The 144,179-nt window shown below is 37.8% G+C and overlaps 1 protein-coding gene across 6 annotated transcripts; it reads left to right on the forward strand.

The window, feature by feature from the left end:
* Positions 1-53,018: 53,018 nt before the first annotated feature.
* Positions 53,019-106,035, forward strand: ephb3b (eph receptor B3b). Of its 6 annotated transcripts, none has more exons than XM_079807886.1 (16): positions 53,019-53,494; positions 82,722-82,786; positions 87,790-88,462; positions 91,536-91,691; positions 92,439-92,774; positions 94,121-94,245; positions 94,624-94,786; positions 94,977-95,085; positions 95,975-96,027; positions 96,138-96,260; positions 97,280-97,527; positions 97,985-98,200; positions 98,298-98,447; positions 98,522-98,715; positions 100,354-100,509; positions 102,848-106,035. In XM_079807886.1, exons 1-16 carry the CDS (start codon positions 53,431-53,433, stop codon positions 102,954-102,956), a joined length of 2,940 nt encoding a protein of 979 aa, XP_079664012.1. In that variant the 5' UTR covers positions 53,019-53,430; the 3' UTR covers positions 102,957-106,035. The 6 variants fall into 6 exon arrangements, with proteins under 6 accessions (XP_079664012.1, XP_079664009.1, XP_079664011.1 ...); XM_079807883.1 differs by having other exon boundaries at positions 53,024-53,494; positions 96,126-96,347; XM_079807885.1 differs by having other exon boundaries at positions 53,024-53,494; positions 96,126-96,260.
* The last annotated feature ends 38,144 nt before the right edge of the window (positions 106,036-144,179 follow it).

Genomic DNA, 144,179 nt, shown 5'->3' on the forward strand with positions numbered 1-144,179 from the left:
GTATTATTCAGTCAAAATACTGAGCTCAGCCGTTACTCTGCACACATTCCTGTGAGTGCGTGCGAGCCGTCAGCAGACACTCATGCTTACTATAACTTACTATACCCAGGATAAGCACACGCACGCACGCACCATTTTGAGAAATCAGGCTCAATAGAAACAAACGCAACTCTTGTCTTCTCTATAAGGTAAATAATAAGAAATAATACAATAATACTAATAATAAGGTAAACCTCCTGAAGTGAATGTTGTGTACCGGTTTTCATGACAACAATGCATGAGTGGCTGCCTTACGGCTCGCACGCACTCACAGGAATGCGCAAAGAGTAACGGCCGAGCTCAGTATTTTGACTGAATAATACTGTTTATTTCTCGCAAAACCTTATAGTATGCCTCCTGAACACTTTCCATATATGGCGCACGTCTCACTGTGTCATTGTGTGATACTTTTGTATCCTTTTTGTAACGTTTTAGCCTGGTCGCCATTCACTGCCATTATATTTATTTCTGCTTTTGAGGTCCGAAAAAGATAGAAAGACATAGGGCATTGGAACAACAGCAGGGTGAGTAAAAGATGGCTTTATTTTCATTTCAGGGTGAACTATCCCTTTAAGACTTGTGAAGGGATGACATCACACTTGGTTTGAATTTCTCAACCCGATCACTTGAAAAAAAAAATATTTTACAAGGAGGAAATTTCATGTGAATTTGTAAAATGTGATTTGTATGGAAACATACGGTTAAAAATAACCCTGTCCAAACGTAATGGTCAGAATGAAAATTTGAATAAAAACGAACAAATACTTTTAATTTAATAATAAATAATTGTGTGCAAACACTGTGTGCTTTCTACATAAAATATTAGTCAGTAAATTACTGTAAAAGCTAGTAGGCATTATACAGTATGTACTATACAGACTTCAGCAACTAGCAACTTTTCCATGCTAGTTGTAGGCTTTTCTTAGCATGCTAGATGTAAAACAACAGACTGTCACGTAAATGTCGTTTTCAAAACCCTCTCAACATTTTAAATTACTGCCTTGTGTTTTACATAGAAATATTCCACTGCATGTCTTTAGCGGTGACACAGAAAGCTTACACTGATATATGTGTGTGATTAAGAAGATTTACCGAAAGGAAAAGAAATCCTTCCCCATGAAGTTTGGTATTTAGTGTTCGTGTGTGTGTGTGTGTGTGTGTGTGTGTGTGTGTGTGCACGTGAAGTTTGTGTGTCATACTCCTTTGGGAATGAGGTAAATTGCGGTGTGCCCAGTGTGGGAATTGGTTTGCATTTTTTTGCTGAGAGAAATTCAAATTCCAGAATAAATTGCCTGTGGAAAATATGAATGAAATAGCACCATGAAAACCGAACGCCAAATTCATTGCATCACAACTTTACTGGATCCATACGTTGCACAAGGCAATGATTTAGATATATCTGCATACTGGGGGTTGCCCGATGAAGTTAGGCAAGTGAAAACGATTTTCAGCACTGGTCAATCTCTGGCTCGCAGCCGCGGCTCTATTGATTGCAACTCGCCGCAGTTAAACATAAATTAACACCAGTCAGAAAGTGAAACCAATCTGTTCCTGAGAAACACAACCTCAGTCGAAAATAAACCTTCCGATTCATTCCAGTAATGCAGAAATTGTGCTAATTTATTTATTTTCAATTCCCATTTTACATAATGCCATCATATTATGACTTTAGTGCAATGCTGAGCTTCGCAAAAAAGGGGTGGGTATGAATTATGCAGGACATATACATGAACTATGATGTGACATGGTGGGGAGGCTTAAAATAAAATCTTAATAAAGATCTCGAGAGAGGGATGGTTTTATGTTTGCTGTGCGCTTTGGGACTGCGGGGGTCTGTATCACACCATTCGTCATAATGACAGGTCAGTGGCGTCAAGTGCCAGCAAGTGTGACATTCCTCGGTGCCCTAGACCACCAGAACCGGAGCGTGCTGTACACACACACACACACACACACACACACACACACACACACACTGTCCTGACCCCAGCCACACATCTGGAAAGAAAGATGATACGGCATGTATATCCCCTCTTTACGAAGCGTATCACACCCCACAGCCCCCTTCTGTTTATATCCGTTCAAAAGTTGTTGGGTCTAGGTGAGGGAGAATTCGTATCACTAATCATACATGTAAGAGCTGATAGTGTTAGAAGTCACAAACTGCTGACTCAACAAACTGCATTGTTTGCACAACTACCCTGATTATATTGTCTTTTATCTTTTGAAAGAAAATAAAACATTAAACCATGAGAGGTCATGCTGTGGTTATGGGGTGCTGTCAGGTGCTTTAACCCCTTGAATCACGATAAATATTACATGTAATGCATGACTGCTTGTTGCTATATATTTATTATGTTTTTTAATGCATTTGTTATGCCTCTATTTTGATAGGATTGCACATGGAGAAATACAAGATAAGAGAGAGGACAAGATAAAGCAATCACAAAGAAGCAAGCAAGAAGTAAAATCAGCCAAATATGACATTTTATTTCATATACTTTATTGTAATTAGTTGCAATTTAATATTTTGTTCAGTTATAGCGCCACCAACAAGCGCAATCCTACCACTTTTTTTATGTGTGCCTATAAATAAGTGTGTAAAATTTGGTGAAAATATCTCATTTCGATTAGGAGTTATAGACAAGAGTACATAAAAAAATTACCCATGCACGACTTGCATTTTTTTGCCACTTACTATCAAAATTCATGTTTAGCCAACGGGCTATGTTTCCGAATTTCCTACAGTGGTTTCATCTCAATCGGACCAAACGTCTCAAAGAAATTTATGAACGTTTAATGCTAAATTGCAACGTTGCACAAACCTAAGGCAAAAGCCTGACGTCGTCCTACTCAGATTCTTGTCAGAATATAGGCTTGTTTGAGATGCGCCTCGCCTCACCTGAAATTTAGCTGAGACTAGGAGGCTGCAGTATGGGGAGGAGTGAAAAAAGTGCAGGCAAGACGGACAGTTCTCTCTTCTCGTAGTGGATCAGACACCTGCGAGATCAAAGGCGGATATCGCGGGATTCACACTCGTGCGTTTTGTTGCTGATAAACTGGATGTAATTTAAGTTCTTTTGCTTTTATATGAAAAGAAATATGATGAACAAGACACTCACATTTTTGTTATTTATTTCCATTCGAAAGACGTGTTTATCAATCATTTTTACTTTAATATTAATTAATTAATATTACATACTAGTTTTTATATAATTTTTTTATTATGACAACAATCACATAACCCACATAGAGATCACACTGTCCGAGAGTTTGGGAATATTCAAACATAAAAACATGAAATCAGAGTTTTAAAATCAAACATTTTAAAAAAGAACCATATCACGGTTGTTTAAACCAATAAGCATCAAGCTGTGTCGTCAGCAGGTCGTTTCCCATCATGCTTTTGCTCAGCGCAGTCAGTGGAGAGCAACTGCGCTCAACTGCAGAATCCGACACATCCGCCATTCACTCGTGAGAGTTTTTTGACATACGTCAGCATGACATCAGAGAAAGACGGACCGCCCTCGGACACATTTCTAACCGGCATGCATCTCGCGCTGATCACCGGTGATCGGTTCTGCGCAGATTTTGCTCATCTCAAACAAGCCTTATGAGTCTGATACAGCTCCAATGGGCTGTGATTATGGGGGCGTGTTTCAACCGAACCAGTAAAGAAAATGCCAATGCACTCAATTGGATAGACCTACAACCAATCGGAGCAACGGAGTAAGTGACGTATGTTGAGCAACGCATAGTTGTCAACAGAACACAACTGCATGCAAGCTGGAAGAAGTAGAAGAAGAGGATGAGTGCAAACAATCTTTTTGTAAAAATAATTTAAGGATACACTGAGTACTTACCAACACAATCATCAGTTTTGAGAGAAATAGTAAAGGTGAATGCTAGGGGTGGCACGGAACATGAAAATGTCTCGGTTCGGAGCGTGTGTGCGTCGCATGGTTCGACGCATGCGCAAAGTAGCCTCCTGCCCGTATGTTACCTCAGACAGTAGGTGTCCTTTTCATGCGAAATAAGAGATGTGTGTGGACATACAATAAAAGAAGTAAAAGACAGTAAAAGTGGAGTGCTGCAGGTCACGTCACGTGTAGAAATGACAAGTGGGAGAGATAAGGAAGGCTGCCCGGAGTTGGAGGATGCGCCAGCATCATATAACGCCAGCTTCACACTGCACAAGCAAGCAGTGCGTTGGCAGGGCAGATGCAGTGCACATGGAGAGCGGGAGCCGCGCGCACCCGTTGTGCAATCACACACTGGCAGCGTTTGTCTCGCACAGCTGAACCGTGGCTCGTGTATTGCAAATACAGATGAATATTGTCCATTCTGTCACTTTTTCCCGTGTTCTCCTCCGACCCCTGTTTGTCTTGTGCTTTGATTTATGATGGGCAGCATATATCTGCTGCAAATGCGGCCGTGTTCCCCTCTGTCCCAAACACACATGCATATAACATGTTGTATATAAGTAGTTCACATGATAAATGTAACATTAAAGTTAAGATATGCGTCTAGTTTAAATAATTTAAACAGGCCTTTGAAGTTTGGGCAAAAACTTTTTTTTTTTTTCATGTTATATGGTGATTGACACTTCACTACATAATTTCATGGTGAATTTTATTCTTTTTTATGTTAATCAGGTCAGCTGCTCACGCTGATTTAAATCTACAATGTATTGTTCTGATCAAAATTGACATGATTAACATGAAAAATTTTACGCCAATGTGTCAGATTCGGTAGACAGCGTAAGCAGGAGACAGCCAATTAGGAAACAACTTCTACATGATATAACAATTTTTTAATACTATATCCTAAATTGTGGATAATTAAGCTATATATCATATGCTGAAGTACATTTCTGGAGTGTTAACGATTAAAAGAAAAAAAAAACAACAAGAACCGTACAGAACCGAAAACATTGACCCTAAAACCGTGATACGAACCAAACTGTGGGTTTTGTGAACCACCCCTAGTGAATGCATATACAAACAAGTTTTTCGTTTAGGATTAGAACGAATTCAGCCCAATCGCTCTTTGGTGACGTGGATGGTTACTGGTTACTGGTTACTGTTGATCATCTGTACATCATCGTATAAAGCCCGCCCTGACAAGTTGATTGGTGCGAACAGCTCTGTTTTGAGCATAGTTGCTCCACAGCGGATCAAGTCAATGAAGCGTTGCAGAGATAGAGTCCAATTTGGCATGCTCTTCTTCAAATTTGTTTGCACATTATTCAAGAATGGTTGGGTTTATCAAAAAGCTTTTTTTGTTTATCAAATTTGTTTATTTTTTTATCAAATAACTTTTTTGCCACATAGTCTGAAGTCTGAGCAACCGTCTAAGAGGAGTTTGAAAAAGTGGTTATTTTGGCGGGAAAAGTTTCATGACAGAAAATGACATCATAGGGTGCAATCAAATCGTATTGAGCCAAGGAATCAGTGGGAATTCAGCCAAAACTGAATCAGTTTTTTTTTTTTTTCTAACCCTTTTGGTACAAAGGTTATTAGCATAAACTTGAGTGAAACTTTGGACAAGTGGTGGCGCTAGAGAGTTTGATCTAGAGACACCAAATTCTCTGTAGTTAATTTTAGGACTGTCCTTTATCAATCTGCCAAAGAAGAAGAAGAAGAAAGCCAACGGATACAATCACACCTTTGGTCACACCTTAGCCCCTAATTAACCCTCAGAGCCCGACGGCATCGCCCACGACGTCACACGGCACCTCCGATAAATATCTATATTATTTCATGAAACTTTTATCAATTTTCTTACCGTTTTTTCCAGCAGAAAGCTAACGAGCTAGCCATCACGGGGGTGTCTTTGGTGTCTTTGTAGCCTTTACAGAAGGTTTTCTATCCAGCCTGGAACATGTGCATCTTTTTGGAGTTGTTCAGCAATAAATCAAAACGCTTACATCCAAGATATATCCACTTGATGTCCATAATTTATACATATTCCGTCATTTTTGCCGCTAGCGCGATGCTAGCTGCCATTTTGGATGAGGGTTTGACCAATGACAGGCTGATCCGTCATCCACGTTGGTGTGCGTCATTACGCATGAACCACAGCTCTGTTATTGTGGATAGACAGAGACGCACGGCTAGTGTTGAGGAGATAGAGAGAGAGACGCGCTGCAGTTTTGTGGAGAAAGTTTGAGGAAAAAGTTTGAGAAGAAAATTTGAGGAGAAGTTCCTGATAGGAACTGTTTTGAGGCTTGGCACCAGTAAATATCCAAAATCCAAAGAGGCCAAAAGCGCCTGGACTTTTTTTGGAAAAATGTAAATAGTTTTGGTTCTGTATAAGTTATCATGTTTATTCCTGAGTTCCAGGACTCCAAAGACTTGAACAAACTGTTTTCCAGAGAAAATATGCTTAGCTTTTATTTATTTGTGTGTGTTTTCAATAAATATTTGAGTGATTCAATTTCCGTTTTATGTTTTCATTTGTCTTTATGGTCCCATAACTTATTTTACATTCAGGTGACATCAATGCAACACAAATATACTGACAGTGCAACTTATCTTGAAAAAAAAGAGGTGTTTCAATTTTCTGTGCACAACAGGGTTGATGTTTTACAAGCTTTTTTAGTAAATAACACCAGGCGGAAAATTAATTGTAAAAATACCCTTAGGTCTTATTTAATATAAATGAGCAAATGACATCACCAAAATGAGTTCATTTATATAATGTATTTCCTGAAAATAATTATATATGTTTTCCGAGAGCACGCTTGGATTTGCTTTGCTCAATGGTGATGAGTGCCATACATCTTATGAACCATAAAGAGATTTTTGTGGCCGTTTTGTAGGTGGGGTTGATGCACTTATAAATGTTACGCTTGAATCTAAGATGAACTATGATTTATTGGCATTTAGGGAAACTTTTGCCATTTCATAAATTTATAAGAAAATTTTGGAAAGAGTCAAACTTTGCATTATATACACGTCTTTATAAATAAGGCCCCATACCTGTGCCAGAAATCCCTCCCTATGGTGCAAAATTTTGGAGGACAGCCATTGGTGTCCGACCTTATCGAGTGCACTTATTCAGTCCCTTAATGTACCTCAATAACAAGTGTACAGACCACGGGCGTCGGAAGCAAAAAAAAAAATGTGGGTGGGTCCTCCCTCAGAGAGATTTTACTGGAGTTGATGCCATTTACATTAAGCACAAATAGGCCGCCTTGTTTATTAAAAAAATTAAGGAAGACATCAAATTATTTACAGCACCAATAGTGTATAATACCTAACCTTGTATATATATGAAGACTTCAGATGCAAAAGCCTCTAAGTCTGTCTGACGTTTTTCTTCAAAATAAGCATTTTTTTCAGGCTTCTATGTATAGATTTCTACCTAAGTACCAGTACTTCTGAATGGGCTGAGGCTGGGATTTAGTGGGTTTGAAGTGAAAGTATTTTATGAACCTATACTATATGCGGAGAGCATTCACTCAGTATCGTTATCTCATTTTTGACCGAAGTGGCTTTTAGAGGCTTTTGCATCTAAAGCCTTCATATATTTTTTTCTTTCTTTCCTCTGGGACTTTATTTTGTTTGTATACTTTTTTTGTGTATTATGTCTTTTTTGTATTGTTCCTGTTGTTATGTATTTGTTACATTTTCATTTGTGGCATTAAAAAAAATAAAAAATAGTGTAGGGGTAAAGCACATGACAGAAAGTTCTGATGCAAATCTACCCAAGGTTTGAACCTGCCTTTTGCCGAACTCGCTCTACTCCCTTTTCCCATCACATATCAGATCAGAAAGCCATTTATTTTCAATAAAATTAAGAAAATATTCGAAATGTGGAAATAAAGCATCTAACGTGTGTTTAATAATAAAGTATTTATCGGTTATGGGTAGGTAAACAGACATATACGCTGAATTAGAGATGGTAAAAAGGAGGGGGTCCAATATCATTGGTCTTAAAAAGTGGGTCTTGTCCCACCCACATACAATGGTTCCGACGCCCATGGTACAGACGATGTACAGTCTATGGCAAGCCATATCTCACCAAAAGATAATTTCCACACGCTCAGTGTCCAAATTTGCTCATTAGTTTACATTCTTTCAGTGGACTTTATTAGTGGAGTAATGTAGGGACTAGTAAATGAGGGTGTAGAGGGCTATTTTGGATATATCAGGAGTCAGGACAAACTCGGGTCGCCCAAAGCAAGCTTTTTATCTCAGATCGCTGCCCACAAGTATGGTATAACAAACACCACGGCCCCCCTTTATATTAGGTGGCCTTAAGTACTATGTACTATCATCAAAAAATAAGTACAATGTACTTACTGTGCTCAAATTGTTTTGCAAAACACCTTTGCTGATATTGAGGTGGGATACAGGTAGGGTTAGGGACAGGTGTGGTGGTATGGGTAAGTTTAAGGGTAGGGTTAGGTGTAAGGGAAGTGTCAACTGTGTAATTACAAATGTAAAAGAAGTTAATTACAGACGTAATTACATGCAGGTATTTTTTTTAAATGTAAGTACAATGTAAAAACATGTATGTACACAATTAGTGCATTGTATCAAATGATTCATTAAAATGTTAGTACATAGTAGTTAAGGCCACCTAATATAAAGTGGATCCAACACCACTAATAGTAATCACAATAAATGCCCAAATTAATATAGTTCATTAACCCAAATTAGGTGATATTGAAAACCTGAAGAACAATTTGTGTGTTTATAGCCTAAGTGTGTTTTTTTATCTGCTATTTTACAAAGGATTTGAATATGGTTCATCCAGTCATATTTTAGAGCTGGAATTGCCCATTTTATATGATTTCACATAGAGGGAATGAGCATTTTACAGGAACTCACCCATAGCCTTTTCCCCTGAACCATTTAAACTTGTCAGGGTATTGTTATCACTTATTTGGATTAGCACCGTAATTCCGCACCTGCTACATTTGATTCACCTTTTGTGAATGCATACAGAACTGGCAGCACATAAAAATAATTTTTAAATTTCAACTTCAGCCTAAGAGGGAGATCAATGTTAGATATATTAATATGTAAAAAAAACATTTTTGTCACACCTCTTTGGTCTTCTACAATTTAATTTAAATGTCTGAATGATAAAAATTTAACTATAATGAAAAGCAAAACAAGTCATAAAAAGTAATGCATGAAAACCCATTATATGTAGCACTATCAAGACCAGGTGCACGTGAATCCAAAGTGCCCTTCATTTCTTCTTAAATTGCATTTCTTTTATGTCCGATTGGTATTCATCTCTGTTATGAATTGACTGGTTGTCTCAACTGCCATGAAAGGGTGATAATGGGACAAAATCGTTTATAGATTTCTTCTGGGAATACAAAGAAGGGGGCTACTTGCTACCATTATGAGGTATTTATCAGCTTTGAGTGGATCCGAAGGCCACCCAAGCTTAGCCATTACTCACATAGATACGCAAGGCTGTACTGTCCTTTAGTCCCAGTGTCCTCTACTGCCTGTGTTCATGCAAGATGGCACTTCAATTGGCCAGTGTTGAGAGATATAGAAACAATCTACCATTTTCCTATTGTTGCCCTGACATCTTTTAGATGCCAGGCATGACACAAAATCTGACCACAGTGGGGTCAAATACAAAAAAAGAATAAGTGACTTCCACTCAGCTAAACCATCAAAACAAATTACTTGGGTTATGTATCATCTTGCCTTTTGATGGAACAGTCAGACCAAGAGGTATGACCTTGTTTAGAGGGGCAATTTCATTCAATCATTCAATCAGGCTTGGGTTGCATGTGTCTGGGCTGTGCTCATCCCCCAGACTGAGGATCTCTGGGTCAGGCCAGGCCAACACTTTCATCTGTCGATGATGGCGTCTGGTGTTGGAGTCTCTGGAAATGCATCCCAAGCGTGGCTGTTGCACCAATCCATCATCACCACTGCATCCAATCGCTGTGTCCTGTCTATTAATACATTTTTGATGATGATGGACGGTGATTCAATGTTTTGCATAGACAGAACCAAGCCAATATGCCCATTTCAAGGTTTGATTGTGCTTATTCCATTTGTCATGAAAGGTCTGGCATTGGTGCAGAAAGCAAGTATGCATCGGTGCCTTAGATCATAATCTTTTCATGGCGGGGCATTTCAGCAGTATGAACCATGGATGATCTATGCCTTTGGTTTCGTTAATGCCTTTCATATGGACCTATGTCCCAACAATTTGTTTGTTATACAAGTACATCTATCAAACTCCATGAAAATCCAACTGCCACTTACTGCTAAGTTCAAAGCCACAGAGAGAAAGAAAAAATGAAAATTTGGAATTTGCTCTGGCATGCATCCATGGCCATGTAGAGGACAACAATATGTGTTCTAGTTTCGTTTCCCAGTGGCTTGATGCCACAGTTCTGTGTTGGTTTAGCTACGCATCTCCCATGCTACTCGGATTTGCTCAATGGACTCTCGGATGTAACGAGCCACGGCAAGCTGAGCACACAAGCGGCGTTCCCTCACCCCCTTCCAATTTGAAGATAATTACAGGCAATTAAACAAACGCTTTCCCTGCTAGGTTGAAACCCCAGTGTGGGCACATTCCAGTGTGCATCCTTTATAGGCCCTCACAATGTGGTCAAAGGTGCCTCGCAAGGGAACAATGGGAAGGGGCTGTGTTATTTAAGAGACTAGGCAGTGCTTGAATGTGGATGAGCTAAAGAAAAGAGGAACTGGAGAGGGGTCCACTTCAAACAAGAGGAACCGAAGAGTGGAAACTTGGCCCATTTTCCTTGTGAAACAGGAAAGAACTGGACGGTAATTAAGCAAGGGTTTAAACTGAGCAGTCATCAAGGTGATACTACACAGCACGTTTCTAAGCTTTCAACCACCGGTGCCGACCACACAAAGCTGTATATCTGTAAGTGGCAGCACTGCAAATACGAAGGAGACCTTGGCTACAACTGGGGCTAGTTTCCAAGATAGGTACGTTCATACTTGCGTATCAAATGAAGACTTGTACATCATACATTTTCCGTTCTATTGCTTTTGTTTACAGACAGTAACTGTCCTTGGACTGTTCCAGGTTAAGAAACTAATTTGTTGGCTGATTTTGCAGTGGTCAGGGTGGTCAGTGGCCTTGACCCTTGCTTGTGGCTGGGCTGAATTTTAATTCTTTGCCAGACACAGAGGATCTGGGCTGTTTCGCTTTGAAGGACATCCAGTGACAGCAAGCACAGTCCCTTGGCAGCCCTGTCAGAGCATTGCAGCAGAACCAGACAGACAATGAGCTGTGTGTATGAGGTGCATTTGAGAGTCCGTGCCAGAGAGGGGATATTTTGCCCTTCTAGAGGAAGCACAGGAACTCCTATTCCCTCTGGGTGAAGTTCTCACTTTTAACTTCCTGTTGACCACCATTTACCATAAATGACATTACTGCAAGAGTAATTGATATGTCCCCTTTATGCAAATATATATTGAGGGATTTTTACCACTACATATTGAAATGGCAAGAAAGAATGGTTACACGCTTTAGACATTCTACTTACTAAGTAACTTATAAGTAATATTAGAGTATTAGTACTGTTAGGTTAGGGTTCGGGTTAGCAGAACTGACATGAAAAAGTTGATATGTAGTAGTAAAGTTACTTATAGTCAGTAGAATGTCTGTTGGGGAGCATCAAAATAAAGTGTTAGCAGATATTAAGCAGGCAGTCTACTAATACTCTAAAGAATGCAGTTGCAACATTACTTATAGTTAGTTGCAGGGTTCAGTTTGTGGAAAAAGCAGATGTTTTCGAAAAACATTTTTTATTAATGAAAATAAATGACGAACCACGGATATTTCGTGCAGCTGTTAAACTAAAGTAACATTAATATAATAATTATGAACTTTAATGAAACAATATCGGGACTTTTTTATTTCTTTAATTCAGAGCGATTTACATTTATTTAGAGCGAGATTTTCACTCTTATGACTTGTCCTATCTTTATTGGGAAATGCTTATACACATTATCAACATCTACGTTTGAGCAGACTACCTCTGTACCTCTCGTTGGTTTTACATAATCAGAGAATATTTGTTCACATTTCAAGATTTCTATAGACCAAAATTGATTCAGACATTCAACATTTCTCACATTATCACAGTTTACGCGCTGTAGTTTAAAAAATGGTAATAAAATATAACAAGAACTGAGAGTTAAACTGTGTCAGAACAAACTAATCTCGATAATGTCAGATAACTTTGATAGAAAGGTGTGTAATGGATTACAATCAACCAATCAGCTGTTAAATTTAAGTACACAATTAGATAATACCAATTTAGTGACACTGACAACATGGCAACAGACAGGACAGAGCAAGTTACTTTTGATATGAAACAAAGTCTAAACTTTGAAATTGTCATTTTTTTAAAGAAATTTAAACAATAAATGTTTTGTGGCTCTTTAATGAGTCGTGATCGCTGTATCGCGTCAGTTAAAGCTGCCCGTGAACCAATCGTCTCTTCCTTCTAGTTCATTGATAAGCACAAAATAAACATGAATGAACACTAAAAGAAATTTTGTTTCAACCGCGGAAAGACGTCAGAACACACCGTTTTTCCAAGTTCAAATCCACCAATGGTAATCTACTATGTAATCTAACGGTGTAATCTACACTGAAAAAAATGGTGTGTTGGATTTACATGATTTAATCATGTACATCGGTTCCACATGATTCAATTAAGTTAAACAAACATAATTTGTTCACATAATTTCAACATAATGGAATTAAGTTATTTTTAAGTAACAGAATTGTCGAGTTGGACAATCGAGTTGTCTCACAATGATTTTAGTATGGCTCCCTAACAACAGTGGTGCACACGGGGGCTTAAGATCTAACCTCTTTAATCAAAACACGTTTATTTTTATATAATTGTGTTGTCACTTGACTGATCTATAACACAGTACTCAGTAGCTTTCATTATATTTGCAAGCAATAGCACATCATATATGTGCTAAGTGTGAAATGCTCTTTAATGACATGAGTCAGTCCACAGCCTAAGCAATCGCTCCGCTCTTCTCCACTATGGTAACCCAGTGTAATTTAAATGGTTCGAATAATTCCAACATAATTAAACATTAAATACTAATAAACAATATAAAGTCTCCCCCTTTTACTAATTTTGCCCAAAAACACATAAAATAACACTTAATTTCAACAATTTTTCTCTAGTCGTCAAGTCCCAAGCAAAGCATGCTGGGAACTACAGTTTCAGCAAAAATCATTTTCGAGTACTTAATTGCTTCACATTCACCCAAAATAATTTAATCTAGTAAATTGCACATTTTAGAGAATTACATTAATCGAAAGCAATGAAATCATGTTGAGAAAAGAAACACAAATTTGTTGCGTAGATCACAAATAATACGATTAAGTAAATTGGACAACATGTGTTTTCCTGTTTTTTCAGTGTAATATGTAATCTAATGTAATTTAACTTTGTCGGACAAAACGGCAGATTTGGCAATGTGATTGGTCAGATCGCTTGTCAATCAAACTAGCTGCGAAGGGTGAATTGAACATGCCAGAATAAACCAGATTTTAGAACAATGCATTGCGCCACTCGGCCTGGTGTGCCAAAACACTTATTTATATACTTTAATATTTCATACAAAACAATCACAAAACACATTGTGACATTTTGAAAAGCTGTGCATGGATTAAAGCCACTGGAACTAGGATCGTAACTTCAATGCGCTGTGTGTCTCATCATAAGGAGCGGAAGCGCTCAATCAAGTTTGCCGCACAAGTCCTGAAAAGCGCCTCGATCGCCCCAGGTGGCTTGTCCCAGTGTAGGTCATAAACCCCGCCCTCTCCATATAATCGACTGGGACGTGAGACAATCAAAATACACTTCAAATAATTTTTTACATTGATGGTTTCAGTCATTTTAGGTAATGTTTATTACGCTGATGTTAGTTCAATTGTTTGTTTTTTCAACAAGTTTAGTTTTAGTTAGTTATTTGATGCTATAAAAACAGGGGTGTGACGGCATGATTGACAGCTGTGATTGACAGCTTCTGTGAGCGAAGTAGTTACTGAGGCACCGACAGACTTTTTTTGGAGATGTTCGGGAGGAGATTGAAGCTTTAATTGAACTTTAAATTCTACATTTCCATAACTGTTTATTTCACACCGACATAGTGAGTTGTTCTGCAGGAAACTGTAGAGTATTCTACTGCTCTACTACTCACTACTGCAAATCAAAGCAAGATGTCAGTGCAATGTTGGGACATTGGTGGCTTTACTTTCCTACAATGGAAGAGAGATATTTGTTCAGAGATTTTTGTTCACCTGTTTTCTCACCAGGCTGCCAAAAAATGTACGTCTGACCACAGTGAAAAGTAATATCACACTTCTTCTCAAAAAGATTACTTGAGTTATCAATTCCCTAGAATGAAGCCCTAATTTTCAGAAATAACATGAATAGCATGCTTTTATCAATCTGTACTCTTGAACATGAGAAATATTCTTCCTGCAAGTTCAAAGAGATTCCACAGGATGTCCAAGGATGTGTCCATTGCTTATCATTTACTTCCAGAGCAGATCAGACATGGGAAGAGTGGTGTGAAGCGGACATGGCAAGCGTGTCCGTAGCTTCCTGTTCTTTCCTATCCCTCCACCATTGGCCTCCATGAGGCAGCGGTGTGCAGAATCAAACAGGAGTCCTCCCTCAGGGACCACCCCACCCGTCTATAACGGGGTTTTGCTTGACTGAAGCATTATAATGGCTCAAGGAAACAGTGCTTCTCTAAAAAACTTTCAGAGCTGTCAAACGGTGAAGATTAATGCCTGGGCAGGATCCCTCTTGGGGAATTAACTCTCCATGCTCTCCCCCCTTTCTCTTTTCCTGCTCCCACACTTGGTAAACTTACAAGAACATCTTTCTGTGTCTCTCTCTCTCTCTTTCGTTCGCCTTCTTCAGCATTTATTTCCTTTTCTAAACATACGCATGTTAAAACATTTAATCCAACTTCAAAAGGTGCCACTCAATGGGCGCATCTGACAGCCAGGCTCAGATCAGCTGAAGTGGGACTCAATGTGTCCTCAATCTGTTCTTGGGGGAAACTCAGTGAGGAGCAGAGATTTTGATTGATCCACGGCCATCGAACGCTTTACAGAAGAGCAATCTCCTCACTGACAGCGGAAGATCACACAAAGAGGCTTTCTCACTGTACTTATTTACTGGCTTGACCGTTTGATCTTAGATGGCCAAAGAAAAGGTCATATTAGAATTGCCAGATATGAAGAATAAGGATTTTATGTTACTAAGCCAGATTTCTCGGAAAACAGAACTCTCCTGTTTAACCCAATTTAAAGAGAGCTGTGGTGGAGACTGATTGATTTCTTTGAAATCACAGAGCTGTGGAGACGATATGGACTGTCTTCACTCATCTTGTCAGAGTTTCTTAAAAGTCCTTTGGGTCTGAGCTTTATTCTGTAATGGAATGATATCTCTCCACTGGGGTTGGACATTTGAATAGTTAAAGAAGTATATGCACAGTGGCGTAATGCAGAACCAGGGGACAGATTTTTAAAATATCTTTTAAACTATATTAAAAGTAAGACTTACCCTGAGTAATTGCTTAAAGGAATGTCTGAATGTACAAATTCACTTGATTTGAATAAATAATAACTTTCAGAGTCTAGTATAGTATATATTTTAAATGCTGATCTAGCATATTAGGATTGAACAGTATGAGTTTGAAAACATTTAAGCCTAATTCAGTGGCACCGTCTTTCCATGAATTGCATTTATGTTATGTGCTAGTTTGCCTATTGTGAATCTCATGGTTCCGCCATAAACAAGAAAAAACATATTCCCAATAGACCGCCCCCTGCAGGTGCCACGGGTTGATTTGGCCACAGTGTCTGTAGACATACTGATTAATGTGACATTAATATCATAGCTTTGACTGTATACTATGACTTCACCAATATGTAATAATTTGTAGGCAGTTACCCAATGACTGAACGATGTGTGTGAGGCATTCGGATGAAGCCAATCAGGGGAAGTGGACTCTTTGATGGAGTCTGCTTTGATGGAATGAATACCTTCATTCAAGAGAGCCAAAATCTATACTTAATGCATGTCAGATTCATTTTAAGCGAAGAGAGCTGCTGAGATCTGGATTGTTCCCCGGGTGTATCTGAATACTGGCAGTCTTTGGATGCTATTGCAAATGTAGATGCATGTGTCTCGCAGACGGGGCACCGATCACATAATGACCAGGGTCTGTTCTGCATGCCCAGATAATCAGCATTAAAAATAACTAAATCAAACCGTGACGCATCTCCTTTGGAGCTGGCATCCTGCAAAACCTTTTCAACATGATCTCTTTTCCTCCACCTCCTTGTTCTAAAAACAAAATGGGTGGCATTCCTCGCCCACCACAGGCACATATGGCCAGTATTCCTCGTTTTCTCCTTAATCGAAGTCAGTGGAGGACCAGTCTGAAACGATTACTCCTGCATGGCTTCTCTCTGTGGATTTGGTCTTGAGGTTAAGCAGGCTTTTCATAAAGCAGATCGCTGATGTGACCCTCATGACACCGCTTCTGTCTGACTGGGCTCTTGGGGTCAAGCTGAGCCTTGTGATTGCAGGATCTTTAAGGGGCCAGAGGGGTCAAGTCCATTTCCAAGAAGGTCAATGTTTCTTCTGCAGGTGGACAAGAATAATGATGTGTCATTTTTTGTAACAGGACACTACACTAAGCCATTTGTATGAAATAGCACATCTTGGAAGGTCTTCCTTTCTTTGGAATATAGAGGTTGCGTTAACACTATTTTAGGTCCAATTCTCGCTATACAATAGTTGCTTATTAGCATGCATATTACTAATATATTGGCTGTTTATTAGTACTTATAAAGCACATATTGATGCCTTATTCTGCATGAACATATTCTACATCCCATAATCTACCAATACCTAAACTTAATAACTACATTACTAACTATTAATAAGCATTAAATTATAAGTTAATTGAGGCAAAAGTCGTGAATATGTGTTCCCCATACTAAAGTGTTACCGGAGTTGCTCCCAAAATAGCAACATTTTAGCATCTTGTGGCTATAAACAAGCCAACCTGTTCGGTTGCAGTTATTTTAAAGGGGGCATAACACACACAGTTTCCGCCAATCTCATGTTAACTTGAGTACCTATCGAGTAGTATTGCACCCTTCATATCTCTGAAGAGTCTTTAGTTTTATCATATTTATAAAAGACAGATACGCTGTACCGATTATTTCCAAAAACAGCAGAGCTCGCGGAGGCATGCAGTGGGCGGAGCTAAAGAGTCATGAACACACACACACACACACACACACACACACACACACACACACACACACACACACACACACACACACACACACACACACACACACACACACACACACACACACACACACACACACACACACACACACACACACACAATACATCATGGCATTATCCTTGGATAACATTTGATTCACTATATGTTATGGCTATAATCATCATATAGTTATAGTAATATGTGATCAATTTTGTTTGTGTAATTTTCTCCAACATAGACTATATTGCCAAAAGTTTTGGGACATCTGTCTTTACATGCACATGAACTTTAATGACATTCTTAATCTGTAGGGTTTAATATGGAGTTGGCTCTGTAAGTTGCTGTCATTCACAATTGGTTCCCCTTTGTTATAACACCACTAACAGTTGAGTGTGGAATATTTAGTGAGGACATTTCACAAATGGACTTATTGCACAGGTGGCAACCTATCACGGTACCAAGCTTGAATTCAATGAGCTCCTGAAAGCGACCCATTCTTTTACAAATTTTTGTAGAAGCGTCTGCATACCTAGTTCTTGATTTTATACACCTGTGGCCATGGAAGTGATTGGAACACCTGAATTCAATGATTTGGTGGGGTGTCCCAATACTTTTGGCAATATAGTATGCATAAAACAAATTAATGAGGAAAAATATCAGATTCCAGTGATCTAGGGCTAAGTGCATTCCATTTAAACACATTTCAAGGGTTCTGCCAGTAGTGGCCATTTGTACAACGAGTGAGCGAGATGGAGGGAAGTTAGTGAGGGAAGACATACAAAATTTGATTTAACCACAGCGATTTTGTTAATGCTGTTTGGCAAGCCAACCCTAAAAGATGTGTTTACATCCCCTACTGGACTGGAGTTTGAAATGCTTTCACAAATGCCACAAATGTGAAAATTGCTTTAAATTCTGATAATTTTTATGTGTGTTTTTGGCTTCCAGTTAAAATTTCTTACACATATTCATCCCCACACATCACTGACTCTTCCTTACTTGCACTTGGAAAATCTATATCCATAACAAAATCAGATCTTTATGATGTAATTCTCTGCACAAAATTACACGTAGCACAAAAAGCAAAGTCTTTCTTTCTCCTCCCAGTTTTAACGATTATTGCCGTCCTAGTTCTGCTGTTCTTCTCTCCTGACAGCTCACTGTGTTAACAAAAGCTGATTTCCTGATTCTTGATTAAATAATAATAGCTATCCCTCACATTGAATTATCCAGAAGCCTCAACAGCGGCAGGCACATGGCAAGTGTGGAAGGCCTCCAAAACAAGCGCTGAGAGAGACTGTGAGAGTGTGAACATTCACAAGGCTTCACCGCAGGAGCTGTGCTTCATTAGTCCATCCCTCACTTCATTGTATCTGTTCTGTCATGCGTTCTGTTCTTTTATTAACCAGCGTCTTCCAGTTCTGTGTTATAGAAAGACTTGACCCTGATTCCTTCTACCAAACTAAATCATTTCAAGTGATGCTTTATTGCTCATTCATTTGTTCCTTCTGTCAGATATTCTAATCAAATGAGAGCTGTTGTGTTATTTGAATTAATTAAGGTTATTTTATTTCTGAATAAAGCTCATTCTTAGCCTAAAACATCAGAACAAAAACTTATGTTTTTGGGTATATTTTTGCTGTTTATAATTGTTTACATTTTGCCTATTAAATAGCTTTGGGATTGTGGCTTTTTTATTAGGAAACAGAACTATTCACTGGAAAACAGAAGTGTGATGGCTCCCCCGTACTCTTTCACCACCAATAGCAATATCTGTGATCTCCTTCTTCATTTGGATCGCACAAACACAAACTGTTAGTTACAGTTATAATTTATAATGTCACCTCGCCAACATTATGCAAACACAGCAGATTATTTTTTAACAGGTACATCTGCTTTGATGGTTGAGCTTTGAAACTCATTGACACTTCAAGGGATGGTGTGAATTCACTCACTCTCACCACACACACACACACACACACACACACACACATACACACACACACACATACACACACATACATAATCTCTCTCTTGCTCTCTCTTTCTTACACACACACACACACACACACACACACACACACGCTCTCTCTCTCTCACACACACACATACACAAATATACTTTCACAGGCAAATCCACTCCACTGATGGCGATCAGAAAACATAACCTCTGCTACAGGAGAAGGGTCACATCCTGGTGCCTCATGTCCTTCTGAGGCCACCGTCTCCCTCACTTCCTGTTGCTCACAGGAATACAGGACAGAGAGTGTGTGATCACACACAGCGGAGCAACACCGTTCATCAGTGTCTTAAATGAAAGAAGGCCCTTACAGAAGAAACAGATAACCATTCTTTAAAACACGAGAGTTGCAAAGGAAATAAAGATTTCAACAATATCTAATATGGTTAAATTGTCAAAAATATTGAAGTCTGCAATCAAAAAATACTTGCAACTAACCCAAACCCTATAGTAATATAGTTAATTAATATTTCTCATTACTTAAATGTATAATTACAGTGTAACATGGACAACTTAAAATAAAGTGTAGCCAAATAGCTCTTATATTAATCAAACCTGTTAGAGATTCTGAGCTGAAAGCAGGAAGTCAAAGGTGTGCTGAGAGAAGAGTGTGAAGATGAGCAGCTGTCCGTTAGGATGCCTTTCATCTGAGACTGTGATGCACACATTCACTCTAGAGGGCAAATGGCCGACACTCCTTCCTTCAAAGAGTGAAAAATGACAGCTAATGACTGTAAACTTCACACACTGTGGGGACGTCTAGACGCCTGAGATCATGACTGGCTCACTGAGACACATTTTACACAGGCCTTCCACATCTAAAACACTCATAAATACACAGCCTATTTTTACTTAAAGAAATGAATACTTTTATTCAGCAAGGACACATAAAATGTATAAAAAATATCAGTAAACAGATGCTTTTTACGTTTTCTTTTACACTTTATATTTATCAAAAATCCTGAAAATTAAAAATGTATGACGGTTTCCACAAAAATATGAACTGTTTCCAACACTGATAATAATCATAAATGTTTCTTGAGCAGCAAATCATCATATTAGAATGATTTAAAAGACTGGAGTAATGATGCTGAAAATTCAGCTTTGATCACAGGATTAAATCACACTTTACTATATATTCAGACAGAAAACAGTTGTTTTTAAATTATAATTGTTTAAAAAAAAAAGCATTTATTGTATTTTATAGAATTTTATTTATGTATTTATTTATGTTATTGCAACTGCTAATGTTTGATATATATGACAACAAAAATAGCAAAAAATAATATTTATTTATTTGCTATTTTACAGTTTTTCCTCAGAAGCTTTACATAAAATAATAATTATTTTGAAAAAATTGACCGTAAAGACGTTGACAACGTTACAAATGAATATTTCAGACTATTTCAAATGTTATCCTGAAGCAAAAACCAAAGAAAATATCATGGTTTCCACAAAAATAGGAAGCTGCAAAACTGTTTTCAACATTGATAATAATCAAAAATGTTTCTTGAGCAGTAAGTCATCATATTAGAATGATTTCTGAAGGATCAGTAACAATAGAAAATAGTTATTTTAACATATAATAAATGAAATAAATTCATATATAAACTAGTGCTGTCAATTAATTGCGATTAATTGCATCTAACATAAAAGTTTGTTTATATTATATTATATATTATATATATATATATATATATATATATATATATATATATATATATATATATATATATATATATATATATATATATATATATATATATATATATATATATATATATATATATATATATATTTATTTCAATTAAGCATTTAAGTTTTTCATCAGATGCTTTACCATAAATAATTAAACAAATAAATGCAAATGAGTGCATTTTTGACAAACAATACAAATTGTACTAAGGATAAAATGAACATGAATGGCGTAACTAAGATCATTTGACCATAAATAAATTCAAGGCATTCATATTGAAATCTTTGACAGGTTTATCAGTAAATTTGAGTGCCATTTGAGACATTTTTGAGAATGTATCTAAAAAACAAAAGGTGTTTTACTAATATATTTAAGAACCCATTTTAAACATTAGTTGCATCCTTTCATTAATGTCTGTTAGATTGAATATCATCAAAGTAACCCAAAATAAAAACAAGCACTAACAAGAGTTTTGCAAAGTGAAGTAGAACGAAATGAGTGAAACCATGGGGAAGTGAAATTAGGAAATTAAATTAACAAGTACTAAAATTCCGGGATGATGTGATTTTGCTAGGAATCGTCCTTGTGGAGCGAGCGTCTCCCTGTAATTAACCTGAGAAACGAGAGAGAGGAAGAGCCGGACATGACGAGACGACATCTCGCTGCTAAAAGAAGTGCGAAGGGCTTTTACTGCACCGCTCCACTGAGGCAGAGGCAGTTTGTCTGGGACAAATGGGGTGCTTTACAAGGAAGAGTGGAGATCCCGAAAGAGGTGACTTAATGAAGGAAGTCATGGTCACTGGCTGTAAAAAGACAGTTGGTCTCCATCACATCCTGTGTGAAATAGGGAACACCTCTAAGGATCATCATTCAGGGTTTTGTCCAGCGTTTAGGAAACTCAAGGGAAGACGGTCAGGAGGGACACAACTGCTGTTCTGCCATCGGACAACTCTACAATACATATATAAACAGAAGGAGAGACTGAGGACAACCGTGACACACTTCATTTGTTCTTCTTCTTGCATTAAGACACATGCATATGTTCAGTCCTCTCTCTGATAAATCTACAGAAAAGGGTGGTGGTGGGACAGATAATGGGTGTAGAAATAAATAAAAACACTTATTGTTACAAGTCAAGTATTTTCTTTCATCATACGCTTTGATGCATTGAAATTGAAACCAACAAGTGGGAACACTGTAATAAATATGTAATAATCATTTTGTTAATACATCTGAATAAACACAATTTGTGACTTATCAGCTAATCAATATGTTTTAATATTACAAACATTAAGCCATTTTTAAATAATTGCTTTGAAGTCCCAATGTAATATTAATATAAATAATGTATCAACATTTTTATTTTGATGAGCATGCTAATGTGAGATAATATATTGCATTTTTTACATTCATAATTGAACTTTTTGTATGCAAATATATAATAAAGTTCTCAAAAAAAATTATATTGTTACTTTTGACACACACATGTACACTACCTGGGGTCAGTAAGAAATTTATATTTTTATTTGGCAATGCATTAAATCTATCAAATATGACAGTAATGATATTTATAACATTACAAAAGATTATTTAGATTATTCAGACTATTATTTCAAATAAAGGCTGTTATCCTAAAGCAAAAAAAAATCACAGTTTCTACAAACATATCAAGCAGTAAAAACAGTTTTCAACACTGATAATAATCAAAAATGTTTTTTAGTTTTTTTTTAGCATCAAATCAGCATTACACTGATTATCTCTTCATCACGGTACCTGTTAGTGGGTGGGACATATTAGGCAGTAAGTGAATATTTTGTCCTCAAAGTTGAAGTGTTAGAAGCAGGAAAAATGGGCAAGCGTAAGATTTGAGTGAGTTTGACAAGGGCCAAATTGAGATGGCTAGACGACTGGGTCAGAGCATCTCCAAAACTTCAGCTCTTGTGGGATGTTCCCGGTCTGCAGTGGTCAGTATCTATCAAAAGTGGTCCAAGGAAGGAACAGTGGTTAACTGGCCACAGGGTAATGGGCAGCCAAGGCTCATTGATGCACATGGGAAGGCTGGCCTGTGTGGTCCGATCAAACAGACAAGCTTCTGTAGCTCAAATTGCTCAAGAAGTTAATGCTGGTTCTGATAGAAAGGTGTCAGAATACACAGTGCATCGCAGATTGTTGCGTATGGGGCAGCATAGCCGCACACCAGTCAGGGTGCACATGCTGACCCCTGTCCACCGCCAAAAGTGTCAACAGTGGGCACGTGAGCATGAGAGCTGGACCACGGAGCAATGGAAGAAGGTGGCCTGGTCTGATGAATCACATTTTCTTTTACATCACGTGGATGGCCGGGTGCGTGTGCGTTGCTTACCTGGTGAACACATGGCACCAGGATGCTCTATGGGAAGAAGGCAACCCGACGGAGGCAGTGTGATGCTTTGGGCAATGTTCTGCTGGGAAACCTTGGGTCCTGCCATCCATGTGGATGTTACTTTGACACGTACCACCTACCTAAGCATTGTTGCAGACCATGTACACCCTTTCATGGAAACGGTATTCCCTGGTGGCTGTGGCCTCTTTCAGCAGGATAATGCGCCCTGACACAAAGCAAAAATGGTTCAGGAATGGTTTGAGGAGCACAACAACGAGTTTGAGGTGTTGCAGTGGTCAGTATCTATCAAAAGAAGCGAAGGCTGGCCCGTGTGGTCCGATCAAACAGACGAGCTACTGAAGCTCAAACTAAATGTAATGTGTACTTGCTGAATAAGAGACTGCTTTCATAAAATATATAAACAATTTTACCGACCCCACACTTTTGAACAGTATATGTTTTGTATACTAAAAGACTGATTTCTGTAAGTTATGAAGGAAAACATAACATAACAAGAAATCAGTTTTTCATTTTGTTGGGTTGGAAATATGTTGTAATTAGGCCATGGTGATTATTCGCAATTAATAGTTCATATTTTTCTAAAAGCACAAAGTGGGAGAGTTTGAAGAGGCAGAACACTTCAAACCAGAGGCCTCGAGTGATTAGAGCTATTTCAGCTTCCCTCCAGAATGAATTATCAGGAAAAGAGCCGGATCGCACACGCACACACACACACACACACACACACACACACACACACACACACACACACACACACACACACACACACACACACGTGCGTCTAATCATTCTATTTATGACATCACCTCGAATAACTTTCATATCGGAGCTCATTTAACCTCATTTCACATTTAAACTCCAAGCTTTGTCAGAGACATTCCGGGCTTTTCAAGATCTTTGCATGCATTCAAATGAGGCTTTAAAATAATACCGTCATTTTTATGCATTTCCAGGTCAAGGTTATGAGAGAAGCACTGTGTTTTTACAGTATTGAAGGCATTGTTTTCAGAGCAGGCATTGGCAGTCTTTCCAGTGTCTCGACAAGATAAATTACAATATCATCTCAAGACTCAGCAATATCAGAAAATATCTTCCATTGTTTCAGCTTTACGTATTTAAAACTAAGTGTGTGTGCTGTTTGGTTTATAAATAATAGCCTGAATAAAAATTCAGTTTGATGAGGGAAGTGACCTCTTAACGGACCTATTTATGTGTGCGCGTGGAGAAAAAGGCCTGTGCCAAAGTTCTCCAAGCTAATATGACCATGCATATAATCTGAAACAAGCAAAAAACGACTCATTATACTGTTAAATGTATTGAACGTACAGCGTATATTCTTGTTTTTAAATTGGCTCTATATGTAAATTGAAGAATATCGAATGAAACGCAGTGTATGTGTGCAAAAATCTGCATGTTTATGAATATGTAAATGCCTGCGTGAGTCATCTTTTGAGGAAGGACTTTATGAAGTAGGTGCTTCAATATGCATTAGGTTGAAACCCTGAGATGAGCTCGAGTGAGGTCTTATTGAAATTCTGGGTGTCATTTCTCATATTCAAGTCAAAAGTATAATATATCATCACTTTTAAGGGTTATGATTGTTGCGTGTACACCTTAAAGATTGTGTGTTTATTAGGCTGGCTCTGAAATGCACTCATTTCACAACAGAGTGCTGCTTCTACGACTGTATTTACAGACAAAATAGCAGAACCCTGCTTTATATCCCGAGATGTGATCTGGGAATAACATTAGGATTAGTCTGGAATTAGGCCAGACTTTTTGTGTATGTGTGTGTGTGTGTGTGTGTGTGTGTGTGTGTGTGTGTGTGTGTGTGTGTGTGTGTGTGTGTGTGTGTGTGTGTGTGTGTGTGTGTGTGTGTGTGTGTGTGTGTGTGTGTGTGTGTGCGAGAGGTAAAACAGACCACCTGATCTTAGGGTTCTCTGCCCAATACCAGAAAAAAAAAAAAATCAGAATTCCTTTCTTTATTTCTGACATGTTTAGCGTTGTACAGTTTATTTGTGTATACAAATAACCATTTGTAAATTGTACGTGTTTTACAGATACAGCATTTATTTAACCGAAATTCCAGATATAGTACAGTGAATGTTTAGATACAAAAGCATGGCTAATATTTAGCCTATATGGTTGTCAACAAATGGGGTGCTACATTTTATTAAAAATCCTAATACTTTTTGGCTTTAATAAGATTGACCCTAGAAATAGATCTGTCCTTCATGATTCCTGTTCTTTCCATTAACAAACCTATCATTACAACTTCAGAAATCGATGGAAAGTAGGAAACTGTGAAGGTGGCATCACTGGCCATTGTTTCGCTCACCCTGCCAGTTACACCAGATCACATTTGTGGGCGCAAATTCAATCAGCAATAGGCGAAGGGAGTCTTGGCACCAAAATTCAATTTTGCTCTTTCGTCCTGAGGATCGGAAGCGGGTGCCATTTTAACCCCTATGAGCGGGCAACTTTCAATTTGGGGGATTAACGCCACGGGCATCTGATGATCTCAGAGCTGAAGGACGGGACACCCAATGCACCTAACGGCCCCTCCCCCTCTAACCCATCTGATTAAGCTAATTAACTCAGATCCCCTCCACCAATTTCATCCCATCACATGTCACCCATGCAGTCACGCTCGAGACATGGGCTCTCCTATACGGCCACCTGAGAAGACTTTAAAGTAGCTGTTTATTAGATTGTGTTTGATTGGCCAATGACATAGAAATGGAGAACAAATAAATATTTAAAAAATCTAGTTAAAACGCATGCACCTTAAACATAAAATTATACTGGTTTAATTTAGGGGGGAAAAAATCCTATAAAATGTGTGGTCAGTATACACAGAGTAAGCATGATCGCCAATTGAAAAGTAAAAAGCGCTTTCAATACCCCGCTCCCTGATGCCCACAAATTATATATAATTACCCAACTATACTGTATATTTGCGAGAGAACACAAAAGCATTGAAATGTATTTTTCAACCCATCTGGTATTTTTCTCAACCATATCCCTTTAGGTGCTCTGTAGAATGCATAATTTCCTTTCAAAACTAGTGTTAATTTTGTTAACGAAATCTATGACGAAAAATGTTTGTTGACAGGATTTTTTACCATGATTAATATGAGATGATGATGAGACTACACCAACGTCTTTAAAGGGGTCATAAACTGCATTGTTGTTGTTGTTTTTTTATGTTTCCTGTGGTGCACTTATACTGTTAGTGTGATTTTACATCAAAAATTGGCATAATTTGGAAATAAAAAAGCATTTTTCCTACCCTGATTTTAGCCTCTGATTTGAACGCTCTGTTTGAAGGGGCATGTCTGCTGTGAGACTTCAGTGTAAACGGCCACTGCTGTGATTGGCTGCTGGGAGACTTCAGTGTAAACGGCCACTACTGTGATTGTTTGCTGTGAGATTTCAGTGTAAACGGCCACTGCTGTGATTGGCTGCTGTGAGATTTCAGTGTAAACGCTAGGGCTGTACGATTAATCGAAAAATAACCGAAACCGACATTCAGAACCTCTAACCGACATATTTTTCCCATGTCGGTTATTTCGGTTTTCACGTGACTCCGCCCCGTCAGTCACATCAAGTGCAGTTTGCAGGCACACAGACAGATGCAGGAGCAGTTATCTGTGTTTATAGATGCCCAGAATCACTATAGTAGCTGCATGTTTTACACTGTTTATACAGGTCAGTTAATTGCTGTTCTTATAGCCTATACGCACTGCCACCGACACACACACACACACACACACAGACGGCGCGCGCCGAAGCCGCTTTCACTTTCGTGCTCATAAAGTTTGTCAAGTATGCATTTAAGGCTTGCCAGTTTCAACATTTAAAGCGATTGTGCACTATTCAAAAACAACAATACGTATCCGTTCAGTGGTCAGCTTCTTTCTCTGACACAGAGAGCCGAGCCGTGTCTCTGACAACACACGCGCGCCCTGAAGGCAGATCTTTCACCTGCGTCACGTGAAGATCGCGCGGAGAGGAGCAGCAGAAACGCAGTGTAAACGCTGTCCTGTGACTAGTAAAGTCACTAAAGTAGCTTAGAAGCTCAACCGTTATAGGCATACATTTTAATACCTTTGCAGTAAGTACACACCACAGCTTAATAATGAATAGAGACGTTATGAGTAATTCACACACACACCATCACTCTCTCATTGATGCATTCAGATAAATGTAATGTAGGCCTACAGTGTTTATTTATCTGATATACAACAAACAGAAATCTGCCCCATAGACAATAACTGCTGAAATTGAACCGTTTCCTTCAAGGATTTTAAAATCACAAAGAAATGCACTTTTTCATTAGGAAAAAAAAATTCCACCTTTAATAGTAGAAAATATTTACAGTACAAACCTTATCAGGAACTTACTCAAAAACCTTATGAGGGCAAAAAAAACCCAAAAAAAAGCAAAATAATCGTTCATTAATTGTAATCGAGGTCAGATGTTCAATTAATCGAGGTTTTTATTTTTGGTCAAATCGTTACAGCCCTAGTAAACGCCCACTGCTGTGATTGGCTGCTGTGAGACTTCAGTGTAAATGCCTGCTGCTGTGATTGGCTGCTGTGAGACTCCAGTGTAAACGCCCACTGCTGTGATTGGCTGCTGTGAGACTCCAGTGTAAACGCCCACTGCTGTGATTGGCTGCTGTGAGACTCCAGTGTAAACACCCACTGCTGTGATTTGCTGACATCTTTGCAAATTAAATAGCTATTATTACTTGTGGAACCCTTTCGAAAACTTCGGGGGCCAAATTGCGATGATGATGAAGTAGGCGTTGATCTTCTTCTGCAGAGATGGTCTTTCACCATCTATTATAGGCTCATTCCACAACGAGTCGTTCTCTGGGCTTGGTTACAATAAAAGCTGTTTTTGGACTAACAAGGACGTTTTCAGTTCTGAAAATTACAGGATATTTCTCAGTTCATGACCCCTTTAATATAATTTGGAATTATTGGAATCACTATCTGGAATTTCACTGTATATATTTTCCCTGTAAAAATAATATTTGAGAAGGTTTTTTTGTTTGAAATGTAGACAGAGATTGTTCATTCATATGATAATTAGCCTATAATAAATCAGTAAAATAGGTGAGGTAAAATAAGCCATGCATTTGAGTCGACATTCTCTTGATTTGTGCTTATTGCTGAAAGTGCAATTCAAATGAAATGTAAAAATAAAGTCCTCAAATGACAACAATCATTGGAATATAATTTTGAGCAAAACAATAATTATCAGTTAAACTATTATTTAACTATGAAGTTTTCATTGACTAAATCTAGACTAAAATGGCCAGACATTAAGTCAAATAAAACTTGACTAAATGAAAACAATTTTAACTAAATATGATAAAAAAAAGGACATTTGACACAGGACTAAAACTAAGACTAAATTAAAAATAGATGAGTTTCAAGTTTTTATGTTGGCAAGACCCCCTCCTGAAGTCAAAAAGTTTTTTGAATGGATTTTGGTTAAATGTCTGAAATAAGTTCTGTGGTTAACACAAGCTCACTTTTTATTCTACAACACACCCTTGTGATTTTTAAAGCTTTTGCCTAACTTGCAGTTGCTAAAAAGTGTCTAAATGGGAGTAGGCTACTAATCTTCATCACACAGAACAGGTTAACTCGTCTACTCGCTTTCACAGCCTCATTGCATTTATAAACACAATTTTCGCTAACTATTCTAACTCATACTTTCAGGGAAAACTTTTTACAAAAAAACTAAAAGAGTTGTCGGAAGCTTAATAGTGGTGACGTGAAGTCATGCTGTCGCTTACATTTAGCTTTTTACTTCTGCTAAAACTTAGGGTTCGTCCACTCAAACAGAGTATAGAATAGAGAATAGAATTAGACAGGACTATACACCTCTTTTTCTCAGTTAGTTAGAACTGAGAAGACAGAAGTACAAACAGACAAGAAAGACACTGTCAATAGGGTGTGAAATTCCAACAGAGGCCTCCATCTGGCTAATAGCCGGAGACGCGTCAATGCGTTTGCCATGTGGGTGTTCCTCCCGCGAGCTAGGCCTGGAGGTTCAACTGTGGGCAGTGATGCCCGTCGTGCCAGGGACTCAAACCATGACATCCGGACTGACTGGCCGTAGGGCACTTATTTAAGAGCCAAACTGCTTTCTGGGTGACTTGGAGCAGCTTGTTGATTTTAAAGTTAGATTTGAGGTCAGTTAGACCAACGTGTGAGATCAAAAGGAAAGCATGTTGGTTTATTAATAGACCTTAATGAACAGACATCATTTCCAAGATAGAAAAGCATGTACTTAGGCTACAGATGTATAGCCTACAATGTGATGAGCTTTTGATAAGAGTAAGAGCCGCCCACAGAAAGAGGCTGTTTAAAGGGCACCTATTATGCAAAATTCACTTTTACATGGTGTTCAAACATAAATGTGTGTCGGCAGTGTGTACACAACCACCCTATAATGGTAAAAATCCACCCACTCGTCTTTTTTAATCCCCATAAATCATAAGCAGTGTCTCAGAATAAGATGTTTGCAGATTCAAGCATCACATAGGCTCTGCCCACGACTGCTGATGGGCTCCACCTTATTAGCATAGGCCCCATCCACGACTGCTGACGGACTGCACCCTATTTGCATAGACCCCGCCCACAACTGCTGACGGACTCCACCCTATTAGCCTAGCCCCACCCTCAGAGAGCTATACACAGTCCGCCATGTTTATCTCCTCACCAGAGCATTCAAGTAAGAAATGTATTCTTATTAAACTACTAAAGTTATTCAGTCAAGAGCAGTGAGTGATTTTCTGTTTTTCTTCTGATTCATATTAACAGCCGATATAGCAGTAGGTACTGTATATTACGCTGATGTCACTTTAATACACAGATCTAATACACACATGCGGTTTCTTTATGTTCACAGACATAACCGACTGTGTTTATGTGAACTGTGTGTTTTTGACATAACCTTGTGTGCGTTTGACAGTTTAAGCGCAATAAGACGTGAAAGAGAACTTAGTTTGAAACTCATGGGACGCTCCATCTGACGCCCAGCTTTCTGTGCGCGTGTTTCGGGTGTGTGTGCTCAGAAAACCACATATCAGAAGTTTTGACTGATATAGCTTTTAAAACCAACCCGATCTCATGGCAATTCGTACATATTTTACGAGGTGGCTAATTCGTACGAATCTGTACGACCTCAGTCGTACGAATTCATACGATTTTTGCTAAATCGTACGTATTTGACGAGTTGCCAAATTCGTACGTATTTGTACGAATGACTTACCTCAAACTCCGCCCCTAAACCTAACCGTCACTGGGGATTAGACAAAACGTACAAATTCGTACGAGTGAGGTCGTACAAATTTGTACGAATTAGCCACATCGTACAAATACATACGAATTGGTTGTGAGATAGCGTTGTTTAAAACACATGCAGATCATAAACTCTCAAGATAAAGAAGAACTGCAATGTCACGTGAGGGTGAGCATGATAGAGATGATCATCAAAACCAAACAGATGTTTAAGTTTTTGGCAGAGTATCAGAGGCACAAGCTTTACAGGCCCCGCCTTCTTCTGGAAAGGGGCGGGACAAGAGCTAATTTGCATTTAAAGATACATGCACGAAAGCAGCATGTTTTTTCTTCCACTCAAAACTGGGCATTTACAACATGGTATAATACATGATCTGTGGGGTATTTTGAGCTGAAACTTCACAAACACATTCTGGGGACACATTTTGTAAAAGGTGGCATAATAGATCCCATTTAAAGCAACCAGTCACTGTTTATTTTGCTTTTACTTGTGGTTTACAGGTGGATTTAATCTCATCAGTAGGTAATAAGAACCTTTATTTCCTATTTAAATCAGAAAATGTACTAGTTTCTTAGGTAACTTTCTGCGGCTGTACAGATTACTGGAAGCACTTCAATATATCGGTCCCCCTGAAAATGGGGACAAACGGTTGAAAGTCTCTTTAATATAGACTGCTGTTTGATTATCTCAGAGTTTAACAGGCCAACGCTCAGATATTTATTTTTACTGGGTCATCTCAGCCTAACGCTGCGATTCATTCTGATGTAAAATAGCTTCTTATTGGCGTGTAATAGGTAAGGATCTGGCCCTCGGGGGGTGAGAGGATTTAAACCGTTTCTCTTTCAAAGATCGTGCTCTAAACATTCATTAATTATCTCGCTGAGCACAGAGTTAAAAGATGGGACAGATTCTTGCCCCGAGCTGGCCATCTCGTTTCATTCGAGTTCACTCAATATGAAAAAATCTATTTGTTTCATCAACTGTGAATTCAATTTGCGGTGTGTTTTAATACAGATACACCTTTGCCCCCAGCACAAAGGACGGGTTTGTCCTTTTCTAATTTGATCAAATGAAACCAGACACAGTGAGGGAGGACCGGTGACCTTGATAACTCCTAACTGTTCAAGCTTGTACTCTTCTAAACTTTATCACAAATTTAAATTCAAAGAATTAAAGTAGTTACATGGTGTCATGTTTGCGTGTAACTTACTTATCTCTGCTTGATAGGGAGAGGCAGCTTGTTTTTTCAGTCACTGCGGCGCTATCAAAATTGTTTTGTGTGTTTAAGCACACCAATCAATCCAGCATAGCAACACTGGCTCAACCAATGGTGTGAGTCTGAGGTGGGACTCTGTTTGTCTGACCAATGGCAGAGGGCAGTCTTCTGGAAACCTGTGTGATAAACATGCCGATGAGGATACTGCTTGGACTCGACAGTAATGCAACTTGTAAGTAACTGTGTTAATTCTAATGCCTGAAATGTATGATTCATCTACAGTCAGATGTTCTTTGTGTCAGTAAATCAAACCAGTGACTAAACGTCAGCTTGCGTTGTTTAATCTGTTATTTAATGGTGATTCATTCTATTAAGAAAGCGATCTAAGAAAGCTCCCTTTGCAATCGTTGGAGCAGCGCACGCTGGAGTTGTCAATCAAACAGCGAGAGTTTATCAGTGACGCGTTTATCAGTGACTCTAGTTTTATTCAACAAATCTCTTAACTATATCACGTTTTGCACTGTTAGTGAAGATGAAAGCATTCGTTAGTGTACAGAAACAGAGTTGCAATGACGAGATCACAGCTTTCATGCGCTCAACATGTCTGTGATCGGCAACAATGTTCATCTCTGCAACCTTTCATGCCACAACCTTAATATAATGCCATAGATCTAAATATATTGCCATATGTCTGAATGTAATGCAACACTTTTCATGATTAGTTAACCATGACATTCCATGTAATGGTAAACCGTGCTAAAAGAGAGAGTTATACTTAACTATTTTAAATGCAAAGACGTTAGCCAATCACAGCAGTGGGCGTTTACACTGAAGTCTCACTGCAGCCACGCCCCTTAAAACAAAGCGTTCAAACCAGAGGGCTAAAATCGGGGTAGAAAAAATGCCTTTTATTTATAAATTATGACAATTTTTGAGGTAACTAAAAATTCTAACAGTAAAAGTGCACCCCAGAAAACATCATAAAACAATAAAACAACGCAGTTCATGACCCCTTTAAAAAAATTGTGGTACTTCAAATTAAACTAAATAAAAATGAGAAACTTTGGCAGAGTTTAATTTTTTTTTTACATTTGTTTCCTCTCAATTAATGTTAATTTTATGGCAGTGGTGTAAATATTTACACCAAGTTTGAATAGCGATAGATTGTATTTACACTATGTACAAATATCAGTATTTTCTTTGCAATAAGTGTAAATAGTAGTTAGATACTATTTATACTTACAAATAGTGGCAGACACTATTTTCCCCTCAGTGTTGTACATTTAAAGGTATGCATTAATAATAGAGTGTAAATGATTATATTTATTAAAATTATTAAATGAATGCCACCTTATTACGCCGTTATTGCATTTGGTGTCGGCCTCTTTCAGGGCTAAAGTTATTGCCTTTTAATAGCAAACACGTCAAGCTCGTGATTTTCTTATTCGTCCATTCATTCATTTCATCCTCATTATATAATGAAGAACTTCTGTTCTGTCACTTGCAAGATGTGATGCAGGGGAACTTTGTCATTAATGTTAGTTTTTATTTTTATTTGCAGGTTTTTAGCCTATATGCAGTGCTGCATTTTCTTCACCACATTAAGTCATCCTTTTATGCAGAAACTTCTTGAATGTATTCAGAGTTTTTCCTTATTGAAAATAATGTATTTTCACCAAATATCCTGTGTTGGAATTGACTTGTTAATAAAGTAATGTGATAAAATGTCAACCCTGTTGTCTGTGTTCTGTATTTTGCTTAATATATTTATGTTTTTAGTCATTTTTGTCTTTTGGGACAGTGAGAAATAAACGATTGTTACTACAATTTAAAATATTTAATTGGACCAACCTCACAGTTTCACTGTAAAACATTTCTCCAATTTAAAATGTTCTAGTGACTGGTCACATCTACATTTTTTAGTTGGCCAAATTTAATTTCTGTTAATTAAATTGTATCAATTCACAGAAATTCAATTTGGCCAACTGAAAATTTTAGATGTGACCAGTCACTAGAAAATTTTAAATTGGAAAGGCCTGACATTTTTTACAGTGTTGGTAAATTACATTTTTCATTACAGGTCTTCTGAAGCAAAGTGATGCGTTTGTGTAAGAAAAATATCCATATTTAAAACTTTATAAAGTAAATTATCTAGCTTCCACCAGATCGCCTATTCAACTTACGGAAAAAGGGTAGTGCCTCTCACAGTTCAAAATCGTTCTTTTTTTTCCGATCTGGCGGAAGCTAGATATTTTACTTTATAAAGTTTTAAATGTGGATATTTTTCTTACACAAACGCAACACTTTGCTTCAGAAAGCCTTTATTAACTCCCCGGAGCCATGTGGAGCAGTTATGTGATTGATAGATGCACTTTTGCGTTGGATCGATTGCTCCTGTCTGATCGATTGCTCCTGTCTGCCTGCTGTGTCTGTTGCTCTGTAGCTCAAGTCTGTAGCTCTGTAGAGCCTTGCTTATCTTTATTTTGATATTTCCTCTTTCTTCTACTGCTAAATATAACTTACTCATCACCATACATTGTTTAAAAATTGCCTATCACGTTAAATTTGACATCGCTAGCTTTTAATCTAAATCACCATCACACGTTAGCATTTTGCTAGCCTGTTAGCTTGTTATCTCTGCACCCGGGCCTCCCTTTTTCTGAGTTCATAACTTGGATTAGTAAATTGTGTCCAGCAAACGATTGTGGTAAGTGGTAAATTGGATTAATCAACAAACACGGTAAGTCATGTCTTCTCCTGTCATTATCACCTGCAGTGCATGCCACATGTTCAGTATAGGCTTCTCCGCTGGCGAAAAGGGCTTCACATGTGATAAATGTAAGGAGATAGTTAGGCTGACGGAGAAGATTTCAGAATTAGAAACACGCATCCATACTTTATCTGAGAGTAGTGAGGATGTAACAGCTTTAGACACTGATTTGGATGCGAATAGCTTAGTGAACTCTGTACATTCTTCGGTTCCGGCTGCAGGGCCCTCGCAGCAGGGAAACTGGGTAACAGTGAGGCAGCATAGTCGCAGACCAAAGAACCGCTTTTCCGTTCCGGTTAGAACATCAAACAGGTTCTCCCCTCTCAGTGAAGCACCCACTGAGTATCCTGTTGAAAGTGCCCTAGTCATTGGCGATTCTATTACACGGAACGTGAAGATAGAGACACCAGCTACCATAGTCACTTGTTTACCGGGAGCCAGAGCACCTGACATCAAAGCAAATTTAAAAGTGCTGGCTAAAGCTAATCGTAAATTCTCTAAGATTATTATTCACGTCGGCACTAATGATGTTCGACTTCGCCAGTCGGAGATCACCAAAATTAACATTAAAGAGGTGTGTGAACTCGCTAGTACGATGTCTGAGGCTGTTTTTTGTTCTGGACCGCTCCCGGTAAAAAGGAGTGATGAGATAGTTAGCAGACTATCATCACTCAATGGCTGGTTGTCTAAGTGGTGTCTGCAAAATAACATAGGGTTCATAGACAATTGGAAAAGTTTTTGGGGCAGACCTGACCTGTTGAAGAAGGATGGCATCCATCCCTCTTGGGGTGGTGCCGCTCTTCTATCTAGTAATCTGGCACATAGTCTTAGAGCTAAACCTTGACTCACTAGGGCCCAGGTCAGGAAGCAGACAAACTGGCTAAACCGACCGTCTGCTAGCTGTCTCACGTTACCGGAGTCAGATAAATCCCAGCACATAGAGACTCTTTCACCTAGATATTATCATATAGAGACTGTGTCTGTTCCCCGAATTAGTAAATACAAAAAAACATCAAAACCATTCAACAGTAAAAATTTAATTGACGTCCAACAAATAAACAAAATATATAATACAGATGAAAAATTGATAAAGCTTGGGTTGCTGAATATTAGATCCCTTTCCCCAAAAGCGCTTATTGTTAATGATATTATTACAGATAATAATCTAGATGTGCTCTGTTTGACAGAAACCTGGCTAAAACCTGACGACTACATTACCTTAAATGAGTCCACCCCCCAAGATTATTGTTATAAACATGAGCCGCGTCTGAAAGGTAAAGGGGGAGGGGTTGCTGTAATTTATAATAATATCTTCAGTATTACTCAGAAGTCTAGTTTCAAATATAATTCCTTCGAAGTTTTGGTGCTTTATGTAACGCTATGTAGTGTACATGATAAAACCCGTTCAACATTTGTGTTAGCTACTGTATACAGGCCACCTGGGCATAATACAGACTTTATCAAAGAATTTGCTGATTTTCTATCAGAGTTAGTACTGGCCGTAGATAAAGTACTAATTGTTGGTGATTTTAATATCCATGTTGACAACGGAAAAGACGTATTGGGATTAGCATTTAAAGACACACTAAACTCTATTGGAGTTAGGCAACACGTGTCAGGAGCCACTCATCGCCATAATCATACTTTAGACCTAATATTGTCACATGGAATAAATGTTGATACCGTTGAAATTCTGCAGCAGAGCGATGACATCTCAGATCATTACTTAGTATCATGTATACTTAATTTAGCTAAGGTTGCAAAGCCGCCCCCTCGCTTTAAAAATGGCAGGACAATCACTGCCGCTACTAAAGATTGCTTTTTAAATAATCTCCCTCATCAGTATCATCTGCTCAGCATCCCAGATAGTATAGAAGAACTCGATGTTGCAACAGAAACTATTGACTCTCTCTTTTGCAGTACTTTAGACACAGTTGCTCCTCTGCGCTTAAAGAAGATTAAAGAAAATAGTCCAACGCCGTGGTACAACGAGCACACCCGGGCCCTTAAAACAGCAGCCAGAAAAATGGAGCGCAGCTGGAAGAAAACAAAATTAGAGGTATTTCGTAATTCGTGGAAAGAGCACATGATCACATACAGAAAGGCTGTAAAAACTGCTAGATCTGCTTATTTCTCAACTCTCTTGGAAGAAAACAAACACAACCCAAGGTATTTATTCGATACAGTGGCTAAATTAACCAAAAATAAAGCTTCAACTTCTGATGATTGTAAACAGCACAGCAGTAATGACTTTATGAACTTCTTCACATGTAAGATTGATAATATTAGGAAAATTTTTTTAACCATGCAGCCGTCTAATACAGCATCACATCAGACAGAGCATTGTAGTGTCACTGAGGAAAAATTACACTCATTCACTGCTATAGGAGAAGAAGAATTGGCTAAACTCGTTAAATCATCAAAATCGACAACATGTATGCTCGACCCTATACCAACTAGGCTATTAAAAGAGATGCTACCAGAGGTCATAGATCCTCTTCTTAATATCATTAATTCATCTTTGTCATTAGGATATGTACCGAAAACTTTTAAGTTGGCAATTATTAAACCACTTATTAAAAAACCGCAACTTGATCCTACAGATTTAGTCAATTATAGACCAATCTCAAATCTACCCTTTCTGTCAAAAATACTTGAAAAGGCAGTGTCTTCACAATTATGTTCCTTTTTAGAAAGAAATGGTATCTGTGAGGATTTCCAGTCAGGATTTAGACCGTATCATAGCACTGAGACTGCTCTCGTCAGAGTTACAAATGATTTGCTCTTATCATCCGATCGTGGCTGTATCTCTCTATTAGTGTTACTCGATCTTAGCGCTGCATTTGATACTATCGACCACAACATTCTTTTGAATAGACTCGAAAATTATGTAGGTATTAGTGGAATTGCATTATCATGGTTTAAATCATACCTATGCGACCGTTATCAGTTTGTAGTAGTAAATGAAGATATGTCACACCGATCGCAAGTTCAGTATGGAGTACCGCAAGGCTCAGTGCTAGGACCGCTACTCTTCACCCTGTACATGCTACCACTGGGAGATATCATTAGGAAGCATGGCGTTAGTTTTCATTGTTATGCTGACGATACTCAGCTCTATATTTCTTCACGCCCTAAAGAAACTTACCAATTCACAAGATTAACGGAATGCATAGCTGATATAAAACATTGGATGACTGGTAATTTCCTGCAACTCAATTCAGAAAAAACTGAATTTTTAATTATTGGACAAAAAAGCTCCACAAGTAGTAACCTAGAATACTGTCTAACACTTGATGGCTGTTCTGTCAAGTCCTCGTCGTCAGTGAGGAACCTGGGTGTGCTCTTTGATACCAATCTTTCGTTTGAAAGCCACGTTTCTAGCATCTGTAAAACTGCTTTCTACCATCTTAAAAATATATCTAAATTACGGCACATGCTCTCAATGCAAAATGCTGAACAGTTAGTTCATGCGTTCATGACCTCAAGGTTAGATTATTGTAATGCTCTACTGGGTGGTTGCCCTGCTCGCTTAATAAATAAACTCCAGCTGGTCCAAAACGCAGCAGCTCGAGTTCTTACTAGAACCAGGAAGTATGACCATATTAGCCCAGTTCTGTCAACACTGCACTGGCTGCCTATTAAATATCGCATAAATTTTAAAATCTTACTTATTACTTACAAAGCACTAAATGGTTTAGCTCCCCAATACTTGAGCGAGCTCTTAACATATTATACTCCATCACATCTACTGCGGTCTCAAAATTCTGGCCAGTTGATCATACCGAGAATATCCAAACCAACTGCAGGCGGTCGATCGTTTTCCTATTTAGCACCTAAACTCTGGAACAGTCTTCCTAACATTGTTCGGGAAGCAGACACACTCTGTCAGTTTAAATCTAGACTAAAAACACATCTCTTTACTGTGGCATACACATAAAACACTTTTTCAATGAAATGATTGTTAGGCTGCATTAACTAGGTCAGCCGGAACCGGGAACACTTCCCATAACACCTGATGTACTCGTTACATCATCAGAAGAATGGCATCTACGCTAATGTTAGTCTCTCTGTTTTATCCCGAGGTTTACTGCAGTCAGCCGGATCCGGGCCGTATCCAGATCAGATGGTGGACCTGCGCCCAGAGAAGACCAACACAGGACCCCGAAGTGTCTGGGAGACCGTGATTAGACTCCCCCTGAAACTGCCTCATCGACACGGCATCTCAATAAACCCGTCTCCTGCGTGTTGCCTCCGATCATTCGAATATTGCACTTTAATAATTATTTAATCAACATCATCCTCAATAAACCCGTCTCCAGCATGTTGCCCCCGGTCCCTCGAATATTCTGATCTATTATGACCTCCGAGCTGTAAAACTGCCTGAATAATAATAATAATACGCTGTTTGTTAATTGACCAGAGGAGAACTGGCACCCCGACTGAGCCTGGTTTCTCCCAAGGTTTATTTTTCTCCATTAGGTCACCTAATGGGGTTTTGGTTTCCTTGCCACTGTTGCCTCTGGCTTGGCGTGCTCAGTTGGGGACACTAAATTTTTCAACTAAACATCGAAATACATCTAAATAATAAACTAAATTAACCATTTAAACTAAATTACTGATCAAATTATTGATCTAAAGCCCACACTGTCACTGTATGATACTTGAAATTTTTCCAGAATGGCTATACAGCTGAATAAAATTATGCTGCATTATTTTCCTGTTTAACACTGTAAAGCTGCTTTGAAACAATCTACATTGTTAAAAGCGCTATATAAATAAAGTTGACTTGACTTGACTTGACTTTTATGGACTTCAAAAACGAAGCAACAATTCACTGCCATTATTAAGCTTGAAAGAGCCAGGACATTTTAAATATAACTTTAATTGTATTCGTCTGAAAGAAGAATGTCATATACACCTAGGATGACTTGAGGGTGAGTAAATCATGGTCTAATTAAAATTTTTGGGTGAACTAACCCTTTAAGGCGAATTATATTTTCATTTTGTGGATTTTTTGTGGACAAAATGCCCCTAGCGTATTTCTCATTCTTCAAATAAGAGATGTATTTTGCCCCGTAAAGTGGTTGTCTGGATTATGAAATGCCTTTTTTTTGCAACTGGCTTCTGTTTTTCTGTCTTGTTTTTTGCAAACAAACTGCATTTTATTTCATATCCTGACAGCGACTACTAGAAAACTGCAAACAAAAATTTGTTGCACGTGCACAACATGAGGCTCAGTGCGTCACTAGGTTTGGCAGATTGTCCTAGTGTTTCTTAGACTAGTTGTTTGATACATCCTTACCTAATTTGCCAAATTGCATTTACAAAGGTTATATGCAATATGCACTCATTGGTTCGGCATTTATACTGTGCACAATTAAGTCAAATGTAATCTAAAGTAGTTACTTGTCTACTTTTAAAAATGTTGGTTGAAACAGTTGGGTTCTGGAGAGAGCACAATGGCAGTATTCAAGTGAAGAAAAGTGGGTTTTGAAATCATAACTGATATCTTGGCAGCACGTAGACCTTCTTATGAATATCTAACTTTGATGAAAAACATAGACAAGTGTTAGAAAGATACCAGGGCTTGTACAATGTCAGAGCGGAGAGGTCCGCCTCACCCCTCGGCTTATTTAGCGGTTTATGGGCGTGGAAAGTGTCAGAGTGGAGCTGAAAGAAACCCAGTAGTTACTCGCTCGTGTCAACAGTGGAGAATGCCAAACACAGAACCGTTCAATCCGTCATGTGACATCATAGCAGTGAACCGGGCCAAAAATCTACCAGCTTAATTCAGTCAATAAATACACCCAATCTTCAGGGAGGATGATGTAAATTTTGACCAAAAATGACATTTTATTTGAGGGCGTCTATTTCCTTATTCCATCTTACAGTAAAATATTGCAGGCTCAAATTTGTAATTGGATTTCTTGAGGTGCTTCTTACATGTCAGTTTTGAGACAAGCAGGGACCTAATGAATCAACATTTTGAATATAGATAGATAGATAGATAGATAGATAGATAGATAGATAGATAGATAGATAGATAGATAGATAGATAGATAGATAGATAGATAGATAGATAGATAGATAGATAGATAGATGATAGATAGATAGATAGATAGATAGATAGATAGATAGATAGATAGATAGATAGATAGATAGATAGATAGATAGATAGATAGATAGATAGATAGATAGATAGATAGATAGATAGAGAGCAGACAGACAAACAGACAGACAATCAGACAGAGAGATAGATAGATAGACAGACAGACAGACAGACAGATAGATAGATAGATAGATAGATAGATAGATAGATAGATAGATAGATAGATAGATAGATAGATAGATAGATAGATAGATAGATAGATAGATAGATAGATAGATAGATAGATAGATAGATAGATAGATAGATAGATAGATAGATAGATAGATAGATAGATAGATAGATAGATAGATAGATGTGTTTGTCTATGTATTTTAATATATTTTCCATCCAACCATGCATGCTTTCTCCAAACCACTTATCCGCTGTACGGTTTATTTATTTATATATTTAAATATATATATATACATTTATTTTATATATTTATTCATTCATTCATTCATTCGTTTGTTTGTTTGTTTGTTTATTTTTTAGATAAGCAAAAAACAGATGTTAATTTTTTTTAAACATTTATTTACCAGTGATAATCATGTATTTATTAAAATAAAATGTATTTAAATAATATACATATAATTTGTATTTAATATTGTTTAATTAAAATACAATAAAAAAATATATTTTATATAAATATGTTATATTTTATCATTTTAATAAAATTACAATATTCAATAATACATTTATAAAAAAATACATAATAATAATAATAATAAACTAATTTAAATTAAACATTACCAATTTAAATATTTCAATCAAAGTGGATTTTGAATGCAAAAAAAGATTTAGTTTTTTTTGTTGTAATTTAAAAATTTTACTTTTATTATACATTGCATTCAAACCTCTGAGAGGAGCGTTCGATATCAATGAGCGTGACACTTCTGATTTTGAGGTAACAGGGACAGCACCCGTCCTGTCCTCAGACCGGATGCAGGCAGTCTGTGGCGATCTAGTCGTGTACATTACAGAGAATTTAGACTAAACAAGGTACCAGGTGAGGTTTAAAACACCAGGGAAAGAACAAAAAGAGCATACAATGGCGTCCAGCCCGCCTGTTGACTGTCACAGCCAGGGTCCACTTTGAAATACCAGGTGCTCGCGTGGTGACGCCAGGCGTCCTGCGTGTTTATATTCCAGCATAGGAGCCAAGAGAAACTCCAGACACCCTCGTTCTGTCGTTTGTGAGAGCCGCAGCAACGCTACACCTTCCCTAAGGTACCGCAGCGGAGATGGCTGAAGACAAAAGCCCATGATGGTCCAGAACTGAGCCTGATGTCTTTTCCAACATTCTGTCGCTGACCACACACAGCCATGAGTGATGTTCCCATTTTCAGCCGCTTGACCTCTGCGTTGTAAACGACATTTTGTGGACAAAAAAGATCCATTGTCTGTTGTCAGTAGTGTAGAGATGTATGAAGCCCAGCTCACACTGAAGTCACATTTCTAATCACTTTCTGTTGAATCCGCTTGAACTCACTGCGTGATCTGCATTTGGAAATATTTCGGCATTATGCAAAATTTACAATCGTATGGAACTTTATTTCTGCCACGAAATAAAATATAACAAAGGTAATTGCGATTTTTTTCTCTGAATTTTGAGTTTACATCTCAGAATTCTGACTTTTTTCTTTGAATTCTGAGTTTACATCACAGAAATCAGATGTTTTTCTCAGAATTCCGAGTTTACATCTCGCAATTTTGACTTTTTTTCTCAGAATTCCACATTTATATCTCGGATTTCTGACTTTTTTTCTCAGAAATCTGAGTTTACATCTCGGAATGTTAACTTTTTTGCTCTGAATTCCGAGTTTACTTCTCAGAGATCAGATTTTTTTTCTCAGAATTCCGAGTTTACATTTTGCAATTCTGACTTTTTTCTCAGGATTCCGAGTTTACATCTTGCAATTCTGACTTTTTTCTCAGAATTCCGAGTATACATCCCGGATTTCTGACTTTTTTTTCTCAGAATTCCACATTTTTTATATCAGATTTCTGACTTTTTTTCTCCGATTTCTGAGTTTACATCTCGGAATGTCCACTTTTTTGCTCTGAATTCCAAGTTAACATCTCAGAAATCTGACTTTTTTCTCGGCATTCTGAGTTTACATCTCGTAATTCTGACTTTTTTTCTCTGAATTCCAAATTTATATCTCGGATTTCTGACATTTTCACCTCTGAATTCCGAGTTTACATCTCAGAAATCTGAATTTCTTCCTCAGAATTTTAAGTTTATATCTTCCAGGTCTGTTCATTTTGCCAAAATTTTTAACACCTGACCTGACTGCATGCACATGCAGAATTCTGAGGGAAAAAAGTCAGAATTCCGAGATGTTAACTGGTTGAGAAATAAAAAGTCGCAATTACTTTTATGTATAAGTAAAATAAGCTTCCATAAAATCGTGTGGATTCCTATTGAAATGGCTACATTTGGTCTTAAATGTTAGTGCACCTTAAAGGGTGAATCAAACTGCAGTGACATGAAACTTTAATTGAAGTTGTTTTCCGCAACAATGCAGGGCTTGTGCGTTGACAAACGTTGCTCAAGGGCAGTTTTATATCAGATTTATTATAGTTTTCTATCAGCTGCGAGCAGTTAATCTTTTGCGTTTGATGGATTGCTATCTGTCAGCCTCATTTCCACCACCTGTAAGATGCACAGAACAGAACTGGTTCCCTGATCGCCATCTTGGCACTGACGGGACTGGTGTGGTGTGTGTATATGGGCGGGTGAGGGAACGTGTGTATTACCTTCTCTCGCAGGAATCTCACCCTTTCTTGGGCTGGAATTCTGTGTCACAACACGCTCCAATGGGATTTACAGGCCACACATTCTACTATTGATATGAACCATAGTTTCCATGCTAATCCATGACTATGAGAGCCAAAAGACTGCTATTAACATGTGTATGTATGTAACTCACAAGATATACATGCAGGTTAGAGTGACAGGTCATTTTGGAGAGATTTTCTGCTGTCTAAAATTATAGGTTGATAATAATGGGCTGGTTTGGTGCTCATTTAAAGTTTATTATCCAACGTAATCTCATTAGTAATCCCAGATATTCATATATAAAGTGTGGTTCTGGCACAAATAGATTTGTTTGTATGTTTGAATAGACACGGAAATGTATATTATAAGTGTATTGACAACATCCAAAGTGTAAGCATTTTAGAGAAGTAACTTTAGAGAAGTATTAATATTTATGAAGCATTTTTAAGTTCATAGAATATTGTATTTGATTTTATTGAGTACATGACAATGATTCGATATGCTCAATGCATTCACATTTATTTATTTATCACATGTACTTTAGTAGATATTATACTGTTCTGTGTGATTTCTGGTGCTGTATTCTGTTCACGTAAAACTTGTTTCAAAGGATTTCATCACATTTCCCAAGCCTAAATCTTAAGATGATAAAATTTATGAAAACTTTGTCATCCTTTAATCATGATTTGATCGTTTTTATTTTGTTTGACATGGCATGGGATAGCTAATAAAAAAAAAGGTAACACTTTAGTGTGGGGAAAACATATTCACTATTAAATATGACTTTTGCCTCAATAAACACCTAATTTACTGCTTATTAATAGTTAGTAAGGTAGTTTTTGTAGTGTTTAAGTTTAGATATTGGGTAGGATTATGGATGTAGAATATGGTCATGCAGAATAAGGCATTAATACGTGCTTTATAAGTCCTAATTAACAGCAAATATCATAGTAATATGCATGCTAATAAGAAACTAGTTACTAGTGAGATTTGAACCCTAAAATAAAGAAAAAATTACCAAAAAACCCCATAAAAGTACATTGTAACCACAATTATTAGCAATGTAAATTTCTCTACCATATTAATAAATATAGAAGTAAATTAAAATGTCAAAAAACCATGTTGAATTGCACTAATAAAAAACGCATTGCATAAACAGTGCTGGCATTTTAATGCATTGTATTTTCAGGGCTTGCAATTTTGGAGGTTGCATTCAACATTAATTGTTAACATTTATTATTATTTTTTGTTGAGAAGTTGTTAGCTTTATAGTAGGCATTAGGTTTGGGCCTAAAAATATCTACTTAAAATGTAACTACATATTTTTTAAGATATAAAATCAGTATAAAGGATTGCTAAATAGCTTCTCTTTTTTTTAAATGCTGTCAATATATTTCCTAATGTTTTGTTGGTCCCCCTTTTGCTGCCAAAACAGCCCTGACCCATCGAGGCAAGGACTCCACTAGACCCCTGAAGGTGTGCTGTGGTATCTGGCACCAAGGTGTTAGCAGCAGATCCTATAAGTCCTGTAAGTTGCGAGGTGGGGTCTCCATGAATGGGACTTGTTTGTTCAACACATCCCACAGATGCTCGATTGAATTGAGATCTGGGGAATTTGGAGGCCAAGTCAACACCTCAAACTCGTTGTTGTGCTCCTATTTTTACTGTATTTTTAGATATTTTTTTTTGGCAATGTTTGCCTTTCATGGACAGTATAGAGTGGACAGGAAGCGAGGTGGGGAGTCGAATCAGGATTCGGATCGCATGTCAAACCGCCAAACTGCTGAAATTTGGCGATCCAAACTGCTGAATCGACTCACTGATTCATAACGATTCGAAGCTTCATGATGCCGTGTTTTGAAATCGTCATCACTATATAAGTCGTTATTTAGGGTTTTTTTGCGCACAGAAACTATTCTCGTCACTCCATAAAGTTATTGTAGAACCACTGTAGTGAGATGGACTTTGTAACGACGTCTTTAGTACCTTTTAAGGGTCTTGAGAGTGTACTGTGCATTGTGCCAATGGAGGCCTTTCAGAGCCATCAGATTTCAACTAAAATATCTTAATTTGTGTTCTGAAGATGAACGGAGGTCTTACGGGTGTCGAATGACATGAGGGTAAGTAATTAATGACAGAATTTTCATTTTTGGGTGAACTAACCCTTTAAGATCAACTCTATTCTTTACATGAAGACATCGTGTGACTTCAGAAGACTTGGAATGCAACATGAGTTAATACTTTTATACTGTTTTTGGTCAGTTTTTGCAATAAATAGCTGTGACTGTCTTGTATTTGCCTGTTCTGTGTTTTATATTGTTGAGAGTGGGTAGGTTTAGGGTTGGAGTGGAGTTAGTTGCTCCAAAATATAAAAGTAGCCTATGAATATTCATAAAATCATGTCTACTTTTTACTGTCATTGACTTACATAGGCATCACTTCCGTGGACCCATCACGGAATTTTCGGCGATTCCGTGAAACTGCCACGGATTTTGAGTTAAGGGGCCCGTGTTCATTTCACGGAATTCTGTGAGACCAGGTTGCTTGCATAGTTATTGAACTGAAATTCTGGCAGTAAATGCTGAAGTTTGTAAAGTTCCTGAAGTCACGGTGAACTTTATCTGCATTTGGGTTGCGTTCATAAGCATTGCCCAATATCTCCAGGTGTTTGCCATGAAGCGAGCTACAATAAGATTAATGAGGCCTCCAAAACAATCTGACACTTGGAGACAAAGAACAATGATCAAGTGTGTGGATGTTTTGTCATGTCGGGGTTTCTCCTTCCTGAACGCATGCATCCGTCAACAGCCCCCCTGCTTAGAAGATTCCAGGGAACATCAGTCAGACGTAGGGCGCTTGTGCGTTTGGGGTCTGCCCAAACATCGCCGGTGACTCTGGTTCCCATTACCCATGAGCTCTTGAGCCGAGAAATACGGGTGGTTTGATCACACGCTGCACGGCCATGGGGGAGCATGTTAGAAGTAGCATGGCCCTAATTCAAACCAGACGCGGTGAATTACAGTAAATACTAAAGAGAGCTTTTCACAAAGGTGCAAGGACTGCTCTCTGCCACGGGCCCGCCATTACGCCGAAAAGATTATAAAACATAAAACGAGATCTGCACAATCGCGAGGGGCTCGATGACAGATGGGCTTTTAATGCCCGTGTATGTAATGGACTTTTGTGGATGAAAAACTTATCAACTTCCCTGACCCCCGGATCACCTCAATCCCGTAATAACTGCATGATCGTATCCGCAATGCATTTGAAAATGAAAGTGAATTCCCCCTTGCCCCCTAACGTCCCGTTTCCTCTCAGGCTTTAGAGGGTGTGTTGACATTGACCTATAGTGATCGACTCGTAATAGCCGCTGCCACGATACTGGTATCACGGTGGAAATACGGCCGGGCCCGTTTAGCGGCAGTATATGTAGGAGAGGTCAAAGGTCAAATAGGAGAGGCAGAATGAGATTGAGGGGACGTCACTTAGTATTTACTCTTGGTTTAGATTCTTCATACAGTATTGGTGGGGTCTGAGTGGCTATGTGTCATTGTAAAAATATTTGATAATTTATTTATGTATTTTTGGATATTATATTTTGAGTCAGACGTGTTTTTGAATGATCAGAAAGCCGAATGCCAGCGTTCAGCTCTCAGGACTGTATGATTGTGTGTTGGCATCGCCTCTCTCTTTGGAACTGCAATTATGTTTTGTTCTGTGAGACAATGCATTTGCAAAACCCTGTACTTAAAATGGGTGAAACCTGTCAGCAAGCATTTCACACTCATGCCCTTATGCACATGAGTCTATACATGTCAGGTATGTGTGTGTGTGTGTGTGTGTGTGTGTGTGTGTGTGTGTGTGTGTGTGTGTGTGTGTGTGTGTGTGTGTGTGTGTGTGTGTGTGTGTGTGTGTGTGTGTGTGTGTGTGTCTGTAAGTGTGCGTGTGTGTGTGTGAGAGAGAGAGTGTGTGTATGTGTGTGTGTGTGTGTGTGTGTGTGTGTCTGAGAGAGAGAGAGTGTGTAAATGCGTGAGTGAGTGAGTGTTTGTTTGAGTGTGTGTGTGTGTGTGTGTGTGTGTGTGAGTGTGTGTGTGTGTGTGTGTGTGTGTGTGTGTGTGTGTGTGTGTGTGTGTGTGTGTGTGTGTGTGTGTGTGTGTGTGTGTGTGTGTGTGTGTGTGTGTGTGTGTGTGTGTGTGTGTGTGTGTGTGAGTGTGTGTGTGTGTGTGTGTGTGTGTGTGAGTGAATGAGTGTGGGTCTGTGTGTCTGTGTCTGTGTTTGTTTGAGTGTGTGTGTAAGTGTGTGTGTGAGTGAGTGAGTGTGTGAGTGAGTGTGGGTCTGTGTGTCTGTGTGTCTGTGTGTGAGTGTGCGTGTGCGTGTGTGTGTGTGCGTGTGAGTGAGTGAGTGTGAGTCTGTGTGTGTGTGTGTGCATGAGTGTGTGTGTGTGAGTGTGTGTAATTGGTGGCCTGGTAAACCCTACGTTATGGGGACAAAATGTCCCCACAAAGATGTCAATATCCGAAATCCTCGTCCTTGTGGGGACATTTTTTTGGTCCCCATGAGGAAAACATCTTATTAATCAGACTAAGTGATGTTTTTTGAAAATGTAAAAATGCAGAATGTTTCCTGTGATGGGTAGGTTTTGGGGTAGGGGTTGTGTAGGGGGATAGAATATACAGTTTATACAGTATAAAAAACATTACACCTATGGAAAGTCCCCATAAAACATGAAAACCCAACCGTGTGTATGTGTGTGTGTGTTTGTGTGATGGAGAGATAGTGTTTGAAGTGCCGAGCAATGGGAAGAGCCTCTGTCTGAAGGCAGTGATAAAGAGAGAAGGGTTTCTGAAGGTGCTGGGACATCAGTTAGCACTTCCTCTCCAACTCCAGCGGCCGAATGACCACGTAAATTATGTTTCTACACACAGAAACTCACACACAAACAAGCATGGCACATCACAATCCTTTTTTAGAAGTACTACCAGATATACCAGATCTACCAGAAGTACTAAACATATTTTAACATCCAAAGTAATTTATTTCACAATGAACAACTTTCTTAATATTAATAAAATATTATTTTGTATGTAATGAGACATTTAAAAAATAATATATGTGGCCTGACGTTACTCATTTCTGATTCGAGTCGAGCATGTTTAATGGGCCGATGCAAAGGCCAATGTTCTAGTCCAGTATTTTTTTTTTTACAGACCATCCTGGTGTCTCCCAGCTTGCAGATTTCCGTTCCCTCACTGCATATACCCAGAACAAACCAACATGCTCATGTCCATATAGCTTTAACGCTAATGTCTGTTAGTTCATCAGAGTGAGTGGCGGCGTCAGGCAGGCATGCAGTCAGTGGTGGATGGGGATCGGCTACATTTGAGAAATTTCCATATGTCCACATGGCAATAAAATGTCTGCCACTTTACTTATTGAGGTTGTAATAAATGCCAGGTGCGTGGTCTGCTTTTTTCAAGGCACTCCATGGGCACGCAACAAAACCAATGTTTCAAGAAATCTTGCTGTTTGACCAAAAACAGACTTTTCAAGTATTATAAAATACGTTATTACCATTCATAGGGATTATAAAAAATAAAAAATTAAACTAGAATTCAAATAACATTTAACCTTTTGAAAACAGTTCGCATCTAACGACAAATAACCAAGTAATAAAACTTGTGCAAAACAACACAGAACCTAAAGGCAGTGAGCCAATCAGTCTATTAACTTGAATTTTCCATTCATGCAAAATAGACCCCAGAGTTTTGGTTTAGGTTTGGCCCCGTATTTATGGCTTCACGCACATACTCTTTCAGTTTAACAAACATTCATATTAGAAGACTTCCTAATCCCTGTTCTCATGACCCAGCCCTCGTTCACATTGCACGTAAGACTGCCTACGTAATAAATCAAATCTCACTTGTGTCTTTATACAGCAAAAGCAGCCCTATAAATAATGAATATATGACAGAAATGTTAAGCTGAAATTGATACTCTCTGTCTTTTATTGTTAAAACGACACTTTCGATAGAAAGTGAATACTGTATTGTTTTCATTTTAGAAACTCTTACTCTAATGCAACATCCTATTTATTATAATAATGCATTTTGTACATATTTTGGTTTTAGTAAGCAGAGTAAAAATGATGCAACTCTATTTCTCAGTAACTTACGACTTTAATATAACATTGCAGACAAACAGATTATGGATATTAATGCCAAATACAACTTTGCACACTTGGCCTCTTAAGCACAGATAAAATATCTCAATTCGATCTGAAATATGATAAAACATTTGCTTTTATTGGCAATCAGCGCTCAGATAAAGCTAAATTAAACATTTGGAGTGAATCAAGGCTCTGTACTGGGTCCGTTTATATTTGAATCTTTAACTTGTTCTCATGGGTATTGTATAAAATACTGCACTGTAAACCCTAATGCACAAAATAATGAATTTGTTTGAGTAGAGCCAACTCAAATTGAACAAGTTAGTTTAATCAAATTAACTTTTATGAACATTTAGAACTTTCTTTTTCTTTTGTGTTCTCAAAACTGACACATTTCCAGTCATCTGAATTGTTTCATTGTTTTGAGTTTTATAAACTTGTTTCTTTTAATTTAGACAAACTTAAATTTAACTGAAACTGGGCTGGGATTTCTATTTCTCGGCATGCTTTGCCATGACACTCAAAAGGGACAGTAAATGCCAAAATTAAGTGTTTTCGTGCTATATTAATGTATTTAGTAGTGTTTAATGTTTTGCTCTGTTAGTTTAGAAGAGTTTCTGTTATGTTGGGTATTTAAAAAAATATATAATAATAATTTAAAAAAAACTTTGAGCTAAACAAGGAAATAACAGACGCCCAGAAAGGGAAACTGATCAAAAGCTCTTACCACACTCATTTAAAAACAGCAATGCACTGTGAGACTCATGTCATAAATGCTCTTAAAATCACAGTTTCACTGCATTGTTTCAGTATTTCCCACAAATGCACAGATATTGAAGCATGCCTCCAGACTGAATGGCAATGCTCTCCCGTGCAGTCCCCCCCCCCCAAAAAAAAAAGACCAGCCCATGAATTATCCGATCAGCTGCCACACACATACCAGAGAAAGAACATTCATGATCCTTTCAGGGTTGCTGGACTGGCTTCAGATATATTATAGAATCCCTCAGTTCTCTTTTACCCCTTCAATAATTATGGTCTTTAATGGACGTCTCCTTTAACTCATTGTTTAACTAATTTATGTTAATGCAAAACATTTGTTTATAAACAATTAAAATATTTTTTGCAACTAAAATGTTTTACACCTTTTTGACATACAAGTAGCTACACTGTAAAACCAAATTAGTTGACAAAACTCCAAAAATTTTAGGCAATCGGTGACATAATTTTTTTAAGTTCAGAAATTGAAAGCTTAACTTACAGATTTGTTTTGTGTACTCGCACATTTTAATTGCTCTTAACTTCAAATATTTGAGTAAGCTAATTCATACATTTAAATTAAAATGATCAACTTAAATATTTTTAGAAGTGGAAACTTGGCTATCTTTAAGTTGCTAGCACAAAAAAAATTAAAAACATTAAAAACATTACATAACACCTAATTTTAGGATTTACTGTGCCTTTTGACTGTCATGGCAAAGCATGCTGGGAAATGGAAATCCCAGCCCAGTTTCGGTTAAATTTAAGTTAGTCTAAATTAAGTTCATTAAATTCAAAACAATGAAACAATTCCGCTTACGGGAAATGTGTCAGTTTTATGAATTCAAAAGAAAAAGAAAGTTCTGAATACTCATAAAAGTTCCTTTGATTGAACTAATTTGTTTAATTTTAATTGGCTCTACTCAAACCAATTCATTATTTTAAGCGTTTGAAGTAAAGGTTGTCAAATTAACATTGAGTTAATAAAGAGTGTCACTTTCCATTTCTTAAAAATGATTAAAACATTGTTTTAAAAATGAATAACATTTAAATAAAATAGGTTAAGGAAAGGGTGAATGGTGTTTATGGTAATTTTAAATATAAATTAACCTATTCAATTTTCATTTATAATTTAGATTATGCCCAACATATTAAACAATTAAACCCAACATAACAAAGCAAAATAAACATTCAATAATAATAATAATAATAATAATAATAATAATAATAATAATAATAATAATAATAATAATAATAATAATAATAATAATAATAATAATTCAGTGTTGGGAAAAGTTACTTTTAAAAGTAATGCAGTACAATATTGCATTACTCCCTAAAAAAATAACGTATTGCAAAGTTACGTTTTATGAAAAGTAATGCATTACATTACCTTTTTGTTACGTTTTCTCACCTGGGCTAGGCTTGATTGTTTGTTTTTAAACAACAACAACAACAAAACGTTTTATTTTTGGCAAATGTAAAGGTCCTTTTGTGAAATGAATAAGCCTTTGGCTGAAGAAAATATAAAGGTATGCCTGTTCAGTAGATAATAATAAAAAGAAGAAGAATTTAGAATATTAATACAGTATTTTAAACTTTTTTTTTTTTACAAAGCACAATATGGATGGTGTGTGTGTGTGTGTGTGTGTGTGTGTGTGTGTGTGTGTGTGTGTGTGTGTGTGTGTGTGTGTGTGTGTGTGTGTGTGTGTGTGTGTGTGTGTGTGTGTGTGTGTGTGTGTGTGTGTGTGTGTGTGTGTGTGTGTGTGTGTGTGTGTGTGTGTGTGTGTGTGTGAAATAGAGCAAGAGCGAGAACAAGAGAACAATATAATCTTTTTTGATAAGTAAGTCTGCAACATGTAACCAATTCATGTAGAACAAACGCTAACCGTGTTTAGTGTAATATCATAAATCATAGCATGGCAAAATATGAACGGACGGGTCAACGTGGCACACATCTGAAGCGTTTCCCCAGCCAATCCTTTGACAATTCCCATGCTTTATGCTTCATCCGTAATTCAGTAACTATAGGCTGCTAATGCGGTGTATTTATGCATGTAAGCAACATAGTTTTACCTGTGTTTAAAAAAAGGCGCAATTGCACATTTTTACTGGCATAAAGAATGTAATATATATATTTTTAATAATAGGCCTATGTGTGCCACTGCATATTGTAACATAAAATGTTGCCAAACCGTATTAGTTAGATTTTGAAGCAATGCGAGCGTTTAGACCCGCAGAGCGGCGCTCTCGTCCTGCCAACTGCGCCAGATTATCCAGGGGGCGGAGCCGCAGAGTGACTGACAGCTGATTCTGAGCGTGACTCCTCCCCCTCACTCCCTCTTTCACTCTTTCCCTGATTTCAGAGGAGCCGATGTTCATTCCAGTGCACATGGAAAGGCAGAGGAGCAGCAAGGGTCCGCGCTCAGAAAGGGAACGCGCTCAGGGATTTTACGCGTGAAGCCGCTGTAGGGACGCGCTTTATTATCGGACTACAGCAGAATGCTATTCGAGGACGAATTTAAACAACTGTAGGGATTTCACTGTGCCACATCTATACACGGACACACGGATGAGTTTTAAACCTCCTTCAGCGCTGCTTTAGATAGTTTTGCACATTGGATTACATAGACACTGCTGAAAGTATCTGTGTGTTTAGAGGATTGCTGTTTATGGAAGCAGAGCTGAGCAGAAGACACCTGAAGTTGGAGAGAAGAGGGTCCCTGAAGCTGGACTGAGGGTCTGAAGGATTTTACAATCTCCTCCACGTTCATGTCCGAAGTCTCTGCTTTATGACAATGGATTATTTGCTGTTTTTATGCGGCGTTTTGCTGCCTCTGTCCTCGGCTGTTGAAGGTAAGATGGTCTGTTAAATGTGTTTTATACGCGCAATGCTCATCAAGGGAGGCGCGTCCCGTCGATACCATTGATGCGCGCGGATATATGAGTTTCGCTTATAATATTAATAATAATAACAGGGTTTATGCATGTGAATTAATGCAAAAACACACGATATTTGTTTTCTCTGAATCGATCTGGCCATTGAATGACACCAATACACACCGCAGAACTTCTCCCTCCTGATTGCTGTTTATTTTCTTCCTCTAAAGACAATAGTTTGGGTGAAGGAAATATCTCTACAGGGAGTCCCACTTCAACACACACACACACACACACACACACACACACACACACAAATCCGCGTTCCCTCTCAAAACTCAAGGGGAATTTATTCCTGCACACATTTAGGGAAGTTTGTGCGATATATTGAACTATATTAAATTGACTATTTAATTCGGTGGGTTGCTCTCGTGTCATGCACATTGTGAATCAGTTAAATGGCTTTTTGTGTTTGGCATGTGTGTGTGTGTGTGTGTGTGTTAATCAAAATTATGATTCATTTATTTTACAATGAGTTTAGGTGGCTTTTGATTCAATTAATTCTTCGAAGTCTGGACCCCATTAGACCTTCTGACACCAATAAAGATGAAAATGAGCGCGAGCGCTAATAGATTTCCAGGGAGAACAACAACGTGGATTTATTTATTTATTTATTGTTATTTTTAACCATGCATCATGACATCGCGAGCACAATTGCTTATTGTACTTCTGCATTGAGTTGTCTTTGTGGTATTCTTTAAAACAGCACTTATAATTCAATAAAACGCGTATTATAGGCCTACTATTAACGGGCGATTTATTTCATATGATTTTGCCCTATAACTAAAACCCTAAATAGCCTAATCTTTTTTTAAAAGATGGAAAAGCTTGCCTTGAAAAAGCTTACTTTATACACACTCTCTGAATGAGAGGTTATATTGCTTTACTTGTTTATTTTAATTAGTGTTTTCATGAGTGAAGTGGATGCGCAAAGGTTCTTTATGGTTCATACAGTTAAGTTATATATATATATATATATATATATATATATATATATATATATATATATATATATATATATATATATATATATAAATTTGTATTTATTTAACCTTATATTTTGTCTCTGTTTACTCTGTAAAAGTTGTTTTAAATAAACTCATTGCTCATTGATTTATGTTCTTGCTCGAATAAAAATGAGTGCATGTTTATGCATGAAAAGAATACGGGCCTCGGTTACTAAATTGTCTGACAGTTTGTTCCCCTCATTTCGCTAAATACAAGTCTTTGTACGCAATCTTAATGTTTAATGGAAAATATAGGCCTAATGATATCATGAAAGCGTGATAACAATGCATAACTTATATTTATGTGACCTAATGTGTCCTGAAGGATTTTCTAAAGTGTATTTGAATTACATTTCAAAAGTCATTGGTCCCTGGAGATTTCCTTATAAGAGAGTCTAGAACCTAAAAAACGCATTTGTATGTGATGCATTTGTAATTTCTATCTGATGGCATGTTGTGTATAAAGCATTAGTTCCGCGTTTCTCTGTGTGAATGTGAAATCACACGCGTTTGTATCCATCTCTCTCTCTCCTCTCCTCCAATTAGTCTCAGGCCTGGTTTTAATTCCCACTACCCCACTGCACTTATTATTTAGCACATACACATGATAAACACATTTTTGTCCTATATACTTACTCTGAGGTATATCTCTAATGTGGTAAATCAGACCTGCGCAGGACAACGCGAGGAAAGTAAGACCATTTGACCCCATAAATCAACGAACCAAAATACTCACATTCTTCATGCTGCAGTGTTTTATGCTTTATACAGCACTTTATACGTATCTGCCCTTCTAATGTCCACTTGAAGTGTTAATTCAAAGCTTCCATACTGAAGGAATAACAGGCTGATTTGGGGGGTAAACAGCATTAACATGAGAAACAGGAATAATAATTACAGCGCGCGTTTACTGCAGAAAGGCCTGACGCGCAATGTCTCTAATTTATATTTAGAAAAAGCTGAATTTATTCACATATGTGAGCTTTTGTGAGCTGGCATGTTATATTGCAGCACAGCATGTGTAATTCTATTTTAAACTAGTTTGCATTATCTGACAGGCTAAAAGGGATGTTTGCACTTTTAATAATATTTTTTTTTTCACCCCGCAAAATAGGTCCATTTAAAATGGAACAATAAACAATAAAAAGAGTGACCGTCACATCGCATAGATTATAGCTTGCCTTCCTTTAAAACATAGATTTTAGCCTAAAATTAGGCTATGCGTATAGGCTAGGTACCTACTTTACATCGCTATTATAATTTTTTATAAGATTTTTTTCTTTTTATTCCGCTATTAATATTTGAATAGGTTACCCCGTCAATACTAAAAGCAGAAATTATTATTTTCAGTAGTAATATTACTAAAAACAGAATTATGGTTATTATTATGGCAGCTGTTGAGCGCAACACCGGACTTCTGTAATCGATGCGACTTCATCGATCTGTAAAATCTGCGGTCAAAAGGTTTAAAAAGAGGTCAAAAGCATTGATCTGCTCTTCACACCATACACACGGCCTGAGTAAACTCACTCAATGACTGAAATTACATATAAGCACTAATAAAGTTGAGAGAAACAAAACATAGGCCTTTTTTATTATTACCAAAATGACGGCAATTATTTATTAGCCTATAAAATTAAATAAAATTAAATAAAAAGGGGATGACGGTTCAGGCTAGATAAAGTTGTCTTTGTAAAATTATTATAATGTATAATATTAATTTATATTAATATATTTATTATATCTATAAACTGAAATAAAACTGAACTGAGATATGTAAATATAGGCCTACATATATATTTTTTATATATATTTGGACTGAAGGGGGCCACATTTAAAAGAAAACCCCAAACTGCAATTCTGATTGCACTGGGTGGGACGTGTCACCCTCACTATAACACTTTAATGTGTGCTTATGTTTATTTCTTCTCACAGAATATGTGTTTATAAAATAATGAGTTGTATGAATATATAAGTCCTGTGTGCGAGCGATTGAAAGGTCATATGTTAAACAGAGGATAGGGTGAACAGATGTCCGCTGGCTTTGTTTCAGACTCTCGTAAGGAGCTCAAAGGGGTCTCAGACTCTGGCTTAAAGATGCTATGAAAACCAGGCAGGGTCATCGCGAGCGCACACCACGAACCGATAAACATTAGCACTGATGACCATTTGGATTCAAGAATGCTTCGGCTGTAAAACTCGCCAGCATTCATGAGCCCAGCAATATTTAACTGAGCGCTCTGTTAATTGATGAACTGGACGCTGACTGGAATGTTGAATTCAGTCTTTTTTTGGAGTGTCCACTCAAAAGGGCAATCCTGGCAGCTGACGCAAAGGCCTTTACAGAAAAATAGGTCTTTGACACTCACGACAGTGTGAGGAGAGAATGTGTCTGGGCCTGAACACTGCCAAAATCCCCCCGGTGCTGTCTGCAGCTACTGAAGCGGAATGAGAGAGGGAAATCAGGAGCAGAAAGAAAGAGGGATTGAGAGAAAAAGAGACATCGGAGCTTGGGTTCTGTCTTCGGTTGGTCAGGGGCAAGATGGGTGGTGCTGGCAGGGAATATATCGGCTACCATTGAAAAGGAGGGCGGCAGTGCAGAATACCCAAACAAAGTCACATGACGACAAGCACAGTCATTTTTCTTCCCATCTGAATGGTTTTCCCTCGCCGTCCCAGCCACAGTGATTTTTACATTTTGAAATTAGGACTCATGCGTGCATTGGTTTAGTGAATTTACAGTCAGAGCCAAGTTTTTCCTCGCTCAGAAATTTAATGGTTTTGAAATGTGTCATATGTGTCATATTCATGCTAAGTTTTATGAGCATCGTGCCTCTATGAAATCTAAGACTTTGCTGCATACGTTCAATTTCAATCTTTCTATATGCATGTAGTGTGTCAAAACGCACACAAATAGAAGTAGCACACAGAAATAGGCGACATGAGCTCAGGCTTTGGAAGTGAGATGACATGCGACCTGACACACACACACACGCAGTCCTGCTATGCTCTTGAGAAATGACTAACACATTTTTTACAAGAATGCCATAGCCATCGCTTTATAGTGAAGCTGTTTGGCTAGAACGAGTTGCCGCAGTGTTTTGATCCTTTGCTGGACAGTGTTTATGAGCTTTAAACCAGTCTGGCTTGCTCTGCTGATAAAGCAGAAGATCTCTTTGATATGAATTCATCAGAATTAGATAGCATGAGAGCAAGAGAGAGAGAGAAAAAAACACAATCCAGAACCTCATTTTAACTTTTAAACCCCAAAAATATAAACCAAAATCGGGTATTAAATGACCGAACGGACAATCTGCAACGCAGTGAAAAAAAATGCAACTGTCAGATAAATATTTGTGCAAGTTTTCAACCACAGTTCAATTGGGGGGAATGTGTGATGTTAGAAGCCCTGCAGGAAATGGCCAATGCTAACGCTAGGTGCAAACGTCCGCTTTGATTAGCAGTACGGGCATGTGCGAACAGGGTGGGGGATGTTAGTCTAATGATGGCTTCTAAACTCCACGCTACCAATCAAACCAGGCCTCTGGATGGTTAAAACATGCTCATAATCTCCACATCAAACACCGGGAGCCCCAGGCAGGGGCCCAAAAGCACACCGGCCCTTTAGCCTTTCTGTTAAATCTAGACTCGAATTTGCACTTTTGAGCCATGCTGTTCAATTACACATCTGTGGACTTTCTTAGCCATTCATTTTGTTGACGCGTACATGTACAAAAATTAGTTCTGACTGGTTTTGCATTTGGGGATATTAGAGGAAAAGGAAGCTGAAGTCTCTTAATGTTGTGATTTATAGGTTTTATGAGTAAATTGTCATTAGGTTTATTGATTTATATATATTCTGTTAAAAATATTTAGCATTTATTACTTAAATAACAGTAAACATACCCTTACAAAAAATTGACCATTGTTTCTGACAAAAAAATTGCAATTTTTTTATCTGGAATACTCTTATTGTAAATTAACACAGGATATCCTTCGGATATATTGCAAAAAGCTAACCTAATATACCAAGTTATCACAGTTTTGTAGTAGCAACAATGAGTGCTGTAACTATTTCAGTGGAAACTATTTTTACCACAGTATGCTTGTGTAAGGGTAATTCGTTTTAGCCGACAACACAAAATGTTCGACAGGAATTCTTTTGCTGCTTACGTGATCTGTCACCTCTCCATTTGGTGTTTGAGGTTAAAGCAGCGACACTTTGGCAAGGTGCAAATGCAGGTACTTGTGAAAAACAGTTGGTTACGTGTTGTAAAAGTCCCTGAAGGCATTGCGAGTCTGTCTGTTGTAGCAGTACTGAGAGCGTTTTGAAGCTCAACTGACTGGAAGTGGATCAGACGATCCATGTAAATCCAAAGCAAGTGCCACGTATGCGTCTACCACCCTTTTCTTTGGAGAATTCCTGTAAAGACATGATGGCAATCTCACTTTGCTGATAACACTTGTGTGTGATTACCATGCATGTTTGAGTATAAACTTAAGATATTGTACATACGTTATATATTTTGCTTTTGTAATTTTAAGCCCACCCCATAACCCCCCCCAACAGTGTATCAAGTTTCGGCAGGGTCACCATCCACATCCAATCGGGGATTCTCAATGAATCTCGGTGACTGATTCATTTATGGCTCGTTGTCAGGCTTGATCGATCACACTTCCTTCTCACTTAGCCTTTCTGGCAACTGCCCTTTCGAAATGTGCCAAGCCTCCTAGAGCCTCTCATTACCAGCTTTTTTGGATTTATGTAAGAATGGCAGGATGAGTTAGAAGATAGTATCCGTCCAGTCATCTTCCCCTCAACTCCCTGTGTAGCTGACATAGGCCAGAACTGCCATGGAGAAAGGGCGCTCGTCATGTCTCAAGAGCAACACTGTTGATGAAGTGACATGTTTCTTCAGCGACTTGCCCTTTTCCAGCCGTGTCTCAAGTCTAGAGAAGATTAGAGGCATTAGATATGAGGCAGGTAATCGTGTTCCTGAAGATCTTAAAGAAGAACTAGCTAATTAAGGTTGATTAAAACATACAGACAAGTGTGTTACAGCTCTAAACTCTGCAGGACGGTAGATTTCCAGGAGCAGGACTGAACACCCCAGACAGCAACATAGTGTCGGCCCAGATCTGGAGCGCATGGAATCCACATGTACCAGTTGTGGACTATGTTGCTGTCTGGGTATGCCGTGCACCCCCAAGTCACTTGCGAGCCGCGATGAGTGGCTTATCTGTTATTAAAGTGCCCTCAACCTGAACGGGAGAGATGAGGATATAGGCGAACAAAGGTACAGGGAAAGACTCCGAGAATTGTCCGGTATCCAAAAGGTACTTGGTACAGTATTGGTTGAGCAGTTCATCTGAAAAGGTGCTGAGAGGAGAGACAATGGAAATACACTGGAGCTGGTCAGATGGGGTTATGAATGCAGTGGGAATTGAGGCAGAGCTCAGCACAGCGAGAGCAGAGAGTTTTCATCTTCTGTCTTGGACAGCTGCCATGGATCTATCTCTGTATCTTAAATCTGACTTGCTCTGCCTAGCTATGCCTGAGAGGAGATCATTGTTTCTGCCTTTTCTCTCTCTCTCTCTCTCTCTCTCTCTCTCTCTCTCTCTCTCTCTCTCTCTCTCTCTGTCCATCTTTCTACCTATCACTCTTTTTTCAGAGCTAGTCTAAGAAAGTCTTGATGGGCAAGGGATATGCAAGGGGTTTTAATGAATCTGAAAAGCCAGCGAGCATCAATCAATGACGGCCTTGAGTCTGCTTGAAATCAGGTCCACCTGACAGTGGGAAGGTAGAAAAGAAGGTTACAGTCTGCATACAGAATGAAGAAACTATCAAGGCGGGAAAAAATTAGCTTTCCAGCGTAAAGGCTTGTTCACAAAGGGCACGTGACTAAACAAAGGGCACCAATGTGAGTGTGCACACAGACGCGCAAAACGGCAAATGTGAAAAGCAGCGTTTTTAAAAAAGATGTCTCGGGTTCGTTTTTTTGGTCGACCAATGAGATTGGCGCTTTTGTTCACGACCCTGGAGCTGCTGAAGTTACAGTACACATTGATACCTAGACGACGAAGAGAAAGTAAGTAGATGAAGAGGAAGATGCAACGAGGCAAGATGATTTAAACTTTAGGATAAATGCCACAGCGACTACAAACATCTTGATAGGAGGGAGTTTTTATGGAGAGAAATTGCATATTAAATAGGTTTCGATGGTGAGAAAAATAAGTGGCAGGGAGTGAATTTGCACATTCACTTGGCGCATCGCTAGTGAAAATCGCTTTGGTATGAACAAAAGATGTGTCGAAAAACGTCTAGAAAAATAATGCCGATAAGTGTGCGTGATAATCGTTCTGGTGTGCACAAGGCTTAACAGACAGATGTTATCTCTATAACAGTTGGTGGCTTCAAACTCACTCTTTTTTATTGGTATAATCATTTGTAAGACTGTAACAGCATCTAGATGCATGTTGACCATAAACGGGATGACAACCTGGTGAAAACCCAGAGAACAAGTGTGGGAAGTTCAGAGGCCTCTCCCCCAACAGGTGGGCTTTATCCCGACAGAGAGGGTAAAGACAAAGCACCTCTTTCTCTGCTCTATTTACCATCCCTCTCTCCGCTTCCCTGTCACTCTTTTGCTGCACTTTCCCACCATCTTTTTACAGCCCTCCCTCTTCCCTGTTCTCCCTGGGCACCCTATGTGGCCGTTTCTTATCAGGGAGATAATTCTAATTGTGGTATTATTTTCCCTATCTGCTATCTCACCCCTTCAGTGATATCAGAACAGGACTAGAAGCTTGGGGACAGGGCCTATTTACCCACAAAACCTTTGTTGTATCCAGTCATTGATAAGATTTGACTATGTGTGTGTGTGTTCTTACAACTCTATTCTTATGTTATCCTATGGGAGCTAAGTGGTATGTCTATAAGCAATGTAAGTCAAGCTCTTGGAGGATATATTTGACAAGTTCAGTCTCTTGATACTTCATCGCCCTTGGCTTTTAAGAAAATCTGAGAGCAGGTTCCCACTCATGACATATGTGAAATAATGAAGGTGTGAAAGCAGCCCCAAACCGCCTTGATTCCATACACCGCATGGAGGAGAGTCAAACCGAGGTCTCTAACTAAGAACAAGAGCAAAATCGGCATGCTTACGTGACACAAACCCTCATGGGGTGTGAAAGCAAGCATATTGACGTGAAATGGAGCTGGCACTAGAAACAAATTAAAATATCCCATGGCCAGATGGGGATGGTGAACTGAGGGGCCATATTTGTATCATGGGTGTGAGATGCACCACAGCGAAACAGCTTCATTGCCACTTTTGCCCTGCCGTGTCCTCTGGGAAATGACCTAAAAGGATGGCGATGATTAGCGATTCAATTTAGCCAGCCGTCGGTCAATATGGCAGGCCAAGGTTGTGGATGCTGCCTTGCCATCAAAATAGGTGGCAATCGCAATGTCTGGGGACTAGATTTCTCTTCCTTGGTTAATTAAGCAGGCACTTTGTCACTGTTCTTACTTATTCATAAATCTTCCCTTCAATTGTAGGCAGCTTGGTCTTAAGTAGGCAAGCACTTAAGAGCAGTGTTGGGAATAACGGCGTTATAGATAAACGGCGTTACTAACGGAATTACTTTTTTCAGTAACGAGTAATCAAACGAATTACTGTTTCTTCCATTACAACGGCGTTAGCGTTACTGAGGAAAAAAATGCGGCGTTACTATAATTGAGCTCATTGAAGCGGTTTTCATCCGAACAGGCTCTCTGTCAGTCGGACCTGCAACGCGTGTGTGTGTGCGCGCGCTAGCCATGCGTGTTGGGGGTTGGGTTGGGTGGTACACATAACTGATGATGATTGGTGGGTGGGAGACAAGGTTGAGGTTGATAAGTTGAGTTCACACACACACTATTGACGCACACGCATATGCACAGTCAGCGATGGCAGTCCAACGACTTCAAAGGTAGCTTTCGCAAACTGGAAGTATAAGCGCTACTTTTCCCTCGTTGAGGTGAACGGTAAGAATGTTTATAAACATATAAACATTACATAAATGTAACGTGAAGCTTATGCCCAGGAAGAAAGAGTCTATCCACGTCGGTGCCAAGTAATTCTATTTCTCATCTAATGAAGCCTCACGTCACAGCCACAATATTAGTGGCTAAAAACCCAGGTGATAACGTGAGCTCCACTACCAGAGGAGTAGTAAAGAAGTACTGATACTATTTACACAATATTTACACTATAGTAGGTCTACTGATAATATTTACACAATATGTACACTATAGTAGGTCTACTGATAATATTTACAATAATATATTGAATTTGATAGGTGTCTCTCACATTGTCCCACAGCAACAATACAATAGAGTACATTAATGTACAATGTTTTATAATAATAATTTATTCTATTTAGTGTCCAATTCATTCATTTAACATATTTAATATTGGGGGCATCCAAGTTATTTGACATATTTGAACATTTGAAGAAAAAAAAAGTAACATATTAGTTACTTTCCCTGGTAATTAGTTACTTTTATAATGATGTAACTCAGTTACTAACTCAGTTACTATTTGTAAGAAGTAACTAGTAACTATAACTAATTACTTTTTTAAAGTAACGTGCCCAACACTGCTTAAGAGTAATCTATAGAGTTCAACACTGGATGCAGCTTTGTGCCTGTTTAATTAATCAAGACACTGCTGTGGTGTCATAAGCACGGAGGCTCTTACAATTAAAGCATATCAAGAGGGTAATATCTAGAGAAATGGCCTAAGCATTTTTGGCACTTTTATTGACAGATAGGGCAGGAAATGAGCCATGATTTAATGCATGTTTTCTGACTGTCACTGCAGCAGCTAAAAATGTCCTTCCATCCATCAATTCTTCAATCTGCTTGCTCTTTGTAGGGTCACAGGGATACTAGTGCCTTTCCCAACATCTTGGGCCAAAGGCCGGGTGGTGCCCGGCCTTTGGCCCAAGATGTTGGGAAAGGCAGTACAGTCAGCAAAACAGTGTCGGCCCAGATCAGTCCCACACGTCTATCAATAAAGAATGAGCAAAGTCATTCTTTTGCATCCGTACTCGCCTGCCCTCAGGTTATGAAGTTTAGGCTCAAGGAAACAAGTCCATTCATGCATCCCTCTTCTGAGGAAGATGTAAATACAGGGTTTAAAACCAGTATATATGGTCAATCCTCCAGCGATGGTACTGCAGTACATCTGACTTGTTCCTATGAGTAATCTATGCTGAGGTTCAGTACACACCCTGTGGTTCTTTTGATGAACGCTCCCATGTTGAACTCATCCTGCTTCGAGACCACCAAGAGATGTAACGTACCTGAAATGCAAAAGTTCACGAGTAGGATCAGGCAGTCAAGGTGTGGTTAGCAGGTCTGTAATTAGTGTCGAGGCCACCAAGTCTTTGTGACGGCATGTCTCTGTGTGTGTGTGTGTGTGTGTGTGTGTTGGATTTAGTGGATCTATGTGTGTGTGTTCAAGTGTGTGAAAGAGAACAACAGCAGACAATTCCCAGACTTCTCATTATCTCTATACCTGACAATTGCATCTCTTAGCACCTGTACAGTACTTCCTAAATTGAAGGGTGTTTTCGTATATAAAATTATTTTCCACAGTAGTCGTCTTTTTGCCACTTTTCTGCCGTTGGTTTCCCAGGCCCTTTACATTACTGCGACAGTGTTTACAATACGCAGTCTTTATTGGTTCACTGTAGACGCTGTTAAAGCCACTGTGTTTGATTTATCAGTCAATGATTGACTCTAGATTGCTATAACCTTCCATGTCACCAGCACTTCAAACAGATGCCCAGCAGCCCTGCATTTCCCATCCTACATACACAGTTCCTGTTGATTCAACTATGTTATCTCATGTGGCCGTTTTTTCCTTAGTTCTTCCATCAGCACTACTGTCTTGACATGATAGTTGTGTCATTTTTTGCACCATGTCTCCAGATACACCCACATTCTGACCTTATATGTTTTATTTTATTTTAGATTATGAGTGGGAAGTATGGATATAACCGGATAAGGTTATTTTACCAGGAAATCTAACCTAAAATCGTTTTAGATATCACATAACCATATAGTGAAAGCATATAAAAAAAAAATGAGACCAATCTCATGTCTAACTCCAAACCCCCCCCCCCCCCCCCCTCACCAGGCCCTCTACTGAGACCCATAAATCAATGGAGCTCAGTAGCCTGTCGGGGGTTTACCGTCTGTGGGGGGTATTGGTGGCCCAGGCTCCCCAGCCGCTGGTTTTAGTTACACATCAATGAAGGGTGAATAATACATTAGTCAGCCCCTGACAGTACAGTTATAGGCGGGCAGGCAGACGGAGCCTCCCCTGGCCCTTCATCAGCGCATCTGTGCCATAATCAGCCTCTGGAGACATAGCTCAGCTTCGGCCTACCTCTCTTACACCTGATTTACTCACTGTGTATTCAAATATTATGATATTTAAACGGCGGCTCTGTGTGTAAAAGGGGTAGAAATTTTGAATTATGTACTTTTTTTCCCCCCATACAAGTAGTTGTTAAGTTGAGCTGTTCCTTAATACTTAACTGTCACCGCTTGGCGCCTTTTTTTCCCCACATTTTTTTTTCATATTACATATTTTAGTAGTCATCATAACTTAGGTATCATTCGAAAGCTTACTGTGAAAATCGTTTTGAAATTGGACATTGCGTTACCATGGAGACGGTACTTTAATTTATTTTAGCGGGCTCCTCCCCTAGTGGGCGGTGCCAGGTTTCATATTACAAAATGTATTACTACTTTATAGTCAAAACCTATTCTAATCTTGACAAAATGCATATCGTTGGAAATGTCTGAGACTCAAGGTTCCATATGGACAGAAATGTATTAATTTGTTACAGGATAATGCAAAACAAATGTGTGGTACCCGGTGGATATTTTTGGTAGAGCGCCTAAACAAAATCTCATGGGAACTTACATTTTTGTGATATCACACTCAAATTTGGAACACAACTTGGTTAGATATATATGGCTTTAATTTGACAGTAGTTTTAGAGTGAAAATTATTTTGAATAAAATATCTATTTTATATAAAAAAATGAGTATAGTACACTGAAAAAAAATTATTATGGCCCGATTAAATTAAGCATAATTTATTTGTACTTGTTTAAATAATTAAAATTTAGTGTTTTGATTTTAATTTAAAAAAAAAATGGTTTTATGGGAATTGCATGTGTTTTTGTTTAAATTGAGATAAAATAAATTGATTGCAACCACTTACGATAAAAAATTGTAGTATATTCAACGAATCATTTTTTTCAGTGTACGTTCGATTTACAGTCAATTTAAACTACCACATCTTTTTCATTCTTACATTTTTTGAGGGTGTCTCTTTATTCCAAGAAGTCTATATTCCAATGCATTCTTGAGCCATTTAAGTTTGCATTTTCACGTCTATTCTCAAAAAGGGGGGTGACAGTGTATCTCTGTAGATTATGGAGTATGGATGGCACTGTATGTAAGGTATTAACTGCAAAGAAATTGCACCATTCCTTTCGTTTGGGGTCAAGAGCTGCAAGTGACACCCATAAAGTCTAGGTTAATAATTTGAAGTGGGCAGGAAGTATTGCAGCTGACCCAGGTCGGACAGCAAGGTCTGTGGAGATGGATTGTTGTGGCATAAATGATCCCGGAACTGTAGTCTTTTCCATCCAGCTGCACTGTGTACTGATTTATATCCGAAGATTTTCAAAGTGGCTAGCCCCCATCCTTGCATGCACAATTACAGAAACATTCACAGTCTCCCTCCAATGTATCAAGGCTTTTATATAATTGTTCAGAGACGTCTAAACCCCCGGCCATATGGGGCACCCTAGAATTGGATGTCAACCGTTCTATCAACCTTCTCCAGCATAATTGCTTCCATCGCTAATACCTTCTGTCACAATCTGCGAGTCAATTTGCTGTAAGTGAAACACTTAAGTGCATGATTGTGTGATCGCCAGTGACCTAGACGGCCACGTGTCCTAATCAGGCAGTTGTTTCTTTTTTAATCAACAGTCTCAGGGGCGGAGTCCATGAATAAATTACTCCGATGACCATCTTCCATACACTCCGTCAGGTCTGCATCTGAGCGTTAAAGAGCCGAAAACCATTTAGAGAGGTCTAACGAGTCAAGTTATTACTGCAGCCAAGTGTGAGATTAATTAGCTGAGCAGCAATTAAGAACGCGGCTGAAAAGATCTAACAGATAAGCATGGGGCGAGTAGTAACCAACATTATTTGCTTTAGCCAACTGGGAGTAAACAGAAATAACAAGCTATAACCTCCAAGTCCAACCCGACATTTCTGCAAAGTGAAGTATCCAGTGAGTTGTGCTTAAAGTGTGTTCAGATTCCCCCAAAACAGATGAGCGTTTAAACCTAATGGATGAGATAAAAACAAATTTCCTGAAGCCTGTAGCTTGTGTTTCACGGGACTGTACCAGGTGAGCTTCCGAGCAAGTTTATCATGTGAGAAAAGCCAACAAATAATGTTTGAAATGTGATGCAAATGTTATAAATCATGCTCTATGGTAAAAGTGTTTTGAGGTCATAAATGCATGAAGAGGAAAAAATCCCCTTGTAGTCATAATTTGCATGAAAATGATTCAAATGTATTGGTTTTGGCTGCTACCAGTGTTCATTTCAATAGGAAACTGCAGTGAATTACATGAATAGGTATATTTGTGTAGTTTTGCAAAATTAAAAAGTAAGCAGAGCACCTTCTAGGTAGGTTACTATAATTTTTTCCCAACTTTATTGGTCCTTGAGCAACATTCCCATCAACTGATCAGTTTCCTCTGGTTTTAGTGGTAAAATATTGATCTAGGGACATGGGGTAAATTAATCTTGTGCCTGAATATGCATGCAAATTTGCATATTTCCGCGCCCTACTTTCTGTCATTGACATATTTCCAAAGTGCCAGAGTAGGGCAGACATTTCCAGGAAGAATGTTCTCAAATGTATCGTGAATGATAGTGTCCTTTTCACTCAGGATAGCTCCAAACAAAGCTTTAATCATTGAGCATATTCAAAGCATCAGTGTGGGTGTGTATTTGTTATTGTTTGTGTATTTGTCGCCTAAACATTCACAAAGGCCCTACCCAACCTCATTCTTGTCGGCAACTGCCTAACCTTTCTGTGTTGTTGCGGCTCTGACCTGAATCAGATAATGAGTGGGCAGGTAAACATTAACGAGTGTCTCTGGGCTTAATGAGCTAACGTGAGAAGAGGTAGTCGAGAGAAACCTGCGCTGCCTCGGGCTAATGTGTCACATTTAGCAAGAAATGTAAAAAAAGAAAAAGAACTTCACATAATAACTCCTATTACGCTGCGGTGTAGCTGGAGCCATTAGACATGTTTTCTTTGTTCGTGCAGGTAAACCACAACATATCCTGATAATTAGCATGCAGCATGACAGCTGAAACTGAGCTACAGATTTGTTCCCATGTCTTCAGCAGTAGCTGCCAATGCTAATATGTGACAGTGCTGGGAAGTTAGCGGGGTTCTTGCCCTCACAGCTTGGGTTTTCTTTTCAAGAAATGAAAAGGAATCTCAACCTCACTAGCCGCCCCAGACGGTATATTTGAAACATTACAAAGCGATCGAAAGCCACTGGAACGCTGGAAATGTGGACCACATCAGTCCAGTAGCTGCTAACAAACAGCTGTCCCATGATACAAAGCAGAAATCTCATATTTAACAGCCATTAGAGGTTATTTGTACGTTTGCATAGTTAGATGATATTATATGTTTGGCTGATTACTATAGCAGGAGTAATTGTATCCTGACATACATCTCAATACCTAATTCATACCAGAACTGTAAGGAAATAAGTTATAACCAAAGCCTTTACTTTTATATACGCTAGCGTTATAGGCCCTATTATTATGTTATATTATATTATATTGCACTGTAAAAAATGTCTTACTTTTTAAGTTTAAACTCTATTTTTTACAGTGTATATTATATTAATTATATTATATTAAATTCAAAAATAAACTTAAAAGCAACAATTTTTTTACATTTATATTATATTACATGGGCGTCGGAAGCAAAAAAATGTGGGTGGGTCCCCCCAAAATTTTTACTGGAGTAGATGCAATTTACATTGAGTGCAAATAGTCCACATCGTTTACTAAACATCTGGTTGGGACAGACAAAATTACAAAAGTCACCAATAGTGTAGGGAACACATGGCAGGAAGTTTTGACGTAAAACAACCCAAAGTTCGAATCTGCCTTTTGCCAAACTCGCTCTACTCCCTTTTCCCAGCGCATATCAGATCAGAAAGGCATTTATTTTCAATAAAAATTAAGAAAACATTTGAAAAGTGGAAATAAAGCATCTAACTTGTGTTTAATAATAAAATGTTTATTGGTTAGGGGTAGGTGAACAGAATTATAGACGGTAAAAGTGAGTGGGTCCAATATCATTGGTCTTAAAAAGCATATAAAATGGTTCCGACGCCCATGTTATATTACATTATATTTTTGTTCCGAATTCAACTTTTTGCTAGATTTTCACATTAACAATTATTTTTGCTATTGTTTCAATGGCTTTTACATAGACTATATTTGTATATATTTTAAACTATTTTAAACTTATCTTTGTGTTCCCTGTCCACTGTTTCTCAATGTGTGTGTTTTATCGATCTGAAACCGTGATGTCACAGCTTTGACATTATCCCGACATCCTTTCACAAACACCTTATCTCAAGGTAAAAGGTGGGAGAAAATAAGTTTGGGACATTTCAACATCTGCCACACTCTGAAGTACCTCCTTAGTGTTATAGCATGGCAAATCCCTTCCGGTGGTCCTGAGGGATCGTGCCATTACCATATATTTAGCCTAGATGTCTGTTGGCTGCCTCTGCAGTGGCATAATGAACGTGTCAAAGGGAAGCAAGTGCGGCAAACGGGCTGTTGGAGAATGGAGATGAGTCCCTGGACGGCAGCTTCGACAGACAGCTCCTCTCCATGTCTGACAGGCAAGGCCAGTGGGCAGCATGGTGCCAAAATACCTCCATAATGAACCTGGAACGAAGATATGAGGAAGTCAGCCTTGCCTCCTGACCCGTTCTTTGGCTTGGGTTACAAAACACTGGAGAGGAATACAAAAATATTTCCAAACACAACATGCAGGATTTTGAGGACGGGCACAGAGCTCCCTGAACGTCAAAACTCACTCACTTGATTTTTTCAGTTTCTGTTTGGGCATTTTTGTCTGTTATTGCTCAGGAAAAAGGTGCTGTTTACTTAACGCACAGCGCCACAGGAAAAACACCAATGAACTCAGGTTCTTTTTTTTTATGTAAATATCTCCGTCAGTACCGTATGCCAGATTTTGGGACATAGCTTGACTGATAATATGAGTTGTGGGTAATGACGCATTGAGCTCTCTATTGAGAGTGGAGGAATATTTTAGTTTCAGAAAGCAGTATTGGCAGACTTGCATCCCTGTCAGTTTATTACAGTCAGAGTTGAATTTCAACCAGAAAGAGAAAATCAATCAAAACATAGTTATCGTGATTATAGTCCTTTTAATTTTTCCGCTAGAAGAGAGGTGTTTGACTGTTGGATAAATGTGCTTACGCTAGGCTCAGTCAATGGCAGGTCTCATTTTACACATCTTGGAAGTTTAATGTTTGTTTTTATGATCAACTGTTATTTGTATTTCCAACTCTGATGACAACTTTATTTTACATTTAACCAAATGTCTAAATTTGACCCTGGACCACAAAACCAGTCATAAGGGTAATTTGTTTTTAAATTGAGATCTGTATATCATATATAATCATAAATAATCTCTCCATTGATGTATGTTTTGTTAGGATAGGACAATATTTGGCCGAGATACAACTATTTGAAAATCTGAGGGTGCAAAAAAAACCCCGAAATATTGAGTTTAAAGTTGTCCAAATGAAGTCCTTAGCAATGTGTATTACTAATAATAACTTTTTTATATATTTACGGTAGGAAGTTGACCAAATATCTTCATGGAACATGATCTTTACTTTACTTTGTGTCTTTTTGGCATAAAAGAAAAAATTATAATTTTGACCCCAATGTATTTTAGGCTATTGCCACAAATATACTCGTGAGACTTATAACTGGTTTTGTGCGCCAGGGTCACAAATGTTACTAAAGCAAATATCTCTAAAAGCTAGTCAGATTTGACATTTCTGAGTCAGAGTTTTTCAAATAAAACCTGGGTGACACCAGAAACATAAAAGCAGTTTCAGAGGAAGTCAATGCATTGAAGCAAACTGCCGCTTCTACTGAACCTTATCTGGGTTTGCATCACTTTGACCTTTTATAACCTAAACATATGTTTTATATTTCCCAGTGCCTTTTATGAGATGCTTTAATTGAAGTGTCCCGTCTCCTCTTCCAAACATTCTGTAAACCGGTTTACTCTCACTTGCATTTATTCTGGCTGGCCCTGCCTCCCGCTGACAAAAATGGAGACCTGGGGAGTGTGATAGACAGGGAGAATAAGAGAGAAGGGGTTTCAGAGATATGGGGGGGAATGAGAGAGAATGAAGTGGCTGGAAAGGAAGGCTGTGATCAGCGCCGGCCTGTCAAAACACTTCCTGTTGACTGATACACTCTCAGACACTTGGGAAAGGAAGAAAGAGATGGAAAGGTGGGGATGAAACATTAAAAATAGAGAGGAAAAAAGAGCGGTCAAGACCCTAAACATGGCTTCTTTGAAGGACCTACAATTGTACATTTTACAATTAATTGGTTTGAGTAGAGCCAACTCAAATTAAACAAATGAGTTCAATCAAATGAACTTTTAGGAGTATTTAGAACTTTCTTTTTCTTTTGAGTTCTCAAAACTGAAACATATTAAGTAATCTGAAGCGTTTCATTGTTTTGAGTTTTATGAACTATTTCCCAGTATGCTTTGCCATGACACTCAAAAGGCACAGTAAATCCTAAAATTAAGTTTTATTTCTTGTAAGATTAACATTAAGTGGGAGATTTAGTAGTGTTATGCTAGTTTATAAGAGTTTCTGTTATGCTGAGTTTTTTAACTGCTTTAATTAGCTAGTTAAGCAAGTCAAGTTTCCACTACTAAAACTATTTACATTGAGATTACAAGATAATTTTAAGTTAAATGTTTGAATTAGCTTAATCAAACCAATTTTTAACCAATTAAAATGTATGAGTACAAAATCAAAACCTGCATGTTCTGCTTACTTAAACTTTAAATATCTTAACTTAAAATTTGTGTCGATATAGAGGTGAAAGAAAAAACACAAGATTGGAAGTAAAAAAATATATATATTTCAGTGCTTTTGCATTCTTGCTAAAGTTTTGTGTTCACGCACACACTCAAAATCTTTGCAATCCTTCACAAAATGTTTATGTTCCCCTGAGAAACTTTGTGTTCGCTTGCAAAATCTTTGCGTTACCTCGCGCAAAGATTTTTTTTGCGCAAAGAACACCTTCTCCCAAGAAACTATTGTAACATTTTGCAAGTGGACCCAAAGTTTTCTCTGTGAAACATTTTGCAAGCAACCACAAAGTTTCTGAGGCAGCTCAAAAGCAGATCTGTAATTTTTCCTTCTATCGCATATTTTTTGTTCCCCTATCACCAGGGGTTCCATATGTCCAAACAGTTTCCTTTTATGATTATGTAAAAAAACCCAAACAGAAACTCTTTTTTCGATGTCATGACCATCAACAGCGATACCGAAACATGACTGTCTGGAGTGTCACATGTTCTGACGCATACATTACGTTCTGCTACTGTTTTAGTCTAGGAAGCCACAAAAACACATCATGGATCATAAAAGTACAGCTGTCGTCATAAAAGCAAACACTGTCATCAGTGTTGTGTAACGATGCCTGAAGCGTCAGCCCTAGCGAAGACGTCATACCGTTACCTTTCGAGAGAAGGATTGGAGGACCAAACAGAGTTGTTATGATGACTGGTTGATATTGATTAGTGCAGAACACATTTGAGTTTTTTCTAACCTTAACCAAACTAAAATTATGAACACAGACGAGGCCTACGCATCCTTGATTGCCTTGTGGCCATACAATAACTCGCCTACAAGAAGAAACACGAATGCATTAATTGATTGTACTCCTGTAGCAATGTGAATCTACCAGACGGCTCCCGTTTAGTGTGAAATCTGTAATTGGATCAACGTTCGGTATCAGAATACGCAGGCGTGTTAGCTTAAGTGCTCATTAATAGCTGATCGTGCTTTATCTCCATCTCAACGCATCTTGTGTCCTGTCTAGCCACAACAGAGTAACTGATGTGCAGCATCGTAACTCTTTCACTAAGTGCTTTAGGGGACACGCGCCGAATTCAGGGGGTCAATTTCATATCATGGTATTAGTAATTTACTGTTTACCTATGGGGGTTTCTCTAGAATTGTAAATGCCAAATGTTTAGTAATTGCATACTCATGTAATAATGCAGTTGTTACAATATTATTACATTGTAATAGATACGCTCTCAGAAAAAAGTTTACCTTTAGGGGGTACAACAGCTTAAGTAGCCTCAAATGGATGTCTTATTTATGCCTAGGGTCCAATTTTCACTATTAGTTGCTTATTATCATGCATATTACTAGGATATTGTCTGTTTATTAATACTTATAAAGCACATAATGCCTTATTCTGCATGACCATATTCTACATCCATAATCCCACCCAATACCTAAACTTAACAACTACCTTACTAACTATCAATAAGCAGTAAATTAGGAGTTTATTGAGTGGCAGTTAGCAAACATTGAGAATTTATTACCTTCACAGTAATGAACTGTCAAATATGAGATAAAATCAACTTCTGCTCTGAAAAAAACAATAGTGTCATTCTTCAGCTCAAGGCAGTTCAGTTAACTGTTAAAGTTAATCAATTATGTCAGTTTGGTGTTGATTTAATTCAATTTAATAATGCTGAATATGTTACAAGATTTGTCAATTAGTAAACAAATTTGATTCAGCTACAAAGCAACTCTATAATAGACAATAGTGTCATCATCCAGCTCAATTCAGTTTCTAGTTTTGTTCGTATTACTGAATATTAAGTGTCTTTTAAACACCAACTAAGCAAACTAAAGAATCAAAGTAGTACCTTAAGGGTACATATTATGGCTTTTCCACTCAGTGGTACGACTCGGCTCGACTCGCTTTACTTTGGCTCGCTTTGCTTTTCCACTGCAGTTTAGTAGCTTAGGGATTATAGACTGATCGTAGTTAAGACCTTGTCTACTAACCACAATAGAGCCATTTATGTTTTTCAAGTTACGTTGCGATGGTCGTTTAAAAAAGTTGCGTAAACAAATGATACTGCGGTGGCTGTTGCTGACTATTTAAATCTAGCGAGTTTGGTGTCTTGTATTGTAAGGCCGTAACCATGTATTGAACATTGGGGGGTGGGGGGCAGTTTTTATAAAGCCTATAGAAACAGAACAGTGAAGGAAAGTCTAGGTCTAATTCTAGTTCGGAAATAATCATTTTGAACAATTATATATTTGCAAACATATGTACTGTTATTTGTATGCCTAATATGTCGAAAACGTTAAACATTTCTTGTCTCTTCACACTCGGAATTCCATGAATCACGCAAATGCATATTTTCAATTCAAAACGGCCAGTTTTAGTAGCTCGCATCACTGGATGTTACTGTCGACCGTTTGACATTTCTATCTTTTTATAATTTTTTCGCTTCTTACCTCACGTTCTTTCAACCCCGTCTACTTTGATTGGATTGGCCATCTCAATCATTTGACATTGACAAAAGCTGTTAGACCGCTGAGGCAGACCACACTAAAACTTTTAAACCTTTTTGTCATCTTAACAACATCCAGAGCGCTGCGTAATTTTAAATATTGGGTGGGACAATTTGGCCATTTCTAGAGGTGGACCTTCCCATGCAGTGGAAAAACGCCTTTAGGGGTTGGATACCACCTATACTTAAACGGAAATGCATTAGAACCCTTGAGACGTTGAAAAGGTCTCACTGGGTTAAACAGGTGACATGATCACCCTTCTTATTTAGGAGCTCTTGCACATGCAACGCTGGCATGGATTTGCTAGCTAAGGACGTCCATTTAGACACTCGGGACACATAGTTGTGAGCACACCTGGTTAGCAGACAGTCGCCCCAGGGGCTGCCTGTCCACCAGATTGACTGTGCGCTGTAATTAAAGACCTTGGAAAGAGGAAGAAAAGAGAACGAATGTGGATAAGGGGGGTGCAATGCCCATTTCTAAGGCTGGAACTGGAACGCACTATGGGGCTCACATGCCTTGAATATTCATCTGGGTTGTGGCTCATCTCTTGCTCGCCGTGTGAACCCACACGCTTGTCTGTGTGATATCTGTCTGAATCTGCCTGATCAAAGCAAACAGGCTCATCTTCCACAAGCCCATTCCCTTGAAGACCTTTGCGCCAATCCTAGCGTCAGCTGAAGAACTAATTAACACAACAAACAGAAATGTAGCAGACGCACTTATGCTCTGTGTCACCTTCCTGTCAAATGCTGTCATCGTAACCGCCGTCAAGAAACGTAAGATGTACTTAAGTAGTACGTCTTTATATGTCATTTTAAAGTTAATGTTATTGCATTATATGCACTGAGAAGCACTTATGGTAAAGTCAAATATACTTTAATGATATTTACACTGTAATACTTTATTTTAAGGTGGCATAGTTACAACATGTACTTACTCTAGTAATAACAGTATTTTTCTGCATAATTACAAGTAACTAACCCTCAACCAAACCCTAAACCTACTGCATTTTTTTTTCTTATTTAGTATTTTTGTCTTGTTTCCCGTCTAAATATCTAAAATTTCTTAAATCAAGATGCATTTACAAGATAAGTCAAATTACATAATATAAATATATTCTTGTTTTCTTGTTTTCTGGAAAATAAAATAAAAAATTACATGAGTTTTTGCTTAAATCAAGCTAAATTATCTGCCAATGGGGTAAGACGAATAATATTGTTTCTTATTTGTGTCCTTGTTATACGTTACATGTACTTACTAAAGATATTGCAGTAAATTATGCATAATAACATGCTACTAACCCTCAACCAAACCCTTATCCTACCATAACCCTATAGTAAGTACATGTACTTAATTAATATTACTCATTACTTAAATATATAATTACACTGTAACAAAAGACACCTTAAAATAAAGCGTAACCTATATTTGGACTGGAAACAAGACAACAATACTAAGTAAGGAAAGCATTTTTTGCAGTGTAAACCATAACTCCAATTAATTATTTTGAACGTTTGTACTTAATATAGTAAAAACAGTATTTTATGTATAATTACAAGTAACTAAACCTAAACCAAACCCTAACCGTAACTCAATAGTAAGTACATGATTTATTAATATTTCTCAGTACTTATTTGAGTAAGTACAATGTAACTATATCACCTTCAAATAAAGTGTAACCCAATAGGAGTGGGGGAGGTCTGCGTTTCCTGAAGTTAAGAGTTTCCACTGTACAATTACAAATTCGACAAAGACACGGGTGATTTGAATGGTCAGGAATTACGGTAATTGAAATGAAGGCTACATCTGCAGCTTTGACAGTGGGCCTTGTTAGTACATAAATGGCCCAGAGAGTGACAGGCATTGTGCCATGACTGACGGCAAGTGGACGGATGGGGATAAGGAGGCTCCTTTCATGGAATTCCCATGGAGGATTCAGGGTGTTGGAGATCCAGCCACCTACATCAAGAACCGTCGGCCAATTAGAGGTTGCACGCCAGCTCGCCAAAAGCAGCCCACTCCCCTAATCACCACACTCCAGTGTGGTACAAAAGCCTGGGCCGCTCACCACATTTCAATTTAAATAGTAAGCCCACCCCCCTTCTTCTCCTCCATCCTCTTTCAACGACTTTCCCTCTCTCTAACCTCTCTCCCCCAGAATCTCTCCCCCACTTTCAACCCGGCTTCACCAAACCCCCCAATGGCTAATAAAAGCAGCAACAAAAGCACACACAAAGCAATCAGTCTAATAGCTTTAATACGTTTAATGCAGTGTTTTCCCCTCGCTGTTGACACATCTCAGTGTTGGGTGGCAAAACAGAGCTCAAGTGTTTGGAGACAGAGAGTGACATTCCTTTTTTCTTCTTTTTTTGTCCTTAAGTCTGTCGTTCGGTGCGATTCCACAACAGCGCAGCAGGAGACAAAATTGGCAAACCGTTAAATATATATATATATATATATATATATATATATATATATATATATATATATATATATATATATATATATATATATATATATATATATATATATATATATATATATATATATATATATATATATATATATATATATATATATATATATATATATACTGCCATTCAAAAGTTTGGGATCTGTATTTTTCTGTGAATATATATATATATATATATATATATATATATATATATATATATATATATATATATATATATATATATATATATATATATATATATATATATATATATATTTATATATATAGTCTAATGATTTATTTATTTGAAATAGAGCTTTCTATTCATCAAAGAACTCTGAGGGGGAAAAAAATATTAAACATTGATAATAATCATAAATGTTTCTTGAGCATCAAATCATCATGTCAGAATGATATCTGAAGGATCATGTGACACTGAAGACTGGAGTAATGATGCTGAAAATACAGCTCTGACCACAGGAAAAAATTACATTTTTACAATATATTCAAACAGAAAGCAGTTATTTTAAATTATAATAATATTTCACAATATTACTGTTTTTTCTGTATTTTTTATTAAATAAATGCGGCCTCTGTGAGCAAAGACTTATTTAAAAAAAAAAAAAAATCTTACAGATCCCAAACTTTTCAATATATATATATATATATATATATATATATATATATATATATATATATAGCCTGCCACAAAAGCACTGGCTGCTCAGCATGAGTTTGGGGCGGGGTTATTTGTTTGACTGGCCAATGAGAGTCTTCACAAAACCGGTTTAACAACATTTCTTATTTCTGCGGCTCCATTTAACAATTCTAATGGTGCAGAAAGTACACACTTCACCCTTCATTTTCTTAAATGCAAAATATGTGTAAATGTAATGCTTTTAGTCCTCGATCTGCACAATCCTGATCCCGTCTCTGCTGGAGTTTTCCTTGCTTTCCACATGTTCTAACCTCCAAACAACAGGGAAAAAGGAGTCGCTAAAGCTGAAAGCAGTTGTGCTGAAATCCGGCAGTAATCTCTCACCTGTCTGCCCACACGGCACTGAGTCAGTTTCTAAATCCACTCCACATTCTTTGTATCAATAGAGGTGATTTTGTTCACATACCCCTCTTTTTAAAGAAGATTGCTTACTGGAACAAAGAAATATTTGAAGGTGCTTGTAAACGCACAGAATGAGTGTGTGTGTTGTTTCAGAGACCAAGTGTTTCTCTGTCTTCCTCTGTTATTAACGCTGCTCTGTCATTAGAGGATTAGAATGGAAGACCTGACCTTTCATACATCAATATGTGTGTGTGTGTGTGTGTGTGTGTGTGTGTGTGTGTGTGTGTGTGTGTGTGTGTGTGTGTGTGTGTGTGTGTGTGTGTGTGTGTGTGTGTGTGTGTGTGTGTGTGTGTGTGTGTGTGTGTGTGCGTGCTAACATGCAATTCTGTGAATGGGAATTTTCCACTAAATCTGTGTATGTCATGCAACTTGTATATTTAGTGTTTGAAACCAAAACAATGATGTAATGTTTAGTAATTTACACATACTTTCATATTATGTCATAACTTCTGTAAATGTCCCTTGATAACCTCCAGTATGTGCATTTCCTGGGATTAAAATATGTAAATATTTACAGTAAGTTTTTAAGGAAAGTTTAAATAGTATCCTGATACAATTTTCTTGTATTTTAGTGATTCATACACTGTAAAAATACACTGTAGTTAAATGTTTAAGTATATATATATATATATATATATATATATATATATATATATATATATATATATATATATATATATATATATATATATATATATATATATATATATATATTTTTTTTTTTTGTTGTTGTTTATATACTTTTTAAGTAGTTTATATAGAATGTCATTGCTCTTCTACTTTAGTGTTTTATAACAATATTTCATTTTGATTTTTATGACTTTTATGACAGTTTAGTCAACATAGGGTCAACATTGTGCTGCAGTTAATTTATGTGTCGGCCTGATTTTTCAAGTTTCATAAATGCTCTGCCTCTCTAACTTGAGTTTATGGTGGATGTTTTATGTCATTGGGGTTATAGCTCAAAGTTTGTCCACGCTTCACACTAAAACATTCGATGCTAGACGGATTGCGCAAGGGAAGGATTTTTTTCAGAGTGCTCGTCAATCAGGTTCGACATCCTGCCAGAAACTACCCATAGTCTTGAGCCTTTCCTTAGAAGTGGAAGAAACAGGAAATAATCCATGGATTCTCGTCTGCTGAAACAGAATGTTCCCTGTGCGGAGCTATTTTAACAGTCGAGGAGTCGTAATGGAGGCTGTGAGAATGAATTGTGTCATTGAGGGGTGAGGGGTGGCTCACCCGCCGCTGTGTTCGCGCTCTCATTGAGCCAGGACTTGCCTCCTCATCTAAAAGCGCGCTCAGCTGACACAATGCTCGGCTTTGCTGTTTTTCAGCGCAGCTTACAAAACGCAAACAAAACAGAAGGCCGCAGTCAGTCGCCGCATGCTCCCGAACGTTCCGGCTGTTTCACTGAGTCAGAACTGAGACGCATTCGCTTTCACTCTTTGCCTGCCGTTTTATTTGTGCCAGTACCTGCGTGTTAGCTTTTCCACAGCTGGCAGCTGACTTATGGTTTTCCTTTAAACGACGAGATATTTTGTAGAGTGTGTTTGAATGTCAGTGGACCTGTCAGTCAGTGACACAAAATGACACACGGTCCCAACGCGACGCATGACGTCCCAACAGGAAATCAATGGCGTGTTCTATGTGTAGAAGAAACAGCTGCCTCTTTCTACCTCCGTGTAGTCACAATCAAGTCCCATATTTCCAGAAAACACATTTTTTTTACAAGTAAACAAAGATGAGTAGAAAAGATAAAAGTAATGTAAGCCTGGTATTAACATCTGTGTCTAGTGATACAATCTCAGGTAGTCAGATTAGACATTATAACTCTTTAACTCTTTCCCCGCCAGCATTTTGACCATTTTCTCAATGGCTCCCAGAATGTTTTGTTTGTATGAATATCTGAACATGCAGTATGTCAAAAGAAAGAACAGAGTCTCTGCTTTTATTTTAGCTTCATGCATTCTGCTTTTATCAACACTTTCTTAAAAAAAATCAAGATTTTGAGCTAAAACCTGAGAAAGCCATGTTTTTTTGTCAAAGACTTTGTCCCGATGGGATTCAGGATGATGATCAAACCACAGATGGAGTAAATGGAGTCATCAACACCTCAAAGCTTCACAGTCCTATAGCTAGTCCTGGGTCATTTAATTTACAACATTAGGCCTTTTTGATTTATATGCTGTTTAATGTTGATGATGGCATTATTTTACATATGCGTCAGCAATGCTTCTATCGCTCGTTTCTGCTTCTTATTTTCCTGAGTTTTGATCAGGAGATTCTGTACTCTTTCAGAAGATGCATAATAGCGCACCCTATCACTCATATTACTATGAATAGGAGAAAGTGAAGCACGCAATATGGCAGATTAAGTCATGCTTAATTGTTTGAATAGTGTGAGTGCTCCGTACTGTGCCCTGGCACGGATACACTTTCGGTTAAATCAAGTATATTTAGGTTTATAACAGCCCTGGTTCTCACCTTATTGATGAACATGAATCGCGCTCGGGCACGGTACAAGGCAACCGTGCCTAGTGTGAGTATACCCTGAGATGCGTGCTTATGACTTCATATGCACATCGGCTGCTCCAGCCTGAAAAAAAAAAAAATCTTGTCAGGATTTGAGCATTTAGAAACAAAATTTATGAGACAGTTGTTGTCAGATTTCATTGGTGACTTCAAATATAAAACTGAATCGTAATCTTGGTGAACAGCTTTGGAGAATTTGATGTTTCCCCATTCAAAGAGAGACTGAAGCTGTACTGTGTCAAAGTACACAGTACATCAAAGATGGCCGCTGTGTAAAATGACTTGCCTTAAAGGGACTTTTGATCATCATGTCGCAAAGTTTGCGATATAATTGAGTATATGTGTAGCCTGTTTGAGAGTGAAGCATGGCACTGTGTTCATTTACACGTGTGCAGCTCATGATCCTGCGCTTTCAGTGTCTCAGAGCGGCTCTGTTCGGAAATGCTGCGTCATATGACGTTCAGGACACGTATAGCGTGCATTTGGGACATAATATGTGCCGACCATCTTCCCAAACTTGTAATGAGAAGCGATTATAAGCCAGATGTTGTCAACAAAACAGAAGCTTTGGCGGTTTTCCATCAAAATAAAAGCTGGGTTATGGTTTGAAATGGGAACGCTATAAATGTTTTACAGTTTTACTGTAAAATAAAATTGTTGTTATTATATGATTTTTCTCAAATACTCAATATTTTATTTGACAATATAATATTACAATACACTAACAATAGTAATATTCATTATTTTGTTTTGTTTATTTTTAATAATAATAATAATAATAATAATAATAATAATAATAATAATAATAATAATAATAATAATGATGATGATGATAATAATAATAATAATAATAATAATAATAATAATAATAATTATTATTATTATTATTATTATTATTATTATTATTATTATTATTTTTATTATTATTATTATTACAACATTTTAGCCAAATCATCCTACAAATAACCACAGCGATATTGGGGTTTTATTTTTATTTTTTTATAGTTGCATTTAAAAATGCAGTCACAATATAATTACATTCATAATATGTATTATTTTGTTTTGTTCATTATAGTAATAGTTATATTAAAAATATACTACTACTACTAATAATAATAATAATTTATGTATTTGTTTATTTTATTATTTTATTTTATTTTATGATTTTTATTTTATTATTTTATTTTATTTTATTTTATTTTATTTTATTTTATTTTATTTTATTTTATTTTATTTTATTTTATTTTATTTTATTTTATTTTATTTTATTTTATTTTATTTATTTTATTTTATTTTATTTTATTTTATTTTATTTTATTTTATTTTATTTTATTTTATTTATAGTTGCATTTTAAATCGCCCTGCAATATGTTCACATGCTTTTTTGACAACTTTCAAACCCTGTTTACCCCCGAGAAACTTACTCTGATGTTTTGTTCTCTAACATATGATTTCAGTGCACTTTAAAACACTCCCATCCATCTAATTTACTCAAACATGGTCGCACTGTGCAGTTGTGAGTGCAGCCACTACACATAAAAAGCCAAAGCAGGTGGAGGAAGGTAAACGGTTGGAGTGAGTGTGCTTTCATTATAATATAAACAGAGAGCTGCACATATGGCTGGTGGGATGAAAACAGTAAAACAGACAGGCAGAGCATATTGGGCATTGAGGAAATTGTGAAGATCTTCCTTTTGCGATTTTTATGGCGCTATTCAAGAACTCCTTTGCTCTGTTATATATCCTCTCGAGTTTACAGCTGCTAGCTTAAGGGTGCGAGTGTGTGTGTGTGTGTGTGTGTGTGTACGTGTGGGAAGGGTAGTGGGTTGTCTTTCAAAAACACTTAGCTTTTCTTTCCCACCCAGCAAATACACGGCTAATTAAATCTAATTAGAGGAGGGCTGTCATAAATCTTTGACAATGCCTTCTGGATCACCCACAAAGCTGTTTTGCCTTTCCACCGTCTTTTCACTGTTGATTAGCATGATAGTGTTTCTCTGTTCCTGCGCTCGTGAATTCACCACAATGCATTATTACCTATTAACAATATGGACAGCGACGGTTATGTGCTGCTCAGCTCGTCCTTCACACTGTGAAATCAGTTCCTCCCAAGGTTTTCCAGTTCAGTTAGTTTTATCTTTTTTTGTTGTTGTCTGTTGTTTGGGCTGATATTGTTCCTCAAACTGAGTGGATCTTCTTTTGTTTTCTGCAGAAACACTTATGGACACCAAATGGGCCACCACTGAACTGGCATGGACTTCACATCCTGAGACTGGGGTGAGTTATTACCATTGTGTGTTTGACTTTGGTTAACCTGAGAACATTATGATTATATGATTCGCTCCTTCAGTCCAAATACAGTGTGAGGTCAATCTCCAAAAACTCCTCTGCACGTCACATTTCACCCTAACATTAAAAAGAAAAAGAAACAACTGGTGCGTTTGTAGGACGTTTTGTTTTGCGCCTTTTTTTGTTTTGTTTTGTTTTATGTTTTGTTTTATTTGTTGTTGTTTTCCCCCTTTTGTTTTTATTCATTTTATTTATTTATTTATTTTTGTTGTTGGAATTGTTTTCCATTCCAGTAATGACACTTAAATTGTGCTTAATTGTTATATATAAATAATTATGTAATATAGACTGGAAAATATAATAATATAATAAATAATATATTTCTTTCCATCTAAATCTTTCATTTGAGGGTTAAACATGACTTTAGTTATTTAGATTTTTTTTTGCTTTGTTTTTGTTTGTTTTTTACTTTTGTTTTGTTTATTGTTTTGATGTTGTTTCCCGTTGTGTTTTTATTTATTTATTAGTTTTCTTCTTGTTCATTATTTATTTATTTATATTTATTTATTTATTTATTTGTTTAGGTATTTATTTATCCCTCTTGTTTTTTTGTTGTTGTGTTTTTGGCATTTCTTTTCATGACAATTTATTTATTTATTTATTTGTTGCATTACAGAAAGGCCTGAGATTTTCCGTTACAGTAATGACAATTAAAAATGTGCTAAAATGTGCTTAATAGGCATTGAAATAATTCTGGTCTTAAAATGGCCTCATTTACTTCAAGAAAAATCTAATTTCTTATTTCTTTCCATTGAAATCTTTCATTTGAGGGTTAAACATGCCTTCTTGAAAGGTTCCGTGAGATTCTCTCATAAATGTCAGAGTTAAACTACCTTTAAATCAAGAGGTATTATAAACGGTCCCGTCGCAGCCTTGTTCAAATATAGCGTGTTAAACACAGGAAGCTCTGAGTTTCATCAGATAAAGGCAATGCCCAGATCACATTTCACCCTAGCTGTGTTACATTCATTCTGCAAAAGTGAAATTTGGGCCCACAAGCTTTTGGCAGACACAGCAGAGGTATCCTTTGCTCACACTGCCCAGAGACTGCTGCCTTTTCTTACTTCTTTTGTTGGGATTTGTCTCCTTCTCAGTTTTGGGGTGTTCACCTCTCTTCTTCAGGGTTGTGCATGTGTCCATTGCCCTGTCCTGCCCCCAGTCACACTGTCTCAGCTGTTGCTGTCACCCCTCCCCAAAACCTTTACTTCCAAGTAACTTAGCACCAATGCACCGAAGCGCAAGAACAGCCCCAAAGACACAAATCAACTGGATCTCACCTTCCCCGTCCATATATTATTCTTGTAAATATCCCTCCCCGCCCCCATTAAAGCACTAAAATTCACTAGCACAATGGGCCAAAGCACACCCCCTTCACACCCCAACAGATGCCTCCTTTCAGAACATACATTGCCCAATTCTTTCCCTTCTGCTCTCTGTCATGCACACGGCTATACATTTCACCCACGCCGGCCCACTGTATTTTAGGACAGACAGGGGAAATGTGGCACCAGTGCGTCCTTAAATATCACAGTGTTCGGGACACCAAGCTGAAATAGCTTCCCTATTGGGGTGAAAACCCGTCACATTCAAACCAAAATGAAAATAAATCAACGTGATTTTGACTGTTTGTTTGTTTTTTGGAGATTTACCCACTGGCTTAATTGGCACCCTCCTTATCTCTCTTTCTTACACAACACTCATTTCTAATTTTGTGTGACACTAAGTTCAATGGTATGTCGCACCCAGAAAACCGAAATGGGAACTGTGCCCAGATAGTAAAAACAGGCGCAAAAAGTTGGAATAATTCCCAGCCTGACTCAGCAGCTCTTTTTCTATTTTCATTTAATCTGCCATGAATAAAAACCATCTATTAGTCATTAGTCTGACACCTGTAACCTGAGAAATAAACAAAGATAAATACAGACTGTAACACCATTAAGGAAAAATAAACATAATGGCCTGCTGCTGCTTTAACCCGACCAGTAAGTCTTCAAGATAAACAAACTGAGTAAAAAATAACATATTTTTTAAATAAACCACATCATTTCCTCCAACGAATCAAAGACATGCAGCAGCGAGAAAAACGAATGTGCATAAACATTCAGCTGAAGTGTGTATGAAAATATGCAGAAATCACCATATAGGCTTATTTCCCCGATATTGAGTTGAAAAGAAATTGATTGAGCATCTTAATCCCGGAAAGAGAAATGTTGTGCCAAGAGTCCACGCCAGTGCAATGTGTGGCCCATCTTCCCTCGCTCAGCAATTTATTTCACTGAACTAAATGCCCATTTACACCTCATTCTTTCTCCTGTCCCATTGACCTGATGCGTATTATTGATTCCAGCACCCTTGGCTCAGAAAGTCTGTGATAAAGCAGAGGCTTCTGGAAGCCCTGTCTGCCTTGGGTCCCTAGGGCCCGTAGGGATGAATGGCCTGTCCGCACAACATCCATATCGCCGTGTTAATTAAAGACTTCAGCCCTACACAAACGCTACGCAACTCTCTCAACAAACCTCTCGATGCTGCACTAGTTTTCTTATTCATTTTTGGCTACAGCTCATTTTCTCGTCTAAAATTGAACTCACTATTGTCAAAAGAAGTGGGGTCGTGTCCCAAGGCCGTTCATGAATCTAATTTGTCAATGTGAAGATAAATCATTTCTCGTTGCTGTTTGTTTAAGCAATAAGAGTCTGATGTAAAAAACTTAATTAGCTGCCAAGATTGCTAGTAGGGGTTCTTACTCGACCACAGTCTGCATTCCCATTGGTAGTTGTTGTTAGTGTTGTAGTTAAGACCACCTATCCCAGACCAAGACAAGACCAGGACCAATGTGTGTTGAGACCAAGACAAGACCAAGACCAAGGCAGGGAGAGACCAAGTCAAGACCAAGACCATAAAGATCCATATTACAGCTTGAGAAATAACTTATTTGCAATCAATACATATAATTAGAATACGAGACTATAAAGAGATGTTACCAATCAAATTAAATCATTAACAACAAATTTAATCTTTGCATTGCACTACAGATGCATCTGAATTGGTAAATTTCAAATGCATAAATAATGTTTTAAAAAATGTATCCTGTTTGCACTCGAATTGCTCTTGCTCTTGTGATATTGCTTAATTATATCAAGTTATAATATAAAAATCCAGATTTCATTCAAGTACTTTTTTGCAACGATATCTTCAATTTTGTGAGCATTTTTATTCATTTTGGTGACATTTTTGACACAATCCCTCATTAATTTCCGAACCGGCACGATAAATAAACACTTGAAAATGTGCTAAACTGTGTTTAATTGTCATTCAAATAACTCCAAAATTCAGTTTTGTCAAGAAAAATCTAATATCTTATTTATTTCCATTGAAATCTTTAATTTGAGGGTTAAGTATGACTTTAGATTTTTTTAATGTTTTTGCCTTTTTTTGTTTTGTTTTCCCCTTTTGTTCATTTTTTTTAATTTTGTTGTATTGTGTTTCATTACTTTGTTAATGTTGTTTCCACTTTTTATTTATTTATTTATATTTATCTATTCTCCTCTTTCGTTTGTTTGTTTATTTATGTATTTATTTAGTACCTTGTTTTTTGTTGAGGCATTATTTTCATGACTATTTATTTATTTACAGTAATGCCACTTAAAAATTGATTAAATGTGCATTCAAATAATTGTGTCGTAAAATGGTCTTAAAATGGGCCTCATTTTCTTCAAGAAGAATTACATTTCTTACTTCTTTCCATTTAAATCTTTCATTTTAGGGTTAAACATGACTCTGAGATATTCTTGACAGGTTGCATGAGATTCTCTCATAAATGTCGTAGTTACACTACCTTGGTCTCGACAAATTAGAAATAAGTTATTGATTGCTTCTGAAGCAGTAAGTGTTATATCCAATCACATTAATGATGTTAATAAATACATACATCATATAATACTCCGGTAATTTATCCCAGCAGTTGTGGTCTTGACCGGTCTTGAAACAAAATCCCAAGTCCTCTAAGTCTGAGTCAAGACCGAGTACAAATGTGGTCAAGACCGAAACAAGACAAAGACCTTCAAAAAATGGTCTAAAGACTGGTCTCGGGTACTGTATAACACCACTGCTCACGTGCACAATGTTGAACTACATTCATCTCATGGTGTCACTTCTGTCACCCCAAATCGCCAAATCTCCGCTCAAACCTTCAGTTCATTGTCACCGAGGCCTGTGTACTCATTGTAAGATGCACAATAGCAATCAATCTCTTGACGATAAGAAGCATACTCTTAGTTCTGGTAGATAAGAGAAATCGTTTAGGTAGAGGATTGACTGTAGCTTGTTGATCTGCATGGATACAATGTAATCATGATGGTTTAATTGAAGAGTAATTGATTGTGAAGTGATGCAGAGAGTACTCCACACTCGAGGTATGAGGTAAACATCCACTCGTTGTTTTATTCAATGAAGTCCACGGTAATTTTGATGAATTTGCCAGGCAGGTTTTGAACTGGTGAACGCAGATGAAAGACCAGCGTGAAGCTCCGCACTTAATCACACCATGCACAAAGTGTAATTGAAAAGGCACAAACCAAAAAGCACAGAATTTAATTTCCCCTCTCTTTCCCTCTTTTTCTCAGCTTGCTCCCTCCGTTACATTGTTCCTCAGCTATGGCATGTGGGGCTGTAGCTGAGAAAGAGCCATTTATTAGCTCTGTAGCCCACCTCAGAGTACTAAAGCCCTGGATAACATCAAAATGAGAATGGTTTCATTTATAATACTGACAATGAGGCATATTGTACCATACTTTAGATAAAAGCATTTGTTATTGCTACTGTCCTCTAGAAGAATCCTTGAATGCCATATATATTAAGTGCTAGCTCACGAAGGTGAACATGTAAGTTTTTGTATATCTATGACTTACAGTTTTCTATTTTTTTCACCCCAGTGGGAGGAAGTTAGCGGTTACGACGATGCCATGAACCCCATCCGAACATACCAAGTGTGCAATGTTCGTGAGCTCAACCAGAACAATTGGCTCCGCAGCGACTTCATCCCTCGAAAGGACGTTCTCCGTGTTTATGTAGAGATGAAGTTCACCGTACGAGATTGCAACAGTATTCCCAATATTCCAGGATCATGTAAAGAGACCTTCAATCTGTTCTACTACGAGTCTGACTCGGATTCAGCCACCGCCACCAGTCCTTTTTGGATGGAGAATCCTTACGTTAAGGTGGACACCATTGCTCCGGACGAGAGCTTCTCTATGTTGGAGTCTGGTCGGGTCAACACCAAGATTCGCAGCTTTGGTCCACTTTCCAAGGCCGGCTTCTATCTGGCTTTCCAGGACCTGGGTGCCTGCATGTCTTTGATCTCTGTCCGAGTTTTCTACAAGAAGTGTTCCACGACCATTGCCAATTTTGCCGTCTTCCCAGAGACGGCCACAGGAGCCGAGGCCACGTCACTAGTCATTGCCCCCGGCACTTGCGTGCCGAACGCTCTGGAGGTGTCTGTACCTCTGAAACTCTACTGCAATGGGGATGGAGAGTGGATGGTTCCTGTAGGTTCCTGTACTTGCATGCCTGGGTTCGAGCCTGCAGTTAAGGAGACGCAGTGTCAAGGTGAGTGCTGATATATGTGTTTTTTTCTCACTGTGCAGTTTATCTTATCTCCCGGTATCACATTAAGCCAAATGGACAAATCATCCAGTTTTTTTTATTAAGGTGTTTGGCCTAACAGCAAATTTGGTTATTCGACCTCAATTTAAGCAGAGCAAAGCAATGAATAAGTAAAAGAGTCTGTATGTCCATCAGAGTGGAACATTTTGCTGAGAGAAAGGAGCGGTCTTGCAGAAAAACATATCAGGTTCAGGCTGAGGTGAATTAAGCCAGCGTGTAACATAGCCACTGTGAAAGTGAGCAGAGCAGACAGCGGCAGGTCAAGGGTCAAATGGAGAGCTGGGAGTGAGAGGAGACCGGAATCGATTTGCGGACCAAGGGCAAGGGCTGTAGTGAAACATTAATGAAGAGCACGAGATGGAGATAGAAAAGTAACCCTGACAGTCAAGGCACCAGAAGTGAAAGGTCACAAAGAGACAGTTGGATCCAATGCATTGTAAGAACTACAAAGACAGAGTCACTGTGAAGTGAACCTCTGGGGTAAAGAACTGAATTGAACAGCAAATTATTTGTGTATAGAGAAAGGAGGATTATTAGTGGTGTTTGAGGTAAACATCAACGTTATGAGAGTTGGGGATTTGAGCAAACGCTTAACTTTGAGTATTAGCGCGTAAGATGCCCTACACAGTTTGTCCTATGGACATGAAGGATGCCTTAAAAACCATATACTACTTTTCTAAGCAATCTACTTTCACTTTTCACCTGGTGAATGATAAATCGGGGGGGATGTGTGTGTGTGTGTGGGGGGGGTTATTAGAATAATAGGAGTAAGCTCTTTTGACTTGAGATAGTAAAAAACTATGTATAGAAACTATGTATAGTATGCTAAAAAATAACAAGAAACAATGCCCGTTGAACCACAATGACAACCTACCAAACCCTAGCAACCACATAGTACCCTAAAAAAACATATTTGGAAATGCACTTTAACATAGTGGAAGCAAGTTTTGCATTGGCAAGCACCACTCAGATTATTATTATAATTATACAGAAAATGTATGTAGTTGTCAAAGTAATAAAGGGCTTTTCTACTACTGCCAACTTGACATTAAACCTGTGTATACCCAATGGGGAAAGTGGGCAGTCCTCCGAAAACTGCTGCCTGGTGTACAGTTAAAAACTCATTTGTTTGCTTGCGGTGGCTCAAGGTGAAAACCCTGGCAGCAGTGACCTGATGAAATGTTCTCTAATCAAGCCACCCGGAAACTAAAGGAGGGATAAATCTCTCTGTCACCTCTCTCTTGCTCGCCTTCATCTGAAGGCCGTTGGTCTCATTAATATCCTGCCAGAGCACAGTTAGGACATTCACATGAATATTAATCGACAATACCCTTTTTTTTTCTTAGCGCTGCATATTTTTACTATCCATTCTTTTTCCTCGCTTCCAATTTCACCACAAATTTTAATCACTCCCTTAAGTCCTATGTTCTGCTCTCAATGAGAGAGGGAGAGAGTGTTTGGGCAATAGAGTGTGTGCAATAGACTGTACTGGAGAGAGTGCACAAGTAAGAGAACTCATGAAAAAGCCACAGGATTTGCATTTCCTTTGCTTTCTTTCACCTCTCCTCTCCCCCTCTCTCACTCTGTCAGGAGTGCAGCTAGAGGAAGGATGAGGATGAAAGGAAAGGGCTGACTTCTTACCTTCTTGGAAGCGATTAATCAGCACTTTCAACCCTTCAGAAAACAGAGTTTTTTGAAGGGGAATTTCAAGCAGTCTTTCATAAGGTCTAGAATCTAGATGGTCTCATTTGTCTCCCCAAGATGTTGGTTAATTTATGTTCTTCTGAAATGCGAGGCAAAACACAGAGGACTCTTTAATCTCCAAAGTGATACGTTATGTGCGATAAACTCGGAATTCACTAGATCCACATTCTTTCATCTTTATCGCTATGTGAATTGTTTCTTATGGTCCTTCTTCACTAGCTACCTCTGGCCTCCCCTGATCAATGATTAAAGAAATAAGCCCCCAGTTAACCAAGTTAACAGTATCCCTGCACTAATGAAGCCTTATGTCAATATGGCACATTCTGAGAAAGGGAACTTAGAAGGTGACCCCAGGAATATCGCCGGTTTTGTGTTCTGCTTTGAACACTATCAGTGTGGAAACCAGATGTTCAACTCTTTTCCTGAAAAACACAGCGACTGTTCATTATTTGCTGATCCTAAGCCTTAGAGACTACTGATAAAATGGCTGGAATGCTGGGAACTGGTGTCATACTCCTTCCCTGCTGTTAATAAACATAAAACTGGCTCCTTGATAACTTAACAAGACAGTTAGGTGACATTCTGAGCAGAAAGATCACAACACCATTGTGTGCCGGGATAGCATCTCTGCATTTATCATAGATGTGATAAAACGTGTACACAGTCTCCGCAAATGGTGTCGGAGCTCCACAAAGGTCAAAGACCTGTGAATGACACACTAATCTTTGTATTCATAAGATAACAGCTCATGCTTTACCATGTAGCCTTCAATATGGCTTTATTTGTCTTAGAGAGACACTTCCTGTGGTACAACATCAACATTCCCTGTGTTTGAGTATTGATTGAAGGAGTTCATTTCGAAAAGTGCTCTTGTTTGGAACAAACAGGCATCTGCTTGTAATTGAAGTTGACGGTTAGCATATGCGCATGGGGTTTATGCAAGGCCAGGGTATGTTGTTGGAACTCGTCTAGTCATGAGGGGGTTATTTCCCCGGAGGAAAGCAACAGCAAATTAATGGTGCCAAACAAATACGTAAGCAAGAACCTGTGCGCCTTCGTATTTTACAATGCCAAGATGGAAAGGATTAGACTGCATACTGTGGGCAAGAAAAACAAAAGGAAAATTAAGGCAAGCAGAGCTCACAAAATGCTAATTGCAAAGGGGAAATTGCTATTGATTTTGCTGTTGAATGCAATGAAAAGTTTTGTCACATACCTAGATGGAACCAATATGTCGAAAATTAGGAAAATGCAGTTACAGCTTTTGTTTTTATCTCTGACAGTCAAAGTAAACAACTCTTTCTCTCTTTAGCTTGCAGTCCAGGCACCTTCAAGTCCAAGCAGGGTGAAGGCTTCTGCTCCCCATGTCCGCCCAACAGTCGAACAAGTTCTGGAGCCGCCAGCATCTGCTCATGCAGAACAGGCTACTATCGGGCGGACAATGACTCACCTGACTCAGGATGCACTAGTAAGTAACACCTTCTACTAAAACCTCCATTTCACCCAACATGACCTCATATAATCATAAACAGTTTTGTTTATTTGCCATGCAAACACTATGTACATTCATATGTAAACCAATTCCTCTGTCAACAATCCAACAATTATGAGAATGCTGGGATTGTTTCGAAACATTTCCCTTTCTCCTGTTTTATATTAGTTTCTTTCTGGTTGTGTTCATTGTCAGCACACTGAACAGATACATCAAAAAAACATGTTTTCCCAAGTGAGCACCAAAGCTATTTTTGCCATTTTTTGATGTTAAATGAGCAGCACAAGTGGGGAAAACAAGGTTTTGCTTAATTTTTATTTACATGAAAGTGCTTAATATGCATTGAGTGTAAATGAAGCCCCATTTGACCAATTTTATCTAAATGTCCTGCTTAAAAAAACATCTTAACACCAGCCTAATGTGGTCTGATATTCTTAGCTGCTTACCAGGCTGGTTTATATTGCTTACTTTGATAGTTTTGTTGGGGTTTGGGGAACCTATCAATTGTTGGGAAATCATCTAGCCAAACAGCTAGACCAGCTGAACACCAGCTTTACTAAAAAGTCAAACCTGCTGGGAAGGCAACTAAGACCAGAAAACTACCCTAGGCTGGTCTTTTAGATAGAGTTATGAGTACTAAAATATCTGAACATCACAGAAAGCACTTAAATTTTTAATTGTATCTTCAGAAGAATAACATGACAAAAATATTTTTTTTTGCAGCTGTGCCCTCAGCTCCACGCAGTGTCATCTCCAGCGTAAACGAGACATCGCTTGTTCTTGAGTGGAGTGATCCACGTGAGCAAGGTGGAAGAGAGGACCTTCTCTACAATGTCATCTGTAAGAAATGTCTGCCCGAACGTGGTACCTGCACACGGTGTGATGACAATGTGGATATCTCTCCCCGCCACCTTGGGCTTACTGAGAGACACGTGACTGTCAGAAACCTTCAGGCTCACACCCAGTACAGCTTTGAGATTCAGGCCGTCAATGGAGTCTCCAACAAGAGTCCCTATGCACCGCAGTTTGCCTCTGTTAACATCACTACCAACCAGGCTGGTGAGTTCAGTGAGTTGTTTCTCTTTGAAGTTCATAAACTACCTTGAACAGCTTTCAGAGTCATGCATATGCTTAACTTTCTCCTTAGCACTCTATGCTAGCACCCAGCTCCAAGAATGCCTCTGTTTGCTCTCAGGAATTGACCACAGACATTGTAATATGACCTAGGCTGTTGTTGCACATAAGTCAATCCCAGGGTGACATGCACACCCACACAGCAGCCCACCCCCATGGTTCCAAATATTCAGGAGAGTCTGTGAACAGATTATCTCCTAGGACTATGCCTGAATATTCATCCACCTTTTAAGACAAAAACTAAATATGGGCTGTCAGCTCAAGGGACGTCATGGTTACTTCCACTGTCTCCGCAGGATGAGGCCCCTTAATCCCGGGGTGAGAGTAAGTGAGCAGGCTGCCCAGGGAGTATTGTCTTCAGGGTGAGGCTTTTTTGAGCAAGGCCTGGGTTAGGAGGTTGATGGTGTTGGGTTGGGGGAAAGCGAGCTATTGGGGGAGGTGGACAAAGAGACAGACGGAATAATAAAGAGCTACTAAGGAATGGATCAAAGAACCGGACCTGGGGATTAAAATGTTTTTAACAAAAAAAAAGTGAGGGAGAGAGAGAGAGAGAGAGAGAGAGAGAGAGAGAGAGAGAGAGAGACAGAGACAGAGGCAAGAAAGTAGGGGTGAGAGCTACTGTAGTGTGTGAACAGAACTTGATAACATCAGAAACCAGAGATGGCAACATCAGGTCTGAGGACAAATGGGGACAGTTTAGATTATGTAAAGCTGGCTGCTAAGATAAGTAAGGTACTATGGAAGAGCTTGTGTGAACACGTGTGTATATATAAAGACGGTACAACTTTACTAACATGATGAATAAGTACTACACAATTTTTAAACAAATTTTTTTGTCACATTAGAGTGATTTGGGAAAGAATTGTCTTGAAAATTATATCACAATATAAAACTATGAGATTCATCTACATGTGGAAGACAGATAGTAAGAAGAAGGCATCGTGGGATTAAGGAGTGGACAGAGGGTGTGTGCAACTCTACACATATTTGCATGTGTGTGTAGGTTGTGTGGACTGGATTTGCCAGATACTAAGCCTTCCGGTTTGTCTGTCATGGTGCTTGTCACAAGAGACTTTAGAATCTATTCTGTCTGTGTAGTTTGAGAGGCTGGGCCCCCGAAAGTACCCAAGACTAAGGGCTGTCTGATGCTTATACTTCAAAGCAGCTCTTTGGTAATCCTGAATGTGACCATGCTCTAAATAAAAAAAAAAAATGGAAAAAGAAATTCAGTTTTCATTAAAATAGGATTTCTCTCATTTCCCTCCACATAGCTCCCTCTGCAGTTCCTACTGTCCACCTGATGGGGGCCTCAGCCAACACCATGAGTCTTTCCTGGCTCCCCCCTGAAAAACCAAATGGCATCATCTTGGATTACGAGATTAAATACCATGAGAAGGTAAGAGCCAGTGTAAGTCAATGAAGCGAGGGGCATTCAATCACAATTCCACCACTGTCATCCTCTGCTCTATACATAATCGTTCATCCTGACAACAGCATCAACCCTTCCTCTCTCTCTCGCTCTCTCTCGTACCCTAACACTCTCCTCCCTAACTCCTTCCTTGATTCATCCCCTTCTTTTGAACGCTGATACCGCGAGGCAGTCAGAGCTTGGCAGGGATGGAGGCAGGAGGATTTGCATAGAGGAGAAGAAAGAGCCAGGCATATCTGCTCCGTGTTTGATGTGTTGTACTGACAGATTAAAGTAGAGCTGCCAGACGCTCGCTTTTGGGTGCTGGCTGGTTTTATATGGCTTGTTTTATCACTGTCCCCACAGGACCAGGGAGAAGCTATTGCCCACACCATGACAGCCCAGCGTAGCTCTGCACGCATCGAGGGTTTGAAGCCCGGAACGCCGTATGTGGTGCAGGTTCGAGCCCGAACGGTGGCAGGGTATGGCCGCTATAGCAGCCCTACCGACTTCAGCACCAACCATCAGGGTATGTAAAACACCCTATATTGTAACATCAAATTGTTATGTCATATCAAGCATTAGTGTGAATCTAAGAGGAACTTTTACATCAATAATCCTATTAATAACACTAAAAACAGAAATGCTAAAAATAGATCTGAGAAATTTGATTCTCTTGAATATTTTCTATGATATCTCTCTTTGTGTGCCTCACACAGCTGATGCAGACAAGACTCTACAGGAGCAGTTACCCCTCATTGTGGGCTCTCTAACGGCTGGGCTGGTCTTCATCATTGTTGTTGTGGTCATTGCCATTGTCTGCCTCAGGTAATTTTCACTTACCTTAATAATAATCAGTATTTTCACTTATATATTTTTTATATTGGTCAATTAATGGGTGCATTTTAGGCACCCTCAGAAGCAGATTAATTTTGGGTTGTCAGTTATTTTGGATATTTTACTTTGTAAATTGTATCCTCAAGTGCACATGTGCCCTACATTGGAATTCTGCAGTGTCCCGGTGATCGTTGGCACTTGCAGTTCCATCTTGTGGCCACCTTCCCCTTTCCACAGCTAAGGGGCAAGGCAGCTGTATATTTAAAGCCTTATCATGCACAAATTCTCAATTTTCACTCGCTTTCTTTCTAATCAGCACAGTGTGTCTCAGTATCTTAGCTTGTCTGCGATTGAGAAAATATAGGCCTTGGCATATTCCGGAACTGAATTTGAATTGGAAATGAGATACAAATCACCAGCGGGTATTATTGGCCCGGTTACTAGTTAGACAACAAAGGGATTGCATTACCATGTACTAGAGGGTGGTTGAAATCGTATTGCATTTAATGGACTGATAGTGGAGAAAGTGTGAAGGAAAAAAAAATTAAAAGACAGGGGTGAATTAAACAATGTGGCATTAAAGATTCCTTAGTATGTAACGGGAGCAAGACACCTAATGCTACTGCTGTTTTTCTTAGCTGTCTTTATGCAGATTTCACTTCCACAATTCAGTCAAATGAAGTGATAAGGGTCTCTTGTGGCTGAATCTGTTGTTCTCTTTAATTGTCATATAATTCCCCTTCTTTAATCGACCTCAATTTATGTCCCTGAAGGGGCTGGCAGGGAAAAAACAGGTCTTTTTAAAAAATGCTTATTTTCCTATATTTAGTTAAGAAATCAAGAACCTTTTGTAACTGACTGTATTGTCTTTGCTTCACAGGAAGCAACGCAATGGCTCCGAATCAGAATACACAGAAAAACTGCAACAATACAGTAAGTCTCTACAGAGTTCACTTGCCACTGGATGACTAACAATTCTATAAATATGTTACATTATGGCAGTGTGATTCATACGGCTATTCGCACTATTGAATCCCCTATAGTCACTCCGGGGATGAAGGTCTACATTGACCCATTCACCTACGAGGACCCAAATGAGGCCATCCGCGAGTTTGCCAAAGAGATTGACGTTTCCTGTGTGAAAATCGAGGAGGTCATTGGCGCAGGTAACCAACAACACAAGCTCCTGAGCAACAGGGGGAAGACAGCTAGGCACACCCAGGCCATACCTTTAGAGGACTTCACACCAAGCGGTACTTCAATCAACTCATCCAGCACCAAAATCCAAACCCTTAGCACCTTACAAATGTCTCTAACAGCTTTACTTACAAAATTGAGCTTCTGAGGTTATCTTCAGAGCTAACTATAGAGCTACCATTCTTGCTAACTTACCAAGCCTCTCCTGAGCCTGATTATACCTCTCAGACAACTAATTGTCCTCCTGACCCTATGATCTGTTAACTTCTCCGTCCATGGTGCTCCTTCCTGCCCTTGAGACCACTCCCCTTTGTTTTGTGAATTTTCTAGATCTTAACATTAGTGGTAGCAGTTTAGTTTCTGAGAGCCAAAAGCAAAGAGAAGTAGGATTCTGGTTCAGTAAGACTTGAAGCCATGTTGTAATGGAATGGAGATGAGGAGCCCCATGCCAGACTCCAACAAACAAGGCTTTTAACATCTAACGCTGCTACCTGAACCTGTTGTTTCCCAGCTTCGCCTAAAGTGATGAACCCCTACCATGTCCTTCCCTGACCCCTCTGTTTCTCTTGCACCTGCTTACACATTGGCCTAGACTGCAGACGCAAGCTATCCAATCCTCCCAAGCTTCTGTCCCCACCGACTTCCTACTCTACTACCCTCACTCCCTCCACACCCTAGCATTCCCTGCTTCTGCCCTTTACCCCTTCCTCTATTGCTTTATTTTCCCATTTCCTTTTTGGCACCCCAACCCCCAACAATGCTCCAAAAGCCTTTCCCATTTAAGCCTACCCCTTCCCTCGCCCCCTGGAATTACTCCAATAGCATCACCTTTAGCCCTGGCTTCTTTTGCTGTCTCCCCCTGCTTCCCCCTGGCTCCTTGATTCTAACCAGTAACTGTCCCTCTCCCCTTTCTCTCCCACACTCCTTCACTCTTCCCTCTCCTCTCCACCCTTTCTGTCTCTTTCTCGTCTGTCCATTACCTATATAGGAGAGTTTGGAGAGGTTTGCCGTGGCCGCCTGAAGCTCCCTGGACGACGTGAGATCATTGTGGCCATCAAGACTCTGAAGGCAGGCTACACAGAGCGCCAAAGAAGAGACTTCCTGAGTGAGGCCAGCATCATGGGCCAGTTTGATCATCCTAATATTATCCGCTTGGAAGGGGTGGTGACAAAGAGTCGGCCAGTCATGATTGTCACCGAGTTCATGGAGAACGGAGCGCTGGATTCCTTTCTCCGGGTTAGAGATGCTTACTCCCATAATACAATTTATTTATTGTTTTTATTCATGTTTGTGAAAATGTAATACTTCATAAAAAGTGATCTACTTCATAAAACGAGTACCATCATTGCTGTGGTCTAGCACAAGTTTTATCCAAGCAGTAGTTTTCTAATAATAAAAAAGAGATGTTCTCACCTATCCCCTAAACTTTTCTGAAAAGAGATGACAAATAACATAGCTGCTAGCTGTAAAATTCAGAGATGAATCAGCTGGCTGATGAGTAACAGATGTAGAGTCTTGTCTGCATCAGCTGTGTGAGGCATACAAAGAGAGATATCATAGGAAATATTCAAGAGAATCAAATTTCTCAGATCTATTTATAGCATTAGAAAGTAAAAAAAAAAAAAAAACTTAAACAGGAGACATTTCTGTTATTAATGGGTCTGTGATTTTTCTCACTCTCTCTCTCCAACAGCTAAATGATGGACAGTTCACAGTCATCCAGCTCGTCGGTATGTTGAGAGGCATCGCAGCTGGCATGAAATATCTGTCCGACATGAACTACGTGCACCGTGATTTGGCTGCTCGTAACATTTTGGTCAACAGCAACCTGGTGTGTAAGGTGTCCGATTTTGGTCTTTCTCGTTTCTTGGAGGATGATCCCACTGACCCCACCTACACCAGCTCATTGGTCAGCATTCACACATCGATCCTTTCATTTGTATAGCAATTAAAAATGTCCAGCTTCCAACTGAGGTTAAAATTATTGCATGTTATTGCATCTATAGGGAGGAAAGATCCCCATTCGCTGGACAGCCCCAGAGGCTATTGCTTATAGGAAGTTCACCTCAGCCAGTGATGTCTGGAGTTACGGCATTGTGATGTGGGAGGTGATGTCATACGGCGAGCGCCCATACTGGGACATGAGCAACCAAGATGTGAGTTTTCGCTCTACTTTGCTTCTATTCAACTTCATTTGAATGTAAATTAATGATTATTTTTCAATCCACAGGTGATCAACGCAGTCGAGCAGGACTACCGACTGCCCCCACCCATGGACTGCCCTACTGCCTTGCATCAACTTATGCTAGACTGCTGGGTGAAAGAAAGAAACTTGAGACCTAAGTTCTCTCAGATCGTCAACACCCTGGACAAACTTATTCGCAATGCCGCCAGCCTTAAGGTGGTCACCAGCACACATTCTGGGTAAGGGCACACATGGACTGACTCATATTAGCATGTTAGTTAAAATGTTTGCATGATGCTTTTTATCTTCTCAACTATGTAAGTAGTATGACTTATTTAAACTAGTTCACTCAGTGTAAAATCACAATTAGGGAGGCATTTGAATTAAGAGACTGTTGATTTCAGATCACATTATTGTAAGCTGAGAAACTCTGATATTATAGAAATTAAGACCTTCAGTCAATAAAACTTTTGGTTTAATTGCACCATCACAGGGCTATTGAATTTTTTGCCTGAGATGCTTGCTCGGGACTACACTTAATAGACATTTAATGACATAAGCTGCCTTCCAGATGATCTGAATTTTTGCAAATAATTTATTGTTTCAGTGATACACACAGTAATTGTTAGCAAGAAGCTTCAGGCGGGGTTTGACCCACCTCAGGGTGCCTGCCTCTGGGCCATAGGTCCTAGGGGAGGGCCTCTAACAACCAAGAAACAGTGGGAGACACTTTGTCTACTCTGCAATGATCAGAGTATAAAGGAAGAATAATTAGTTAATGTAATTCAGAGATAGGAATGGTTTTAATTAGCAAGTAACAGGATTTTAAAGGGGCCAATGGATGGGTGGCCTGCCTGCTGAGCTTAATGAAAGAGTGAGAGATTGGCTCCTGTTGCAACATTTGATGTTCTGTGTACTATCTTCAGTGATCCATTCCTTAACTAAACTAAGGAAAGTTTGTTTAGTTAATAATTGCTCCAAGTGCTGAGTTAATGGTAGGTTAGTTATGCATGGACATTTATCCTTTTGGTTGTCTCATAGTTTCCCTGTGTTGCACTTAAAGTCAACGTCCCCAAGACGTGAGAGCCAGGCCGGCTCTAACAATGCTCCATTAAGGAAAGCTGCCTTCCAGGTTAATGACCACAAACCCTTCAGCCCTAAAGGCAGGAGCTTATTAAAAATCACTCTTCCCATCCATCTACAGACCTTGTCTTCAATAGAGCCTCTGTTCCGTTCTTATTAACTTTTTTCGTATGCTTTTAATTGTTAATTAATCTAATGCCATCAAAAGACAGCTAGGTTCAGCAGAGCAGAGAGCTTGCAGACAGGAGTGGCATTGCTCTCAAACTTTGCCTCCCAATCCACGCTGCCCAAATCTCATTGTTCGTTATTAAGATCCAAATCTGGGCATAGATCAAGTCTAGTCTCTGTTGGTTTTGTCTGCTTTGTCTGCATGGCATGTGCTATAGTGCAAAAAGGATTTTGTTTGCATGCATCCAGGACCATCAAAAGAGGTGGATACACCTAGCCTACTTGTTCCACTTAGATAAATCATGCAATGCATAAGGAAACAATAATTTTAAATGAATATAGAATCATAAAATACACTTATTATAGGATTGTAGCATATCAAGTATCAGTGCATGTTAGGCAAGAAATATGCTGCTTCATGTGCACCAACACCGACAGCTTCCTTGAAGTTCTCTCTGGCAGGCCTCTGCGTGTCTCCAGCCAGTAGGCCACAGTGGCAGGTCCAGGCCCTACAGGCCAGGAGAGGTGGTGGTGGGGGATTTGGGGGTGAGGTTTTGGTGGTGGAGGCCTGGCGTGACCTAACCCTCTCTCTCTCTTTTTATCTCCACTCCTCTCTTTCTCTGTAGGGCCTCCCAGCCGCTCCTCGACCGCTGTGTGCCTGACTACACCACCTTCACCACTGTGGGCGACTGGCTGGATGCCATCAAGATGAGCCGCTACCGAGACAACTTCCTCAATGCTGGCTTTGCTTCTTTTGACTTGGTGGCCCAGATGACTGCAGAGTGAGTGTCTGGACCATTTGCTGGAATGCTCCTCTTTGTTTTGGTGGTCTTACATTAGTTCGAATTCAAGGCACTGTGCACTTTGTATTGTTCAAACTTTTAATTGTATGCAACTTTTAATTGTTCCAGTTAGGGGTACGAGTGATTTTATAATAGAGCTTGTGGCATGGACTTGAGCCAAATGCATGGAATTGAACTCTGGTTCAGACCAAGCAATCAAACCAAGGGTAAAAAGTAGGGAATTAAAGAGACAGTAAGTTTTGAATCAATATTTTAATGATCAGAATGGGTTTGAGAATGTGATTATTCTCCTCATCTCATTTTAATTTACTGCAACATTTAATTCTCAGAAAATGTCATGAACAAAGAATCCTACAAAGGTCACGGTCCAAAAAAGAAATCCATGATTTGTCGCTATGTTAAATGTCTAGACAGATGTGTAGAGAGCAGTTGGGATCAAACAAACTAATAAAGAAAAAAATTATAAATTCATCACGCCCATTAAAATGTAATAAAATATGGAGGCAGGGGTAATTTGTTTCAATTTGGCAATTTGACAGGTGTACCAGTCGGTGGTTTTCTTGTGCTCTTAATGACTAGTAATCCTTCTAATGGGCTCCATTTATTATCATTTTATCCAACATTGTTGGCTTGATGGAACCAACAGAGGAAAAAGAGAGAAAACACTTTTACATTGTGTGAAATTACTCTGCTAATGTTGTGCGATTGTAGAGATGAGAAGGCAGACAGACTGGGGGCCGCCACAGGGCCGGTTGCTCCCTGACAGCGTCCGTCCTCTTGCAGGCTTTTCCTTATCATAAGGTGAAAAAAGTAAATGACGAGTCTGTTCTAGCTTTTAGCTACACATGTTGCTGTGTAAACTAAGACCTCATGAAGGGATTAGATTACCATTGAAACAACAGGAAGCATTTTTATCATAAAGCCTGTGGTAACCTTTACACCACACTCATTCTACAGTATAATGACTGCTGTCTGTTGTGCAGTGAAACATTATTCCAAGTCATGTCTGTGGTTACGCAAAAATCACTTTCTTTATGTGAAATGTGACATATGGTAGCCCTAGGTGCAAACACTTGCAAATCATTAACCAACGCTTGACCTACCGCCAGTTTGAGAACTATATTTGCACCACAAACTTGTCTCAGTTTAGTAGCCAAAGGGTGGGGTTCTTCTATTTGCTCAACCTAGTGAAAACTTGCTAAAGGGATTTGCTCACCTGGCTACATTCCCATGGGAGCTTATTGCTTGAATAACATCAATTCTGTTCTCTCTTATAGAAACCACTTTGTTATTAAAGGGATCATGAACTGCAGTGTTTTTTGTTTTATGTTTCCTGTGGTGAACTTATAATGTTAGTATGACATTTACATCAAAAATTGGCTACCCTGATTTTATCCTCTGATTCGAACACTCTGTTTGAAGGGGCGTGTCTGCTGTGAGACTTCAGTGTAAACGCCCACTGCTGTGATTGGCTGCTGTGACACTTCAGTGTAAACGCCCACTGCTGTGATTGGCTCACATATTTGCTTATGAAATAGCTTGTATTACATGTGGAACTCTCTCAAAAACGTTTAGCACCTTTTTACAATTACAGCTCTCAAGGTTAACTAATCGTGACAATTGTTGATTATAGCATTATATTTATATCTATATAATTATATTTAGATCTATGGCATGAAAGGTTGCACTGGCATCATGGCATGATGAGCATTGTAGCCAATCACAGACATGTTGAGTAACTTGCAACTCGATTTCTGCACACTAACAAATGCTTTTATCATTACTAACAGTGCAAACACAATGTAAATCAGAGATTTGTTGATTATTACAGGAGTTTTGGCACAAGTCCAGAACTCAGTCACTGATAAACTTGTGCTGTTTGATTGACAGCTCCAGCAATTGGAATTGCGCTAAAATTGCGACTGATTTCCCAAAGAATTTACAGTGAAATGTAGCGAATACAAATAAATATTGCTCAACTGAGACGTTCACATTGTTGAAAATAAATAAGCACATTCCTAGCATTAGGATCCTTTGGAAGGTAATGTATCACTCTTCTCTCCTCGTCATCTCACTAACATTCCAGTGGGTGGGGCCAAAGTTGCGATGATGAAGTAGGCGTTGATCTTCTTCTGCAGAGGTGGTCTTTCACCATCTATTATAGGCTCATTCCACAACGAGTCTGTTTTTGGACTAACAAGGAAGTTTTCAGTTCTGAATCTTATCGTATGATGAGCTCTTATATGTCAAAAGCTCAAGAAAAATGAGATTTTTAACAGTGGCAATAAGGTTTTTATGTTCTTGTTGTTTTCTACAGAGATCTCTTACGGATAGGCGTGACATTAGCCGGCCACCAAAAGAAGATTCTTGGCAGCATTCAAGACATGAGACTGCAAATGAACCAAACGCTGCCCGTCCAGGTCTGAGATGAGGGTGGGACTGTTCTACAGAGAGCTAACAGACGACCCCAGATGCCTGATCATCTCCACTAATCAGATGAAACTGGCTTGCAGTGCCTCGGACAACTTTTTCTTTTCCATTTTCCTGTTTTCCTGTAACGACTGCATTATTTTACACCCGACAGGATTAGATAAGATTATTTTGTACTTATTTTTAAGAGCGGAGAGGAAAGCCCGTATCCCAACGGCTGCCACACGAGGCTCCGGTATGGGATTGGCGATTGCATGCGTGCGTGTGATACTTTCTTTTGTGAGGCTGGCTGGGATTCGCCCAAGCTCCAAAGCCTCCCACAATGCATTTCTCCCTGAAATTGACTCTGAGGGACAGACTCTCCTGGACGGACATTGCTTATGGAAGAGAAACTCCTCTAATAGTACGCATAACTTGAATATAAAGACAAAAGACTAAAAGTGAATATAAATTCACTACGCGTGAGGACACGAATCCCTCCAGCGCTAGCAGATGTTCTATTGTGCGTGTGATTTTGTGCTTATTCCCCATCTTCATATTGAAGGTGTTTTATTTAAGGGCACATGCCTCAAACGGACAGGAGGGAGAGGCACAGCCGAGGGTGAAAGATCACGGATGTTGCAGGACCGGATTTGAGGAAGTTGCATTTGTCCACCAGGTTTAAACTGACAAAGGACTTCTTAGAATATACCTGGTGAACTCAGGATGCTTTCATAGCTATGTTTTCTTTTTATTCTCTTCTGTTGTTTTCCCTCACCCTGTTTAGTTTCTGTTCCACGATAGGTTGACATTTAGCTGGTCATTAACCATTATATCAGAATTCTTTAGCAGTTAGAAAAGAGAAGGACTGTGATAACTTGTACTACACTGCGATAAATCTTTTTAAATCAGTGTCTTTTTCCAGGAAAAAAAATATCTAAACATCCTTAAAAAAAGATTGCAAAATTGTGCAATATATTGAGACTTCAGAGAATAATTTATAAATATAGAATTTTCAGAGAATATATCTATAAATATATCTTATGTTAGGCATACATTCACTAAGGATTATAAGCATAAACATAAGCTTAAGACATAAAACAATTGTCAATTGGGTAAGAAAACAATTCTAACGAATACTATTTTGCTTCTCAAGTAAATTGATCTTGTTTTAAGAATGTTTAGCTGTTTCCTGGAAAACAAGATAAAATACTTTCAGTGTAAAAACAGTGCTAATCACTGACCATCTCTAACGTGTGCGTGTACGTGTCAGAATGACTTTGTTGTAGTGTGTGCGTTTCTGTGTGTGTGTGTGTGTGTGTGTGTATGTGTGTATAAAACAAAGGGAGAGTATAAGGATTATGCACACAAATTCTGTAGATGAACATTTCAGTTGAGCACAAATGCATGACATAATTTGTGACGATGAGCTCCAGTTATATTATATATTATTACTTATGAATTAATAATACCCAGACAGCAACATAGTGTCGGCCCAGATCCGGGCCACATCTGGTACACGTGGTTTCAATGCGTTCCAGATGTGGGCCGGATCCGGGCAGACACTATGTTGTTGTCTGGGTATTACGCGGAGAAATACCTTTTTTATTTTATTTTTTTATTTTTTTATCCCAAGATGCCAAAAGAATGCTTAATTTATTTAAAGATCTGATATACAGCATTGTTGACATTCAAAATGCGACATGCAACAACAACAACAACAAAAGATTTAGTTTCTTTGACGAGAAAAAAATGCACAGGAAGTGCATTAAGAGAAATGAAAAGAGGTGTTGAACATCTCATCAATGTTGGGCAGATCCCTGGTAAATCTCTAAGCCTTTCCGTCGCCACCACAAAAAGAAACTGTTAGTAGCAATTCTCTAACATATCCTATTGTGAAGATCACTCGCCAAGCTTTTTGTTAATTTCGAGCAATCATATTTGTGGAATTACAGGATTTCCGGCGGTGTTTTCAAATGGAAATTCATCTTAGTGCTATGCGGGCAGCAGGAAACGTTATACTTCCTGAAACTGTCGGTTTGTCTTCCACATTCTTTAAGCCTTCACCTTGCTCATCTTTTTCTTGGCAGATAGGCTGTTTACCGCCTGGCAGAGACAGATGACCAGCCCATTTCAGCTTCTGAATGGCTCTTGTCTTCTCTTCCAGTTAGTTATGTGAAGACTTCATGGCCCCACGTCACCAAGAAAGATATAAATATGCAAAATAGTAGCATGTCCGATGGGTTAAGAACTAAAGATCGAAGCTAATACAGAGAGTTTTTACCCAAATCTGTCTCTAGAATAGTCTCAGTGCTTATATATTGCACTTTGGGAAATGGTACTGCATATATTCTGCACAGTGTTTGTGGTTTCGTTTAAGTTCACAAATCATTTAAGGGTTCCCTCTTTCCTCAATTACAAGAGCTCCATGTAATATAACAGTGATTTTATGATGACAGACATTATCTTTTTTGATCTTGATGTAAATGAACCCTGCTCCTTAAAGTTTCTGTCTGCACTTCTACTAACTCTCAGAGCCGCTCGGGAACTAAACGTAGCTGCTTTTGTCACATTCAACATGTCTGACGGTGTATTCTCTCATAACTGGATCTGAGTGTGTGCGCGTGTGTGTGTGTGTGTGTATGTATGACTGTATTTAGGTAAGGTGCTATTGTCATTGTTTTTTAATCGAAGCAGTTTTTGGAACATAACTTGCATGATTTTGGTTCAATAACGTTGTGCCAATCTCGGACTCTCTCTTTCTCTTCCTGTTCTTCTGTGACATTTTTTCCCTGAGTTTCAAAGTTACTCTTTTATATTAAAAAAAATCAAGAAATGTTTTTTTTTCCTTTCCATGCCGTTAATACGGTCTTCTCATCACATCGCAAATCACTGACATGCAAAAGCAAAATGTCTGCTGAGTGCTGTACTTATACAAGACACATTTCAAGATATTTTCTTTTCTTGTTCTTTTTTGTTCTGTTTTCGGAAAGCATTGAGATGTATTTAATGGTGAAGACAAAAAAAAAAACAGCGATTAAATAATGCATTCTTGTAGAAATATTTTTAAAAAACCCTTTTGCAATTAAATTATTTAAGAAATACCTGTGTTTGCTGTGTGTGTTCTTGCGTGGCTTCTGTTGAAAGTGTCTGTGTCGACATGTTCAATTGTCTTCAAAAGTCTTTCTCAGGCACAAATTCTTGCTTTAATTGAAAAGCCTGAGGATTTTTATGACCTTCCTCCTCTATAAAACATCCTGGCCTGTGTTTGATCAGGGAACCTGCCTTCAGATACACACTGTGAGAAAGTGTGTGGACTTCATCTGTTCTTCAGATGGCTCTGGATGGAGAATCTTCATAATTGCCCAGCAATATGCAATTTTATGGTCTTCATAAGCGTCCTACTATTAACTATAGAGGGCTATTTTCTAGATATTGGCCCACAAATATTTAGACAGTTAATGGGGTCAATGACAAATAATAATTAAACCATCTAAAATCTAGTTTGAATCATGTAACATAATGTAACACATTTTTAGAATGGTTGGTTTCATATGGTTTTTTAAAAAAAAACTTTTTAGTATTTGAATTTAATATTGAATATTTGTATGTGGTGTAACCACCAAGTAAAAACATCAGTAATACCGAAGCATATAATTTTGAAGGCAAATATATAATTTTTTTTCTATTTTGTGCAAATATCTAGAATTGGAATTGGTAATAATGCTATGATATTGTATCATCTAAACTAGCCTTGCCTTGTCACAAAAAGGTCAAATTATCAGATATTTTAAGAGATATTGTTTTCTATTATATCCTTTTATTTTTATGTTGTGTGTGTGTGTGTGTGTGTGTGTGAGAGAGAGAGGGGGGAGTTAGTGAGTGAGAGAGTGTAAATGTTTTGTGTCTTATATTTTGTTTTGTTGTTTCAGTTTGGTTTTGTGTTTTATATTTTGACACATTAAATTATTTAAATGTAAATGTTTTGTGTCTTATATTTAGTTTTATTGTTTCATTTTGGTTTTGAATTTTTAAAAATGAATAATAGATCTGGTCAAACAAACAAAAAAGCACTACTCTATTACATTATATAAAATGTCAAATTGAGGCCTAAATAAGGTGTGTGTGTGTGTGTGTGTCTGGGCATGTTTTTGTGAAATATCAGGACACGTGTATAATGATATAGGTATGACATTACAAAAAGAGGGTGAAATATGAGGATGTTCCCCATGTCCTCACTTTTCAAAATGCTTATAAATCATACAGAATGAGTTTTTTTTCACAGTAAACTGCACAGTCTCCTGTGATGGGTAGGTTTAGGGGCAGGGGCAGTGTAAGGGGATAGAAAATACGGTTTGTATGGTATAAAAACCATTACGCCTATGGAATGTCCTCACATTTCACAAAAACAAACGTGTGTGTTTTAGGTTTTATTGTTTCAGTCTGTGTCTTATATTTAGTTTTTTGTTGTTTTGTTTTGTTAAATTCTTTGGACTCACTTTATATTATGTAAGTGTATAACATAAATGTTTGTGCATTGTACTTACATTTAAAAAGAAAAATACCTGCATGAAATTACATCTGTAATTAATTTCTATGATTACATTTATAATTACACTGTTGACACTTCCCTTACACCTAACCCTACCCTTAATCTTCCCCATACCACCACACCTGTCCCTAACTTTAATCTTAAACTTCCCCATACCACCACACCTGTCCCTAACTTTACCCTTAATCTTACCCATACCACCACACCTGTCCCTAACTTTAATCTTAAACTTCCCCATACCACCACACCTGTTCCTTACTTTACCCTTAAACTTACCCATACCACCACACCTGTCCTAACTTTACCCTTAAACTTCCCCATACCACCACACCTGTCCCTAACTTTACCCTTAAACTTACCCATACCACCACACCTGTCCTAACTTTACCCTTAAACTTCCCCATACCACCAAACCTGTCCCTAACTTTACCCTTAAACTTACCCATACCACCACACCTGTCCCTAACTTTACCCTTAAACTTACCCATACCACCACACCTGTCCTAACTTTACCCTTAAACTTACCCATACCACCGCCCCTGTCCCTAACTTTACCCGTATCCCACCTCAATACCAGCAAAAGTGTTTTGCAATACAATATGAACACAATAAGTACATTGTACTTATTTTTTGATGTAAGTACATAGGCCACCTAATATAAAGTGGGACCAATTATTTGTGTAATTTTTTTTCAAAACGAGACAACAAACGAGACGAAACAGAACGAGACAACAAAACAAAATATACGGCACACGCCTTATATTTTGTTTTGTTGTCTCGTTTTGATTTAGCATTTTGTTTTGTTGTTTCAGTTTGTGTCTTGTACTGTTATGTTATGTTGTGTTTTGTTTTGTTTTGTTTTGTTTTGTTTTGTTTTGTTTTGTTTTTTGTGTTTTGTGTTTTGTGTTTTGTTTTGTGTCTTATATTTTGTTTTGTTGTTTAGTTTAGTTTTATTCCATTGCATTAAAATATCAATACAAATGGAGTATGCAAACAAATGATGCTAGAACTTTTTCTTACAAGTAGTATCAAACTAAGAAAACAAGGACTCTCTGGCGATACACTCGGGGATCTTAAGAGGAGGATTACTTGTTTGTTGCCTGCACAGAATGGAGACAGGGAGAGAGAGAACACAAAAGGAATCTTACCACACCAAACCCTGTTCCTTGGGCCGCACCAGATAATAGATTCAGTTAAGCAAGCCCTGACAGATATTATGGGGCAGGAATGTGATGACACAGTACTTGTATTGTGTGCTATCTCTTGATTTGCAATGGCAACCGGTCGCTGTCAGTCTCTGCGGTGAGAGCCGTGACATTACAGTGGCTGGCGCGCACACAAGAGCTGTTGTCAGATTGGAAAGGGAAACAGAGGTGCTTCCAGACGGGGCAACCGCACATCCTACATGGCAAAATGTTTTGACAACAGCAGACGTGAAAGGTTCTTTAGACGAAGAGATAACGTTTGCAAGGATTTATGTGCTTACAGAGCAGTATTGCTTAGCATTTGCACCATTTCAATAGTTTATTCATCCTTTGTGCTGAAGAAAATCCCAGAATTCTCTGTCAAGCTCAGTGAAAACCTAAATTCAAAATGGTGGAAGGGAGAGTATTGTTGATTGTAATTATATACAGTTGCAAGACAAATTATGTGAATCTTGTAGAATATGTGAAAATGTGAATAATTTTAACAAAATGAGAGATCAAACAAAATCCATGTCATTTTTTATTTAGTAATGTCCAGAATAAGATATTTTACATACAACATCTTACATATAGTCCACAAGACAAAAATAAAAAAAGAAGAATTTATAAAAATGACCCGTGCAATAGTTTATGAACCCTTGATTCTTAATACTGTGTGTGTCGTTTCCTGGATGATTCTTCAGTTTTCCAGCATCTTCTGCATATTTGAACCCTTTCCAGCTGTGATTGTATGATTTTGAGATCTGAGGACGATTGAGGGACTCAAACACAACTAGGTTTCAGACACAGTACTAAATGGAAAAAATAAATAAAAATAAACTGATATTTTAACACATTAAGAAATATTTGGCCATCTTCATCCTGTGCAAAAGTTTTCACCCCCGGCTCCCTCAATCGTCCTCAGATCTCAAAATCATACAGTCACTGCTCGAAAGGGTTCAAATATGCAAAAGATGCTGGAAAACGGCAGAGTTTTTGGATTTTTCTGAAGAACGTTGGTCAGTTTAACTGATCAGGTCAAACAAGAGACTCAAGAACAACCATCACAAAACACACACACAACTGTGGATCATCCAGGGAACGACACACAGTATTAAGAATAAATGGTGTGTAAACTTTTGCACAGGGTCATTTTAATAAATTCAGCTGCTTTTTTGTTGTTGTTGTTTTTTTTTTTGTCTTGCGGACTATATGTAAACATCTTTTATGTAAAATATAAAATTCAGGACAGCAATAAATAAAAAATAACGCTTTTTTTGTATGATCTCTCTTATTTAGTTAAAATTATTCACATTTTCGCAGATTCTGCAAATGGTTGACATACAGTACTGTATATATTTGTATATTTCATTTAATATCGAGAAGTATCATTAAATACTTTTATTAGTAATTATGTTTGTAGGCGCGTCCTATATCACACACTTATGCACTTATGACGTTTTGTAGTATAAATAGTTTCCAAAGAGGATGTGTTGAATTAGGGTTGAATGTTGGAACTTTAATTATGTACCGGAGTGGGAGGGGCTGACAAAATAACCTTATAAAATGCCTACACTACACAGTTGAGCACATAGTGTGTAGTGCGTCATTTTGAACACAACGTGTGTTTGCAGTGTATGCTAATTAGAGTTCTTAGCGTAGCACCATGCTAACATCAATCTCTATTGGAATTCGTTGAGAGAGTTGAGAGAATCACTATATTTTGCATGAGAACCTACAAAATGATTATAAGACGGCTTTTATGAATACGTAGTGATGTATTACGTCAACCTTTATAATGCATTATAAACGCAGGTTTCACAGACTAAGCTTAACCAAGCATCCTTTGATGAATATTGTGGACCATGTTTTGATTAAAGAAATGATCAGTACAGCCTCAGAAAATACAGAAAGTACAGAGAGAGAGAGAGAGAGAAAGAGAGCAGCCTCCCTCCCGGCAAAAGCCTTTCTATGTGTTCTTTGCTCTTATTCCCATTAGATTTGCCTCGTTCTCCACCCACTCCTCTCCCCCTCACCCTGTTTTCATCCTCGCCCATCTCCTCCGCTCTAATCCCTTTTTTCTTTCTCTCGCTCGGTGCAGAGGTTCAGCTAATTGGTCACGTCTGTGCCATGACACGGGGACCTGACATAATTGTTGGACAAATAGTGTGCCGTTTAGCATCAGGCCTGTCTCGGCTAAGCAACATGCAGACAGCAACTGACTGGAAACGCTAATTACAGGCCCAGCGCCACAACGTTTAATTGGGAGAGGGTTCCCACAAGAATGGGGGTGTTTGTGTGCTCATGTGTGCCGTTCAGAGAAGGAGTTGACAGTGTGTTCACAGCTGAGGCCGATGCCAAGACCAGGCGGAAAACACATACTGTTCCATATGGGAAAGTTTGTATGATATATCTGCGTCATTAAGGGTTTCGAATGTTGAATCTGTTGAACGGTCACAAATCAGAGGTCATATTATGCACTACTTCATGTAGTGTTTCATTAGGATTTCAGATGGAACAACCACAATTTTATCAGGGGACTAATAGAACATGTTTTATTAATTCTTGCCATGTCTTCAGTTTCATATTTACCATGATTAATGAGCTTAAATGTATATTTTGGAGTACTGTACATTTCCTGTTGATTCAGTCTGAGTTAAATTGCATAAGGTGTTGGTGACATTACATTGTCCTGAGGTTTCTCATGTCACTGAAAGTCGAAAAACAGGATTCTCGGGATCTCTAGATTTCTCCATTTTGACTTTGGAAAAGGCTCTACCGTACGACGTCAAGCAGGATTATCCCATTCCTACCTCCAACCCCCAAAAAACAATTCTGTTCGCCTTGACTGATCCATCCAAAATGGCAGCCTGCATTGACAGTGGCGCAACAAGCAGGCCTTTGTTGAGATGTTTGAGCGCAGCTGCGCACCCAAACTGGATTAGCTCTCCGTGCACTGTCATTAGTCAAACAATATATTAACTATGAGCTACTATAAAGTCTGAAACTTGTCAAGCAGGCCCAGTACATGTATTTTGAACCTGTAACCAATTACTTACCTTCCCTTACAAACAAAAAGCATATTTGAAGTTCATTTTAACCTCTTAAACTCCAAGGACCCTGATAACCAAAAATAAAAATAAAAACCTCCTTTTTTATGGGGGGTCATTATAGCTCAGACAACATATACTTAAATGTGTATCACTTTCATCAGTGTTGTATGTAACTTCAAAGGGTTTCCTGTAAAATGACACCAAAATTGTGTATTTAGACCACTGTATGTGGGTATGGGAAGCTTTTAAATTTGGGTAGGCCAAATCCAGGCAGAAATGGTCCCAGAGCTAAGGAGGTTAAGTAAACTTAAGTTTAATTTTAAGTATACTTTAATGTAGTAAAGTAATTTAAATAGTACACTCCTAAGTATATTATTTCAATATTTCATGGGATTAAATTTGCACACTTTTTTGTATAATTTTAAATGTATTTTCTAGTTGACTTTAAGTGCACAACTCGTTTAAATCAAAATTTTTCTTTTGTATTGCAACTTTACTACATCACAGCGTCCAAAATCGAATGCCTCCCTACTACATAGTAAGTGAAAAACGGCAACAGAGTAGTATGTCCGAATTCATAGAAATCGAAAAACGTAGGCTAAAAGTCCCCGGATGACCAGAGACAGACAGTAGTGAAGTATTTTTACTTTCCAATAAATGTTATTTTTCAAGTATATGTACTTTATCAGATTTTCTTTGGAAAATTTTTACTTCACAACATTACTCCAAAACATAATATTGTAATTTTTACTGCACTACGTTTCATATTGAATATCATTTAATACTTAATTACATTAAAAATGTAGTGCTGTATAATTTTACTCAAGTAAAAGTAATTAAAAGTTTTAGTTCAAGTAAGAAAGTTCTAAATTTTTAATGTAATTAAGTATTAAAGGTAAAAAAAAACCTTTTATTTCTGAAATGTAGTGCAGTAAAAAGTATGCCATTATGCTTTGGAATGTAGTGAAGTAAAAGTTTTCCAAAGAAAAACAGTGATAAAGAACATATACTTGAAATATATACTTGAGTAGAATGTAAAAATACTTCACTACTGTCTGCCTCGGCGGATGATTAATTGTAGACAATAGCTTGTTATTGAAAACATGTTTATTTTTTACTATGCAATAAGCTAGTGTTATGGTATTAAAGAATGCTGTCATGTTAGTGATGCTTTTTTAACTTTAACACACTTCTTATGCACTGTGTAAACTTTTTGGACACAAGTACTATAACTGTACTAGATCTTTCAGTTCCTTTGGTATGTGAGAAATCCATTTAATGCTCGATACCTGAACTTCTAATCAATATATTATTCCCAGCTATGAGGACTCCATCTTCTCTTTCCATGTTATGTTTTGATGAAAATGAAAAGCCACCTGACCAGCGCAGTGAAAGATGACCTTGAGATATGTGGGGACGCGCTGTCCTGTTTTTATATCATGTTTTGTGGGTGGAAAAGGTTAGGCTGGGAAAGTCCAGTTAGCGTCTGACATCTCATTAACTGAGCAATGATATTTATCAGTCTTAATCAAATTTGCGGCAGACATGCTGTGATTATTTCCCAGCGACCACAGTGTCCTCTCAGCCGTCCTTGATGCTATGAGAAATGCCAGAGACCACCAAACTTAAGTATATTAAAATATTGAACAATAAAAAAGCAAAAATATACAGGTAAAATAGTCATAACATTTAAAATCTATTTCATAATTAATGTTGTATTATATATATTTTACAAAATTTACAACCTAACTTATAACATAATTATATGGTGTGTGTGCGTGTGCGTGCATGTGTGTGTGTGTGTGTGTGTGTGTGTGTGTGTGTGTGTGTGTGTGTGTGTGTGTGTGTGTGTGTATAAAGTTTGATTAGTATTATTATTAATAATAATAATAATAATAATAATAATAATAATAATAATAATAATAATAATAATAATAATGATAATAATAATATCATATTTTAAGACCATAAGACCAATTTATGCACCCATGATCTGTGATGTCAGGTCTTGTGTTTATATTTTTCCATGTCAAGTTTTTAATCGTTTTCTACATTTGCAAATTATACATATTTAATTTTATTCATTACATTTTATGTTATTTTTTTGTGTTTGTTTTTGTTTTTTTTGTTTAGTTTTTCATTTCATTCCATTTGATGTTTGTTGTTGTTTTTTTTTCATTTTATTTCCTGTGAGACAGCTTATGGATCTAGTTTATTTTAAAATAAATTATTTTACTATACGGTTATAATTTTACATGAAATTATATTAAAATATGTTAAAATATAAAAAAATAAAAAGGCAAAATATACAGATAAAATAGTTGTAACATTTAATTATTAATGTCGTATTATATATATCATGTTGTGTGTGTGTGAGTGTGTGTGTGTGTGTGTGTGTGTGTGTGTGTGTGTGTGTGTGTGTGTGTGTGTGTGTGTGTGTGTGTGTGTGTGTGTGTGTGTGTGTGTGTGTGTGTGTGTGTGTGTGTGTGTGTGTGTGTGTGTGTGTGTGTGTGTGTGTGTGTGTGTGTGTGTGTGTGTGTGTGTGCGTGTTTGACACATATAGGTATAAATTTCAAGCTTTTGTGACTTTGTTGAATTTCGAATTTCCACTCAGTACAGCAGTGAAAAAATAATAAAACAGTATATGGAAATGTACTGAAGTGGCTAAGTGATGTAAATAATATTAATAACAATAATTTTTATTTGGGATGTAAAACCACACCTGCCCCCAGCAAACTGCTTCATATTGTGCTTTAATGTACACATTACTGGGGTTTTCAGTATTACACCAATATTCTAGATATGGTGTCAAAAGTGGGATTTGAACCTCCATTAAGAGACCAGAACAGTCGGGATCAAAGTTGCTTTGAATGGAATTCATTATTTATTAGCTAAACATATACTATTAGCTACAAAGTAATCAGAAAGATGTAATTATTCTTGCAATGTGTAATAAGTTTAATCCCTAATAAGAGACCTGCTGTGACCAGGTGGCCCAACTAGCACAACCCTAGCCTTCCGTCTGCATGGAAACAAGTGATTTTAGTTTTTCTAATGCTAGTTGACAGCCAGACAAAGGCGCTAACAGTGGGGGTGTTTGGGGTTGTGTGTTAGCATTTCTGCAGCTGTGAGAATTAGAGTGGGAGGTGTTTTTATGCTCAACAAAGTGTCACCTCATTACACTTCACACGTTATCTACTGTCTCTGACCTGTAAACACTATGAGCTGTCTGGAAAACAAAGAGCGGGACAGGACGAAGACATGGAAAATGACTCGCCCTTCGCCGGAAATCGTCACGTTCGCGCTAACAGCGGCGCTCTGAACTCGGGTGAATGACGGTAACATTTAACGATAGGTCAGTTGCAGCTGTGTTTTGATTACGTGATGCAGGGCGGAGTCTGTCTGAGCGCATCCCATTGGTTCGAGGTGGCCGAAATGTGACTCCGCCCGCGGCTGGACTGTGACATAATTGCAAGCGGGGTCATAGAAAGGACAACGCAAGAGCGTTGCATTATGGGGAAACAGTGGTGGGCTCATTGGGGGCTGTTTTTAACACAAAAAAAAGAATAAATTACAGAAATGCGTAAATGGTGATACTTCAATTTTTTTTTATAAATGTCATGCCTTATTTTTTGGGGTAAAATGCTAATTTAAATGGAGAAAAAATTACAGTTAAAAATATGTTAAGTACATGGACAATTAAAAAGACTGTCCCACTTTATATTGAGTCTTGTCTTTAATATAATTTAGATTAATGCATACATGTTTCATATTGTATTTATATTCAGTGTCAGGTGCATTAATAAGTACTACGTGCATTACTATTATTTTATGTATGCTTAATTTATTGTTATTACTGTAGTGAGTACATTTTTTTTACTATTACAATTGCTATCTGTTATCTTTAACATCTTTAACGTTTAATCTTTATACTTGTATGTCTATAATTACAGTTACTGTAATTCTGTATAAATCAATACAAGTACTTTTAATGTAACCTTCTCTCTTTAAATACTTTGGCCAGTTCAAGAATAATTTATGCAATTTTATATGATTTATTTGAAAGAATTAAAAGAGCTGTTTCATGTCTGTCCTTGTATTGTTCAACTGATCAAGGTTAATATGAGATTTAGAAGGTAAATTTTAATAAGCAATGCAATTACACACTTTTTGAAACGTGCGGCTGAATAGTGATATATCCGATGTAGATGTTAAACTTGATGGTTATACTCTGTATAGAGCAGACAGGGGTACTCATGGTGGGGAAGTAGCCACTTATATTTCTTCTCATTTATCATCTGAACTCATTATGCCAAAGAAGAGAGCTGTACATTTTGAATGATTATCATGAAAACAAGCAGATAACTATAGGAAACATATATAGACCTCCGAATTCCCCTGTTGAATCGACAAATTGTATTCTTGCTAGTATTAATTCTTTGGACCATGCAAACGAGTTGATTTTACTCTGTGATTTCAATCGTAATTGGTTGGATCATTCATCTTGTCATGAGAAAAGTTACATTGTTCTACATTTAAGTACTGAGTAATAATAATTAACCATGTAATTACTATAGAGTTACGGTTAGGGTTTGTTTTAGGGTTTGATTTATTGTTATAACTTTTATAACGTTTAACAATGTCTGTAAAAAAGTGTTACCAAATCAAGTGGGACCCACTTTATATCAGGTGGCCTTAACTACTATGTACTAACATTTTAATTAATCATTTGATACTATGCACTTATTGTGTACATACATGCTTTTACATTGTACTTACACTTTTAATATTACCTGCATTAATATCAGCAAAAGAGTTTTGTAATACAATATGAACACAATAAGTACATTGTACTCATTTTTTTGTGTAAGTACATAGTAGTTACGGCCACCTAATAAAAAGTGGGACCATAAAGGGTAATGCAATAAGTAGTTAGTAATTAATTACTTTTTTAGAGTAACTTACCAAACATAAATAGCATAAATATAAAAAATAAAAAAATACAGCTATAATTAATTGAATTAACTGCAACTATGTTTACGCTGTTGACCCTTACCAATAACACTTTATTTTACAGTGTTCTTGTATATTTTACATGTACTTACCATAGTAATAACAGTAAAATATGCATAATTACATGCAACTAACCCTCAACCAAACCCTAATACTACCCTAACCCTATAGTAAGTACATGTAGTTAATTAATATTTCTCAGTACTTACAAATATAATTACACTGTAACAATGACACGTTAAAATAAAGCATAACCCCCTTCTCTTACACCTTAACCCAAACCTACCCATACCACTAAACCCATCCTAACCATACCCATATCCACCTCAATAGTAGCACAAGTGTTTTTTTTTTTTAAATATTATTTAGCAACTAAAAGGTTCACAGAATATTTCAATCGTTCATCTTTCATTTTCACAATCCATGTGTGTGTCATTGTTCAGATCTCATTATTATCAAACTATCAACACAGTGGCGCCACTGACAGTGTGTAACACCCTTACACGCGTCATTTAATGTCCAATACATCGTGGTGTATTAGACAAAGATAATGTGCTTCACCGCGAGTGACGCGACACAACAAAACTACGGCTCTCACAGAAAACAGAGCTGTCTACAAGACAAGAACAACGTGTAGTTCACCCGAGACAACAAGAAGTGCATAATGTGCTTAACACGCAAATAAAAAACTTATTCAGTATATACTTGATGTGACATGAATGTTTTCTGACACTTAATTGCATGTTAATTGCAATTAAATGAAAATATATTCATTTAAATTCACATTAAATGCTTTTAGAATGTGCATCACACTTAAGTTCATCTTTATATGTCATTTAATAATAGTTTCTCCTATTGTTTTTGAAATATGTTTGAAGTTATGGAGCCACTAAAGGAAAAAAATATGAGTTGGAGGAAAAATTATTTGTCTATGTTCTTAAGTTTCTTGGGGGAACGCAAAAGATTTGCGAGAGAACGCAAAAGCATTGACATATTATTTTTTCCTCCACTTTAGAGGCTCTGTAACGTCCAAATGTACTGACAATAATTGATGGTAAACTAAAATATACTTTAATGTCATTTCTTTTGAAACTTGTATGTCATGTATTTAAATATATCTGTAATGTATTTTAAATTTTAAACATTTAACTTTACGTTAACGTAACTTAAAATTATAATTAAGTACTTTACATGTGTTTTAGAATATTGTGTATTAATTCTACATTGTTATTAAAATTGTACTTGTGTGTGTTAAAAAATACAAGTGTACTTTATTTAAGTACATTTAAGTGGCATTTTATTGCATTAATATGATGTACACAAACGCACATTCAATACATTTAAGAGCACTTAAACAAAAACAACAGCAAAAAAGTTCAAACACTCACACACACACACACACACACACACACACACACACACACACACACACACACACACACACACACACACACACACACACACACACACACACACACACACACACACACACACACACACACACACACACACACACACACACACACACACACACACACACACACACACACACACACACACACACAGCTTTGTTTTACTTTCTAAGTAAGGACATTCCATAGACTTAATGGTTTTTATACTGCATTATTACATTTGCAGTAAAAAAACAACAACAACAAACATCAAATGAAATGAAATTAAAAACTTGACAAAAAAATAAAATATTTATAATTTGCAAATATAGAACATTTTTAAAAACTTGACATGGAAAAATATAAACGAAATTACAGACCTAAACACCACAGATCATGGGTGCATAAATTGGTCTCATTTTTACATTTTTAATAAAACATTGTTTAGTATGTTTTTAAAGCTATTCTAAAGATATAGAATATAGATATGTCATATTTCATGTTTACGTCGTAATACCAGTGTAATACCCGTGTCATTATACAAATTTGTGTCCTCATAAATCACAAAAACAAACAAACACACACACACTTAAAAAAAACCCCCCCACAAAATATCTTCAACTTCAAACTTGTTTCCCCATTCAAATCCATCGAATGTTTGGAAAATGTTCAATAACATGACAAATTTTCCTTTGCTATCGAAATTAGTATAGAGAATCATGACATTTCAATGTTATTGACTAATTGATCCAAAACACACACACACACACACACACACACACACACACACACACACACACACACACACACACACTCTCTCTCTCTCACACACACACACACACACACACACACACATCTCAACCACTTGATTTCTCCTGTTCGCTCAGGTAATGAGGTTCCTCTGCACAAATGGATTGATTTGAAGGTGCAGTCCGATGCCGATTATGTTAATGCTTCTTTGTGCCGTGGAAAATGGGGCCAGTTTAAGAGCCTTATTTTTTCTTTGTTGAACTGCTTTGTTCACGTCTAACTGTCTGTCTCTCGCCCTATGGGTCTCTCTCTCTCCCCGCTCCGTCTGTTTGATCTACTGTGACGATAACTGCTTAATCCACACGGCCACCAGCACCGACTGAGAGGTCACGGATGGGTCATATTTTCCAGAAATAGCTTAATTGGTGTGAAACGCTAATGCGGTGTATGTGTGTGTGTGTGAGTGTGTGTGTGTGTGTATTTCTCTCTGATATCCTGCAGTCCCGTCTCTCCCGTTCTACAGCAATCAAGCGCATGACTGAGTGAATTAAACATCCGTGTTTGCGATCGCCTGTGCTTGCGTTTTCCTTTATATTTCCTTCTTTTCTCTCTGCCGCTCTCCAGAGGCACAATACACGCATTCAGCCAGTATATGTGGGCTGCGTCAGATGTTTTGAGCTCTGGAGAGTGTTTATCATTATTTCCCTCATGACAAAACTGTGCATGTTAACCATAACTTCACAACACTCATGCTGACAACACACTCTACTGTATAATTATCTCGACATCATAAAGTCAAACTCAGAACAATCATACAGGCTGTTCTGTGACTGCTATGACTTATCGGTTAAATATATATTTGAATATGTCTTCATAACAGTGTAATTACACAATTATTACTGCGTAATATTGATTAACATATCTATCCAGCCATCCATCCATCCATCCATCCATCCATCTATTCCATTGCTATGACTGAAAAGCCAAACTAATTAGAAATATACACAGATCAGGCATAACAATATGACCCTAATATTGTGTTGGTCCCCCTTTTGCTGCCAAAACAGCCCTGACCCGTCAAGGCATGGACTCCACTAGACCCCTGAAGGTGTGCTGTGGTATCTGGTACCTTTAAGTCCTGTAAGTTTTGAGGTGGGGTCTCCATGAATGGGACTTGTTTGTTCAGCACATCCCACAGATGCTCGATTGGATTGAGATCAGGGGAATTTGGAGGCCAAGTCAACACCTCAAACTCGTTGTTGTGCTCCTCAAACCATTCCTGAACTATTTTTGCTTTGTGGCAGGGCGCATTTTCCTGCTGAAAAAGGCCACAGCCACCAGGGAATACCGTTTCCATGAAAGGGTGCACATGTTCTGCAACAATGCTTAGGTAGGTGGTACGTGTCAAAGTAACATCCACATGGATGGCAGGACCCAAGGTTTCCCAGCAGAACATTGCCCAAAGTGTCACACTGCCTCCGTCGGGTTGCCTTCTTCCCATAGTGCATCCTGGTGCCATATGTTCCCCAGGTAAGCGACGCACATGCACCCGGCCATCCACGTAATGTAAAAGAAAACCTGTGTCTATGCAGCCCCATACGTAATAAACTGCGATGCACCGTGTATTCTGACACCTTTCTATCAGAACCAGCATGAAGTTCTTGAGCAATTTGAGCTACAGTAGCTCGTCTGTTTGATCTGACCACACGGGCTAGCCTTCGCTCCCCACGTGCATCAATGAGCCTTGACCCTGTCGCCGGTTCACCACTGTTCCTTCCTTGGAGCACTTTTGATAGATACTGACCACTGCAGACCGGGAACACCCCACAAGAGCTGCAGCTTTGGAGATTCTCTGACCCAGTAATCTAGCCATCACAATTTGGCCCTTGTCAAACTCGCTCAAATCCTCACGCTTGCCCATTTTTCCTGCTTCTAACACATCAACTTTGAGGACAAAATGTTCACTTGCTTCCTGATATATACCACCCACTAACAGGCGCAGTGATGAAGAGACAATCAGTGTTATTCACTTCACCTGTCAGTTGTCATAATGTTTTGCCTGATTGGTGTATGGCTTAAGATGGGATTTTTCACAGAAGATCTGACGTATAGTGGAAGAATGTTCCTCGTACATTTTGAAAAGCAAAGAGTAAATTATGCAACACATTAACATATGAATACAAACAAATGCTGCTTCTTTTAAATGTGTTCAAACACACCAGAATCCAGCTCCTGTGGTGATGAATAGGTTTCAGTCAAGACTAAAATGGGTTTGGCCACGTAATTGCTCTGAAGGAACAGTTGTTAAAAAGATTGGAAACTAAAAACTGCATGAATAAAAAATAAAAATGCTTTAACCTTGATAAAAGTGAATATTATTCTCAGACGTGTGTATATTTAATCGGCATGCACTGAAAGTCAGCAGGACGTGTGTGTGTGTGTGTGTGTGTGTGCTAGGCTGGGCTGCTCACTCTGCTGTTGGAGCCAGAACTTTAGCTTCTATACACTGAAGCAAAACTAAAATATTCATGACCTGGGAGACTAACCCTCAGAGCTAACCAGCTTTACTTATCCAACACCTTGACCGCTCGACGCTGTAAACAGATTCGAAGAGAACCGAAAACCACACAGTTCGGTCATTGCTCAAATTCTGCCTGTTATTATGGAAGCTTGTTTCCGCCACAGAATAAACAATACAAAAGGTAAATGGACTTTATTTCTCGCAGTTCTGACTTTGCTTCTCGATGCATCTTACTATGATAGTTAATCAGTAAGTTACGTTGTTGTACGGGAAACTCAACCTAGAATTGAAGTGTTTTTGCAGTGGTGGAAAGATCATTAAAGGGGGGGGGGTATAATGCTATTTCATGCATTCTAACTTATTTACACTTCTCATACTAAACATGGATAATATTTAAAATGTTATTTCAGCGATTAGCATTACGCTTTGTATTGGTAGAAACCCGGTAGTATATTAGAATGACCATGCTTCCCCCCTTATATATCCCCTTGATTTATGTATTTTATGTCTGGAAAAAAAGCCTCAGATGATGCAAATATCGTAATTTTGGGTCATTGGAGGTTTTTTTGCCAGAGGCTATATACTACAGCCAGTAGTAGGAGTTAGTTCCGCATGTTTTCAACCCGCCCATAGGGGTGGGATCTCACTCACAGAACTGCATTTGTGCTGCGACTCTCATTCGGCTCGTGCTGTATTGAGCAGACACGTTTAGTTTTTAATTGTAGTCTCTAACTGAACTAAATGATTTTATAACTATAAAAATTAAAACGATGGTGGTGATGGTGCCGCGGTGGGCAAGATATGGAACCGGTAGGCGTGGCTTGGGAGTGGCCTCTTAGGGCAGCAAAGCAAGTGCATTCTGGGAGTTGTTGTTTTTCATCCACATGAGCCAAAATTACATGTTCTGGCTTTTCTCAGTCAAGGCACCAACTTCTAAAATAATTTCACATTTCTACTACATAAATGATCCAATTTAAATACACATTCATCTTTCCAGCGGTAAAGTACCCCTTTAAAAAAATTAGTTGGACATATTATGACAGTTTTTCTGTGCCAAATATACTCCTTCAGGATTCAAACAAAAGTTTTTTTAGAGTATGGCCCTGTATGACGTCATAAAGGGTGGAATTCCTTGTATGGGCACTTCTCCCGGATACACACACAAACTGAGCGAGAGCAAGAGTGCGTCCATCAACGAGCTTCATTCGGGTCACGGGAGCTGTTGGCGGCGCTGTCATTCTGTTTTTTGAACACAAAATCAACAATGTCACTAAAGAAGTGTGTTTCTGGTTGTGAGGGAACGATAACCTTGTTCAGCTTCCCAAATAACCCAGCGTTAAGGGAACAGTGGGGTGCAGTTTGTTTTTTCGTAGTTCTGCAAGTGTGTGTGTTTGTTCCCGGTCATGAGTTGAAACCGCAAGCGGTGAACGAAACTGCATCAAATGTGTTTGTTTTGTTGGCAATCGGCACGTAAAATGTATATAATGTGAACAACGTATAGTGAATCGAAAGTTATCCAGGGATAATGCCATAATGTAGTGTGTGTGTGTGTGTGTGTGTGTGTGTGTGACTCTTTAGCTCCGCCCACTGCACGCCTCCATGAGCTCGGCTGTTTTCTGAAAGAATCAGTACAGCGTATCTGTCTTTTATAAATATGATCAAATTAAAGACTCTTCTGAGATATGAAGGATGCAACACTACTGTATATGTACTCAAGATTAACATGAAACTGGAAGAAACTGTGTGTGTTATGACCCCTTTAATGGGTCATATTTTACGAAAATATCCAAATTTCATGTAATGTATTTTGTAGAGAGTCAGTTGGCTTGATTTGAGGCACAGAGAGCCGGATAGGGCTGAAAGCAGCAGGCGGACAGGAGAGGTCAGAGCCGAACAGAAGAGGTGTCGCTGGGTCACCCTCCAGAGGACGACACTTTAACCTCCAGCGAGCAGAGGCCGTCTGAGCACTGCTATCACACGGCGGGACGTCGTGTTCTCCCTCTTGCCAACAGCCGAGCCCTGCTGTGGACCGACACAACCTCTGCCTCCTCCGCTGACACGCACTAACACCCTGCTTAACACGGCTCCCGGTGCGTGTCCAGACAAGACGTCCTGTCAGCCCACAGCTGTTTATTGTATTGGGACTGAAATAAACACACTCACAAACTTCATTATGTTGTGATGCAATAAACCGCAGGTGTGTATGACTCAGGCTATGCTTTTATTGAGCTGAATTGTATTGAAAATGGACTGTTTAAATAACGTGTGGATGATTCATCTGTGCATGCTGTCATTTTTAAAAATCTTTTGTTTTGTTTTTAACTTTAGCGTACTGACGTCAGATAGATGAATGCACCGGCAAATGCTATACCGGCTAAATGCAAATCTATTGAGTGTTTGGAAACTTGCCTGACAAGTCTGACAAGGAAATATTGAAAGTCTGTCAAACCTTGCAGCTCCTGGTCATGTGTAGGCAACTCTGAACAATGCTAAAAATGACTAAATAAATAAATAAATAAACGATTAATTAATTCAGCATAAAGTAAACAAAGTCTATGTATTTTAGTCTAATAGTGACCATGTACATTTTTAAAGGTATAAAATAAATATAAATAAACAAATACATTTTGCACAAACAAATAAAACAAATCTTTGACATTAAAATGACTAAATGAAAAAAATAGAAAATAATTATTGATTGTCAATATAAAATAGTCTTTATTTATTTTCTACATGTTAACTCTTAAAATACCTTTTATTTTATAAAGTCTAAAAATGACCATCTGTTTTAAATTAACAATAATAATAATAATAATAATAATAATAATAAATAATAATAATAATAATAAATATTATTATTATTATTATTATTATTATTATTATTATTATTATTATTATTATTAGTAGTATTATTAACAAATAAACAAATAAACAAATAAATAAATAAATAAATAAATAAATAAATAAATAAATAAATAAATAAATAAATAAATAAATAAATAAATAAATAAATAAATATTGCACAAAAACAAATAAACTATTTTTAATACAAATATGACAGTTAACTGATAATGAAAATTACTAAAAAAAAAAAAAAAAAAAATATGGATTCAAATTGCTGAAATTAATTATTTACCGATTAAGTGCCAAATAAGGAAGACTAATTTAATCACCTGCATGACAGAAAACGACCCACATACCTCATCGTTAGTAAATCTCCAAACGGTCCCAAACAAAGATGAAATGCTGCATGGAATAAAATATGAATAAAGACTTGCACAATTACTGGGCTATGGGTCGTGAATTCATGGAGTTTCAAGGACTTTTATAAAGGCAGCAATTCAGAGTGGCTGAGCGGATCGAACAGACTCATATGAGAGAAAGTGCAGATTTCTGTCTGTACCTTTCTGGTTTTTGTGCTGTTTTTACACACACACACACACACACACACACACACACACACACACACACACACACACACACACACACACACACACACACACACACACACACACACACAACTCATGCCTCTGCAGTCCTAAGGCATTCTCAGACTTCTGAACATAGGCTCAGAGGAGAAACAGAGATGCAGTCGTTGGGTTATATGTGGGCTGATGGGGGAAAGTCATATCAGACTCTTACGAGGCTTGTTTCTTGATTTCACAGTAATACACAGTAAAGTCATCACTACTTCAACTCATTTAATATACACAGAGCCGGCCCAAGGCATAAGCGAACTAAGCGGCTGCTTAGGGCCCCCTTGGCCACCAGAGGGCCCCCAAGAGAACAAGAAATTACTCTCCGGCAAAGTTATTTTATGATGATTGAAATCGCGAAATGGCCTTAAACAATTATTGCAATAAATTGCAAAAAGTTTTCTAATATATGCACGGATTGATTCTGACAGCGCTGCACAAGCTTGCGGCGCCATCGGCTGGACACTACTCGCTTGTTAGTCAGGGTTCAAAGTCCAAAGTGCGGAAAAATCGGCGCTAAAACTTACTCGTCAGTTGCCCGGTAACCTTTTTATGAATGGATGGATTTGAGAATGCGCTATATGGTTTAGTGCGAATATATTGTCTGACGTGCTGCGTGTTTTGAACAGAGTTGACAGCATAGCTTCCAGTTTCTCCCTTGAAATTATAAGTTGTGTAGCCTACATTTTGGAAGTTTTTATTTAGAAAATAAAAAGGTTCTTTCTACACAGTCGAATGGAATAAAAAATAAAAAAAATATTTCCGCCAAAATAAAAGCTTTTATAAAAGTTTAATGTTTGAAAGAAATCAACATTTCTTGTTTTTAAAATAAGTCTCTTCTTCTCACCAAGGCTGCATTTACTTGATTAAAAATACAGTAAAAACAGAAATATTGTGAAATAATATTATAATGTAAAACAGCGGTTTTCTATGTGAATATACAGTAACGTGTAATTTATTCCTGTGAACAAAGCTGAATTTATCATTATTACTCCAGTCTTCAGTGTCATATGATCCTTCACAAATCATTCTATGATGATTTTATGCTCAACAAACATCTATAATTATCAGTGTTGAACAATGTTTTTAGGATTTTTTTTTGGAAAGCTTTCTATTTCAGATAAATGCTGTTCTTTTGAACCTTCTATTCCCATCCTGGGGAAAAGTGAGCATATTCAGCATAAGAGACTACTTAAAAAAAGTGCATATCCCAGTGTGAACTGTAGTACTGCAGACTTACTGTAAGACTGAATATTAACGCCTGATCACTCTTGTGGGTTTGCTACTGTTTCAATTAAAAACCGCATAAGGGTAAAAACATGACAGGCATACATGATATAAGCAACATAGCTACAACTAATACAATTTATACTGGGTGTATACAACATTTATTTAAGGTTTTGTGTTTTTAAATTAAATTGGACCTAAAACATATAGGCTATTTTATTTTTTAGGAAGCATTTTTTTATTTTTGTTTTTTTGTTTTTTTTCATTGCAACATTGTTTTCAGGACAAAAAATATTTAAAAACATTATACAACAACAACAACAACAACAACAACAACAACAACAACAACAACAACAACAACAACAACAACAACAACAACAACAACAACAACTATTCTGCCATGTTAATTAAAAAAAAAAATCCAAGCATTCAATTTGAAAAGTTTTTTGTGTAAAATGTAACAATAAACATAAAAAACATAAACAAATAAAATAAATCTGAACACTAAATGAAATCAATTACAGACCATTAAATACAACACAAATATTATCTTTATTGTTACAATAATGCAGTTGTTTTACTTATAAATTATTATTATTATTATTATTATTATTATTATTATTATTATTATTATTATTATTATTATTATTATTATACATATTTCTATTACAGTGTAATAGTTTCAAATTCCTAATTAAAATTAGCTTAAATTAAAGGCAGTGCAACAAATTACTCTCACAATGTTTATATTACAATTTAAATAATATTTCATAATATGTTTTGCATTACATTAAGATATTAGTCTTTGTTTTCTTTAAACAAAACATTATATAACTATATATATATATATATATATATATATATATATATATATATATATATATATATATATATATATATATATATATATATATATATAATTACTATTATTAATATAAACATTTCACTGTAAAAGAATTTGAAGATTGCTGCAAAGACAATCCACACAGACAATCAAAACTGTACTCCCTACATAAATATTATTCAGTTGCCAATAACACATTTTCTTAGTGCTTAATTTTGACATTTGGGCTGTTTGTATCCCGGTTCGTTCCAACGAACTGCTTTCATCTGTTCTGTCTTTTCTCAAAGAATGTGTGTTTCTCATTTTGTCATTGAAAGACTGCTTTTGTTACCCCTTGTGCTTTTAAGCAAAGGCTTTTCATGATCTTACCTGCCAGCTCTTGTTGAATGACTAAGCATATTTGTATTGCTGAAGCCCAACTCCAAAAGCAGGTTTCAAAAGACATTTTTACTCCTGACTCAAGAATAAATATCTCAGTGGGTAAAAGCAGTTTGCTTTGCTTTGATGGTTAGTCGCTAAACCTATAGCCAGATATCAGCCGAAGTACGTAGTCTGGTTTTAAATGTGCACTGAGTTGAACAATTATTACGTCTGAAAAGCAGGTGTCTCATCTCTCGTCTTGTGTCTTACTTCAAAGTCCATGACCAGCCTTTGATGTGTGCGAAATGTTCAAATGTTAATGTTCAAAACGAGAACAATCAAAAAAGAGCAGGTGCAAAATGTGTACGTGGATTCTTTCATTGTTTATCATCTTTCAAGCGACCAGACTAAACAATACCATTTGATGTGGAGTTGCGTTGTAAACAGTGTTGAAAAATAGCTAATTATATTGTTATATTATAGTGATATTATCAATCTCTAACTACTAACAGTAGTTGTTTTCAAAGTAGTTGCTGGGAAATGGAAGTTGGTCTAATTTAAAAGAAACAAGTTCATAAAACTCAAAACAATGAAACAATTCAGATTACTTAAAATGTGTCAGTTTTGAGTACTCAAAAGGAAAAGAAAGTTCTAAATACTCATACAAGTTCATTTGATTGAACTAACTTCTTTCATTTGAGTTGGCTCTACTCAAACCAATTCATTATTTTGCGCACTTGACCCATTTATCTGCCGGTTTAAATGTTTGTCTCATGAAAGCAAAGGCCCCGGTCGCTTGATGTGTCTTATCCAGTCATTCACACAAGCACAACTGCCAATGTGACATTTTTGATACAACAAATGTGGGGGAACTCTGATTCTGGAAACAAAATGAGGAACAAAGACTGTGTGTGAAAGCCGAATGATCCTGCTTTAACGTTCCCCAGAGAGCGCGCTGTGCTGGATCTGGACTGTGTGTGTGTGTCTGTGTGTGTGCGTGTGTTTGTCGCTCGGCTGCGGCTCAAAGCAGATGCTCAGCAGACGACTCTGTTTTCTGACAGCCGCCGAGAGCTTGTGGGAACACAGTGACAGTGGATCTTGGACGGGAAGCAGAAACAGAGACTTCGAAGATACTGAAAACGTCAGCTTTTTTTCTTTTGTTTTTTCTTTTTTATCTTTAAACCAGATAAAAAACGAAGCTAGATAATATATCTTACAATTAGTTTTCATCTGTAATGCTTACTGTTTGAAACTAAGTACTTTTTTATTTTATTTTTAATAATACAAATATAAATTCATTGTAAACTATTTACCAATAGGGACAAATAATAATAATAATAATAATAATAATAATAATAATAATAATAATAATAATAATAATTGTAATTGTAATTTCAATTTGTCAAGTTGTTGTAAAATATATATATATATTGTAAATAAACACATATATTTACCAATAATAATAATAATAATAATAATAATAATAATAATAATAATAATAATAATAATAATAATAATAATAATAATAATATTTTTGTTGTTGTTGTAATTATGTATTGGATTTATTTTCCATCCCTTTTGGCAAGTTGTAAATAAATAAAATATAAATTAATTAATTATAGAATTTATTTATTTACTTTGTAATTTGCAAATAGGGATTACAAATAAATAATACATCTATTATTATTATTATTATTATTATTATTATTATTATTATTATTATTATTATTATTATTATTATTATTATTATTATTATTATTTTATGTCAATATTGGCAAATTATTTCAAATTAACTCATTATCAAATTAATAATAATAATAATAATAATAATAATAATAATAATAATAATAATAATAATAATAATAATAATAATTTATTATTATTATTATTATTATTATTATTATTATTATTATTATTATTATTATTATTATTATTGATAATAATAATTATAATCCATATTGGCAAATTACTACTACTACTACTACTACTACTACTACTACTAATAATAATAATAATAATAATAATAATAATAATAATAATAATAATAATAATAATAATAATAATAATAATAATAATAAGTATAATAATAATAATAATAATAATAATAATAATAATAATAATAATAATAATAATAATAATAATAATTAAGCATTTTAAAATAAGTTTATATTGTTTAATGGATATTTAGATTAATATAGATAAAAACTAAAAAGGATTTAGAAGAAGAAAAAAAGTGCAGTGCAAAAATTTAATTAGTTTGCATAATCATCAATTAGCAGAGGCATGAACTTTCAAAAAAAAAAAGAACAGAGAAACCAAAATAACTCAAAACTTAGTGAAGCGTCTTCTTTCCACCAATCAGCAGTCGCGAATGAAGGATAAAGCATTTTTCCTTTCAGGCCTCGATCCTTCTCCCTTTTAGCAGGGGGGGAAAAAACAAAAGAGCAGGAGGGAAAGGGGTGGAAAAGGCCATTCAGGGTTCGAAGAGTGTTGCTAAACAGGATTAAGAATTTACAGAATGAAATAAACACCGTCTCTGTGAATGGCGAGGGGGACGGAGGGGATCTGAGTGTGTGGAGGGGGGGGAGACAAAGGGCAGATTAACCATCTGTGGGGTTTGGTGTGCTATTGCGATTAACAGGCTTAGGATTCATCGGCGACTGTTTGCACAGAAGCGGGCCCACAGGGGATGAATGGAGAGAGGGTGTGCTGGCAAAAGTGACCTGTCCACCCCTTACTCAACCCATCACCCCCTCCCCCCGCGGTTGGGACACTGTACTAGCAGCCAAAACTCAGCGGCTCATTCCAACACACACATCACACACTAGGGAACTAAGCTTTCTTCAGGCTTCATTAATGAGTTTTTACGCAATACAAATTCTCTAATTCTCACCATGGAAACATGCAAAAATAAAAAAATAAATAAAAAATACAGTTTTATATATAATGGTCTCGCCCCGTTTCAGTCGGTTTTTGAAGGAAGAACTGCCTAATACACATTCTCACTGTAGCTAATCTAAAAATAATTCCTCCATCTGAATCCATTTCCTGACACCCACGTAATGTGCCGAATGTCAAGTCCTATACTCCAACCATTCAATACACATTCCACCAGAATCTGCCTCGTTAACTTAAACGAGTTAGATAATGACTGAGCTAATTTAAGCATTTTGCAGTCAATTAACATTGTGCGGAAACAAAGTTTAGACCTAAGCGTCGGTCCCGAGGCTGCGTTCACTCAATATCGGACGTATAATTGTGATGGATGAAATGATGGCAAAACCATTTTCTTCTTCAGTGGATGTTATAAGAGGAAAAACGGGTCGTATCCTTGTCCTGTTTTTATTCAGAATGAATGCTGATAGAATCACAATGTGTCTTACTATTTCACTGTCTGAATTATTTACCAATTTAATTTTTCATGTCCATTCGTATTAAACTGATTCGTTTTAGCACTGTACCTTTAATACTTGTATATGTAAATGATATGGTTATGATTGGCTAACCTCCCTGTACCAGTGTAGTGTGCAGTGTATGTAAAATACGCTATATTGGCAAAAGTTTTGGGACGCCTGCCTTTACATGCACATGAACTTTAATGACATCCCATTCTTAATCTGAAGGGTTTAATATGGAGTTGGCCCACCCTTTACAGCTATAACAGCTCCAACTCTTCTGGGAAGGCTTTCCACAAGGTTTAGGAGTGTGTTTATGGGAATTTTTGACCATTCTTCTAGAAGCGCTTTTGTAAGGACAGGCACTGATGTTGGACGAGAAGGCCTGGCTCACAGTCTCCACTCTAATTCATCCCAAAGGTGTTCTGTCATGTTGAGGTCAGGCCAGTCAAGTTCCTCCACACCAAACTCGCTCATCCATGCCTTTATGGACCTTGCTTTGTGCACTGGTGCGCAGTCATGTTGGAGCAGGAAGGGGCCATCCCCAAACTGTTCCCACAAAGTTGGGAGCATGAAATTGTCCAAAATGTCTTGGTATGCTGAAGCATTAAGAGTTCCTTTCACTGGAACCCCTGAAAAACAACCACACACCATAATCCCCTCTCCACCAAACTTTTCACTTGGCACAATGCAGTCAGGCAAGTCAGTCTCCTGACAACTGCCAAACCCAGTCTCATCCATCAGATTACCAGACAGAGAAGTGTGATTGGTCACTCCAGAGAACACGTCTCCACTGCTCTAGAGTCCAGTGCTCTAGAGTCTGCTCTAGAGTACAGTGGTTCTTTACACCACTGCAACCCACGCTTTGCATTGCACTTAGTGATGTAAGGCTTGGATGCAGCTGCTTGACCACTGAAACCCATTCCAAGAAGCTCTCTACGCACTGTTCTTGAGCTAATCTGAAGGCCATATGAAGTTTGGAGGTCTACAGCAACTGACTCTGCAGAAATTTGGCGACTTCTGCACGCTGTGCGCCTCAGCATGCGCTGACCCCGCTCTGTGATTTTACATGGCCTACCACTTCGTGGCTGAGCTGCTGTTGTTCCCAATTGCTTCCACTTTTCACAAATGGACTTATTGCACTGAGAGCGACCAATTCTTTCACAAATGTTTGTAGAAGCATCTCCATGGTGTTTGATTGTACACACCTGTGGCCATAGAAGTGATTAAGGGCCCGTCCACACGGTGACGCATATCACTGTATATGTATACATTTTTTATCGTATTGGCGTTTCGTCCACACGGATCCGGCGTTTTGGGAGACTGAAACCGCTATTTTTTGAAACCGGGTCCTAAAGTGGATGAATCTGAAAACGACACCCTTGCGGTTTCGTGTATACAGCCAATCCGTATATTTTGTGAAATGGTGATGTCATCACACCACGTCCTGCGCGGCGAAGACTAGAAGGAATACAACTACGGGCACTGGGCATGCGCAAATCAATACTGCATTGTTTAATTACTGTATTTGCATTATTGTAAGGGTATGTTTAGGGTTGGGGTAGGTGTATGCGTTAATAAAACACATCTGGAAAGTAGCACATTTATTTATTGTTATTTTATTGTGAGATTTTACCTCACCTCCGACTGTTGCCATACCCCTTCTAGCCACAACTCTTCTTCTCCGTTTTTAGTGTATTTCTGTGGCAGAATTACAGTGCCACATACTGGCCTGGCATGTATACTACATCGTTTTGAGCCGTTTTCATGCTCTCGTGTGTACGCAGATATTTCTTGAAACGAGGAAAAAAAAAAGATCGGATAGGGAAAGTTCTGGCTTCGTGTGGACATGGCCTAAAACACCTGAATTCAATGATTAGGAGGGGTGTCCCAATACTTCTGGCAGTATAGTGTAACATATCCCTCCCCAATGAATTTAAAAATTCTTGTTTTTCCCTTGTGTACACTTACACTGTAAACCCTAACAGTCAAAATACTTAATTGGTTTGAGTAGGACAAACTTAAATTAAACAAATTAGTTCAGTTAAATGAACTGTTATGAGTATTTAGAACTTATTTTTATTTTGAGTTCACAACACTGACATATTTCAAGTAAGCTGAACTGTTTCATTGTTTTGAGTTGTATTAACCTTTTTACTTTAATTTAGACACATTTAAGTTTTACTGAAACTGGGCTGGGATTTTTTTTATTATTATTTCCCAGCATGCTTTGCCCATGGCACTCATAATGGAGATTAATGTTAATGTTAAGGAGAATTTAGTAGTAATTAATGTTTTGTTATACTAATTTAGAAGAGTTTCTGTTAATGTGGGTTTTTGGAGCAAAATGTTAGTTGGCATTTTCTGAATTAGTTTGTTATAGCTAAAAAAATATCATTCAACTTTTTTGAGTTCTGACAACTTATTAGGGTTAACAGTGAAGTAAATAACTAATTTGATTAGCAAGAACTCAAAATAAAAAAGTTAATTAACTAAATATTTTATGTTAATTGCTATCAAAATGTATGAATTAGCTCAGTATTTCAAGTTAGGAGCAATTAACATGAGTACTATCAACTCAAAACTTGATAGTTCTGCTAACTTAAAATTGGGAACATCATAACTCAAAAAAGCCCAACTTATCCGGGTTTGCTATATGTTATTACCTTGTACTTGATGGAAACTGTTACAGTTGAAGACACATGTATGATTGGGATATGAATATTTAAAATGACCCATAAAGAATCTGCAGAATGCGGCACCTGGGTGTTGTTTTTAAGCAGAATCTCATTCTGTCTCCACTAATCCTTTCAGCCTGCTTTTCATCAAGCAACGTTTGTGCACAAGACTCAAATGAGGCCTTTGGCAACTTCTATTTTTCTTCTCATTAGTTTGCTTGGCTTGTAAATTTGCCAATAGACTAAGTGTGGTTTGCACAGGCTGATTAGGCTGCTGTTGCCGTGAGGTGGATCAGTGCTGGAGAAGATCTTCTGGACTGGCCATTAGTGGATGGCATCTCGTTTAATTAATCACCGACGCTCCGGTTTAACTCAGCTGTGAACACAGTAAAGAAATTTTCAAAGTGCAATGTTAAATTGGGCTGCCACAAGCTCCTCAAATAAAGAGTGTTTGCCTGAGGTAAATATTTTACAATTGATTGCATATGAAGCTGCGAACTCTGCAATTTCTGTCCATGGCCTACAGTCTACAGTGCTTCTGTGCTGTATATCATATAAATAGAAAAGTGTGCTCAGATTGAGCATTACACCGTCTGTTCAATTATTAACAACCAGCATTATAGTGCGAGGAACAGTATAGCCGAATAAGCTCTTGATTTAGTTACTTTCAATATTTATTTCTCATCCTTGCATATTCGTGCATATGCTGTATGATCTTGAGAAGTGTTACTGGTTCTTCTTTGTTCTGTCTATACATGCATGGATCTCACAGAGCTTAATTTTAGAAGAGATTTTTTTTTTCTTCATTATTTTTCATGACAATTAAGCACATTTTCCTCCCAATTACAATTACTGTAGAGAAGGAAGTGTAACTTTTTTTTATAATAAGAAAATATATAAATTCCAAAATATGTATATATCATGTATTATTTTAATGTTGTTGTATTTAATGTTGTTGTTGTTGTTGTTAGTAGTAGTAGTAGTAGTAGTAGTAGTAGTAGTAGTAGTAGTAGTAGTTAATAGTAATAGTAAATATTAAATAAAAAAAAGCTAATTAATAATATTAATACTTTACTAAATATAAATATTAATATTACAATAGTAAATATAATCATCCAAAATAACACTGGTTGAAGATTGATTGGTTGATTTATTGATTGATTGATTGATTGATTGGTTGGTTGGTTGATTGCTTGATTACTTGCTTGCTTGCTTGATTGATTGATTGATTGATTGATTGGTTGGTTGATTGATTGATTGATTGATTGATTGATTGATTGATTGATTGATTGATTGATTGATTGATTGATTGATTGATTGATTGATTGATTGATTGATTGATTGATTGATTGTTTTTACTGATAAAAATATCTAACAACAATTCTGAGAATCAGCTTTAAGAAAAATGACAATAAATAACTTTATAAAAGAGGCTCACTTTGATAATTCTTTTTGTTTGTATATTTGGTTTTATATTGTCATGAAAATAATTATAAATCACCCAAAACATTGGCTTCCCTGATGGAGAGATTTCCTTAATGTCTCAAATGGTTCTCATATATGTGTTCTTTTGAGTTTCAAAAGATATCTCAACAATAACTCAAATCTGGGATACTAAACCCCCTAAACCTCACTCCCATCCGGGTCAAAACACCAATGTAACCCCTGGTTTACTCCCACAGCTCTTACTAGCCGGCCTCCATTACACTCACCCCCCTGAACCTCACTCCTATCCGGATCACAGTACCAATAAAACCCCTGGTTTACTTGCACAACCCTTACTAGCTGGCCTGCGTTACACTCACCCCCCTAAACCTCACGCCCATCCGGGTCACAGCACCAAATGTAACCGGTCCTACTCAACTCATTACTAGCAGGTCTCCGGCATGGGAGGCGGGCATGCTAAAAAGGAAGCTAAAGACCGCAGCAACTCCTCAAGCTCTCTTGATGCCAGGGGAGTAAGGTTTACACACACAGCTCTTACTAGCTTTCTTCCGTTACACTCACCTCCCTAAACTTCACTCCCATCCCGGTCATGGCACCAACTTGCAACGAACGCAACCCCTGGTTTACTCACACAGCTCTTACTAGCTTGCCTCCGTTACACCCCCCCCCCTAAACCTCACTCTTATCCGGATCACGGCACCAATTTAACCCCTGGTTTACTCACACAGCTCTTAGTAGCTGGCCTCCGTTACACACCCCCCCCCTAAACCTCACTCTTATCTGGATCACGGCACCAATGTAAGCCCTGGTTTACTCGCACAGCTCTCACTATCTGGCCTTCGTTAAACTCACCCCCCTAAACATCACTTCCATCCGGGACTCGAACCAGGGTCTCCAGCGTGGGAGGCGGGCACGCTAACAAGGACGCTAAAGACCGCAGTAACTAGTACCCCTTGAGGCGAGGAGAGTAAGGTTTACACAAAGCTCTTACTAGTTTTACACTCACCCCCCTACTTCACTTCCATCCCGGTCATGGCACCGACTCGCTCCGAACGCACAGCTCTTATTAGCTTGCCTCGGTTACACTAGGCTGTGCGCTTTATTTATTTATTTATTTTTTACTTTTTTGGGTCAGTTTCAGCCAATCATTTTTTGGGCACCAGCTTTCTCTCAATCCATAATGAGGAAATTCTTTTGAAGCCACATTCTGATATTGCACTCTCTTTATTGTAGTGCCCTGCAGTTGAGCAGCAACAGGCTCGTTGGGCTGTTTGTTTACTCTGTGTTATGGACTCCACAGGTGGCTAATGTGGCCTTAACAGCAGCTTCTCGACTCCCAGAGAGAGCGACTTATCTCTCAAACACCAGGGGCCTATCGCAGATTCCCACACAATTACTTCCCCCACTCCCACCACACTTGAAATGCCTCTGTACCGCATGCACACACACTCAATGTCCTGCGTAACTTATAGAGCGCGTCACGCTTAAATGTCATGGGAAGAACTCGACGCGAATCATCCCCTGTTGGGACTCATCACAGCAGGAACAAGGAATAAAATCCCCTTAAATGTTACCAAGCAAACACAGAAAGAAGCCATTAGGGGATTTTAACCCCAGTTTCAATATGTACAATCTTTTCCACTACTGCTGCCTTAAATCCTCCTCGGAAGTTACTACTTCGAAAGTTTTAATTAATTATGCATTCAAGTCATGTTGGAAAGAACGCATTTACGAGTAGAATGCAAATAAAGTCATAATTACGAATGAGAAACTTTGAGCCATGAGTTTACGAATTGGGGAAATCATTATGATTATTATTATTTTTCCATTTGCAATCTATATTACAGATATTAAAACTTAATCATGGCCAATACCAGATGTTTTTTAACTGACAAGCTCCCATGGAAAGTTGGCCCTCAAAGAAAATCCCGCTGTGCACTCATCTCATAAACATGACGATTGCGACTGCATGAAGACTGTATAGTTTCTTTCCTTAAGTGAACTCCTGATAAGATAAAGCAAGAGTAAATACTGTCATTTAAGACAATGATTGGCAGATTGCTCGGATATTGCTTCGGATGTCTTTGGAAAAGTGATTTCACATGGATCTGCATTGTTTTGCCACATCAATCTCTCCCAACTCATTTCATTATCAGTGTTTATTTCAAGCGCCAGGACTTGTAATTCACTAAAACGAATGACAGCGGTCTGTCTGTTCATATCGTTGCCAAAAACCAAAGCAAATTTAATAAAAAGCTAAATTTATAGGAAGAGTGGTTGAAAAGCTCTGTTTGGAGTGAATGGAAATGCACACAATGGGACAGATACAGCGGTGGAATTTAGCACAGCTGTTTTTTATTAACACCATTCTGGCTGTGTGAAGATATATTATATTTTGTTCTTCTGTTTCATACATCAAGCTGAAGGAGCCAATTAATTCAGAAAATTCTCAAAGGCACTTTGGGATTAGGCCGTAACGACACTCTTAACAATAAACAACGTATTAAGCAGGCATTCATTCCCAAGAGTAATGCCATTTATCGAGGTGCGTAAACACATAAATGCAGACCCTCTTATGTTTAATTTTAAACCAACAATAAATGCTACTTCTACTGCTTCAGAAATTCATGCATGACTCTTTTGTTTAGTGTCATTTCTGCTATAATTATTGTGAGATGTTACCAAAATGTTACCAAAATCTCAACCTACTAATAATTTGACATAATTATCCTTGCGTAAAAAAATAAATCAGTAAGCACTTTGGGTTTGAAAAATGCGCAATAAAAATAAAATGCATCATAATCATCATCAAATAAATAAATAAATAAATATTCCAAGTCTTACAAATGCTCTCATTGAATTCATATGTTGTTATGTTGATTTAAATAAATACATACATAAATAAAATAAATACAATAAGTAAAATAAATAAAATAAATACAAATTCATACATACATGCATACACACATACATACATACATATATACATAATTTGATTATATTTTCAAGAAATATTTACATTTACAGTAATGATTCAAAGTCATTTGGTGTAACCATCAAGTAAAAGTTTCCTTACATATTGCATCTTAATTTTCAAAATAGTTTTTGAACATTTATTTTTTTTATTACCAATATTATATTACAAATATCATGAAATATAAATGAATTGATAACATTGACTTTTTGAGGAGTCACACCATATGACATTTTACATCCTTACCTTGTACTTTTTTACTTACTATGTTTTTTGTTTTGTTGCATGTCTATTGGTTGCACCCATGAGAGATTTGAACTAGTGGACGGAGTATTTATGACACATTTTTGTATAAGAAATTATATAAAATTATGCTCTGTTTAGTTCCTGTCTCTATGAAGCCCCTCCTTCTGAAAAGCACAATGTGCTCTGATTGGTCGACTGGAGCAGTATGTTATGATTGATCCAGCACTTCCAGTGTATTTGGAAAATGGCCCGCCCCTTACCATAACCGCCAGTTTCAACACTAACTTAACCAGGCCCCACCCCTTTATTCTGCATTTTAATTATTTAAATGAGGAATATTCTGACGTGTTCGTTCCCGGAAGAAAACCCAAGACTACAATGGAAGCATTTCAGGGAGTTCAGAAACACTGACACTGATATAGAGAAGAACTTTTTCATGCTCAAACAGCAACATCACACACTAAAGACAGATGAACATGGGGAAAAAAGCACAATAGGTGCTCTTTAAAGGCCAAACCAAAATGCAGAAAGTGAGATTTGATTAGCAAACCACAAAACTTCCTATCTCAATTCTTAACTCAATGAGTCACTATACAAAAAAATTGTTGGAGAAATACAGTTTTTCCCTTTATAAAGGAGGAGTGCACCTATCCACACACACACACACACACACACACACACACACACACTCAAAGAAGTATATCTGGCAGGCGATCGGTGGGAACTGTCGAGTGTGTGCTTCTCGACACCTGCACACCTGCCAGAACTCGAGGAGAAGTGCAAAGCTCTCCAGGAACAAACGTGCAGTTCACCATCCTCCCGGATCGCTTGCAGTGCTGCTGTGAAGCCAATATCAAACGTGTGCAGATCTTTTTATAGAGATATTTGTTTTGCGACCAACAGGGCTTCCTGGCAGAGGCGAGCAGTCAGCAGTCCCAGCGCTGCTACAGTCCGCTCTCGGCCAGGAACTCAGTACAACACACAACAGATGCAAGCATCCCAGCTTTATTGGTTAAACAGCGTTGCGTTGTCTTGGACTGTTTCTGGTGCTAAAAAATAGTTTTACACTGCAGAATATTGCAGTAGGATCCATAGACAGATGTAGGAGTGGATATTATTTAGTTGTCTCGCAGCGATTGAAGCACTGAGTGGGTAGATCAAAAACGTTTTGTTAATGCCGTGAAATAATAATTACTAAAAGAGAGATCATTATTAAAGAAGCATGACTGAAATTGTTGATGCCCTGAGTGACCCCTTGTGAAATGAGTGTGCTCAATTTTAAATCTTAATAGTATATTTAAAAATTCTGTACTTTAATCATATTACAAATCATATTAATGCAATAAAAGGCCACTTAAGTGTGCTTTCTATCTGTAGTGCTTTCTGCAGAATTAGGATGCCCGTCATCCATCCATCCATCCGTCAATCAAATTCTACACATTTCTGCCCCCATGAGTGTTTATTATTAAACGTTCTAGTTCAACTTATTATGCTTTCAGCTACCCAATAAGAGTGTTACATTAAGCATAGTATACTCTAAAAGATTATAAGTGCGTAATATTTCCGGACACTTAATTGCTTGAGCCGGATCAGCCTCAAAAATAATACATTTACAAAACAAAATTCATAAATGCACAGCACAATTCACATTTACAAAATCAGATTCGTAAATTCAAAACACAATTCATAAATGCACAAGTAAAAGCATAAATATATTTTCCCAAATGGTCACACAAATGCATCTCACCTAAATAAATGTAAAATCTTTACACAAATATGTATACTTATCAAGTTCTTGAATTAGTTTCCATCACACATTTATGAAAGATGTTACATGTATTTATGGATCGTTGAATCTGCATTTGCAAATCGTCACGTATGTGAACTGCTTTGCATTTGTGTGTGTGCTACACCATAGTTTAAACACAGCAAAGTTTAATTTACACTAAAACAAAGGCAGAATACCATAACTCCAGGCCGACACACTCCTAAACAACGGCTGGACAATAGCAGAGTACCGTATCTTAGTTTAAGCGTTCTAAAACCAAGGCAAGGAACAGTAACTAGTGTTACGGTGTTCTCCGGGGCTTTTGGAAGTTACTGTTAAGACAACCCATTATTTTCTCAATAAAACAATGGAATTGTCTTAAGATACTTATCCACATGATAAAGGAGGTCTTGAATGTCCCAAAAATAACTCATTTGTGACCAAATTTGCCTTTTGCCTTTGTGGGCAGTAAGTACATCTTTATTCGAATTTCATATGTCTTTGAAATATGGATAAAGTGTACTGCCAAAAGTAATAACAAGCATTTATAGTAAACTAATAATGGAACTTGAAACTCGCCATGCATTTAAGTGTATTTGCAATTACACATTTATAAGGATGAAATTGCAAATTAGTAAATAACACGCTAGTTAAAATTAGAATCAAGTACTTTACATGTATGTTGGAAAACAGGACAATAAGTGTGCTTCTTTAAATCATGACATAAGATTCTTAAAACATAATAATTTAAAAGTGCACTTAAGTGCGTTAACAGTATGTTAAGTGGCCTTTTATTTCATCAATGTTATTATCTTAACTACAGCTTTTTAAAAAATGTACTTTTAAGATTTGAAGTGCACTACAAGTGAACATTCAAAAGAATTTAGTGCACTTATTTTACTGTCTTATTGACCGTTGGTTCCACCACATGACTTTATTGGTCGCACTACAGTATATGACTTGGCAGACTTAACAATAATAAAGATATATAAAAGGACAGTTGTACCCCCCTGACATTTTTTATTCAAGTCCATTTCATTTACTCGCAAAAGCCATTTTTTCAAAAGCCAAGTGTTATTTTCAGATCTTATTCCTAACACAGAATGTTCTTGTACTTTCAAGCATGCATTAGTATTCCACTTACTTGAGCAAGCTTCTGATGACCAATGCTTAACAGTCGATACGAGCATCACAGCGCTTCAGTCACATGGGGCTCTTGTTCATTTGCAGTGCATTAACAAACAGCTCCAAGCTGTGGAAGTGTTAAAAGTGCAAGCCAAGCAGTAATGTTGAGGGACAGTGAACGAGTTGAAGGGTGCCAAGGCACCCCTTTTTGATCTCTAATGAATGATGTATGGACTAGTTTGAATTTGGCTGAGGAAGAAGTTTCCTGAAGCAAATAAACATTGACATCAAGTGCTCTGAACTTTTCTTAGCTCTGAACTGATCTTAGTTCATTTCTAGTGGGGAAAAAATTTAATGAAATGGGCCGGATGTATTCGAGGGATGTTGGACGACCAGATGAAGTTAGGGTATGAAAGGTGACAAAGAGAGAAAGGCAAAGAAGATAAAAGAGAATCACTTAAAGAGGGATGAAAGGAAGTTAGGGTTGAAGAGGAAGGTGAAACAAAGGCTTTTTGGGTGACAGATTGATGGATCACCCAATGACAACTAGACGTTGAGTAAAAGCAGATAGAAAACAAGCACTATCTTGAACATTTCACTCTTGAAATGTAAGCAATTAAAGTCAATGAGGTCCAAAATTTTCAAATTCCACAAGGACAAAAAGGTAGAGTATCAAACCTCATTGCTCATGATATTTGTTCACATGATGCACGAGAACTAAGGTTTGTCGTTAGTTGACTTTAGAGGTTCACATTGCCATATTTAATGTAGTCTGAAAATGTGTGAGAGTGGCAATCATTTTGATTTGTTCATCGTGTGATTGTGTCACTTCAGAAGACTTATTATACTTCTATAATACTTTTTTGATCTGTTAAGAGCTTGGACACCCAAAAAGGTCTTTTCAGTTTTCTATGCGGATCATTTTTATGTGGATCAGCTAATGAATGGACATATCATGTAGCGGTATTTCGATAGTCCACTTTAGACATTCTGTTGACTGTAAGTAACGTTGCAACTACAGTATGTCCACTATCAATTATTAGTGTATTAGTAGATTGTCTGCTTAATATCTGCTAACCCTTTATTTTGATGCTCCCCAACAGACAATAAGTAACTTTACTACTACAAGTTAACTTATTCTACTAATTCCAACCCCTTATTCTAACCCTACCCATAACAGTCTACAACTACTCAACTAATACTCTAATGAGAGCTAGTTGACATGTAGGTGCAATGCTACTTACAGTCAATAGAATGTCTAAAGGGGACCATCAAAATAAAGTGTAACCCATGTAGCAATGCTACAACATCGCTTTAGGTTCTGGAAAAATGCATTTGTTCCACTGCCCAGGTCATCAGTGTAGTCCCTCTAGTAGATGGTTTTACAAAGCAGGTGATCCAAGCTTTATCAGCAGCCATATCACCCTGTAGACCAAGACTGGTTTCCCACTGAAGCTAAGCAGGGCTGAGCCTGGTCAGTACCTGGATGGGAGACCAACTGGGAAAACTAGGTTGCTGCTGGTAGAGGTGTTAGTGAGACCAGCAGGGGGTGCTCACCCTGTGGTCTGTTTGGGTCCTAACACCCCAGTATAGTGATGGGGACACAATACTGTCAATAAGCACTGTCCTTCAGATGAGACGTTAAACCGAGGTCCTGACTCTCTATGGTCATTAAAAATCCCAGGATGTCCTTCGAAAGAGTAGGGGTGTAACGCCAGCATCCTGGCCAAATTTGCCCATTGGCCCCTGTCCATCATGGCCCCTTAATCATCCCCATTTATATATAAGATTTGCTTCATTACCCAGTCTCCTCTCCACCAACAAGCTGGTGTGGGTGTGTGGTGGACGTTCTGGCGCAATATGGCTGCCGTCACTTCATCCAGGTGGATGCTGCACATTGGTGGTGGTTGAGGAGATTCCCCCCTTCTATGTAAAGCGCTTTGAGTACCCAGAAAAGCGCTATATAAATGTAACAAATTATTATAATTATTATAATTTTATTATTATTAAGCTGGATTAGGAAGATAAAGTCAAACATTCAGATGAGACAGTAGTCAACATATACACTATTTTGGCCAACCTGGGGTGTGTTTCCCGTACAACGACGTAACTTGCTGCTGAACTACCATAGTATGATGTGTTGTTGAAGAAATCAACTACATAGTCACGACGGTTTCCCGAAATGTTTTGTCACAAATTGGTCGTTAAACCACATGGTGGAGTAATAACTTATTTTAGAGGGTGGAGTATTAATGAATCCGTTTGAGATTGAATTAATGCTAAGCGCTTTGCTATAAATTACGGACATCGCGTCTGAGGACTATTTCAAATTTTGCTTTATTTCCAGATTCAATCATAGGCTTGTTCTTACGTAGGCTACTAGAGCAGTACTCACATGCTCAACAATGGTGCTTTAAATTTCTTGACAAACTAAAAGACATAAATGACATTTGTATGTATTCTAAATGAAATATATAGATTACTAAATGTCAGCTTGCTTATTTTGCTCAAGATAATGAATAATGAAGTACACATGTCATGCAAACAAGAAACTATGCTTCTAACCACAGGTGGAGAGCAGTTGTTCCAACCACTCAAGTTTGGGATGCTGTTTGCGAATGTTTGTTGGAACTATGGTTTCGGGAAAGACTGACTCGTTTAACTATGTTGATAATGACTGAACTTGTGACCATAGTTTGCTAACGATGCTTTTGGGGAACGCACCTCTGGGCTGCATATCTCAAAAACATCGTAGCATTGATCAAACTAAAGTAAAAGTTGAGCGTAGATGTCATGATCCCAGCCTTTATTCCCGTCTTGTGTGAGGACTTTTGTTATTTCCTGTCTTGTGCCATGTTTTGTAAATCTTTGTAGTTTTCTTCTCGATTTATCTTCCCCAGGTGTGTCTCGTTATATTGTTAAGCTTGTTTGCTTGTGTATTTATACCCCTGTGTTTCCCTCAGGCGATGTTTCACTGTAGATGCTCTTGTTTCAGGTTTCCTGGTGTGCTCAAGCGCTGTCTTTATCCTTGTTTGTTAATAAACCTAATCTGCATGTGGATCCACCTCATCCTGCTTTTGATGGCCAAGATGTGCACCGCCATACCTGAGCCTTCAGCCAAGATTTGCGCCGCTAATCCTGAGCCTTCAGCCAAGATGGCCACCACCTCAGCCCGCACTGCCCTGGTCATATATATATATATATATATATATATATATATATATATATATATATATA

The sequence above is a fragment of the Gobio gobio genome, assembly GCF_949357685.1.
Source record: "Gobio gobio genome assembly, chromosome: 24".
Lineage (NCBI taxonomy): Eukaryota > Metazoa > Chordata > Actinopteri > Cypriniformes > Gobionidae > Gobio > Gobio gobio.

Bases quoted from the DNA above. Each gene is read 5' to 3' on its own strand.
- ephb3b (XM_079807883.1), top strand. From the start codon at position 53,431: ATGACAATGGATTATTTGCTGTTTTTATGCGGCGTTTTGCTGCCTCTG. The intron at 88,463-91,535 runs GTGAGTGCTGAT...TTCTCTCTTTAG, and splicing joins TAAGGAGACGCAGTGTCAAG to CTTGCAGTCCAGGCACCTTC. The intron at 98,716-100,353 runs GTAAGGGCACAC...CTTTCTCTGTAG, and splicing joins GTCACCAGCACACATTCTGG to GGCCTCCCAGCCGCTCCTCG.